General features: G+C 39.8%; 1 protein-coding gene across 1 annotated transcript; it reads right to left on the bottom strand.

Moving 5' to 3' along the window:
- Positions 1–24,017: 24,017 nt before the first annotated feature.
- Positions 24,018–101,728, bottom strand: LOC124776740 (beta-galactoside alpha-2,6-sialyltransferase 2). Its single transcript, XM_047251863.1, has 4 exons — positions 100,665–101,728; positions 49,519–49,718; positions 40,375–40,549; positions 24,018–24,848 (listed from the first exon to the last, which is right to left on the bottom strand). Exons 1-4 carry the CDS (start codon positions 101,476–101,478, stop codon positions 24,607–24,609), a joined length of 1,431 nt encoding a protein of 476 aa, XP_047107819.1. The 5' UTR covers positions 101,479–101,728; the 3' UTR covers positions 24,018–24,606.
- Positions 101,729–144,179: the final 42,451 nt, after the last annotated feature.

The raw sequence follows: 144,179 nt of genomic DNA, 5'->3' as shown, positions 1-144,179 counted from the left end.
GTCCCTCTTTGTCCTTTACCCTAGTGCTTTTAGGGTGGAGGTTTTAATGTGTTGCAGAGTGGCTGGCTTCTCCTTTTTATTCTCATGGTCAGCCAGCCATGTTAATCTGCTCTCTTGCATTGATCTCTTCTACATGTTTATTGCGCCTCTCTGTGGTTTTCTTGTCCGATTTTGTCCATTTTAGTGTTTGTTGCCCTTCTGTCATTCTTGTGGTTTTCTCCTTTCTTCCAGCTGTGTTTTGTATGTCTGGATTATTTCACTGCCGGCCGGAGTGGCCGTGCGGTTCTAGGCGCTACAGTCTGGAGCTGAGCGACCGCTACGGCCGCAGGTTCGAATCCTGCCTCGGGCATGGATGTGTGTGTTGTCCTTAGGTTAGTTAGGTTTAATTAGTTCTAAGTTCTAGGCGACTGATGACCTCAGAAGTTAAGTCGCATAGTGCTCAGAGCCATTTGAACCATTTTGATTATTTCACTCTTCACTCCCACCCTTGTGGGATTATTTCAGTCGGAACGAGGGACCGATGACCTAGCAGTTTGGTCTCCCCCCCCCCCTCTCCCCTCTTTTAAAGCAACCAATCTTCTTTTTAGAACGTAGATTGCAACGATCTCTGTTTCCCCAACATTTTTAGATTTGATTATTAAATGATGGAGGGGCGTTTCCATCCTTAATCCACTTAATTGGCACATACATTTCCTGAGTACGATTTAAGTTCGTTTAAACTTTTCCCATAGTCCCTGTACGTCTATCATATTTCAACTACACGATGTTCATTCATTGTCCAAGTGGGATGCCAACAATTCCTTATCTGATATGTTTTTCTGGAATAAATACTCTCCTAGCCTTCTTCAGGGATTTAAAACTTTAGTAACCACCGTCGCTATAATGACATTATGATCTCTAACCCTTTCTCTATACTGACACTGTTGATAAGGTCAGCCCTGTGTATAGATACAAGGCCTAAAATACATGCGTTGCGTTGGAGTGTCTAACAAATTGCTCAAGGAAGTTTTAGGAAAACGTGTTCAAAAGTACTTCACAAGACTGTCTGTCTGTACCACCTCCATTGAATCCACAGATGTCCTAGTCTATACTCGGTAGGTTAAAGTCAATTCCTATTAATACTGCATGATCTGGATATTTCCATGCTACTAAGCATAGAATTTCCTTGAATGATTCTACACCCAAAACGACGGAATCGGGTGGCTGGTAAAAACATCCAGTGATTAACTGACTTCGCCTATGGCTGCTACTCGTTGTCCAGATAACTTCACGTATATAACTCAGTTTCGACTTTGATGGGCACAACGTTTTTGTCGACAGCAATGAACACTCTTCCTCCTACGGCGTCTAATCTTTGTTTTCGGTGTTTGTTCCATGCCTCTCTCTTTCCACTTCGCGTTTTAGCCATCTCTAAGTTCCGAGAGTAATTTCAGTGTGACAACTTTCCTGGAGGGCAGTAAGCTCAGGAACTTTGTGACGAATACTTGGAAAATTTACTGATGAAATTTTGTGTCTCTATTTTGTATGCAATCTGATTTCGTCTCTGTGAATCGACTGACGAGCGTTGACCAGAGGACCCCAAATTACTACCTAGCTTAAAAAACCCCCATGTGTACACCACAGGTACTTTGCTATCTGAGTAGTTGCTTCCATTGTGTAGTACATCCCTGGCCTATCAAGAGGAGCCTTACAGCTCTCCACCACAGAAGGAAGATACATAAATCTGCAGCCATGACCGCCCCAGAATCGACGGAGCCTCTGGTTGAGACACTCCACTCGGTTCCAATACAAAGGGCATTGATCGAATCTAGATAGGAAACCGAAAATTGTGAGCTCTGCTTGCACGCAATGAGTGAGGCCAGCAGCCTTCATCACCTCTGCAAGCCGCCTATAGGAACTCAGAATGGCCTCCGAACCCAAGCGACAGGCGTCGTTGGTGCCAACATGAGCAACAACTTGCAGGCTACTGCACCCTGCACCCTCAATAGCTGCAGGCATGGCCTCTTCAGCATCTCGTATAAGGCCCCTGGCAGACACACTGAGTGCACACTGGAATTCTTTCAGGCCCTGGGCGTTGTTTCCCCAAGGGACTTCATAATGTGCCTAAAGCTATGTTCAAGTTGGGGCATTTGTAACATAGCCTTGTGCCTGGAACATGTAGCCAGTGAGGTGTGGCACAAGTTTCAAGCTCCTGCGACATGTGCTTGTAACATCGACGCTGGTATTCCAGGAAATACTCTGTGGTGCCACATATTCCTCTAGCCATTCGCTCATCCAAAACACGCCACAAATCTCTGATTTACTGTGCATGCACAATCAGTTCACAGGCAGACTCGTGATGTTGCATCTTACATGCAAGTGATCAGCTTTGTACAATCGGTAGCAGTTTGTGAAGCTGGAGTGGACCAAAGTAATACTATTAGACTAATTGAAGAATATCGCCAAAAGCGTTCGTTATGAGATTCTATGATTCTAAAATCCTCATCACCAAATGCGATGCAGTTCTATATTTGCGTATCAGATAAAAAATTGGGCAGTAAAATTCACAACCTGAGGTCACAATTCCTCCTTGAATTTAACAAATTTTCATCGTCGAAGACATCAGGATTGGGCAAAGAAGAGCTGTACATATCAAAGTGGTCCACCTACAATTAGTCGCTCTTCCTGAAGAATGTAAAAAAAACAAGAATGAGTTTATCCACTTTTGAGATAAGTTAGAGCGTATTTCTTTCACTCAATTTTTATCATAAATATTTATTTACGTGTTAATGAAGAATTTTAATGTCTTGTTCACAGTCGTGCATGAAAAAGAAAGCGTTTTTGGTGAAGTTGATGAGTATCACTGAACAATCTTCGACACTATGCAAACAAATATTGCCACTCTATTTGTCCTTCGTCAGTGACCAAATATACTGCAAACCTGTTTCTCACTTGCGTAGCCTCTTTGGTAATATTTCTACTGATTCTTGATATTGATGTAAGTGATGATGATGATGATGATGATGATGATGAAGATGATGATGATGTCTCGTTTGTGAGCGCTCAAGTACGTGGTCATAAGCTCCCGTACAAAGTCCCTATTTTTACACAGTCCATTCTCTTATAACAATCAAATGTAGTCACTCTCACAAATGATGATGATGATGATGAAATGATGAGGGCAACACAGACACCCAGTCCCCGGACAGAGAAAATCTCCAATGCTGCTGGAAATCAGACCCGGGACCCCATGATCCAGAGGCAGCAATGCTAGCCAATAGACCACGAACTGCAGACATTGATGTAAGTGGTGGGTAATCTCTCAATCTTCTGGGCTCTACAGTCCCCCTTTCTAGGTTTTGAGAATCGAAACCACCTGGTGATAAGCAAATTAGGCAAGCTTCTCCATTTCTTCTTACAAGTTATGAAGATAAATACAGCACAAAATCACAATAGTTGCTTTATGGGGATTGAGATGAATAGGTTTTAGAAGGACATGAAAAACAGAAGATAGTATATCAAAAACATTTTCAACAGTTTGTCGGGCTCTACTGAGCCTGTAATTATTCTAACTTTGCTGCTTTTGTTATGACATGTCCTTGAAGTGGAAAGACATTGTCAGCAATAATTACTTGGGGGAGGGGGTGGACATGGCTCTTCCAGACAGAGGTTCTGATCTGGGTATGTGCAGCTCACCTGTTTGAAGGTCTTTATTAAAGGTTGTATGGTTAAATATGTCCTTGCACTGTCAGACCCCACTGAAGGAGCCGCCACTTGTCCACTCACAGAGTAAATGGATGAGGCCAGACGGCCAGCCTCCACATTGGTCCTCTGCCTTGAGCGATGTGACAGTGTAATGCCCTGCCACTCATTCTGCAGTGAGCATTGATCCCCTGCGTCTGGTACACTGGAAAGTGCCCCAACAACAGAGCCCATGGATGAAGCAAGGACACCTGAGGTGTCCTATTCAATGGCCCGTTTCTCTGCTGCCGCCACACCCTGTGCCAGCAGCCCGTGGACATTTGACCACAGCTATAAGTGCCTTCAGTTGTCCCTCAACTACAAGCAGCTCCTTCTACATCTGCACACAGCATGCACACAACCTGTTAGTCCTACTACTGCTAACTTAAGAATTCAACTATGAAAACAAACAGAAAAGACTAAATGTGTGACTTGCTAGTCTCCTGTTACTTCACCAGCAGAGGCTGGCAGCTGACAGAGCTGTGGCCAGTGATCACTGGCTGTCCAAAACAACATATGGCTACTGTGCTACACACATGTACACATGGTTACAGAATGCAAATGAGTTACACAAAATTGATTTGGTAATAATTAAGTAAGTTGCTGACTGGCTAATTGGTCAGGATTGCATTGTGAAAGTACACCCATCAGCCAGAACATGACAACCACCCACATAATAGACAGTGTGTCCATCTTTGGCATGGATAACAGCAGCACTGCATCATGGAGTGAAAGCAATGAGGCCACGTGGTAGGTTGCTGGAGGGTGTTGGCACCACATCTGCACACACAAGTAAATTCTGGGAAAGGTTGCAATGAACTCTGAAGCCACGTAAATCACATCCCAGATATGTTTGATTGGGTTCATGTCTGGCGAGTTGGGGGCCAGCACATCAATTGGGAATCACCACTGTGGTCCTCAAACATCTCTATCACACTCCTGGCCTTGTGACTTGATGCACTATCTTTCTGAAAAATGCCACTGCCATCAGGAAACATGACCGTCATGAAGGGGTGATGTGACTGCAACCTGTGTACCATACTCCCTGGCCAGTGTGGCGCTTTTCACAAACTCCACTGGACCCATGGATACCAATGTGAGTCTTTCTCAGAGCATAATGAAATCACTGCCATCTCATCTCCTTGTCGCAGTGCAGGTGTCAAGGAAATGTTCCCATGGAAGACGATGGATTCATGCCCTCCCACTGGCATGATGAAGAAGGTATTGGAAATTCATCAGACCAGGTAATGCTCTGCCACTGTGCCAACATCCAGTGCCGATGGTCACGTGCCCATTTCATTCACAGTTGCCAATGTCATGGTGTTAACATTGGAACATGCGTGGGTTGTTGGCTGTGGAGGCCCATCGTTAGGAGTGTTTGATGCACTCTGTGTTCAGACATATTTGTACTCTGCACAGCATTAAAGTCATGATAGTTCCACCACTGCTGGCTAACTAACCTGTTTTAACAGTCTGCACAGCCTATGACTTCCACCATCTGTAATGAAGAGTGGCCACCCAACCGCCGCACACTGTCTGGACATGATTTCAACTTGGTTTTGCCACCTTTTGAAGGCCCTCACCATATCACTCCTTGAATAACTCACAAGTTTTGCAGTTTCCAAAACGCTCATCCTGAGCTTCTGGACCATCATAATCTCCCCTCATTCAAACTCAGATAGGTCACGTGCCTTCACCATACTACACATAGACAGCACACTCACTGATAATACGTACACAATGACTGTGTCTGACTAGCAGTCATTCCTCGCCAGATGACACTGCTCTTTCCTGGATTGGTTGATATCATTAATAGGTCAGTGGTCATAATGTTCTGCCTGATCAGTGTATAGTCTTGCCACTCACTAAGTGCAGTGTTTCAAATTATGTAAATTCAGGTTGGAGTATCAAAATTATTAGAGAGTTGATGGACTGCTACTCACGATGTCATATTTACAGTGAGTAGCACTCTATTCTTTTTGTAACATTGTTAAAGGTGTTTCATCAACTATCTGCTTTCTTGTCTTAATTCCAGACCTTAGTAAAATACGGTAGATATTATTGTGTTAGGGATGTGGAAACTGAGAGACCAGGCTGTTCTGTGACATCCTGATTAAGCTTACACCATATTGGGCTGTATCATTACTATGGCTACATGGATTGCTGATTGGTATCTAATGCAACTGATAACTACAAAAGACACTAGAAGACTGGTAAACATTTAATCACCATTTCTTCCTTGCTGACTTCTCACATCTCATGTGTCAACCTGCCTTGTGCCATCAACTACCCCCATGTCTGCAGTAGTGATGCTCAATTATTGCTGGAATACTGTTTTTTTTTCCTCATTTACTATCCTTCTTAATACATTTTGACAAGTTGAATATTGTACTAGACTAACTTAGGACTGCTCTGTCAACTGGGTACATAAAATTCTGCTTTAAAAATAATTTTGTTTGTGACAGGCAACAAACTGACATTTTCCTTTGACACTTGGCATTGCATGGGAGACATGATGATTAGTATTTCTTTTCAGGACTCCAGCTAAACATGTTGTTGTTGTGGTCTTCAGTCCTGAGACTGGTTTGATGCAGCTCTCCATGCTAATCTATCCTGTGCAAGCTCCTTCATCTCCCAGTACCTACTGCAACCTACATCCTTCTGAATCTGCTTAGTGTATTCATCTCTTGGTCTCCCTCTACGATTTTTACCCTCCACGCTGCCCTCCAATGCTAAATTTGTGATCCCTTGCTGCCTCAGGACATGTCCTACCAACTGATCCCTTCTTCTGGTCAAGTTGTGCCACAAACTTCTCTTCTACCCAATCCTATTCAATACTTCCTTATTAGTTATGTGATCTACCCACCTAATCTTCAACATTCTTCTGTAGCACCACATTTCGAAAGCTTCTGTTATCTTCTTGTCCAAACTATTTATTGTCCATGTTTCACTTCCATACGTGGCTACACTCCATACAAATACTTTCAGAAACGACTTCCTGACACTTAAATCTATACTCGATGTTAACAAATTTCTCTTCTTCAGAAACGATTTCCTTGCCATTCCCATTCTACATTTTATATCATCTCTACTTCGACCATCATCAGTTATTTTGCTCCCCAAATAGCAAAACTCCTTTACTACATTAAGTGTCTCATTTCCTAATCTAATTCCCTCAGCATCACCCGACTTAATTCGACTACATTCCATTATCCTTGTTTTGCTTTTGTTGATGTTCATCTTATATCCTCCTTTCAAGACACTGTCCATTCCATTCAACTGCTCTTCCAAGTCATTTGCTGTCTCTGACAGAATTACAATGTCATCGGCGAACCTCAAAGTTTTTATTTCTTCTCCCTGGATTTTAATACCTACTCCAAATTTTTCTTTTGTTTCCTTTACTGCTTGCTCAATATACAGATTGAATAACGTCGGGGAGAGGCTACAACCCTGTCTCACTCCCTTCCGAACCACTGCTTCCCTTTCATGTCCCTCGACTCTTATAACTGCCATCTGGTTTCTGTACAAATTGTCAATAGCCTTTCGCTCCCTGTATTTTACCCCTGCCACCAACAGAATTTAAAAGAGAGTATTCCAGTCAACATTGTCAAAAGCTTTCTCTAAGTCTACAAATGCTAGAAATGTAGGTTTGCCTTTCCTTAATCTTTCTTCTAAGGTAAGTTGTAAGGTCAGTATTCCCTCACGTGTTCCAACATTTCTACAGAATCCAAACTGATCTTCCCCGAGGTCGGCTTCTACCAGTTTTTCCATTCATCTGTAAATAATTCGTGTCAGTATTTTGCAGCTGTGACTTATTAAACTGATAGTTTGGTAATTTTCACGTCTGTCAACACCTGCTTCCTTTGGGATTGGAATTATTATATTCTTCTTGAAGTCTGAGGGTATTTCGCCTGTCTCGTACATCTTGCTCACCAGATGGTAGAGTTTTGTCAGGACTGGCTCTCCCAAGGCTGTCAGTAGTTCTAATGGAATGTTGTCTACTCCCGGCACCTTGTTTCGACTCAGGTCTTTCAGTGCTCTGTCAAACTCTTCACGCAGTACCATATCTCCCATTTCATCTTCATCTACATCCTCTTCCATTTCCATAATATTGTCCTCAAGTACATTGCCCTTGTATAGACCCTGTATATACTCCTTCCACCTTTCTGCTTTCCCCTCCTTGCTTAGAACTGGGATTCCATCTGAGCTCTTGATATTCACACAAGTGGCTCTCTTTTCTCCAAAGGTCTCTTTAATTTTCCTGTAGGCTGTATCTATCTTACCCCTAGTGAGATAAGCCTCCACGTCCTTACATTTGTCCTCTAGCCATGCCTGCTTAGCCATTTTGCACTTCCTGTCGATATCATTTTTGAGACGTTTGTATTCCTTTTTGCCTGCTTCATTTACTGCATTTTTATATTTTCTCCTTTCATCAATTAAATTCAATATTTCTTCTGTCACCCAAGGATTTCTACTAGCCCTCGTCTTTTTACCTACTTGATCCTCTGCTGCCTTCACTACTTCATCCCTCAGAGCTACCCATTCGTCTTCTACTGTATTTCTTTCCCCCATTCCTGTCAATTGTTCCCTTATGCTCTCCTTGAAACTCTGTACAACCTCTGGTTTAGTCAGTTTACCCAGGTCCCATCTCCTTAAATTTCCACCTTTTTGCAATTTCTTCAGTTTTAATCTACAGTTCATAACCAATAGATTGTGGTCAGAATCCACATCTGCCCCTGGAAATGTCCTATGGTTTAAAACCTGGTTCCCAAATCTCTGTCTTGCCATTATATAATCTATCTGATACCTTTAAGTATTTCCAGGATTCTTCCATGTATACAACCTTCTTTTATGATTCTTGAACCAAGTGTTAGCTATGATTAAGTTATGCTCTGTGCAAAATTCTAACAGACGGCTTCCTCTTTCATTTCTTAGCCCCAATCCATATTCACCTACTATGTTTCCTTCTCTCCCTTTTGCTACTGTCGAATTCCAGTCACCCATGACTATTAAATTTTCGTCTCCCTTCACTACCCGAATAATTTCTTTTATCTCATCATACATTTCTTCAATTTCTTCGTCATCTGCAGAGCTAGTTGGCATATAAACTTGTACTACTGTAGTAGGAATGGGCTTCGTGTCTATCTTGGCCACTGTAATACATTCACTATGCTGTTTGTAGTAGCTTACCTGCACCCCTATTTTTTTTATTCATTATTAAACCTACTCCTGCATTACCCCTATTTAATTTTGTATTTATAACCCTGTATTCACCTGACCAGAAGTCTTGTTCCTCCTGCCACCGAACTTCACTAATTCCCACTATATCTAACTTTAACCTATCAATTTCCCTTTTTAAATTTTCTAACCTACCTGCCCGATTAAGGGATCTGACATTCCACGCTCCGATCCGTAGAATGCTAGTTTTCTTTCTCCTGATAACGACGTCCTCTTGAGTAGTCCCCACCCGGAGATCCGAATGGGGGACTATTTTACCTCCGGAATATTTTACCCAAGAGGACGCCATCATCATTTAACCATACAGTAAAGCTGCATGCCCTCGGGAAAAATTATGGCTGTAGTTTCCCCTTGCTTTCAGCCGTTCGCAGTACCACAACAGCAAGGCCGTTTTGGTTAATGTTACAAGGCCAGATCAGTCAATCATCCAGACTGTTGCCCCTGCAACTACTGAAAAGGCTGCTGCCCCTCTTCAGGAACCATACATTTGTCTGGCCTCTCAACAGATACCCCTCCGTTTGGTTGATACCCCTCCGTTTGGTTGCACCTACGGTACGGCTATCTGTATCGCTGAGGCACGCAAGCCTCCCCACCAACGGCAAGGTCCATGGTTCATGGGGGGGGGGGGGGGGGGGGGGCAGCTAAACATTGCAGAAGCTAAATTGCAAATATCTGCCAAAATACTGGAAAACTGTTGCTGATGACTCTAAACCTATATATACCAGATGCTTAAAAAAAAGTGTACGATTTCCTGTAGGAGTAGTACTGGTAAAAACAAGGAGGAAAGTTTCTATAATTATATGTTCAGAAACGAATACTTGTTGAGATATGGGTGGCTGAGGACCCACAGTTCACAGCTTGTATTTTATTTACAGATGAAGTAGGATTCACAAGAAATGGCATAGTAAAATACAACATGCATGTGTGGGCAGATGCAAGTCCTCGAGCAACCATGGAAATGAGGCATCAGTATCAATGTATCGGCACGAACTATCAGTGACAGCCTCATAGGGACCTAAATTTTAGCAAACAGGTGTGGTGCAATGCATCAGTGGTACTGTTTCCACGTGATGAATTACCAGCACTATTGTACAATTTTAACCTCACAGAAAGACAAATGTTGATGTCTCAACAGTTATTGGTTTCTGTACATATCATTATACGAACTTTTCTTCTATATTTGACCAGTACTTCCTCCTGTATGAATATGTACATTTCCTCAACCTATGTTGAAAATGACTACAGCCCTTTCTAGATTCAATTATTCATTTAAAGCATCAGTTAACCATCCCTGAGAACCAATGTTTCCTGCTATTTGTGTATGAAACAGCGTAAAACTCATATAAAATTTGATTGTCATTGGACATCCTAGTATGAATCTAATATTGTGACATTTCTGACTCCCTTAACAGTGAAATTTTGTTCTTATTATTACTGGTATGATTAGGCAGCATTTAATTTCCTCCAGCCATTTAATCATTACCTATTTTTGGTTGCTGTAGGAAGGGGAGGCAGTAGTCACCTTAACAACATGGAGGCATAAAACTGTCCTTTGGAGATGTCTCAAAGCTATAAAACAAAGGAATCTGGCCAAAAAGTCTCACATTCTGTGAACAACAATCTTAGCTTTTATTAACAGCCCCCCATGAACCATGGACCTTGCCGTTGGTGGGGAGGCTTGCGTGCCTCAGCGATACAGATAGCCGTACCGTAGGTGCAACCACAACGGAGGGGTGTCTGTTGAGAGGCCAGACAAACGTGTGGTTCCTGAAGAGGGGCAGCAGCCTTTTCAGTAGTTGCAAGGGCAACAGTCTGGATGATTGACTGATCTGGCCTTGTAACAATAACCAAAACGGCCTTGCTGTGCTGGTACTGCGAACGGCTGAAAGCAAGGGGAAACTACAGCCGTAATTTTTCCCGAGGGCATGCAGCTTTACTGTATGATTACATGATGATGGCATCCTCTTGGGTAAAATATTCCGGAGGTAAAATAGTCCCCCATTCGGATCTCCGGGCGGGGACTACTCAAGAGGATGTCGTTATCAGGAGAAAGAAAACTGGCGTTCTACGGATCGGAGCGTGGAATGTCAGATCCCTTAATCGGGCAGGTAGGTTAGAAAATTTAAAAAGGGAAATGGATAGGTTGAAGTTAGATATAGTGGGAATTAGTGAAGTTCGGTGGCAGGAGGAACAAGACTTCTGGTCAGGTGAATACAGGGTTATAAACACAAAATCAAATAGGGGTAATGCAGGAGTAGGTTTAATAATGAATAGGAAAATAGGAATGCGGGTAAGCTACTACAAACAGCATAGTGAACGCATTATTGTGGCCACGATGGATACGAAGCCCACACCTACTACAGTAGTACAAGTTTATATGCCAACTAGCTCTGCAGATGACGAAGAAATTGAAGAAATGTATGATGAAATAAAAGAAATTATTCAGATTGTGAAGGGAGACGAAAATTTAATAGTCATGGGTGACTGGAATTCGAGTGTAGGAAAAGGGAGAGAAGGAAACATAGTAGGTGAATATGGATTGGGGGACAGAAATGAAAGAGGAAGCCGCCTGGTAGAATTTTGCACAGAGCACAACATAATCATAACTAACACTTGGTTTAAGAATCATGAAAGAAGGTTGTATACATGGAAGAACCCTGGAGATACTAAAAGGTATCAGATAGATTATATAATGGTAAGACAGAGATTTAGGAACCAGGTTTTAAATTGTAAGACATTTCCAGGGGCAGATGTGGACTCTGACCACAATCTATTGGTTATGACCTGTAGATTAAAACTGAAGAAACTGCAAAAAGGTGGGAATTTAAGGAGATGGGACCTGGACAAACTAAAAGAACCAGAGGTTGTACAGAGATTCAGGGAGAGCATAAGGGAGCAATTGACAGGAATGGGGGAAATAAATACAGTAGAAGCAGAATGGGTAGCTCTGAGGGATGAAGTAGTGAAGGCAGCAGAGGATCAAGTAGGTAAAAAGACGAGGGCTAGTAGAAATCCTTGGGTAACAGAAGAAATATTGAATTTAATTGATGAAAGGAGAAAATATAAAAATGCAGTAAGTGAAACAGGCAAAAAGGAATACAAACGTCTCAAAAATGAGATCGACAGGAAGTGCAAAATGGCTAAGCAGGGATGGCTAGAGGACAAATGTAAGGATGTAGAGGCCTATCTCACTAGAGGTAAGATAGATACCGCCTACAGGAAAATTAAAGAGACCTTTGGAGATAAGAGAACGACTTGTATGAATATCAAGAGCTCAGATGGAAACCCGGTTCTAAGCAAAGAAGGGAAAGCAGAAAGGTGGAAGGAGTATATACAGGGTCTATACAAGGGCAATGTACTTGAGGACAATATTATGGAAATGGAAGAGGATGTAGATGAAGATGAAATGGGAGATATGATACTGCGTGAAGAGTTTGACAGAGCACTGAAAGACCTGAGTCGAAACAAGGCCCCCGGAGTAGACAATATTCCATTGGAACTACTGACGGCCATGGGAGAGCCAGTCCTGACAAAACTCTACCATCTGGTGAGCAAGATGTATGAAACAGGCGAAATACCCTCAGACTTCAAGAAGAATATAATAATTCCAATCCCAAAGAAAGCAGGTGTTGACAGATGTGAAAATTACCGAACTATCAGTTTAATAAGTCACAGCTGCAAAATACTAACACGAATTCTTTACAGACGAATGGAAAAACTAGTAGAAGCCAACCTCGGGGAAGATCAGTTTGGATTCCGTAGAAACACTGGAACACGTGAGGCAATACTGACCTTACGACTTATCTTAGAAGAAAGATTAAGGAAAGGCAAACCTACGTTTCTAGCATTTGTAGACTTAGAGAAAGCTTTTGACAATGTTGACTGGAATACTCTCTTTCAAATTCTAAAGGTGGCAGCGGTAAAATACAGGGAGCGAAAAGCTATTTACAATTTGTACAGAAACCAGATGGCAGTTATAAGAGTCGAGGGACATGAAAGGGAAGCAGTGGTTGGGAAGGGAGTAAGACAGGGTTGTAGCCTCTCCCCGATGTTGTTCAATCTGTATATTGAGCAAGCAGTAAAGGAAACAAAAGAAAAATTCGGAGTAGGTATTAAAATTCATGGAGAAGTAATAAAAACTTTGAGGTTCGCCGATGACATTGTAATTCTGTCAGAGACAGCAAAGGACTTGGAAGAGCAGTTGAATGGAATGGACAGTGTCTTGAAAGGAGGATATAAGATGAACATCAACAAAAGCAAAACAAGGATAATGGAATGTAGTCTAATTAAGTCGGGTGATGCTGAGGGAATTAGATTAGGAAATGAGACACTTAAAGTAGTAAAGGAGTTTTGCTATTTGGGGAGCAAAATAACTGATGATGGTCGAAGTAGAGGGGATATAAAATGTAGACTGGCAATGGCAAGGAAAGCGTTTCTGAAGAAGAGAAATTTGTTAACATCGAGTATAGATTTAAGTGTCAGGAAGTCGTTTCTGAAAGTATTTGTATGGAGTGTAGCCATGTATGGAAGTGAAACATGGACGATAAATAGTTTGGACAAGAAGAGAATAGAGGCTTTCGAAATGTGGTGCTACAGAAGAATGCTGAAGATTAGATGGGTAGATCACATAACTAATAAGGAAGTATTGAATAGGATTGGGGAGAAGAGAAGTTTGTGGCACAATTTGACCAGAAGAAGGGATCGGTTGGTAGGACATGTTCTGAGGCATCAAGGGATCACCAATTTAGTATTGGAGTGCAGCGTGGAGGGTAAAAATCGTAGAGGGAGACCAAGAGATGAATACGCTAAGCAGGTTCAGAAGGATGTAGGTTGCAGTAGGTACTGGGAGATGAAAAAGTTGGCACAGGATAGAGTAGCATGGAGAGCTGCATCAAACCAGTCTCAGGACTGAAGACCACAACAACAACAACATGTTCCCTCTACCCAACCCCAAAAAATCACTGCAGTAAACCAGCAACTGATGTCCTTCCTCCTCAGTTAGTTATTTTCTCAGTACTCTAAAATACACTCTAAGACAAAAAAACGTTGTGCCACAAAGGAATTATCCAAATGGGATGGATATCAGTAGATGTGGTCTGCATGTGCAGACAAGCAAATGATTACAATTTTAGAAAAATTGGAGGATTTATTCAAAAGAAAGAGCTTCATAAACTGAGTAAGTCAATAACATGCTAGACATCTCTGGCCATTATGCAAGCACATATTTGGTTTATTATTGAAAATAGGGTTGTTGGATGTCCTCTTGAGTGATATTGTGCTGAATTCTGTTCAGTTGGCATGTTAGATCATCAAAATCCTGAGTTGTTTGCAGGACCCTGTCCATAATGCTCCAAACATTCTCAATTGGGGAGAGATCCAATGACTTTCCTGACCATGGTAGGGTTTGGTAAATACAAAGGCAAAAGCAGTAGAAACTCTCATTGTGTGGGGGCAAACATTATCTTGCTGAAATGTAAGCTCAGGACGGTTTGCCATGAACAACAGACATGTCTTGGACCTGGAATCTCATTGACTGGAGTATAATTGTCTTCAGTGATGAATTCCACTTTAAACTGAGCCCCAATGACCAGCAATGTGTTTGGAGGTTCCCCAAATAGCAGTGTGATACCAACCTGCCTGTTACCCATCATATGGCCTCACAACCATGACTGATGGACTGGGATGCCATTTCTTTTCATAGTAGAACCCCTTTGCTTGTCTCCCTTACAGCACAACAGTACATCAGCAATTTTCTATGTCCCCTTTTGTTGCTCTTCGTGGCAAGCCACACTGGGCTTATATTTCAGCAAGAGTTTCTACTGCTTGTTTCATCATTGCCAAGCCGTAAGTTGGCAAGTAAGGTTGGCAGATCTCTCTCCAATTGAGAACATTTGGGGCATTATGGACAGGGCCCCTCAAGTGACAGAATTTTGATGCTCTACCATACCTGTTGGACAGAATTTGGCCCAATATCTCTCAGGAGGACATCCAACAACTCTATCAATCAGTTCCTAGCTGAATAACTGTGTGCATAAGGGATAGAGGTGGACTAGCATGTTCTTGACTTGCTCTATTTGTGAAGCACTTTTTCTTAACTAAATCATCCAATTTTTCTGCAACTGTAATCATTTGTTTGTCTGTACATCTACATTGCTCCTAATGATTTCTGTCCCGTTGAGATAATTCTTTCATGGTGTGTCTTTTTTTTTCTTTTTTGTCTTAGACTGTTTGTTAGTTTCATTGGTTGGGTCTAGACTACAGGAAGTCCCTTTCTTCCACCACATTTATCCTTTTTGATAGTAAGCTGTAATTTTGACTTCACAACTTAGGAGGGCTTGTCCCTCTCTGCTGCTGATGCACTTTTGGCACATCAATGGGTCACTTACATGTTATTACTCATGAAGAGACAGATATCATCTTGATATGAATTAGTTCACCTCATTAAATGACTGAAGAACTGTAGATGCCAAAATGACTCAGGGAATTTTACTGCTGACATAATCTTCCATATCCTGCATGCTATTCCTGGGTTTTCAGCATATGTACGTGGTTATAAAGCATACAGTCTGCCTTATGTACCTGGCTATAAAGCATCCAGTCTGCCTTATATAGCTGGCTATAAAGCATCCAGTCTGCTTTACTGGGCATCTGTACAGAGAGCCAATTTCTATGTACTGCTCCGTATGGCAGAAAAATGATCTACTACTTTTAGATAGGTTTTTCAAGTGTTTAGGCCAACGTATTTTACTCAGAATCTCTATATTATTATTTCTTTACTTTCTCAGACGTTAAGTCTGGTTAAAAATGGAAAGTGACGCGGACCTTGATCAAGCGTCATTTTCTTTTAACTGTACGGTATGTGTTATATTGCATTTAGGAACTTTCGGGTAATTGAACATGTATCAATAATTACCGATTTCTGTAGTTGTGTATACAAGTTTGGATGTAGCTGTATTGCGTTGATGTACTGGTGGATATTGTGTGGTATGACTCCTGTAGTTGATAGTATAATTGGTATTATTATTATTATTATTATTATTATTATTATTATTATTATTATTTTATCTTCTATGAGTAGCCTTCATTGTGACACTGTGAAGTTTAGAGATATGTTGCATAAATACTTTGTGAGATGTCGCAGTTTTTTTAGTTGCGCTATAACAACACTTTTCTCTTCATCACAGTTTTTATTGACTTTGTTACACCTTACAAATCATGCATTTGAGCATTATGCCATTTTCAAAGGCTCTGAATAAGAAGGGTATGCATGAGAAACATGTGATGACATCAAATAATTGTAAATACACCATGACAAGTGAATAAAAATAACACTTACCAAACATATTATACGCAATGCATTATAGATCAACAAATAGCAAAAATGTATCTGTTGAACATATACAGGTATGACATAAGACTGAGGAGATACAATGTATTGGACAGATTCATTTTTGCTACTTATTAGCTTACAAAGCAGTGTGTCATATACACACAACAAAAAAAGTTTAGCACCACCTCAGTTCCCAGAACTCCTGAACACAGACGTTGACTGTGGATATTGTAATATAGACACAGTCCCTTTGACTATTCAGAGATGTCCCTAAACCCACCCAAAGATGTAAACAACCATGCCTGAGCAGCACCTGTTAGATGGCGGGGCTTCAACAGCCAATCACTTCGAGTCATTCCACCAGGAAGGAGGTACACGGCTCGTGTTGTCTGTAGTTCAACCACGTCTAGATGGTCAATACCGCGGTTCAATGATGTCCACATTGTTACTTTATGCCAGGAAGGGCTCTCAACAAGGAAAGTGTTCAGGCATCTGAAGTGTCCAGGCGTCTCGGAGTGAACCAAAGCAATGTTGTTTGGACATGTAGGAGATACAGAGAGACAGAAACTGTTGATGACATGCCTTGCTCGGGCCACCCAAGGGTTGCAGTGGATGACCGCTACCTATGGATTATGGAAGGAGGTACCCTGACAGCAACGCTACCATGCTGAATAATGTTTCTCATGCAGCCACAGGACGTCGTGTTACCACTGAAACTGTGCACAATAGGCTGCATGATGCGTAGTTTCACTTCCGACATCCATGGCAAGGTCCATCTTTGAACCACAACACCATGCAGCACGGTACAGATGAGCCCAACAATATGCCGAATGGAGAGCTCAGGATTGACATCACGTTATCTTCACCGATGAGTGTCGCATATGCCTTCAACCAGACAATCATCGGAGACGTGTTTGGAGGCAACCTGGTCAGGCTGAACGCTTTAGACATACTGTCTAGTGAGTGTAGCAGGGGTGGAGGTTCCCTGCTGTTTTGGGACGGCATTATGTGGGGCCATGTACGTCACTGGTGGTCATGGAAGGCACTGTAACAGCTGTACGATATGTGAATGCCATTCTCCAACTGGTAGTGCAACAATATCAGCAGCATATTGGCGAGGCAGTCATCTTCATGGATGACAATTCATGCCCTCATCATGCACGTCTTGTGAATGACTTCCTTTAGGATAACGACATCACTTGATTGGAGTAGCCAGCATGTTCTCCAGACATGAACCCTATTGAACATGCCTGGGAGAGACTGAAAAGGGCTATTTATGGACGATGTGACCCACCAACCTCTCTGAGGGATCTACGCCAAATCGCCATTCAGGAGTGGAACAATCTGGACAAACAGTGCCTTGATGAACTTGTGGAGGGTATGCAACAATGCAAGAGGATGTGCTACTGGGTATTAGAAGTACCAGTGTGTACAGCAATCTGGACGAATCTGGACCAGCACCTCCGAAGGTCTTGCTGTATGGTGGTAAAACATGCAATGTGTGGTTTTCATGAGCAATAAAAAGGGCAGAAATTATGTTTATGTTGATCTCTATTCCAGTTTTCCGTACAGGTTCCAGAACTCTCAGAACCGAGGTGATGCTAAACTTTTTTTGATGTGTGTACTTGGTAAGTGTTAACATCCATTCACTTGACACAATGTATTTACTATTTATTACTTGATGTCATCACTTGTTTCTCACATACACACATTTTATTGCAGATCCTTTGAAGATGGCGTAACACCGAAACACACGAGGTGTAACAAAGCCAATAGAAACAATGGTCAAGAAAAAAGAATCATTATAGTATAGAGTTTCTAGTAATGATAGTGCCTGTCAGCCAACTGATAATGTTGCCACAGATGATAATGATCTCCTTCATGTGTTATAGCTTTTGACAAGTTGCAGAACTTCAACCTTGTTTAACTTTGGTTAATAGAGACAAGTATGAGAATCAATAGAAAATACAATAAATGAAAGCTGTTTTGGTGTATGTTAATAAAATCTTTGTCTCTAGTAATAACACAATCCACTATGGAAAGGTAACTGTTAGGAAAGCTCATGATTCACTCATGGGCACACACTTTCACACTTACAAAAACTTTGACGTTGTGAGGGACATGCGTCATTCTAAATATGAGGAGGAAAAAGCTCTTTTAAGGATAACAGATCATAGTAACAACAGGTGAAATGCAACAATAAAGAATTATAGGCAAAATGTAACAAATGTTAATGTATATTCTCTGAAATGAAATACATTACTTGAGAAAGTTGTAAATAAGAATTAAAAATTATCACTGAATTTATCTTATAAATTTTCTCTCTCATAGTCAAAATTGTTTGAAAACAATGTTTCATAATATCAAAATCATATTTTCAAAACAGCTAGTCATTAATTAATTACACAGTATCAGTCTGTATTTGAAGAGTCCTTTTGTGTATGCCCTGATCTTATAAGTAAGCACATGTGCACAAGACATGTAGTTATCTAGAAAAACATACATATTTATTCAATACATTGTTGGTTAATAAACTTGATCTCAAAAACAAATTTAGTGCTGCAGTTTTGTAGGCATCCATTTCATAATCATTATTAAATAAATATTTATTCCATTGCAGCACATACTTTGTTGTTCAAAAATAAGCCAGATCATTAAGAACACATCCATCATTTCTAAGATTGTAAAAGTGATGATTATTCTAATAAAAAACATGAGTAATGTGAGGAACAATTACTGATATAATGTGTTTATAATGTATGCAGGTCACCAAAAAATAAAAAGAACATGAAAAAATTGTTTACAAAAAGTTCCAACATTCATTTTAGAAGACCTCTGAAGTGTATACCTGAACATGATGTTATACTATTTCAAGTACATCCTGGTAGACCCACAATTTGTAGCTGCATAATCATGTTACTGATCAGTTCACCATCTATCCAACCAAGCACTTACAAAGAATTATCATTGCATATCATCTGCCGTAGTGACAAGGAAAGAATATCATCAAAATAGCCATAGCAATGTGTGATATCACTCCCAATACAAAAACAATGAGTAGGTGCATTATCGTGTTGCGCTTACAAATAACTGTATGTCGGTGAGGTGAATCTTCAAATTACTCAGACGGCTTTTGTTGAAAGTAACATAGATGTCTTTCTTGTATAAAACTTTCATTTCCAACAGCTGGCCAAGTGAACAACTTATTAATCATGCCACAATATTCATTGTGAGGATATTAAAATCAGCCTTTATTTTCAGTGACTTCTACAGCAATTTTTGTAAAGTGGAAATGGTGCAAACATAATACCTTGATAACTGTCAGTGATAAAACTCTTATTATAAACTATTTTTCTTTAAGTGATAACAATAATATTCCTAGCCTATGTCAAAGGCTGTATTCAGTTACAGTACTTCATTTTCAAAAAATAAAATAATACGGATAACTGCCAGTTTTGAAGCATTGAGAAAAGTGTGTGTGTGTGTGTGTGTGTGTGTGTGTGTGTGTGTGTGTTTATGTGTGTGTTTGCCACATTTGAATAGTACAGTTAAAGACTATGAAGACCATGTTAACTAGCCAACTTTAATAACACATTGACAACCATAGAAAATAGTTACTAATCATTCAGAGAAAAACAGAGCACAGAAGTCTTCAGGTATGAAATTATTTGTTTGTGAAGTCATGATAGTTACAGTTATAGCACAGTATATTATAGAATCAGAGTTACAGAGTGTATACCAGTATGCAAATGAGCAAATGTCAATTGCTTATGGACTTCCACTAAACAAAATTAGTATCTAAATTCTTTAATTCCAGGCAGCTGAATATGTTTATTTAAATACAAAGAAAATGACACATCACCAAGAGATAATGCAGGATGCTGTTTCCTCAAATAAAATTAAATGATTTCAGAAGCACTAAAACAATGTGTATACGTAGGTGATCAAGAAATGACAATTAAAATTTTCCAGTTCCTATGTGTATTTATTATGAAGGTGAAAGTTTGTGCTATATGTATTTGGTATCAAACTGTTTCTGTATTGAATATTTTCCAGCCTACAGAGTATAAATTATAACTGTTTACAATATACCATATTGGTGTAAAGAGAGAAGAGTTGAATAATTTTAAAGTAGCAAACTTGTGGTCTATCAAGCCTGGAAACTGCCTCAAATTGGCCTGCAAAAACCACCTAAGCTACAATGCATGCACACCATGAGATTTTCAGTATTCTCTCATTCTCTTCATACAATCTATTACTCCTAGAGAAAAAAAGAATAGAAACTGTTTTGTATGAAATTTAATGTAGTTTAGTTTTGTGTTGGGATTGTTACAGATTGTGATTTTAAAGTTATTCAAGAAAAGCATATGAAAGTGACCTTCAAAAGCGTCTCACCCTGTACCCACCTGACTCCAGTCAGGATTTTTTGTGTGTTGTCCTCCCTCCTGTCACTACAAAAATTTGAAGGTATGCAAATTATTTCCATTTTCAACCTTTTTGGGGTTCCGTTCATAAATTAGTAAAAATGGATCCCTTATGGGGTCACTTTCTTGTCCATCTCCCTGGCTGTCTGTCCAGCTGTTAGAAACCCTTTCCTCAGGATTGGGTAGATGTATTAAATTGAAATTTATGTCAAATATCGAAGTCTATGGTCCCATAGATGTGTAATGAAAGCAAGCTTCAAAATCAATGCAGACAGAAGATACAGTTATTTATGTCATATACTTTGATACTCACAAACTCATTCATCAAAACCTACAGGGTGATCCCCATTGGTCTAGGATTGTGAAATTTGGCAAGAAGCAATATTTCATATACAAGTAATGGAAAAAACAGAAAATTGTTTACTTGTAATTATATCGCATGAAAAACGTATTTCTTTTGTCATTTGTTATCTGACTTCAAATTGAAAATTAAAACATTCTCAAGAGCTTTGGAAATCACAGGACCAACATTTTGCAAGTATCAATTTTGATAAGAGGCAAAAATCATTTCTGCAATAAATGAACAATCTATACAAACAGTTAAGTCTGTGCAGAATCCTTAGAGCATGAGTCCTATTCTAATCTGACCAACTATTCTGGTCTTCACTGACTGGGCTATTATATCATCAGCTTAGTCGTGCACTCACAAATTGTATAATTTATGTTTGTGTACGTTTTACCTCACAATTTTCTGGTTTTAACAGCATGAAATTGGCAGTTAAATTGTGTTGTGTGTATGGTCTTCTTAGTATGAAGCTGCTACAGTTGTTTATATCAAATTTTAAATGTAATTAGTTTTTGCAAAATGTCTAAGTAACACTTTTTTTCTTTCATTGCCCTCAATGGAAAGTTTAAATTAATAATAGTCAACTAAGCCAGTGGTATAAGAGCCCATTTAAACAAGATTGAAAAAAAATATAGTTGAATACGGGAAGTAACTTATGTAGTCACAAATTTTTGTACAATGTTAGGAGGAATGCCATGAACAACATACTAAAAATCCTGATTGGTGTGGGAGGGGGGAAAGGGGTGCACCTGAAAATCACTTTCGTATGTTTTTCTTGAATAACTCCAAAACTGTGTCCTATAGTGAAAACTTATCCCAATACAAAATTGAAGTACTTTCAATTTCCTACAAAAAAGGACCCATTCATTTTTTCTCTAGGGCGAATCGTCTGCTCAAAGAGAGTGAGAGAATATTGAAAACCCCACATGATGCAGATGCACTGTAGCCCAGGAGATTTTTGTAGCCAATTTTGAGGTAGTTTCCCAGCTTGATAGACCACAAATGTTGCAAATGCTATTAGGATTACGTGTGACTGAAGATGGCAGATTTAGTACTATTGATAGGCACATACAAAAATATATGCAACTATTTTAGTTTTGGGAATTATTACTTATTTCCTTAGAGAGGAGAGATGGATCGATTTGGCAATTGGGCAAGGTTAAAGATGAAGGGTAGGTCACTCAGACTTCAGGATGAGACAATCCTATCAACAGCTGTGTTTGAGCAATTGAGCACTGTAACCATGTAGTGAGCCAAGTGAGCAGCAGTTATTCCACGTCACTAACTATCCGTGCAGCTTCTGTCTTGTTTGCTTCCAAGTGGGCAAGCACTTGGCGAGTGTGACCCAATGGACATGTCAAATTTTCCAAATGGCTAAGGAAATGTGATGATTAGCTATGTTAAAATGCAGTACAAGGCCTATGGGAGAGCACTGAGCCTGTACACACTGGAACTTCACAGCCTTTGTGCATCATATGATTTGCGTTTGGCAAGTCATTAGGCAAGTCAGTGAAATATCTTTGGCAACTTCCGCTAAGCTGTGCTAAATTTATTCGTCTTCTCTCACACACAGCTGCCGAGAAAACAGCACACAGGTGGGCATGTGCTTGCAATGCTCTACTGGGTGACCTCTCTTCCTTTTTAACCCTCCCTGGCCTATCCCTCTCTTCTCTCCTCTCTTCTCCTTCAGGAAGGAACTAATTGTTCTGAAAGCTAGGACAGTGTTTACTGTTAAATGTGTTTGTTGGTATTACTAAATATTTTGCTTCCTAAAGCCAGGTCTCATAATTTTATAGTTTTCTTGAGGAAATTTTACTCTTGATGCAATTAACTCAAGCAGTAACAACACCCTTTTTTTTTATAATGTATTCTACAAATGGGAGGAGGGTACTTTATGGCCACCACAAAAAAATGCAAATTTTGTTAATTGTTATTGACTTTTATTAACAACATACTTTTTAAAGAGATTCTGATGTCTAAATATGGTCCAGACCTGAAAATATTGAATATGGCATCCACTGTAAAATGTTGCATCTATTACTACACATCAATTACACTTCAATTTTTGGATTAAGTTAACCTCAAAAAATTAATACAACTAAAGAATTTGGTAGAAGCATTCAGTGAAAATAATAAATATTTCCTCCATAATTTTAAAATATAAAGTACATGCCTAGATTACAATAATTAAAAAAGGTGGGCATAAAGTAACCCCCTTTGGAATTGTTATGAGTTGAACATAACGTAGCATACTCAGTTACGATAATGATGAACAAACAATCATTCCATCGTTAAAATCCTGTACACATCTGTAACAAAATCCATACTCCAAATAAAAAATAAAACTACTCCTATAGATAATGAGACTTGATATTTACATTACATGAAATTGCTAGAAACTATGGTGTCTGTTACTGTAAGTCAGGCTGAAAACTACTTCTGTCGTAAGTTATGAAACATATTTCCCCTTCCTGCTATTGACCACAATTATGTGTTAACAAAGTACTGAACTACACGAATTTTGTTTGGTGCAACACAGAAATGACAGTGACTGTTCATAACCACAATGCTACTTCCTATCAAATTGTTAAGTTACCAACAAGACAATAGCTCATCTTTTGTAATAGCAATTCTGTAAATGTTCAAAAAATTTAAAAGGACACTCATACTCATATACATCATTTGGTAAACCTCACACCAGAGGTTACATGATGACTTTCTTCCTTATATTTAATTTGCAATGTCTGATCACATAACTAATGAGGAAGTATTGAATCGGATTGGGAAGAAGAGAAGTTTGTGGCACAACTTGACCAGAAGAAGGGATCGGTTGGTAGGACATGTTCTGAGGCATCAAGGGATCACCAATTTGGTATTGGAGGGCAGCGTGGAGGGTAAAAATCGTAGAGGGAGACCAAGAGATGAATACACTAAGCAGATTCAGAAGGATGTAGGTTGCAGTAGGTACTGGGAGATGAAAAGGCTTGCACAGGATAGAGTAGCATGGAGAGCTGCATCAAACCAGTCTCAGGACTGAAGACCACAACAACAACAACATGTCTGCCTGATTCAGTTTTTTAGTTTTTATCTAGGTATAATTAGTGATATCACCTGCATTAAAGATTTGTCTCTGATTTCATTTTGCATTTTCCCAAATCATTACTGAGAAATGCTGTGCCACCTTGGAAATAGAGTAAATTCATTGAATAAAGTGACCTGACTGTTAACACTACAGTGGTACTAAATTTGTATTTGTACACTTCACTTTAGTTTAATTTGTCCAAGATCACAAACTAGGTGTTTCTGTTTTGAGGAATTTGCTTTAAAATGAGTGGGGCTGTGTGTTATCAAAGCATGAATTTATTTTGAGGAGTCTGTTAGTGTCAATATAGTACATAAGACAAACTAGATATCATTATAAAACTATTTCATGAAAATAAAATTTGAAAATTATCATTTATTGTAATATATATAAATATTTCTTTCTTGTGAATAACAATAGTTGTTAGAAGAAGAAGAAGTTATTAAGAAAACATAAATAAACAAGATCAACATCCCAATGTTTTGTATCCAGGGACTCTTACATAACCATCATAGAAAACAGCCACATCATTTGCTGTGTTGAGAGCCAATGCTAAAAGCTTCTCTGCTGCCAGAGGATGCCAAACACCAAACGTACATGAAAGGTCTTCAGCTACATCCCAGTAATGACATCGTTTTGTCAGTCGCACAGAGGGCACATATTCAAACAGATCAACATATGCACAATGTGGAAGCAATAGTGCAAGTCCTGCAAAGCAAATATATAAGACAGAAAGCTACTTTCATAAAAGACAAGAAATTCAAGTATTTAAGTGTAACAGACGGACTGGAAATGAATCACAGAGCATTTAACTATGATGTACTACCTTTGGCATGACAAACAAAAAGAATATCATTGCAAAAGTCTTGAATTTTGAGTTTTCTTGAAAACATTTAACATTATGTCCTTATTTTCTTTCCACACATTTAGGGCAAAAAATATATATTGATTGTACTCTGCTTACAGTATAATCATTTCAGCATGACCATTTTCATAGTTAGAAGTTATAGCTCAAGAAGTTTCCTTTGGTGCCAACAAAGGACATAAAGGCTATGAGAACGCAGAAATGGAAGTTTTTATTACATATAATTTTTTTCTTTTGATGCCACTTGATCAAGACCAGATAAAGAGATAGAGTTTTATAAAATGAAAGTGATAACAAGTGAATATGTGTGTAACACTTACGGAACCAGGAAATAAGAAGAACCAGAAACAAATGGAGAAAATGTCCCAGCATGAAATGCACGATGTAAGAATAAATAAACTAATATTGTAATGTAACATACTACGTGGAATGTAAAATATTATGTAAGAAAATCCAGACACTCACAATATAGAGAAAGCACTGAGCACTGAGTAGTGTCAGGAGAATGTAGCTTTGTTAAGTCCATATGACAAAACATTAATCATCCCATTCAAAGGACACAATGGTCAATTTAGAGCACTGTAGATGGTGCAAAACTGCTAGCAGGTTGTGAGATCCTCAATAGCTGACATAGGTCGTGGCAGTGAAGTAATGTGTATGTGGCAGTCAATTGTATGGAGTCAGTGCAGTAAGGTGGGTCAGCATGGCGATGGGACGGAGTCACAGGAAGGAGATATCATGCCCATTACCACATCATGAATGAAGTTGTCTGGTATATTGCTGTATCAACTGCATGACATGTCTACAAGAAGCAGTGTAACATTCACAGACATGTATCACAGCATGAGGAGTGTGGTTGTAAAAAGATACTAACTGTGTTGGTGCCACTTTACATTACCATGAAAGCCAAGTAGTTAGCACAACTTTACTGTCAGCTGCTATGGCACTGTTTCTCACACATGCCCGCTGATGGGACCATGCCAGACTCCAGCATATAAGTCAGTGACAGACTGGCCTGATTCTTACCTATGTGTGTCATGATGCCAGCAATGGAGTGCATGTTGAGTATTATCTTTTTGGCTTGAGCATTATTTTGTGTACTCTATCCGTATTGTGCAGAATTCTAATACAGCTTGGATTGTACTTTGCTTTGAAACAGACTTAACACTGTTTCTGAATAGCATCTTATATATATATATATATATATATATATATATATATATATATATATATAAAAAGAAAGATGATGAAACTTACCAAACAAAAGCGCTGGCAGGTCGATAGACACACAAACAAACACAAACATACACACAAAATTCTAGCTTTCGCAACCAATGGTTGCCTCGTCAGGAAAGAGGGAAGGAGAAGGAAAGACAAAAGGATATGGGTTTTAAGGGAGAGGGTAAGGAGTCATTCCAATCCCGGGAGCGGAAAGACTTACCTTAGGGGGAAAAAAGGACAGGTATACACTCGCACACACACACATATCCATCCACACATACACAGACACAAGCAGACATTTGTAAAGGCAAAGAGTTTGGGCAGAGATGTCAGTCGGGGCGGATGTACAGAGGCAAAGATGAAGTTGAAAGACAGGTGAGGTATGAGCGGCGGCAAATTGAAATTAGAAATTAGCGGAGATTGAGGCCTGGCGGATAGCGAGAAGAAAGGATATGCTGAAGGGCAAGTTCCCATCTCCGGAGTTCTGACAGGTTGGTGTTAGTGGGAAGTATCCAGATAACCCGGACGGTGTAACACTGTGCCAAGATGTGCTGGCCGTGCACCAAGGCATGTTTAGCCACAGGGTGATCCTCATTACCAACAAACACTGTCTGCCTGTGTCCATTCATGCGAATGGACAGTTTGTTGCTGGTCATTCCCACATAGAACGCTTCACAGTGTAGGCAGGTCAGTTGGTAAATCACGTGGGTGCTTTCACACGTGGCTCTGCCTTTGATCGTGTACACCTTCCGGGTTACAGGACTGGAATAGGTGGTGGTGGGAGGGTGCATGGGACAGGTTTTACACCGGGGGCAGTTACAGGGGTAGGAGCCAGAGGGTAGGGAAGGTGGTTTGGGGATTTCATAGGGATGAACTAAGAGGTTGCGAAGAATCTGATCCAGTCCCGGAAAGTATCCTGTCACAAGTGGGGCACTTTTGGGGTTCTTCTGTGGAAGGTTCCGGGTTTGAGGAGATGAGGATGTGGCTCTGGTTATTTGCTTCTGTACCAGGTCGGGAGGGTAGTTACGGGATGCAAAAGCTGTTTTCAGGTTGTTGGTGTAATGGTTCAAGGATTCCGGACTGGAGCAGATTCGTTTGCCACGAAGACCTAGGCTGTAGGGAAGGGACCGTTTGATGTGGAATGGGTGGCAGCTGTCATAATGGAGGTACTGTTGCTTGTTGGTGGGTTTAATGTGGACGGACGTGTGAAGCTGGCCATTGGACAGGTGGAGGTCAACGTCAAGGAAAGTGGCATGGGATATGGAGTAGGACCAGGTGAATCTGATGGAACCCACCCTAGGGGGAAAAAAGGACAGGTATACACTCGCACACACACACATATCCATCCACACATACACAGACACAAGCAGACATTTGTAAAGGTAAAGAGTTTGGGCAGAGATGTCAGTCGGGGCGGATGTACAGAGGCAAAGATGAAGTTGAAAGACAGGTGAGGTATGAGCGGCGGCAAATTGAAATTAGAAATTAGCGGAGATTGAGGCCTGGCGGATAGCGAGAAGAAAGGATATGCTGGGGTCTTTCCGCTCCCGGGATTGGAATGACTCCTTGCCCTCTCCCTTGGAACCCATATCCTTTTGTCTTTCCTTCTCCTTCCCTCTTTCCTGACGAGGCAACCATTGGTTGCGAAAGCTGGAATTTTGTGTGTGTGCTTGTGTTTGTTTGTGTGTCTGTCGACCTGCCAGCGCTTTTGTTTGGTAAGTTTCATCATCTTTCTTTTTATATATATATATATATATATATATATCTAAAAAGAATATATATATATATATATATATATATATATATATATAAGCTCACGATGAATAGCTGCTGCAGAATATCCTTTGGCTGTAAAAAACCTTATGACAGCACGCACTTCACATTTGGCGAGGTTTTCTATTGCAGCACACATTTCAGACTGCCACAAAAACTAAACTAGCGCAGGTACGACGTTCACTCGACCACAGCTTGATGCCGACTGACCTGTTGAGTGCGTGAATGCACAGATGGCGTCGCTACTCCCCCCACAACCCGCACTGTGACCAATCGGAGGTTACTTTCTGAACCACCCTCGTATATAGCTGGTATTGTTGCTCATTAAATGGTGGAAAGGTTGTAAGTGAGAGTGGCGTGGGAGGCATTCCTGTTACAGTCACTAACACATGCATTGACTATTATATAAATGTCACTAAGTCCTGATAAGTCGGCACAGTTTGCATTAGGAGCTTTTGGAATTCTTCCATTGTTGAGTAACTCACACTCTCTCCTAATTACAAAAATTTTCAGAATCCATTTTACAAGCATCACAAATCTCATCCTTGTTGCCACCTTTGTAAACAAAGGTGATCTCCATGTACTACCAACAGAATTTATTCATAACAATATATATATATTAAGTACGTGAACCCTGAGACAAAAGAACAATCAAAGATGTGGGCACATTCAAATTCGCCTACCAAACCAAGAAAAGCCTCGCAAGATTTTTCTGCCAGAAAACTGATGGCAACGGTGTTTTGGGATGCCAAAGGGGTGTTGTTGGTTGAATTCATGGAACGTGGTACGACCATTAATCAAGACGTATACTGTGAAACAATAAAAAAGTTACGACGGGCTATACAGAACAAACGCCGTGGTATGCTGACTTCCGGTATCGTTTTTTTGCACGATAACGCCCTTCCTCACTCTGCTCGCAGAACAACGGCCCTTCTTGAGTCCTTCAAGTGGGACGTTATCAACCATCCACATTACAGCCCAGACCTGGCGCCAAGTGATTATCACCTCTTCATGCATTTGAAGAAATGGCTCGGGTCACAGCGGTTTAATGACGACGAAGAGCTCAAAGATGCGGTCACAGGCTGGCTCCAGGCACAAGCGGGTGATTTTTATGCAGAAGGAATTTCAAAGCTTGTGAAGAGATACGATAAGTGCCTCAATCGCTATGGAGACTATGTAGAAAAATAGTGCAAAGATGTAGTTGTAAGATGTATATATTAAAATATTTTTATTTAACTTGGTGTATTTTTTTAAATCAACCGGAGGTTACTTTCTGAACGGCCCTCGTATTTTGGCTTGACAAGTTTCTGATACAGAAAGACAAAAGTCTATGTTCTTGTCAGGAAATCATGAACTATATCAGCTTATACAAAAGCTACAGCCGTTAATAAATCTGTCAGAACTTGAGTTACCTAGATTGTTTCCTCTATTGCAAGAACATTTTTCAATGAAGAAACATTTTATTGCAACCAGGTTAAAATTTGGCAGTGAAAAAAGTGCCCCTATCACTTTTATGCAGACTGGGCCACTGACCTACAGAGGTAAAGGAGGGATGGCAATTCAAATGTTTGTGCACGTAGAATTATGCAGACACTCTAATTAGGGGCATTATAGTGCATCTTATTTCCAATGCAGAAGTGAAGGATCACATACTGCAGGAATGAGATCCATCTTGTATGGAAGTTATGTGGGTAGCTCAAGCCTATGAAACTGCCCACACAGCCCACAATTTGTTTATGGAGGAAGGAGACAGCACAGCGATATGCTCCATGGCACTGGTTATGTGGGACTACACGCCACCTCAGATGGGGTCCCAACCTGCTCCACAGTCCAGGTAGCATCAGCAGCTGAGCTGTTACCCAGCTGTAAACATTGTTCCTTCACCTTGCACACAAGATGTGCACGTATCGACATGTGACATGCCACATGTGTAAAGGAAAAGGACACTTGCAAGACATATGTCAAAGCAGGTTCTAAGCGTATATGTCCCAATCAACGGAAGTGTACCAAGTGAGTGATGACTCTGCAGAAGTGCAGATGTCTCAGGATGAAAGCTAGCAAGTGTACTTAGATGTGTTCATAGGTAAACACCCTGTGCAGTTACTTCTCAGCACCAGTGCTCTGTGACCTTGCTAGACCAGTCAACTTACTTAAGTTTCAGATTGCTGCCCTTGAAGGCAGCTGAAACAAACCTACGGATGGACCTATGGTTACTATCAGATGCCCTTGCTAGGAAAATTTAGTTACAACAAAGAAAATTTCCTTTTGGCAGATGATCTCATTTATGGGATAGACACTTCCCATATTCTTGGATTTACAGTTCGTGAAGAAGCAAAAGGACTAAAATGCAACCTGCACCTTGCTTCAGGCAACCCCTCCTGGCAGATTTTTGTTTCAACTTCTCGGGCAGGACTCAGACTAAATGAAGATTTTATCACAGTCACCATTCGTGTGGATATGATGCCTCACACTGCATCTGATATGCACTCTGGTATTCTGGTAACTTATAGGGCCAACCTGACTGAAGGTCACAGCCCTGCACTGCCAGTACTTCATGACTGCCCATCACTGCACCCTCTTGGACACTTTGCATCTACTTCTGGAGCATGTCTTTGCCAAGTGACCTCCCCTCCAGGTGGGCTCTTTGGTACAGGCTCCTCAGCTAGGACTCAACCCAATGTGGATTAGTGGCACAAACTCTGCCCACAGTGGGCCTGTGTTGTATGCCATGGGATCCATCCATGCACTTCTATAGCAATCATTAATACAAAGGCAGTTTTTGTTACAATAAGATTCTTTCAAAACATGTTGGAGTGAGCAACCAGTCACATTATTTCTATGAATCATTAAGTCATGACAGGAAGTATACCAGATGTGAGCTTTGTTCCATGGCTGGCTCAACACCCTCAGACTTGATATGACTGTGAAGGTCAATAGATATCCTCAATGGTCAAAACTGGGTATGTATATGTCAAAGTGATGTAATGAAGAGGTTTCACCATAGTGAACCTAACATCATCTTTTCTGTGACAGTCATGCAGTAGAAAGAGTTATGGATCTTGCTTAGTGTAACTGATGTAAGATTGTGCCTATATTGAAGTCTTATACATCTAAACTAATGTTTCTGGTTGCAGCAAATGACATGTCAATTTGGTTATTCAAGAAAACATAGTAATAACTCAACATGAGTAAATAATTAGTTCTCAGTCTTCTCAAGAAACCAACTTGGACCTATAAAATGAAAAGTTTGGATAAATTATTACAGCCCCTAGATGACAACTAAAGGGTAGATGAGTATTTATCGACTCTTTCCAGTAACATTCTCTTAATGGAACCCATTTATCCTTTAAGGTTGGTGATGATTCACTATGATTGTATGCTAGAATTCTTGTCAATTATTGTTAGTCTTACCATTGTATGAGGGTGTTATGCTAATATTTGGGTTCATCAGCTGGTACCTGATAATCACATTCTGAAGTACTAATTATTATTGCATTTTTCAGCAGAAAATGTCATTTCCAAGATGCATAGGTGGCAAATGCAGAAGAAAGAGGAGGCACTTGAAACCTGAAAATTTCTGAAAAAACTGAGAACAGGTCCCACTGTCAGAAACAGCTGCTGAACTGGACTGCATCACATGGAGATAAGTATAGTATCACGTTTATAGAACAGTGTGGTGTCTTTCAAGCACTTTATTTTTCATTATTTTGTGTGTGTAAAACAAAAGGGAGCACAAACATGGCAAAAACAGAAGATGAAATAAAATCAGGATGTAGATGTTGTGTTAAATCTGTTAAATCAGTCCATGGCAAGTTAGAAGTGGTAAAGGATCTTAACTTTGCAGAACTGATTGAAATACTTTCCACACATATGAAAGAAAATAATGAGAGTTGGAATCAGAAATGAAACTTAACAATGATGAAACTAGTAAAAAATTACAAAACAATAAGAAACAGCTTGAGGCTTTCAAACTAGAAAACAACAAAAAGTTTCAATTTATAAGATGGAAATAAGTGATCAATTACAGGTGAAGCCAATGGACAGTTTATGGTGTTCAGGGAGGAAAGTAGAGAAATCCTTGGTGAAACTGAAGGTAAAATTGAAGTAAATACTACTCAAATGGAACAGCTAAAAGTCTTTGTTGAGACTGATCTATAGGGAATGGATAACATTGAAAACAGGATTCTTAACTTAGAAATTGAGTTTATGCAAGAAAGTAGTAAATGTGAACAGAAGTTCAAGGAGACTGGATCTGTTATTAAAAACGAAGATAATAAAATAAAAACAGCCTTGCACAAAATATATTAGCAAATGAAATGAACCGTGGTGGTATCTTAGATCATGCAGACTTTCTCCACTCTAAAGGCAACTTTAACTTTATGAGTGGTACGACAGACAGTTTAAAAATTAAATTCATTAAAATATTTCTTGATGGAGAAGTTTTATATTGGGCAATCCAAACCTTTAATCAGTGGGTAACACTTGCTGAGTTTGAAAATGTCATTTTAAATAAGTTTTGATCATATTCTGAACAAGGCAGAATTAAAAGCAAGTTTTTAAATGGAACAAACTACAGGGTAGGAAATGGGGATATGAAAAACTTTTTCAAAATCTAATTGAAGAGATTAGTACATTTAGACAGCCTTTTAATGAAATGACACTAATTGAGCCACTGAAAAGGAGATTGCTTGAGAACTTACAATGGAATTTAATTGATGAAATGGATGATTCAATGCATCAATTTTTAAAAATGTGTTGACAAGTTAGGTAGGATTTTGGAGAGTGTTAATAGACAAAACTTCAGTCAGAGAAATCATCAATATGCGGGATGAAATCAAAACTCAATATGGAAATTTTAGAAATGAACATCACAACAGTAGAATGAGAAGTGATTGTACTGGAAATGGTAGAGACAGAAATTGGAGAGGCAATTCTGACAATAGGAACAATGGATGGAAAAGGACAACTAAAGTGCAAACACAAAAAATACCTGTTAACAGGGGAAAACAAGCAATAAACTGAGGATTGTTCCAATGAGGCCCATAAGTTTTGGGTAAGGGGATCAAATATTAATCAGACCAATGAATTTTGTTGGGATGTTAAAAGTAATTACAGTCAGATGACACAAAAACATATCGACAATACTTTACACCAAGTGAATAGATTCGAGTTTAACAGTGAATTTTGCTATACCATGAGAAAGAATGATCTGTTACAGAATGACAATAGGCAAAAGGATGTTAGAAACTTGGGTCTGGATACAGAAGTAGTTGCAGACAGTTACAGTTTGGTTGAAAGTGACTTCAAAGTAATGAAGTGGGAAGAAGTGGAAATAAGAATAATGTTGATCCTGAATTTGGGGGGAGGGGGGCAAGGTTGTTTAATGAAGAAGGATGTGATGTAGTGATTACTAATGCTGTTATGCATAATACTGATGATTAGACACTGGGAGCTGAGCAGGCTGAAAACAACATTACTGATTATAATACAAATAAGGAAACTAATATAAATAGTGGTGATAAAGGTTCTGAAGCTGCTACTGACGTTTATATTGAAATAAATTAGGAATAAGCAGTCACCAACAATCAGTCTATCCCTCTCATCCCGTTTGGTAAGTCTCCCTCAACCAGGATTCCAGATGGCTTTCCCAAACTTTACCCCTTTTCTTAAACATCACCAGTCCTTTCCCTTCATCCCTCTTCTTTCCCCTTCAACCCTTCTGCCAGAAGAAGGAGCCACTAGCTCTGAAAGCTAGCAGACTGTCATATCTTTTTATATGTGTGCTCTCCTGCTGCCACTTGGTGAGTAGATTTGTTATCTATCCAATTACTTACATGAAGAAATAGTAAAGTTAGATGGTGAAGATGAAGTTTCAAATGAGGATAGGGTTAGTGATCCATTTGTATCTCATAGACCATTGTTGCCCATTGGAGTAAGCAAATCACCGAACATTACAAATGGTCATGATGCTTTGGGCAATTAAGTTTTTTATGTGTGTGGAGGGGAAGGGAGAGACATTTTTAACATTATTCTGAAATTACTGTGGGAAAACAAATTTGAAAGATTTTGGGACAAACTTGGGGAAATTTGTGAATCTTTTAAAGGAAAGGGGTGTAACAACAGATTTATTGTTTTGTAACCAACTTATTTCAGAGGAAAACACATGCATCAGAGACCCTGGTGTATCCATCAATCTGTTAAAAACTGAAATGGAAACCTTAAGGGAAAAAGAGATAATAAAAGAAACAAGTTTTAAAGGAACTGAAAATGATTTGTTGTATGAAGATTCTGAAAGAAGAATCGCTTCCCAGATAGAAGTTACTCCAAAAGTTGTATATGGATTAATTATCATATTTTTTGTCTCTTCCACATTCCCAGCAGAGTGATATGTCTCTGCTAATTTCAACATGTCATTAACAGCCTAAAATGATCCAGAGTGGTAAAATTTGAATGATTGCTTTATTGTTTATAAGTGTTTGTAGATGTTCACCTTTATATATTTTATTGAACTGCTCAAGTGTAACATAATTTTGTCAATACTTACACTATGAATTCAGATCAAAATTTTTGTGTAATGATTATTTAGATTACTTGTAATGATGTATGTTGAAATCGTTTATTAGAAAGTAGGAAGGAAGAAGGCTGTTGAAAAGTCAAGAGCAATGGAAAAAGGTTTTGCTGATTTTCAATATGGGTTTACCTTTTCAATTTACTAAGCAGTACCCTATGATAGGAGGAAATCCTTATGTAAAAATTTTATTACTTTTTCTGAAATGATGTAAAAGTCCATAGAATTGTCAGACCTGACTGTTACCTAGCCCTCTCTTTAAATGAGACAAAGGCTAATTTTGTGATAGCAGAACACCGCTGTTGGGTTGGAATAGCTGGGTAAAAATTGATTGTAGCTAGTTGTATAAGCTATCGTTTTATCCTTCAATGTGAAACACTATTGAAGATTGTATAGAGTATATATCTTGGGCAAATTCTCTTTTCTTCCCAGAATGAAACTTCTGTGGTAGCTGCACATAGTAATTTTTTTAAAACTTAGTCTTACTTACATAGTATGACACTGTATGTAGTGGAGAGAAGGTGTTGTAATTACAACAATAACTAATCACTCGCACTCCTGTTGCTTACTATGAATACTTTCATTCTCGCACGTACACACAATGTGTGTAGCATAGACTGCGTACTACAGAGAACTGATCTGGCAAGGATACAGTTGTTCTTGCTGCAATAGGGCAGTGTAGAAGTGTGTAACTCTAATACGAGAAAAAGTTACAGTTATGTGCTAAAAAAAGGAGTTTGCGAGAATTGTAACGTTGAAATAACAAATTTAAGAGAACGAGTTTCAGGTCTACAATTCTTAGTCAACACTTTAAGAAGCAAAATCACCACACTCAAGAATGAGAATCGGGAACTACGGTCGAAGAACAAATCAAGCGAGTCGCACCTGATGAAAGGCACAAATCGTCCAAGTGGACAGAAGTGAGACTCAAAAGTAGGACTTTAGCTGGAAAAATAAAAACGAAATTTGCAACAGCAGTTACATTTATGTATAAAAACAAATACAATGTTCTACAGTCCAATGACAGTGTTAAAGACAGTGTAAATGATCCAGACCATTCAAAAGACAATGCGCTGAAAATGAATAATCACTCTGGGAAAAAGGTTGATAAACGGGGAACAACGGGCAAAAATAACTGTGTGCTTTTTCTAACAGACAGCCATGGCAGGAATTTATCAAGTATGTTTCGAGAAATAAATTGAGACTTAGTAGTGACCAGTGTTGTTAAATCTGGAGCAGGAACTAAACACTTTTTAGACCCTTGCATTCAAACAAAATCCACGCAAGAAAATGACTTTGCATATGCGTAATGGGATCAAATGATGTTGTGAAAAATGAAGCAGATGTCTCCGTAAAAGTGCTTCAGAACTTTCTCAAAAAAAATAAATCAAGGAATACAGTTGCTGCTACAGTGACTCATAGGCACGATCTAATCTATAGTTCATGCGTTAATAAAGAAATTCGAAGAACGAATATTAAAATAATGAAACTGTGCTCTGAATACGCAAATTGTGCTGTGGTCGATATAAGTAAACTGCAGCGTAACCTTCACACCAGACATGGGCACCACCTAAACTATGAAGGGTTAAAGTTTGTGTGCAAACGTGTCAATGAAATAATTACAGAAAGACTCACACAGAATAAAACAATCTACGAAAGTAGCGGTTTGAGTAATACCTGGAATGTACATCATTTTTAGTATAAAAGTCTGTGAATTGGTGGGTAATAAACCTCCTGTACTTGAACTAGGTGTTAGAAGTGACATTCGAATGAGAGAGTGTTCACAGACAATAAACAATAAAGATAAATCTGTTACTGTGATGCAAACAAACATTTGCTGCATTAGGAACAAAGTATTACAATTAGAACATTTTTGCAGTATTGAAAACGTTGATGTTGTTTGTATCTCAGAACATTAGTTGACAGAAGATCAAGTACAATATTTTGTTCCTCAAGGGTATGCTGTTGGAGACATTATCTGTAGAAGTGAAAGAAGAATGGAGGTGTCCTAATATTTGTTAAAGATAGTACAATGTTTACTAAAATAGATGTTAGCTCTTACTGTGCAGAACTAGATGGAGAATTTAGCTGTGTAAGACTAAACATAGAGAATACTATAATTGTTAACTTATATAGATCACCAGGAGGAGATGTAAATACATTTTTCGAAAGATTTGAGCTGCTTATGAGGAAAATACTAAAATCTAATATAAAACTAATTATCTGTGGCGATTTCAACATTGAAATGGCCAACAATGATGAACATGTTACTAGAACGTTTTTTAATATCTTAAGATCACTAAATTTACAATGTACAAATTACACACCAACACAGGATAAGGTGTGCTTAGATAATATTATAGTAAATTTTTCTAGAGATATGTATGGCATCAGACTTGCCAGTGGAGCCCTAGCTGATCATGAACCAGTGATTTTAACATTCTCCTGTGATCAGTTGCCCAAATCAGTCAGAATCAAGTCTAATGCCACATGGGTAAGAGGGCAGAAAGATGAATATATTAATTTATTTATTGACAGAATATCTGATGTTAACTGGGACTTTGTATACAACACACAACCTGAGAAGGGTGCTGGTGAAATGGTGTTTAACAACTTCCTGGAAATACTCGTAGAGTTATGGTACTCCTGCTCACCATTAATCAAAAGTAGCCCTAAGCATAAACAGAAAAACAAACAGCTAAAATGGTATACAGATGAGCTAGCTCTCACTAGGGAGGAGCTGCTCAGACTGTACAGAATATATAAAAATTCTTGTCAACAAGGACCTGAGCTAGATAATACTTCTTATAGAGCTTATCTAAAATGTAAAAAAATCTACAAAGACAAACTGTCCTTGGCCAAAAATCAAGCATGTGAAGATTACATTGAAAGTGCTCCCAACAAATGTAAAGCAGCATGGGATATCATCAACCAATATAATTCACCAACCCATACACAAGATGCAATGCTTGGTCCCAGAAGAAGTAAATAATTACTTCCTAACCTCAGTGAACGAGCTGAAAAACAAAATCAAGCAAAATGGCACTTGTGCACTAGATCATCTTAGTGCTGTGCCCCATAGGATGTATACTTTCCACTGGAATGTTGTCACCCCAGAGGATATTGTAAAAGCTGTGGCAAGATTCACCAACTCCAAAAGTATGGACTGTTATTGGTTTTCTTACTATGTAATGAAAAAAAAAAAATACGCCTTATCTGTCAACCTCTTTCTTTCATTTTTAATGTGTGTTTAGAATCTGGAGATTTCCCAGATGCACTCAAAACTGCTAAAGTGATACCAGTCTCTAAAAAGGTAGATAAACATCTGCCCCAAAACTATCGACCAGTTTCTATTGTCCCAATTTTCTCTAAAGTTTTTGAATATGTAATGTACAGTCAACTAAATAACTATTTTGATAAGCATGGTCTCCTCTCCAACAGACAGTTTGCATATCAACATGGTAAAAATACCACTACTGCTGTCACTGAAGTTGTTAACCAGGTGTTAACTGCATTCGAAAATAAGGATCTAGTATCAGTCATACTTTGTGATTTTAGCAAAGCCTCCGACTGCATACCATCTAACACCCTACTTGCAAAACTGGAATTTTATGGCATACACAAACCATCTTTGGATGTAATTGAATCATACTTAAGTAACGGGAGACAGTTTGTTTCAATTAAAAATAGATGCTGTTCACTGAAGGAAGTTCGGACTGGAGTGCCTCAGGGCTCGGTCCTAGGTCCTTTTCTGTTCATCATTGCAATTAATGACTTACCTTACCATGTAGGAGAAAATTCAATAGTGTGTTATGCAGATGATACAACATTGCTCAATACACACCATGACACAATAGAACTGCATCAGGCAACACAGGAAAAACTAGAACTAGTAATGGATTGGTTTTCTTCTAATGAACTCCTGTGTAATCCTGATAAAACACAAGAACTAATTCTGGGTTTAACTACAGCTGTTAAAGGCAAATCAATAAAATTGTTAGGATTCCACATTCATTCAAAATTAAACTGGGAGGAACACATTAGCCATATCTGCAAGAGAATAGCAAGAGTGCGTTATCTCATCTGGAGACTGACAGATGCAGTCACTGATGAGTATCTAAAGGTGGTATATTTTGGCCTCTTTCAGTCACACATTTCCTATGGCATATTGTTATGGGGACATTCTTGCTTTGTCAGTGAAATTCTGAAAATTCAAAAAAAAAGTAATCAGAATAATGAGCAAAGTTAAGCCCAAGGAACACTGCCACCCCCTCTTTATCAATCACATGATATTAACTGTTGTGAAACTATACATCTACACAGCACTGCTTTATGTCAAAAGCAACTTAAATGAGTTCGAGATCAGAGAGAACATACATCTCCACAGCACCAGAGGCAAACTGGACTTCGACATACCAAGACACAGACTCACAAAGACTGCAAACTCACAGAAAATAATGAGTTTAAAACTCTTCAATAAACTTCCAGCATCTGCCCGGTCACTGACCAGTAATATTTTCAAACATAAGGTTTATGATTGGTTACTCAAACACCCATTTTATAAGATAACAGAATATCTTGAAATAATCATTGACATTAGTATATAAGAATATTCCTAAAAGAAAAGGAATTAAATTGTAAAAACTTTACTGTAAAGTTATTGTTAATTATATATTTAATGTTCAGACCTATTCCACTGTAAGTGGTCAATGGTGAATAAACTGAATACTGAATACTGAATACTGATGTTATTGGGTGGCGGGTAGAGCCACAATATTTCTGCCCTAGAAGAGTGCATTTTAGTGGAACTCCTTTGAGGATTGTACGTAAAAAGTAAACTCTATAATCTTTTGCATATTTCTGAGTTTAGGAGATCTTCTGGAAGAAAGAGCATCAATTTCATGTTTTATTTTGAGAGTGAAGTTCCTTTGCTTCCATAATCAAAATAAATCTGTATACAAAGTATATTATCTTGGGTTTTATAAAATGTCAATTTAAAAAACAGTGCTCAACTTTTGTCACACAAAATAATAATGTCTAAGATTATTGCGAACACAAATTTAAGAAAATTGCAAACTGAACTGTGGCACAAAAGAAACAAGGGCTGCATTGCACCAGAAGTATGACTAAAGAAAAGGACTAATATGTCAATGAGGGGAACACATGAAGTGAAATGTAAGAAGTAAATTATTGAAAACAACTTATGCAAAAATAACATGTAGAACAGTGATAATTTACTTTTGACAATATTATGAAAAGTATAGTTGCTACTGACCATATAGCAGAGATGCCAAGTCACAGACAGACACAACAAAAAAGCTGTGAAACAAAGCTTTCAGCCACACAGGCTTTCATCAGAATTAGAAAATGTACACACACACATTCACTGGCCACAGTCTGGGGCCACCAAGGCCAGCTTTGTTTGACAGTCTTTTTGTTATTGCTATCTGCAACTCAGCAACTCCGCTATACGGTAGGAGCAACTGCCCTTTCTATAATATTGTCATTATTCCATCCTGGATTTTCCATTATTTGACAATATGCTTATATTACTTCATTATGAAATTAATTAATAGACATTATGTCATTTTCCTTAACATTTTCTTAAAGTCACTAGGCAAGTCACTTAATGTACAAAAAGATGTTTCTGACAACAACAAAAATAAAATAAAATGTAATATATGACATAACTAAGAACTAATTAATGCTTTACTAAACACTATGACATATGAAAAGATAGGAGTAATTTAATTTTGCAAAATATTATATCCTTGTTACTTTAAATTTGTGAAGAAGGGAGACATTACCTAAGAATCCTGAAGATGGTGGATTTTTTCTTATACGTACAGGAATGTGGCTCTGTATGTATTCCCATAGAAGCCACTGTGAGCGTGGATCCAGCAAGTGAAACACTGCATCTGGAAACTTTTCTCGATGTTTGAAGTATGGGGTGAAAACATCAAAATCAGGATTTTCATACCACTGTAATTTAGAAATAATCAACTATGAACAACTTCCTAGAAGCTGAAATGATTAATGAATAAATTTGCAGCTTGCACGACATAAAATTTCGTGACATAAGGGAGAAAATAAAAAAAAGGTAAATGTCCAAAATTGAAAATGTTAAAAGAAGAACACCATAAAGCAGGGCAACTTTGTTACTTAAGTATTTCATTTTGACAATAGCTTTTTGTTCTTAAATACTGTAAGTTGGATCAATGTTCAACCCTTAGCTATGCTGCAGTGTGTTCTTGCATAGTGCTGCAATTAGCGATGGAAGCAACAGGTATGTGCACTACACTTGAGATTGTCACAAAGCCATTTTGTCTGCAAGTGGAAAAAGTCTCTGAAAATTTCTTTGGATCTCTTTTCCACTGTCAATAACTTTGAAGAGCTCACTAACTGAAGGTAAGTTGTTACAAATAAGTTTCATCCACAGACCATTCTGTATAAAAGTTAAATTTCCTTCAGGCATTGGAGAGTGAAATAAGTTATTTCCATAGATTATAAGGGTAAGTTTGTGACTACACACATACCTGCAGAAACAAGTGTGACAATTCAAAATATAGATAACAAGTCTCATTAATGAAATTAGTGATATCTGTGAATGGTTTAGTAAAAAAAGAAAAAAATATTTTCCACATTTTAACTTCATTTCTAAAAATAATACACAGTTGCTCATAATATAGTATTAAATACATCACAACATTTTTTTGTTTCTCATACCACTGGAACATGTCTAATAGTTTGCACTACTTACCTTGCTTAAAATATATAGTGTTAAATGCAAGTGTTGTGACCTGCCCCTTTTTTCCCTCCCTCTCACAGTTCCACTGAACAGATGGGTAAATAGGTGTGTAGAAGTTTCATTTAATTACTTTTCTTAATGTAGTTTACCATTTTTCTTCATTTTTATTTTGTTTCAATCACAATAGGTGTACAATCATTTGTATTTTAAGAAAGTTAGAGAAATAAGTCTCACCAATTTGCCAGACTTTGTGACTAATGTTTTTCTGTGTATTGATGAAACAAAAATCATAAAACTGAGCAAATCTGTAACAAAGTTATAACTGTGTGCCATAACGAAACACTAAGTCAGCCCATCTTATGTTATGGATAAATTTAACCCTATTCTCCATGTCTTAGACTTCATGTCACAATTTTGTCCTGAGTTAGGTGGTTACTTTGTGACAATTAATATTCTATATTCTGAATACCCCATCATCATAGTCATTTGTTGCACATAAACAGGCCATTTAGGGCAGAAGACAAAAATATACAAATACTTAAACACAAAATATAACAAAATAATCATCCAGTCCATCAATCATAATGAAACAGAATTGTAACGTCATAAAAATTGATTACATATGTTTGCCCATTTACTTCTGTCACAGGCATCTTCAATCCTGGCTGTTGGATCTGTTTCTTTCAGGGTCACTAGAGTTCTGTCTTTCCACCTTGCCCACAGATGATCCGTTGGACATCTACCAGTTGGCTGATGTACTACTTCTTTGTTAGGGAGAGTATCAACTTCTGCTCAGAGAACATGTCTTCTCAAATGTGCTCTCAAAAGCATGGATCCACTCTTCTGTTGCCTGTGTACTTGCACATCTCACAACCATACATTATAACCAGTTGCACTAATTACATGTAGCTTGCTTTCCTGGGATACAATGCATGACATATGTAAGTGGTTTAAACTGTAGTACACTCAGGTCACATTTACTGTCCTTTTGTTGAATTTCTTTCTCTGTTCCATTTACAGGGTGTTTCAAAAATGACCGGTATATTTGAAACGGCAATAAAAACTAAACGAGCAGCGTTAGAAATACACCATTTGTTGCAATATGCTTGGGACAACAGTACATTTTCAGGCGGACAAACTTTCGAAATTACAGTAGTTACAATTTTCAACAACAGATGGCGCTGCAAGTGATGTGAAAGATATAGAAGACAATGCAGTCTGTGGGTGCGCCATTCTGTACGTCGTCTTTTTGCTGTAAGCGTGTGCTGTTCACAACGTGCAAGTGTGCTGTAGACAACATGGTTTATTCCTTAGAACAGAGGATTTTTCTGGTGTTGGAATTCCACCGCCTAGAACACAGTGTTGTTGCAACAAGACGAAGTTTTCAACAGAGGTTTAATGTAACCAAAGGACCGAAAAGCGATACAATAAAGGATCTGTTTGAAAAATTTCAACGGACTGGGAACGTGACGGATGAACGTGCTGGAAAGGTAGGGCGACCGCATATGGCAACCACAACGCGCAGCTAGTGCAGCAGGTGATCCAACAGCGGCCTCAGGTTTCCGTTCGCCGTGTTGCAGCTGCGGTCCAAATGACGCCAACGTCCACGTATCATCTCATGCGCCAGAGTTTACACCTCTATCCATACAAAATTCAAACGCGGCAACCCCTCAGTGCCGCTACCATTGCTGCACGAGAGACATTCACTAACGATATAGTGCACAGGATTGATGACGGCGATATGCATGTGGGCAGCATTTGGTTTACTGACGAAGCTTATTTTTACCTGGACGGCTTCGTCAATAAACAGAACTGGTGCACATGGGGAACCGAAAAGCCCCATGTTGCAGTCCCATCGTCCCTGCATCCTCAAAAAGTACTGGTCTGGGCCGCCATTTCTTCCAAAGGAATCATTGGCCCATTTTTCAGATCCGAAACGATTACTGCATCACCCTATATGGACATTCTTCATTTGTTGCGGTACAAACTGCCTTAGACAACACTGCGAACACCTCGTGGTTTATGCAAGATGGTGCCCGGCCACATCGCACGGCCGACATCTTTAATTTACTGAATGAATATTTCGATGATCGTGTGATTGCTTTGGGCTATCCGAAACATACAGGAGGCGGCGTGGATTGGCCTCCCTATTCGCCAGACATGAACCCCTGTGACTTCTTTCTGTGGGGACACTTGAAAGACCAGGTGTACCACCAGAATCCAGAAACAATTGAACAGCTGAAGCAGTACATCTCATCTGCATGTGAAGCCATTCCGCCAGACACGTTGTCAAAGGTTTCGGGTAATTTCATTCAGAGACTACGCCATATTATTGCTACACATGGTGGATATGTGGAAAATATCGTACTATAGAGTTTCCCAGACCGCAGCGCCATCTGTTGTTGAAAATTGTAACTACTGTAATTTCGAAAGTTTGTCCACCTGAAAATGTACTGTTGTCCCAAGCATATTGCAACAAACGGTGTATTTCTATCGCTGCTCGTTTAGTTTTTATTGCCGTTTCAAATATACCGGTCATTTTTGAAACACCCTGTATATTTGACAATATTGACACTGGTACTTGAATGTTTTGACTCTCAAAATTGTGACTGTCTATACTGCTGGTGTCCTTATCATTTTGTCAACTAGAAACTACCATATATTTTCCTTTCTCACCATTGACCAGTATCCCTAGTTTGCTTGCTTCTAGCATAAATCAAGATGTATCTGCTGCCATCTTATTCAGAGTTTCACCTACCTTCACTACATCATCTGCAACTGCAAGGATAATCTCTCTTCCAATCATTTCCATAATCCTGTTACAGCCAACTGCACACCACCATTTCCAGTGCAAAGTTGAACAGGACTGATGACAGAGTGTCACCCTGCCTCAGCCCATTCTTAACTGTGAACGGTGCTGACAACTGATTTGTGAAGTGTACTAGTCAACTTGATCAGTTGTAACAAGCTGCAATCACCCTAAAATACTTCATTGGTATACTGAACTCCCATGTTATCTTTTGGAGGGGTGGCCTATTAATGCTTTCATATGCGTGCTGGTAGTCAATGAACATAAGGTGTAAGTCTTTATTGAATTCATAAAACTTCTCCATCATTTGTCTCAGTGTGAATACCTCATTTACATAAAAACTTATTGTCACCAAAATTAAAGGATGCAGGTTATAAAATTATATATATATAGAGTACACATTTGTATAAGATTATGTTATAAAAAGTGCTCGTTTAAGGCATCACAAAGTTGCCAGTTTATGGTATATTTCTACCTTCATAAGATATAACTCATTATGTAGTGCATTATATAATTCACAGATCCTCCAAAATAAACATTAAACCATTAAGATAAGGTGGAGTTTACAACTAAATTAAAGAACTTTCTGTTGCATGGCTCCATCTTCTTCAATAAAGAGTAACTTCACAGAAACTGTTTAAATCATTGGTTTAGTTTATTTCATGATTAATGTCAGCACTAAAATACAGCAATATGTCATACTATAAAAATAAAGGGTTTTAGAGCAGGAGGAAGTGTCTTCCAAAACACTCTGACACACTATGAACTGATAGGCTAAAAAAACTGAAGAAACTTACACTGCGAGTGTCGGTAACACTAAGTCATTTTATTGTATTGCTCTTAAATAAAATTTACATCTTACACTTCTTTCCACATCCCAGAGATTGCTTGGCATTGTGTCCATATAACACAATTATTTTAATATAATGTAAACTAATACTTTCATCTGGAAAGAGCTGAAGAAGAAAAGGAGTTGGGAAGTAATTATTCAGTGTTAAGCTTGAGGACCATTCTACAATACCTTCTCTTCCCTTTATCTCTGAAAGTATGTACTACTGTTTCACAAACCTGGGGTTTATATTTACAAATATTTTCTTTTGGCCAAGATAAAGTTTCCTTCTAACAGGAAGATGTCAGTCCTACTTCTGAAGCATGTCATTACCAACACTTAGTACACAAATATACAATTATATACCATTTTAAATTACACCACTCATGACTATGATCATGAAAGACTTAAAGTCTTAATGAAGAAATGGTGCATTTATGCAATGAAAGAACTGTTTGGGTTACACTTCATTTCTCTACATCAATTGTTATAACGTGTTTCATCAGACTGTCATCACTATCTCCTGCTGCAAAATTTTTCTTAACAATTTCAAGATTTCCTATTTTGCTTATTTTTATGATAGAACCTAATGATGATAGTCTTCTCAATAGATTATGCAATCCAGACAGTTCTTTCAGTGTATTCTTGGTAGTATGACAGAACATCATTATGGCAACAATCTATCCCTTCACCCTCATTTTGAAAATAAAAATAATACCATTCTTTTGAAAATACTGTGAGCAAATGCACAACAATGCATACAACATCATCATTATGCTATTGATCCACACCTCAGATTATTTTGGTGTCACATATATTTCTGGAAGAGAGATATGTATCCCTACTTCTACTTTACCAACAAATGATACTCACAAAGTATAAAACAATGTAATAATTAATATTTAAAAGAGTACTACTGTTGTGAATGTTTTTGGTATACATTTACATGTGGTGAGTAATCTGGAGTAACGACTTGTGTCTTTGAAGTGGGATGATGATCACATAAACTACATAAGTGGCTGTATCCGTAGGGCCATTTGTATATCCTCCAAGAATCGAGACACATTAGCCCTGATGCAACAGCAATAGATGACAATATGGAAAGCAAATAAACTGAGCCAAAGAATTTGAAATGTGTATACATTCTATTGTTTATTTCAATCTGTCATCTTGGCACTTACACTGCAATAGAGAGTTAAGGAACTACTGTATTATTCCATGTAAAGAAATGTTTAATATGAAGAGTTGCTGTATTTGAGAGAAAGAAAATATGGCTCACAGATCTGGGAAGTGTCATATTTATGTGCACTGTTGGATATTGTGCTAAATCCATAGCTTCCAACATTTACTGCCAAATCTGAAGACAAAGTCTGAGCCTTATCCCTGGTCATGATTAAAAGTGAGCTTACATCATAATCAGGAGTCAACACTCATGAGAAATGTCAAGTTCTATAACACTAATCATGAATATAAGGAATATTACACTATGACTTTGATTGTCAGCCTGTGTGCGCAGTGTTGTAGTGTTCAGTGTAGAAGCTTGCTTTCTTGACTTCGTAAAATATTTTAATTAGTGTTGATCACAGTCTAAAAGATGCAAGGACTTGTTTTTATATTTTGTTTCATTTCTTTGTCATTTATATGTTCTAATAGTGTAGCATTATGCTGACAACAGCATCACAGTGTAGTTTGACCTCTTGCTGCTGGAAGGAGATGAGTATATACTCGTTAACATGTCATGTTATCTCAGCACTGCCACTTTAGCAGAGATCCCAGAGATTTGCATCACTTGCATTAACATATTTTACAGGAAATAAATTCCTTAACATGAACCTCAAATTTACAGTGTGTTTGCATAGTTCCTCTTCCAAGATACTCTAGGACCAGTAAAAATATCAATTAAGGAAAACAGACAAAATAAGTTAACTTTCTGGCATATTCAACTTTAAACTCAATGTAATGGACACATTGTTCATCTTAGATATTTGAGAATCTGTCTAATTATGACTAAACAATGTCCAGTGCTTTTCATCATTTTTCTGTGCATAATGTCTCATAAGTATCTACAATAGTCTAAACAGAGGTGTACACATTTACAAAGTAGGAGAGACTATGGTTATCATCTGGAAAGGCACAACACAAAAAGTGTAGACCACAGCTCCTCTTATGTGGGGATCAAATTTTATAACAAACTTCTAAAAAATTTAAAACTCAAGTGGAAACGGCTTTGAAATAGCCTTGAAGGAGTTTCTTACCAATAATTTTTTTCAAAGTATTAATGAATTCCTTTTAGAGAATGAGAATACTTCCATTTATACAAATAGTATTTATATGTAGCATTAATCAGGTTATGTAATTATTTCTTTTATTTTTATTGTTCGTAATAGTTGCCACAATGTTATGACAGGAAGTGTAAAATATGCCCACAATCTAAAACAAACCCTTATATTTTTCTATGGAGAACAAATAAAAATATTTAGTACCTCTAATTAATTGATAAAGAATTAAAGAGATTAAAACAATATATTAAACAAGTGATCAGTTCACAAAATAAACAATTCATTCGTGCAGTCACAAGTCGTGTTCTGTAAACCCCAGAGTTGATGTTTTAAATATTACTTGTGTGGATAATAAATATATATTTATCAGTGAGATACGGAAGCAACTAAGTGGCCTTAATTGAAAAAATAATCTTTTTTTTAACCTTTTTTTAACTCATATTCTGTAAATACCATCATGTAGCAGAACCATGTGGAATATTGGATTATTTGAAGTATATGGTAACAAAAAAAAGGTGCTTAGCTAAAATGCATGCATCAAAAGAAGCAGTAAAGCCTCTTATGTGAAAAATGCTGCTTCTCCCCCATTACAAAAAGTATCTGCTATTGCTTGCTAAATAAATCTGAGAGTTATTGGACAGAGATGTGCAATCATACATCATTTGCTGATGCTTGCAGTGGAATGGTTTTCTGAAATAAACTGACTCATACTAAAATTAGGTGCCAATACTGTGGGCACTGCATTTCTTTACCATTATCTGGTATTTACATAGCAATTGAAGTCAATCTATACTCTACCAATAGCTTCGTCATTCAACTTTTTATGCGTTATTTTGATATTCTTATGAAAATGTCAGTGCAAACACCAATGAGCATAGTATTATTGTACCCTTCTTTGCAAGAGCTAATGAAGTAAAACTAAGAAACTACTTTTATCCTTTGAGATGACTGTATACTTTTTAATAACTTGGCAACAAAAAGAGTTACAAATATCAATCACACCACAAAACTTTTCTTGTTCCAAGCATTAGTCAAAAACTTTGATTTAATATTTTTAACAGTCTATGATATATTAAGTCTGTTTATGAAACATGAAATACACTGTGGAAGCCTACGACAGCTGTTTAAGAGGGTACTGCTGGGCTATATTTGTGTTATTGTCATTTTGTTCTAAACAGTTGTTAATTCATAATACCTTCCCCTGAATGTCATGCAACTCCCTTATATTTTACATGCTTCATACACTGTATTAAATTCTCCACAAATTGCAGTATATTATTACATAGTGACACTTGTACTTATCATTCAACATTGGCATTGAAATATTTTCACTATATTATTTATCATGATGGAAAAGTTCCATTAATAACATAATTTTATATGTCAACAAGCATAAAAACAATAGCATGATGCACACAACTAGCTCTAGAACATTATGCATAATTTCAGTAAATTATCATTGATCAATAGTCTTCCTTTATTTTCCCTAGCATTTATCCTGTCAAGTATGGTGTACACTTTTATACGGCAAATTTTATTTTATTATTTAACTGTGTAGCTGGATGCTCCTACTGATGCCAATAGTTGTCAAGGAACCTAAGGGAAAGAAGTTGTGTGGAGCACCTGCCTGTGAATCATGTACCTTTGTTAAGTGCATTGTCATATTTAAACTGCTTGCATATAATATTCTCTGATGCGGAAGTTAGGGTCCAGCCCAACAATTGCCTAAATGAGCATGGGAGACAGCCTATAACACAATCATGCTGTCACTAAACCAGCCGACAGTTGTTAATCCGCCATGTGGATTCAGTGTGGGTCTGGCACATCTCCCTATCTCACAAGCCAGGGCACTGCATGTTGTGCCATATGAGCAGATACTAATCAACAGTACATTAAGAATAGCTAACAGTTCAGCATCATCAGGTATCCATAGTAGACCACATGATTTCAAATCCTTTCATCTAAGGTATCAGAGATGTCAGCAATCACTGATTGAGTAGCATATGAGAACATGTTCATCCAATGAACAATAAGTAGCAGGATTTACTATGAGTATCATATACTGCTATACAAACAAGAAGGAGACAATGCAAGAAAGTTGATTTTCGTCTTAAACCACTGAGCAAAATTTATCTGATAAATTAAGACTGTGGGTATGTTCAATGTTTCTCCAAGTGTAAATATTACTTTCATTATTATTATTATTATTATTATTATTATTATTATTATTATTATTATTATTATTATATTAGAAGTGACACCAGTAAAATTAAGGAACAAGCTTACCTCTTCAAGAGATGACGAGTAATTACTTGGATCCCAAGCAAGGAGAGAGATACCTTGATAAAGTGCTGATGTAAGGAAATTGAATTCAGGTTTTGATACAACCTGTGAATTAAGAATGCGCAGAGTTGTCTTTGATCCAACATCAGATTCATAACCTTCTGTTGGTGCATGGTTGAACCTCAGAACAACATCATGTGTATCTAAATCATATAAAGTCAAATGTTAGTATGGTATTCATGTAACAATTTAAGTCTGCACAGAAAAAAAAAACAAATGAAGCAAAATAATAATGCATGCCAGAACTAACGTTATTCATTATTACAAAGCACAATGCAATTTGTGTTCAGAACTGCAAATACATGTCTTTGGATCATTGCTTTTCTGATTTGCAGAACTGCATTTGCTGACTGTAAGCCTCTGAAAATAAAACTATCTGGATATATTACTCAGTGAGCAGAGAACCATAGTGTAGGCATACAAAATTTATTTCAGACAAAGACATGATTACACTAAGTGTGCTCCCTTGAGTAAAATCAGCTTGTTCAGAGAATTAGACTGGGAGCATGTTGTCAACTCAATACACAAATATTTACTCTGCAAGGAAGAATTTCAGCACAATTGTAAGATGACCACAAGTATCTTAGTTACGAAGCTGTAATTTGATGCTGTAAGCTTTAACATTATCATAAAACAAGGAGGGTCATGTTATCAAGAAAAACTGATACTTCTTAAACCTACATACAAATCATCTGGAGATGGCTGACAACCTTTTTGAAAGTCTCATCTATCCAACTCCTGAAGGAAAAAAACATGCTATCTACATGTTAATGGGATTTCTCCATGAATTTATAAAAAGGGGATTATTATTATCTTTCTCCATATTCATGGATACTTTCCTTCAACCCAAATATGGAAAAGATGAAAGAGGAAAAGTTTTGATTTGTTGCGTAAGTGGCACAAGCACAAAAAGTCATAATGCACTGGCAGAAAAATGCTCCTATCAGAGCACAGAAAAGGCAGATATGCTCATATTAACAAAAATATTCTGACTGAAAAGTGGGGTACCAGCTACATCATTCTACCTTCCTCAGCACCTTTAAACATGTTCACAAACATATTCATGCTCTTTCTAACATGTAACTCACCTCTCACTCCCACAATCTGCCATAAATCTACACAGATACTCCACGAGCCAATGCACGGTGAGTAGCAGAAGGTACCCAGTCATTTCCTCCCCTGTTCCACTTGCAAATAGAGCAAGGGAATTTCTTGTATGTTAACGTCATCATCGTTATGCAAATGTGCATTGATGGTAGTAGAATCGTTTGGCCATCAGCTTCAAGTGTTGGTTCTATAAATTTTCTCAATAGTGTTTCTCAAAAAGAATGTTGCCTTCCCTCCAGGGATTCCCATTTGAGTTCCCAAAGCATTTCCATAACACATATGTGTTGTTTGAACCTACCATTATCAAATCTAACTTGCTGCCTCTGAATTGCTTAAACGTCTTCCTTGAATCCAGCCTGGTACAGATCTCAAACATTCACACAGTACTCAAGAACAGATCGCATCAGTGTCCTATATGCAGTCTCCTTTATAGGTGAACCACTCTTTCCTAAAATTCTCTCAATAAACCAAAGCTGACCATTTGCCTTCCCTGCCATAGTTCTCACTTGCTTGTTCCTTGCAATGTTACCCCCAGATATTTAAATGACTGACTGTGTCAAGCAGGACACTAGTAATACTGTATCCAAACATTACAGGTTGATCTTCCTACTCATCCGCATTAACTCACATTTTTCCTTCCCATTGCTGGTGTCTCACCTCACTGTCTCTGTCTCTCTCTTCCTTGTAGCCATTGTCACTGACTCTGTCTCTCATTATCACTGGCTCACACCAAGTTCCACTTTCTCTTTCTCTTTATTCTTCTCCCACTGGCACTCTCTCTGTCACTCTTCTCTCAATGTCTACTATGTTCCATTGCAACTGTATGCCTCTCTTTCTCTACACTGCCATTGTCTCCTTCGCTCTTTTTATGCCACAACCACTGTCTACCATCTTCCAGTATTTGTTAGTTTTCTGCCTCTTTCTTACTGCCACTTTTTCCTTCTTTCTCTGCAAAAAAAAAAAAAAAAAAAAAATAAAAAAATAAAAAATGTGAATATGTTTACATGCCAATATTTTTGTGAAAATTTGACAGGTGTTGAGGAAGGTAGAATGTGGCAGCTGGTACTTCACTTTTCAGTTCGAGCTTTTTAATAAAGAGGAGCATGTTCACCTGTTTAATGCTCCTCTTCTTTCTGCTGGTTCCCTTATTTTCCCTGCCACAGCAAGGCATGTCACTCATATGAAAAGAAGTTTATAGGCTAGCAAAATTTTGGTAGTTTACTTATGTGGAACAGAAATAACACAAAACTAATTTTACACCTCAGATTGGAGTTCGTGAGCACAAAAACGTTTCTTGTGCTTTAGTTTCCAGAACCCTTCTGATGATAATGGAGACACTTTACAACATGTTTCTCCATTGTATGTCACGACATTTTCACTTCACACTGCAGCTTAAGTGCATATTTTATGTGCACAAGTAGGGTAACTTCAAACCTCTGTATCTCGGTAATGGATAAAGATATCTAGAAAATAATCAGAGCTGTTTGAGACTGGAATCTTAGGAATATATCGTAAAAATTACAGCAATTTGCTGCACACAGTGATCTCAGAATCCACAGTTGGGTTTTGGTCTACTGCTGATGGCATAAAAAAGGTGAAAAATGCATTTTTTTGTGGTTTTCTCAGGAACTGCCCATAAGTTTATGCAAATGTATCATTCATTCATTCATTCATTTGGGTATAACCATCAGTTTAATTAAATCACACGTTTATCAAGGGTACACTAGTCATCAGTCAACCTATTTAATGTACACCTATTACAGAGCCTGAGACATTAAGAACCTCATCTCTAACTGAGGGGACATATCATTTAAATGAGTAACAAGAAACACACTTTTGCACAGCCATTGTGTCATCATTCTTATCTGATAACCAGGCTGTTAGTGCCTCCTCTGAAGATCATACACTGCAAACAGATCATCTGCTGCACAACACACTGAAAATAAATGACAATGGAACCTCTAAAACCAAAAACAAAGTTGAGGCCTTTAAGGGAAAGGTAATTATAAGATAAAAATATGTTCAGTTGCCACCTGTATCAAAAATATCAAACTTTAACATATGAATGCAACTAAGACATCCTGAGAAAGTTATCCATTCTCAGCGATGTGCAGCACAATATATAGATCATTGGCAAAAACCTATGGTACAGAGACCCAGACAAAATTCTGCAAGTCAGTGAAAGTCCCAACCCTTTTGTACAACAGTGAAATATGGAGCCTGAAGGCTAATGGCAAGAGTCAAATTCAAGCCACAGAAATAAAGTTATCGAGAAGAATCAAAGGTTGTAGCGAATGGATCACATCCACACAGAAGACGCCAGATGAGAACTGGTAATCCTTCCAACATCAGGATACAGGTTGGCTGGCAGCTTTTCTAGGAGCTCTTTGCGGTGTGGGGGAGTTGCCACGTATGTGAAAAACGGCATGCCAGTTGAGTCAACTGATGTTTCCAAGTACTGCAGTGAAAAGGTGTTTGAATGTTGTGCAGGTGTGGTTAAATTTAATGGAGCTAAACTTCTAACCGTTGTTATTTATAGATCCCCAGATGCCGATTTCACAACATTTTTGCTAAAGCTAGAGGAGGTTCTTGGTTCACTTTATAGGAAATACAAAAAGTTAGTTATATGTGGTGACTCAGTGATTGTGCAAGGAAAAGGATGCTGGTAGACCTCCTTAATTCATATAATCTTATGCAAACCGTATTCTTTCCAGCGAGAGTGCAAGGGAACAGTAGAACAACCATAGACAACATTTTTGTTCATTCCTCATTACTAGAAGGGCATTCTGTTAGCAAAAAGGTGAATGGCCTTTCAGATCATGATGCACAAATTTTAACTCTAAAAGATTTTTGTGCTGCAACACATGTTAAATATAGTTATCAACTGTGTAGGAAAGCTGATCCAGTTGCTGTAGAGACCTTTGTAAACCTTATCAAGGAACAAGAGTGGCAAGATGTTTATAGCGCTGATACAGTAGACGATAAATATAATACTTTTCTCAAGACTTTTCTCATGCTCTTTGAAAGTTGCTTTCTGTTAGAACATTCAAAACAGGGTACTAGCACAAATAGGCAGCCTGGGTGGCTGACTAGAGGGATAAGAATATCCTGTAGAACAAAGTGGCAGTTATATCAAAATCTAAATGCAGCAGCCCATTACAAACAGTATTGTAAGGTGCTTAAAAAAGTTATTAGGAAGGCAGAAAGTATGTGGTATGCAGATAGAATAGCTAAGTCTCAGGATAAAATTAAAACCATATGGTCAGTCGTAAAGGAAGTGGCTGGTCTGCAGAGACAGGTCAAGGATATAGAATCAGTGTGTAGTGGGAATGTCCGTGTTCCTGATAAGTCGCATATATGTACAGTATTTAATAATCACATTCCGAATATAGCAGGTGAACTAAATAGAAACCTAGTCCCAACAGGGAATCATGTAGCGCTCGTAGAAAAAAGTGTTCCGAGACTGTTACATGAAATGCTCCTCCATGACACTGACAAGAAGGAGATTGAGTTAATAATTAAATCACTAAAGACCAAGAACTCTCATGGATATGATGGGGTATCTAGCAGAATACTGAAGTATTGTTCTGTGTATGTTAGCCCAGTACTTAGCCATATCTGTAACTTTTCCTTTAGGAGTGGTCGGTTTCCTGACCGATTAAAGTACTCTGTAGTCAAGCCACTTTATAAAAAGGGAGACAGGGATAATGTTGACAACTTTAGACCTATTTCCATGCCATCGGTGTTTGCTAAAGTTATCGAGAAGATTGTATATACAAGGTTACTGGAGCGTTTAAATTCACATAATTTGCTGTCAAATGAACAGTTTGGTTTTAGAAATGGTTTAACAACTGAAAATGCTATATTCTCTTTTCTCTGTGAGGTTTTGGATGGATTAAATAAAAGGTTGCGAACGCTAGGTGTTTTCTTTGATTTAACGAAGGCTTTTGACTGTGTTGATCACAAAATATTACTGCAGAAGTTGGACCATTACGAAGTAAGGGGAGTAGCTTACAATTGGTTCGCCTCTTACTCTAAGAACAGAAAGCAGAAGGTAATTCTCCGCAATATCGAGAGTGGTAGTGATGTTCAGTCGCAATGGGGCACTGTTAAGTGGGGCGTTCCCCAAGGGTCGGTGCTGGGGCCACTGCTGTTTCTTATTTATATAGATGATATGCCTTCTAGTATTACAGGTGATTCAAAAATATTTCTGTTTGCTGATGACACCAGCTTGGTAGTGAAGGATCTTGTGTGTAATAATGAAACAGTACCAAATAATGTAGTTCATGAAATAAGTTCGTGGCTAGTGGAAAACAATTTGATGCTGAATCACAGTAAGACTCAGTCTTTACAGTTTCTAACTCACAATTCAACAAGAACCGATATTTTGATCAGACAGAATGGGCACATTATAAGCAAGACGGAACAGTTCAAGTTCCTAGGCGTTCGGATAGCCCATGTCCAGGATCTTGTTCAGAAACTAAATGCTGCTTTATTTACCATTAGAACAGTATCTGAAATAAGTGACAGTTCAACACGAAAAGTAGTCTACTTCGCGTATTTTCATACGCTTATGTCATATGGTATTATTTTTTGGGGTAATTCTTCTGATTCAAAAAGGGTATTTTTGGCTCAGAAACGGGCTGTTCGAGCTATATGTGGTGTAAGTTCGAAAACCTCTTGTCGACCCCTATTCAATAGTCTGGGAATTCTGACATTGCCCTCACAATATATATTTTCTTTAATGTTGTTTGTTGTTAGCAATATTAGCCCATTCCCAAGAGTTAGCAGCTTTCACTCAGTTAATACTAGGCAGAAATCAAATCTGTATGTGGAATGCAGTTCCTTGACTCTTGTGCAGAAAGGAGTGCAGTATTCTGCCGCATCCATTTTCAATAAGCTACCACAGGAACTCAGAAATCTGAGCAGTAGCCCAAAGGCTTTTAAGTCTAAACTGAAGAGTTTCCTCATGGCTCACTCCTTCTATTCTGTCGAGGAGCTCCTGGAAGAGCTAAAAAATTAAGCAAATTCCAGTGTAACATTGTTGATTTTCTTTATTTAAACTTACGACTTGTCGCCCGATATGTTTTTTATATTTCATTTTATCTGTTTCTACTATCATTTTATAATTTCATGTATTGACTTGTTCCATGACCATTGAGACTTCTCCTTAATGTGATCCCATGGAACAATAAATAAATAAATAAAATCAGAAAATCGAAGGATATAGCCAAAAATGGCTCAGCCATATGCTTTGAATGGACAATGAGCAGCTAGCAAAAACAGTGTGTTGGATACTGACTGACAGGCCAAATATGCTAAGGAATACCAAAAAAGAGGTGGACTGATAGACTGGAACAGTCCAATAGGTCGAATCATGATGTAGAGGATGATGTAAAACTTGTATGGGCTTCCATTCTAGTGAGTACCTTCCCATATGGTTACCACAAACAACGGTGCCTGAAACTTATGCATAAGCAGGACAGAAAATATGGTAGTTTTCCCGAATGCTCTGTATCTGGTGATATGCCTCAATCACCCAGAAGAGAAAAAATATGTTTCCTGACAGAACTGACAGACAGAATGATACTTATGACAGAGGACCTGCCAAATTTATTTAAACCCTAAAGGGACAACACCTTCAATAGAGCCCCCCCCCCCCCCCCCCCCAAATGTGAAGAGCTTACAATTAAACTGCAATAGCAGCACTTTGGTTGGAGTAGAACTATGTAGACTTCTGAATGAAGTACAGGCACATATAATCTATCTCCAAGAGCCATAAATGCATGGTGAAAAACTTCTATGCTTTCCGTAAATCTCACAACAATTACTGTGACCTAAATACCAAGCCTGCGCTTGTAATAGTGAAAAAAATTACACAGTCACAAAAATAATACAACCATATTCTGAACATGTATCCAACCTGAAATTATGCATGGATGAGAATCTTGAATCATCACATCCATGTAGGCAAAGTACTATTATGACATACGGCCTTTTTCTGACCAAATAAGAGATATAGCACAGTTTTACAGTTTTCTAGGGACAAAAGACAGTGACATCAGTGCATGGTCAAAGCTCTAACATGTAGACAGAACAGACAATAGCAGACAAATCGTAGTTTATACAATAAATGAATGCCAGCTCTTTGATCTAAACAAAGCAGGACAAACACCTACATTCTGCAGCAATGTAGGAGGAACGAGCAGTAGTGACATCTCACTAGCAAATGTAAAGTCCACACTATATCCCAACAAATGATAAGTACTAGAAAATAGAAACAGTGTCTTCTTTCAAATGAAGCTGGCTGGAAAAAATTTGCACTGAAACAGAAACTCCATTGGTTCACTGAGGCAACAAACTAAGGAAAGATACTAGTGAAAAAATGAAACATTACCAAAAAGTGAAAACAGCACAAGAGAGGGAAATAACACTAGAACTACACAGTGAAGCAACACAAACAATTGAAAACAAACTACACAAACTAGACAGGATCACTGGAACAAGTTTGTCAAAACTCAGCTACAAAACAATATATGGGGGAATCATTCAAACTTCAAACAGCTAAGGTAAAGATCCAGACACTACTGCCAACTCTTAGCCACAAAGAGGTCACTATTACAGGGGGCTGGAAATGTTCAGCAGTGCACCTGCTGAACAAGTTTCTCCCTGATGATGAAAAAATGAATAGCTAGTAACATCACACAAACTTACAAAGACAAATCGATGACACCTACACAAATAGCCCTATTGCTGTCCCATTTGCCCAAGGAGAGCTAGTGTTAGCAGTTAAAAAATTAAAGAATAAGAAGACTCCCAGTCCAAATGGCATACACTCAGAAATACTCAAAAATACAATTGCACATATCATTTCTACAGCTACCGAATGACGCGTTGCTGCAAGGTAGGGTCCCTGCCATATGGAAAGAAAACTGTGAAGATAGTAATCAGCAAAAATCAGGGGATTGGCATCCAACAGACCCAAAAACTTATAGGCTCATCTGCCTCTTGAACACTTCAGCTAAAGTACAGGAGAGATTCCTGTGTAAATGACTACAGTCACACAGAAGAATCTTCAGTCTTAGTCCACATCAGTATAGTTTTAAACCCAAACACTCAGTAGACAATGCAGTTAACCACACACTGGAAATAATACAGGACATACCAGAAAAATACGCAGCAACAAAAGCAATATACATAGCCAGCACCTTCAACAATCTCTGGTGATCTGCCTTGTTCGCAAGGCTACAAGAGATGCAGACACCAACAGTCGTATACAATAGCTTACTTGACTACTGCAAAGGTAGGGTGACTCAATGGTAAGCAGGAATGCAAAGGGTTATCAATAAAATAACTGAAAAATGTCCACAAGTCTCAACCTGTAGGCCAGTTTTCTAGGCTATTGTCATGAAGTCACTCCTAAATAATCTGGATGAAGATGCTTGGGTCAAGGGCAAAGGTATGGCAAAGGTATAACAGCCGACACTGACAAATTCCTAGCAGTAATAACTGTGAACTCCAGAGCACAGCTTGAAAGCATGCTTACACAGCTCCTTGTAAAAATAACTGATGAATGCAGCCATAATAATCTCACAAGTGTGGCAAACAAACAGTATATTTACTAGTCAAAGGGGAACTGCAGAGAAAACCCACCATTAGACTAAACAACACTATAACGAAAAATAACAAGATACCTAGGTACAAACCATGATGAATGACTGATGTTCAATGAGCACATAAGACTTACCATTCAAAAAGGTGGCAAGACTAATGCACAAACTTGCCACACTAAACTCAACTCACCACAGACTACCATTGTAGACAATATGAATCTATCATACAGCCCTCTTTGAGGCTATTTATGTGCTTCACAGCAAGTGTCTGGTCACATCAATTGACACAACCAACAAAACTATTGTGAGGTGTGGACAAAGAAGTGCATTTCTTAGAATGTCAGGGGCATTTGGCACCATGCCTTTGGAAGCCCTATGCATTTTTCTTGCAACATGCCCCATTTACATAACCATTAGACAGAAAGTAGCAGCATACTGGCTCAAAAGGGGAAGACTGGACATGGTACATGAGATAACATGAAAGCATGTTACAGAAAAATGCCAATTAAATCTTTGGAAGATTGAGACATGGCAAAAAGAATGGGGAAAATCTATGGCTGTCAGGTTTTCTCAATCTTCCTGAACATCCAGGAACAGTTGAGGCTCAGACATGTTGACCCAAGTTGTGGTATAGTACAAAAATAACACTACAATGCAACACACACACACAGAAGACAGAGGACAGAGGACAGAAATTGAGGACATAGGGAAAGCTTCAACAGACACAGAAAATTGGAGCATATTTAACCACATCACTGATGGAATATCAATAGGGCTACTTATAAGCAACAGTGTCCATATATGAAATCACAACCAGATGTACACTGTATGCCACAGTATGATACATGGGACGACAGAAATTCAAATACTGGTATGGAAATAGATAAACATACAGATACAGATGATGACGTGAACATGCCAGTATCAGAAAATTCGGATACATATATGGCATAGTAAAAGATCACATGACTGCAACAATGATGCACATAATATACACATGGGGCTTAGAAATAAGTTAATAATAAGGAATAAAACAATGAATCTTCTTGTTTGAACAAAGTAAAACAAGGAATTCTTTAGTTTTGTGTATCATTATTTTCAAACAGGTGCTTGTTTAATGTAAATTGTATAAGCTACAGACTGTGAGGAATGTGAACTTTATAATATTGTACATAAGAATACATATGCAGTATAATAAGACGTAACTACACACACGCAAACACAGAACATAGATAAGAAGTGCCCTGCAGGTAGATGATGCTCGAGGGCACCCTTCTGGGGCTCCTCTCCAGCTTATGGTGGGGGCAGATGGAGGAAGTAATTGTAATAACAAATAGTATTGTCATATCTCATACACAAACAACATAGAGTTAATCTCATGACACACATACATACAGTAGTAACCATAGTAGAATATATAATGTTAATTCAAGTGAGACAGGCTCAAGAGTGAGGTATGTTTGAAGTGTTCACCAAATCTCTCATACTTGAAATAGACAAGTAGAGGAATCTCTTTTACTATCTAAATCTTTCCTTTTGTCTATTTTTTTCTTCTTAAGTACATAGTATTTTTTTTCTTTTTCAAAATGTACTTTACGAATCAGACGTTTTTTTAACAATGTTAATTATGTAAAAGGCAAGAAAAATAACAGTACGGAGAGAAGCTGTAGAAATAGACAAAGATTCCACCTCTGCAACTCCTTACTAATTTTTAGTAGCAAATGACTTACCATAGTTACCAGGGTGGTGGGTTATTCTGTAATGTTAATAAATAAATAAATAACAAATAGTGCCTGAAAGAAGATTGTTTTGAGCAACTTTGACAGCAAATAGAATATGTGAGAGTTAACTAGCTCTATTTGAACAACAATGTACTATCCAGAAATTGGTGGCTCACGTGACTTACATTATTAATGAAATTTCTATTAATCTAATTTGTCATCAGTCTTCTGACTGGTGACTCATCCCAACTTCCAGTCCTGCACCAACATCTTCATCAGAGTAACATTTACATCCTATGTGCTGGATTATTTCTTCGATATATTCCAATTTTTGCCATTTGCACATTCTCTAGTACCAAGCAAGTTATTCTCTGATGACTTATCACACTCCACTATACTGTCCCTTCTGGTCACTGTTTCCCATATTTTCCTTTCCATCTCAGTTTTGCAGAAGACATGATTTCTTTTGTTATGAGTCCACTTAAATTTCAGCATTCTTCTGTAACATCACATCTCAAATTCTTGACTTTCCTTCTTTTCCAGTTTTCCCACAGTCCGTGAGTCAATTCCATTTAATGCTGTGCTCCAGACATAATTTTCAGAAATTTACTCCTCAAATTAAGGTCTATGTTTGATACTAGTAGACTTCTTTAAGTAAGGTATGTCCCCTTTGCCTTTGCCAGTCTGTGTCTTATATCCTCCTTGCTCCAACCATCAGGCATTATTTTGTTTTTGCGAGGTAGCAGAATCCCTTCATCTACTACATGGTCCCCAATTACTTTTATATTAAGTTCATTGCTAATCTCAGTCCTGCAACTCCTCATTACTTTCTTCTTCTCAGTTTGTCCATTGCATTGTTCACTCCATTCAACAGATCCTGCGTTTCTTCCTCACTTTAAATGAGGACATAATTCATAAGCAAATCTTATCATTGTTACCATTTCACACTATATTTGATGCCACTCCTGAAACTTACATTTAGTTCCACCTTTGCTTCTTTGACATACAGCTTGAACACTAGGGGAGAAGGACAGCGTCCTTGCCTTACACCCTTTTCAATCTGAGCACTTCTCTCTTGGTATTCTCATTGTTCCTTCACATTTCTTGTACATGTTATGCATTACCTACCTTTTGGCATAGTTCATACAAATTTTTCTGAGAATTTCAAACATCTTGCATCATTTTAAATTCTTGTATGCTTTTTATGGATTGACAAATCCTACAAAGGTCTCTTGCTTTTTAAAAAAATTTCACCTCCATTATCAAACATAACATTATAAATATCTCTCTGGCTCATTTATATGCGTTCTAAAGCCAGATTAATCAGCATCAAACAAATCCTCAATTTTTTTCCATTTTTCTGAACATTGTTCTTGTCAGTGACTTCAATACATAAGCTGTTCAGCTGGTTGTGCAATGGCTTCCACATTTGTCTGTCTTTGATACCTATGGGATTGTGTGGATGATGTTTTTTTAAAAAATGTCTAGTAGTGTGTCCGCAGTCCCATCGATTCTATGAAGTAACTTCAATCATCAGTTGTTCATCACTACTGCCAATGACACTAGAAATTACAGAGAGAAGTTCCTTCTGCCTTTTTTGATTGTAAGTCTTCCAAAGGTCTTTCAAACTCTGACCATAATACTGCATCCTCTATGCATTACAAATTGACACCCAATTAATCTTCTATAACATCAGGATAAAGTTCCTCCCACTCGTAGATACCTATCATGTACTCTGTTGATCCATCCCCTGCCTCTTTTGGGTTTAACGGTGGAATTCCTTTTGTGATGTTATTATTGAAAATCTTGCTTTTAATTTCACCAAAAGTTATTTTGACTTTTCTATATTCTGAATCTACTTTAACAATGACCATTTCCTTGTGAATTTCTTCACATTTTTTCAGTTATTTCTTATTACTACTTTGCCAATCACCAAATCGTCCCATCATTTACCTAGTATGGTTCCATGGGGATAATATTGCCTTTCTTCCAGAGATCGTCTCTGTTACACTTTTATGGTGGCTGTACTGACCTCTTATTATCCCAGCAGCGTGTCTCAATTTGTCTGATGTCCTTTGTCATTACTACTTGATAAGTAGCAATACTCTAAAACAGTTTGCACATATGTCTCAATATGCAACTTCCTCTACAGATGCACTGCCTTTCCTCACAACCTTCCCAACCTGCATAAGTCATCTGTCCACTTTCCCTATTACTGATTTTACAAACTAGTATGCCTAATAATGTAAATGATGTAAAGGCTCCATAAGTTTACCACTAATCTTGAAAGATGTTACTGGGTTCTTTCTTTTTTTTTCTTTTTTTTTTCTTTTTTATTTATTTATTTATTTATTTTTTTTTACAGTATTACATTGCATTAAAATTAAAATTTAAACTGAAATCATTTCTCATTTTTTCTGACTTCACTAAAAGAAGGTATCCACTGATAGAACAAATTCTGGGGCATCGAAATAGTCAGTTTGCTAATGGATGGAAGTGTAGGGGTACAATAAGTTCAAATGGGTGTAGGTCACAGCAGTTATTCAAAGATGAAAAGGGTTTGTACAGCATGGACTAGAATTGAGAGCTGCACCAAATCAGTCTTAGGATTGAAGATTGATGATAATGATGATGATGGTTGATATTTTAGGGCACAAAATGGTGAGGTCATCAGTGCCTTGGACTGAAGGCCACAACAACAACAACAACAGCAGCAGCAGCATTTACTTGGTTACAGTGGTACTTATCAATGAAAATAGTTACCTACAACTCCAAATTTTAATTCCAATTTACTACCTGCCATGCAGGATTACAGCAAACACTGCTACTAGACACTTTGCTAACAGAACAAAATTATTGAATATAGGTATTCAAATCATTTGTAGAAGGGGTGACTAATGAGATATGTTTTAGTTTTCTTTCAAATTGGTGGGCATTCCTGATTCCTTTTAGATGGAAGCTTGTTGAATATCTTCACACCAGAGCTCATAATGACACCATGACTTCCAGACAAGGAGGCAAAGACAATGAAAATTATTTTTCTGTTCTGTATTGTGATTCTATACACCACAGTTCAGCTGAAACTGATTATTATTGCCAGCAACAAAAGCTGTTAAGGAGCAAACATATTTGGAAGTGATCGTAAGAATTCCAAGACGTTTAAAAAGGCTTCTACAAGATTTACGATCATCTAGTTTATACAATATTCATATTGCTCACTTCTGCTGAACAAACATTTATTTACTTTATGTTGACTAGCCCACAAGATAATTCCATAAAACAGGGGTGTGAAAAAATTTGCAAGATAAGGCAATGCTTGTCTTTATGTGAACGCAGTGAGAGATATTTCTAGAACAAAACACATCAAACTGTGTTTCTTAATTAGTGTATTGATGCCTTGATCCATTTTAGTGCATCATCCAACTGAACACCAATAAAATTTATACAGTGTATTTCATTTCATGTATGAATGTTAATGTCTATTTCTAATGCTAACACATCATTACTGCTTGTTTGAACTCACATAATACAAATCTTTATAATATTAAAATTTAAACTGCTAGTGGGAATCATTTTTTAGCCTGTTCAGCTATCACCTGAGCTGTGTCTGGTTGTACAAAAACTGCGACACCAGGAACAAAAACAAATCACAAGGTTTTACTTTATTGTGTGCACACAGGATGGAAGAATACAAGATTTTAGAATAATACAAGAGTAAATTCATAGATGGTTTGAGGGTGTACAAGAAATGAAATTTAGTGCAAAGGGCTCTATCTCTGGCAGAAAAAACTGCTCTAACCAAGCTGGGAATCAAGTCAAATTGAGCTTGGATGATGGATATATGTTGCTTCATTTCTACACCAGATCTTAAGTAGTCAAATAATTTAGGGAATGAAAATGTCCTTAATTTTTATTTAAATTTTTAATCATTCCCAGATTCTCACTTACATCTGCTAGTAGTGTTGTTCCGAGACCTGAATATAGACTCCTGAACAAAGACGTATATTCTGTATGGAAATTATTTCTGTGTCAGTCATCATAGTTAAGTATTAAATGAGGTCTCTTTCGTATCTGGAGGAGAATGGTGACTTATAAACTGATGAATTCACAGCTTTAGTCATATTTCATTTTATTTGACTAGTAACCAGTTTCAGCTTAACAATTACTCTCAGATCTATAACAGGAAATTTAAAATTAACGTTGTTTCGGAATGTGTTAAAGATGAACCATGAACCTATGCTATACACGCGGAAAATGGTTCAGCTAATACCTTATTATGAAACAGTGGGAAGATATTTAGTCACTAAATGAAATGATTAACAATATGCATGATACTTAAATTAAGGCACTTTACTTGAATTAAAGATTTTACATCACAAACAAGAAGACATGTTACTTGATGTACAGTACTGGATGAAACTGAAATCTATGCTAATCTGAAAAGTGATTGTAAAAACTCCCTTAATTTACACTGCCTACTTCAAAACTCTTAGACAATTGTTATAACAGAGTACATTGTCATAGTATTTAGTCGCAGTTTGGTTCCTGTCATAAGTGTCCATCATTATTCTATGGGCTACTTGCTGGCAATGATCAGACCCTCACAGCGGACTGATACAAACACAAGATGATGGACTGCCTGCTCCCCTACCCATTCCATGACTACCACATGCTGATGGGCTCCCCATGCAGAGACAACTGCTGACATTACTTTGAACAACTATGCCCTCATCATGCTTATGTTTCTTTGGCATATACTTTATTTCTTATCCTTTGTAATTTCAGGCATATTTTACATTACTTCTATTACTTTTAACATATCACTTTGTTTTTACATGTAGTGAATTCACACTCCTCTACGCTCTGAAGTATACTGTTGCACTACATTTTCTTGTAGCCTTTTTCTAAAATTATTTTTACCATATATGTACTTGACAAATGTATGAACATCACTTTTGACTGAACTTAACTACTCTCAGTAAATGTTAGCTTATTAAAGAGCTGTCACTGCCCCAACCATCAGCACCTGTAGTGCTAATATTTGTAACTACTACCCATTATCTAAGTCTCAACATTTATATTGTTTATCACTCTAGTTAACGACTATACTTTCTTTGTGTGGATGGCTTCTACAGTAATTAGCTTACTTGTTTTCCATGTGCGTGTAATATGTTCACCTCCATGTTTCACAAATTCTAAAATTCTTCTATTTTTCTTAATGACAACATTTTCACCATTTGACAGTATTTATGTTTATTATGTCCACTGTCAAAATTTAGACTTTTTGGTAGTTTCAAGAGCAATATAACAACCCTCAGCATATGTGAAACATGTTATGCAGAAATCTGCAAACCCAAAATTGTAAATGTATACTAACAGTCATAATTGCAATCAAATGGCAAAAATGTTGTCATTTTAAAAATTTTGGATGACTGTGGTCCCCAATAAAGAAAAGCTCCTATTTTTATTTTCCTTTTATAGATGATTCCTGTACAGCTGAAACCCTTTAACTGCTCAAATAAAATAAAATTTGTCAAATAATGTGAATCATCTGGTTTATTGAAGTAATGTATATTACAATTCAGCAGAAATTACCTTGTTACCAGCAATAACTACCATCAACAAGTGAAACGCCTACAAACCAATTGCACAAATCTCAAGATCTTCCAATAATCCCCTGCAAGACTGTAGCATATGAAATATACAGTATGTGTTTAGTCTGCAGGTGAACACAGTGAGTGATATTTCTAAGTGGAAAATATCCCAAACTGTGCTTCCTTATCATTCTGTAACTGTTATCACTCCATTTTAGCTCAATATCTATTTAAGGAACTATAACATTCATGTAATGTATTTATAAATTTTGACATATTGTTAGTGAAACATGACACTATGGTTTAAAATTAAAAGTCTAGAGTCACAAATTTCTATTTTATTTACTCAGTTATTTAAATATCAGACCTAAAAGAAAAAAAATGTTTTAATTGTTCTAAAAATATAATACTGTGGCTCTAAGACTACTACGTCCATATGGTTAAGTCTTACCACCAGCGCACTGCCAACATGGATTGCAACTAAATTACCACCTAGGCAGGTACACATCACTTGCCAGAGATACCTCATAACTGAGTTCTTACAGTGGACAGTTGGGCATTATATGACAAATGGCTCTGCCCACTATGCATCAGTCACCCAATGACAAGGTTGTACCATACATTACATAATTTGATTAGCAACTTCACAATACAAGGATTTCTCTAAAATAATCCTTTCAACATGAACTTGCTCACCAAATTATGCATCGTAAATGATGCACATGTAGTAGGTGGAGTATGTTGGTTTATAACGCCAAAGAGCTCAGTTGTGAAATACCTCCTAGCAAGTGACATGTGCCTATCTAGGCACTACTTTATGATCAATCTATGCTGGCAGCAAGCTGACAGAAAGAACGGACCATACAAATATAGTGATCTTGCAATTGTAGTATTGTGTCACATTTTAAGAGTATTTATAACATTTCCGTATCTTTTAGATCTGATGATGGTTAAATAACTGAAACCTAATACCAGATATAAATGTTAAAACTGCAACCCTTACACTTTCTTTCAGTTACATTGTATTCATATACTGTATGACCATAATGTCTATACCTGACTGCTATTTTTGTCATTTGTTTGAAGATTCATCAGTTAGCACAATTCTTTAATAAATAGTGGATCATTTATAAAGGTTCACAACAGAAGAGCACTGACTACTGAAATTTGTGATGTAGTAAATTTTATGTGCCTGTGTTTCCAGTTTTGCTTTGCTTCTACAGTGGATCCCTTTTATTTTCCACACAGTAAAAACTTGTGGTGGGATCAAATGGCAGGTACTTTTCTTGTTTATTTTAACCACAATGTTACTGTATACTGATTTTTTTAAATTTTAAGACATTAAAGAAATATGCCCTGATTTACTGACTAATTACAATCCCAAGTTATGGGATTTTATAAAGTCATTTTAAGTTTTCAACATTCTACAATAAATATAATGACAGAAGAACAACAGAGTTTCACCTACATAATGACTTTCGTAATCTTGGTTGTTGTATGATAGCTGCTGTTGTTGATTGGGCATCATTCAAAGGCATGTCAAATGTTTTTATGATATATTTTATTTCTTACTTTGGACAAATTTGAATGACGACATTTTAAAAATCAAATATCACACCAGCGCAACTTCTTATGTGCAAAATAACTAGGCCTCAAAGAGATGAACTTTACGACACTTCATTTACACAGGTAGTAGCAACTGTTCGTGAAATATTTCAATTTTCCCTCAAACCACTAACTAATTTTTTCTTAATTACCCTGATTTATTTCAAGTAATTAAATTTTTTTTTTTTTTTTTTTTTTTTTTTTTTTTTTTGCAAAAGTAGACATCACACTGCTCAATTTGATATCCCATTTCTCCATTTCCAAATCTTTGTTTGGCTATGAAAATTTGAACAAAAGCCCATTGTGTTATCTGCAGGGAGTCATGTTTTGTTACACTCAAACATTTCACCAATTTGTGTTCAATGATTTCAGTGCATTGTCATTTTTTCCACCATAACTTCCTGAGACAGAACCTTACATATGTGCTTCTGTTTGTTTCTATTTAAGCCTGATACATACTATTCTTATTGTTTTATTGTCAGGGGTGTTTTCAGTGAGTAGTGCATTCTTTTTATATTTGAAATACTAAATCAAGAGTCTTAGGTACTGTTGCTTTCAGTTTTTGATTACAGCCTGTCATCTGAATTAGAATGAACTCTATCTCCCTGACATAAGATGCTTTAATCCTAGGTGTTATTTAAACTACCTGACTCCATGTATCTTTACCTTCATTTCTCTTTATGGAAAACAATGTTTGAACTGTTACAGGAATTGATTTGCAAATGATTTTTAGTTCACATTTAGCAAATCTGCTTTAGTAAATACCATCACATAACTTGATGAAATCATCTTGTGTTATCAGTGAAATAAAGGACTTGAACTTAGACAGTGTTTAAGCAGGTTTCCTTCATCTTCAGCTAAGGTGTCAAGATTCATGGGGGAAATAATTTTTATGGATTCCATACTATACTCCTTATCTCTCAAAGTGTGTATATAAAAGTGTGTCCCAGCCACTGGTGTGTGATAAGGTACTGTCAGTCCAAGAGTTGAGTATCTGTCCAATCTGTCAGTTGTTCATGCTACGATAATCTCAGCAGGGCGTATTCATACTGAATGTGCATTAATGCAGCATCCCTTGAAGAAACTAAATGTAAACTTCTGTCTCAGTTAACAAGATCACTGCTCACTTCTCCAACATCTTGATCACACAGTTCCAGAATCCACTGGCATGACACGTGCCTGTTTCACATGATATGGTCACAGGGTCACCCATGGACACAGAAGAGCCTTATGCCCAACACCATGTGTCCACTGGCAGCCACAAGCTCCACTACGTTTAGTACAGTATATGTATGGATGGCACATTAGTAACAATCACAGTCACATACAGTCTGTTGATGGAACACTACTGTTTACAAACACGGTCTGTGAATGTGCTCTTGGTTTGTGAAGTATTGCCAATTTAAGCTTGGTCATAATTGAAGTTTCTTACAGTTTTAGTTGCTGTGCATTTATTGTAGTCTATTGCCATCACAATTACCAACACAAATGTGTGTGTGTGTGTGTGTGTGTGTGTGTGTGTGTGTGTGTGTGTGTCATAATTATCGTCAAGACAAGGTTCGTATGAAAAAAAAATTTTTCGAAAATCCACTGGAAAAGTCAGAACTTTGGATACATTTTTGTCTGAAAATCTCAATGCCAAAAATGTGATGGTCAGTTTTATAGTTCTGCTGTCATGTTTTCATAAAAATAAATAAAAAAATTGCGATATTTAGTTTTTATTGTTCTGATGTCACCTGTTTTCATAACAGCAACAAATTCCGCACTGCATATTGATATTTTGCAGAAATGAATACAATTTAAAGTGGTATTTCAGTGTGCTATCAATGGTGACCATATATTTGGTGTGTTGCAGAAATTAAATTGATGTCAGTTGATGGTAATTTTGTATGTTGAAAACATTCAGCTAATTTCAGTTTGTGGTTTATTTCTTTAGCAAAAAAGCCACTCTTGAGACTTCAAAATATTGGTTGGTGTACATGCAACACAAGCCAAATACATGATCATCGAGTCAAAAAGACAGATGAAGAGCATAGACAGCATTTGGAGACAAATTGAACAAGCACTTCTCAAGCATGATCCATTATGATAGCAGAACAATGGATATAGACATGTTTCAATCACTCAGTTAGAGCTTACACACAAAACAGACAGTGAAACATGACAATTCATACTGAAGATAAGGTGTTCAGATATGATCTAACAGTTGGTTAGGCAGTGCATGTATTGGTCGACTTTGGAACAATGGGCAATGTTGCAATGCTGCCAGGATTATGTTGTGTGAGTGAGATTGTCAAATTACCATAATCGACACCGCCATTAGAGCCACTGACATCATTGCTTCCTGGCCAAAAACTGTTTGAAGCATTCCTTGCAGAATATAAAAAAGTACAACACTTACTTCCAAATGACTTCATTTGAGGCAAATATTATCAAAGAATGAGGGTTTAACCCAACTTTTAAGGTAAATTCTTTCTTGTCTGCATCACACATCAAGATTCCATTTACAATAACAATAAATAAGTTCAGAGAGAAGGGTGAGGAGGAGATGGACAGACAAAGGAGGAGGAAATGTACACAAAGAAAGGGAAGAATGATATGGACAAAGAGATGAGGAAGGAGGAAATGAATAGAATGAGAGTGGGGTAATGGATGTACTGGGAGTGGGGGAAAGGTGATGGACAGATATAAGGGGGGGGGGGGGGGGGGAAGCAAGAGATGAATAAAGGGAGGGGGAGGAGGAGAGGGATAGAGAGGGGGGGGGGGGGTCAGAAGGAGATTAGAATGTATATCCAATGTCCCTACATACACTCCTGGAAATTGAAATAAGAACACCGTGAATTCATTGTCCCAGGAAGGGGAAACTTTATTGACACATTCCTGGGGTCAGATACATCACATGATCACACTGACAGAACCACAGGCACATAGACACAGGCAGCAGAGCATGCACAATGTCGGCACTAGTACAGTGTATATCCACCTTCCGCACCAATGCAGGCTGCTATTCTCCCATGGAGACGATCGTAGAGATGCTGGATGTAGTCCTGTGGAACGGCTTGCCATGCCATTTCCACCTGGCGCCTCAGTTGGACCAGCGTTCGTGCTGGACGTGCAGACCGCGTGAGACGACGCTTCATCCAGTCCCAAACATGCTCAATGGGGGACAGATCCGGAGATCTTGCTGGCCAGGGTAGTTGACTTACACCTTCTAGAGCACGTTGGGTGGCACGGGATACATGCGGACGTGCATTGTCCTGTTGGAACAGCAAGTTCCCTTGCCGGTCTAGGAATGGTAGAACGATGGGTTCGATGACGGTTTGGATGTACCGTGCACTATTCAGTGTCCCCTCGACGATCACCAGTGGTGTACGGCCAGTGTAGGAGATCGCTCCCCACACCATGATGCCGGGTGTTGGCCCTGTGTGCCTCGGTCGTATGCAGTCCTGATTGTTGCGCTCACCTGCACGGCGCCAAACACGCATACGACCATCATTGGCACCAAGGCAGAAGCGACTCTCATCGCTGAAGACGACACGTCTCCATTCGTCCCTCCATTCACGCCTGTCGCGACACCACTGGAGGCGGGCTGCACGATGTTGGGGTGTGAGCGGAAGACGGCCTAACGGTGTGCGGGACCGTAGCCCAGCTTCATGGAGACGGTTGCGAATGGTCCTCGCCGATACCCCAGGAGCAACAGTGTCCCTAATTTGCTGGGAAGTGGCGGTGCGGTCCCCTACGGCACTGCGTAGGATCCTACGGTCTTGGCGTGCATCCGTGCGTCGCTGCGATCCGGTCCCAGGTCGACGGGCACGTGCACCTTCCGCCGACCACTGGCGACAACATCGATGTACTGTGGAGACCTCACGCCCCACGTGTTGAGCAATTCGGCGGTACGTCCACCCGGCCTCCCGCATGCCCACTATACGCCCTCGCTCAAAGTCCGTCAACTGCACATACGGTTCACGTCCACGCTGTCGCGGCATGCTACCAGTGTTAAAGACTGCGATGGAGCTCCGTATGCCACGGCAAACTGGCTGACACTGACGGCGGCGGTGCACAAATGCTGCGCAGCTAGCGCCATTCGACGGCCAACACCGCGGTTCCTGGTGTGTCCGCTGTGCCGTGTGTGTGATCATTGCTTGTACAGCCCTCTCGCAGTGTCCGGAGCAAGTATGGTGGGTCTGACACACCGGTGTCAATGTGTTCTTTTTTCCATTTCCAGGAGTGTATTTAGCAATAGCAAAGCATTGCCAGGTTTGCTAGTTAGTAATAAAAACTTTCTGCTCATATTGAGAGGACTTAAAACTTTTCTCTCTGACCAGTTTTTCTTTGGTTTTTTTAAGCTGCTGTAGCACTTTAGGTCAAGTTCATGTACATGATTTTTGGTAACATATTTGGAATACAGAAAACTAAATTTAGTTATAATGGAAAAATTTGTCTTGATGGCAAAACAGAAGATAGTTTATTAGTTGGAACTGGTTTCAGTCTGCACATACCATCTACTTTGGCGATCTGTGAAGGCGCTGAGTGAAACTGAACTGTATGCCAGAAGGTACATTCATCAAATGGTGTAACACATGTGCCTGCTGGAATACAGCTCAGCTTCGATCAGTGAGTTTGTGGATCACTTGAGAAGATGCCATTTGGTCTGAAGACAATTTATATAGATTGAAACGAGTCACCACTAATAAATTAACTTCTATTTTGTGATCAAGACTGATTTTTTTCATTATAACAAGTGGTTCTTGTTGGGATGGTTTGAGCTCTCTATACAAAGTTAGTGAGAATAGTATTCCATCACACTAGGTACAGACATGTGTGTTTCTTAGTGTAGACTGAATGCCCCTGCATACCATCCACATTATTCTTTATCAGAATAACCAGGAGTGGAAGGCATCAGTTTTCCTATACCACCATAGTGAATTTGATAGTGCTGTATATTGCAGAAAATCTGTCAGATTTTCTCCACCACACATACAAATCATGAAAGTATTATCCATCTGAAGAACAATTTTGTTTTCAGGTGTCCAATTTCCAGTCTTTTTCCTTAATGTGCTCTATATACATCATGTATTGGAAATTCTTTTATAAATTTTGAGGAGAAATTCCTCCCACCAAAACAGGAAAATGGTCACATAAACAAATAGTTAGAGAGTTTTTAATGAAGGAACGCTTTGCCAAACATCTCAAATCAGTAACCCATAAAAAGTGTTTGAAATGCCTTCATCTTGCTTCTACACATCCATGTACATAGCAGGTAGTGGACTGTTGCATCAGTTTGTATACTCTTTTTCAATTTAGGGAGAAGCCAGAAGTCACAAGATGCTAGGTCAGGGAATAGGGAAGCTGACAAACCGCAGCCTTGATGTTTGGTAAAAAATCGCAAATTAACTGAGAATGATGATGGGTGTGTTATCATGGTGCAGGTGCCAACTGCCTGCTGCCAACAAGTCAGGCCATCTGCATCTCACTTCTTCACAAAGGCAATGCCCAACCCCTCGGTTGTATTCCTTATTGACATTCATACCTTCTGGGGCATATTCATGGTAGGCTATGCCACTGGACAAAAAAGATGGTCAGCATGATTTTCACATTGCTAAGGAACGCCTTTACTTTTTTTGGGTCTCAGGGATGATGGATGTTTCCATTGGGATGCTCTGTTTCTGGGTCATACCCATAATACAAGTACTCATCACCAGTGATAACTGTGTTAAGAAAGTTGGGATTACTGTTCAAAGTATCCAGCATGTCCTGTGCAATCTCTTAACACGTTGCTTCTGCTCGATTGTTAGCAACTTTGGCATAAATTTTTCAGAGATCCTCCTGGGGTCCAAATATTCCATTAAAATGGAATGAATGAAGCTAATACTAATTTTCACTTCATCTGCAAGTTCTCTGATCCTGATTCATCTACACTGCATCACTAGAGTCCTTAAGTGATCAATAACAACCTCATTTGCAGTTAATGAGTGCCTACCTGAATGTGCTTGACTCTTCACTGACGGGCAGCTATCTCTGAAGTGATTGTACCAATCCTTTATCTGTGTGGTACCCATCACTTCATCTCCAAAAACCTGTCAAATCTTGTGCTTTGTTTCAACCCTAAAATCAACAAGATTGAAATAAAATTTGATGCAATAATATTGTTCCACTGTTTCTGTCTTTTTGATCACAACACGAAATCTAACAACTACCACTTACACGTGTTCAGCTGTCAGTGGCTAGCCGCCAACTGGCTGACTGCACAGTCACAAAAAAAAAATCAGAAATGTGCACTGCATATGCCAACAAACATACAGAGCATGCATGCCCCAATATCATTGTTGGTTTCAACGGCAAAAAATAATGTCAGATACTTTCTGAACAGCCCTCGTACAACCAATGAAATTTGTACCCAATAATTAAAACTCATTTTGCTAGAAAATGAAGCTGCCTCAACACGAGACAATGTGTCAATAACTCACAGTATCCTCCGTGGTGATTTGTTGTAATAGGGATAAACTTTGCTGATATTAACTGGCACTCTGCTGAGATACGCTTTGTAGCACCAGCAATGGTTGACTGAAATTTAGCACGACTCATTCACATGCCTGACCAAGAAGAATGCACTCCGCAGGCTGTCAAACAAAGTAGTTATAAGCACAGGGCATGTCAAAACAGGATGTGATATAAGTACCACACAGACAGATCATGTATTCATATTGCCGTCAATGTGCGCTGGGTCTTTTGACATTTGTCAACTATGGGAAAAGTCTTGTCATTGCTATATTGCACAAATACTAATCGATTTCTTATTTCTAATGTATTATTTACAGATGATGCAACATTTGGAAGAGATCCATTTTTGTCATTGGACATAAATCCTCACATTACTGTTCACTCTAGGCAATAATACCAGTTTAATGTGAGAGCTGAAATTGCATACGACTGTCAGATAGGCCAAAGACATCTGTATTGTCTACATGGATTTTATTCAAAGCAGTCTCTCAGACTTACTAAAGAGAGAGTCCCTGAGACAAAACAGATGCCTTATTGCACAACGGGACTCCACCAAAGTTCAGCCACATGGGTAAAGATGCACTGGAAGATATTAGGCTGGCACATGAGTTCATAGTGGTTTTCTTTCCATAAGTTTAATAAACACAACAACACAAATAACAGAGACTTTAGTCATCAATAATACATTCTACTTCACTATTTACTACAGTCTCCCAATGCTGGCATAGAAATAATGTGGTTTTGGGGCAAAAAAAAAAAAAAATCACTGAGCCATGTTTAGAATGCATTTGCATTCAGAAAGGAAGTTCCTTGAAGGCTGTTCAGTAGAGAGCAGAAAAGATGAAAATCTAAGACCCAAGAGAAAGTGAATAAGGTGAGTGTAGAATGACCTTCCAACTTAACTCCAGTATAGTGGTTTTTGTAAGTCTAGCAGAACACAGATGGGCATTACCGTGCTGTAGCATCACTTCGCACAATCTTCCTAGGAAGCAATCCGTAGCACACAACACCACTGTTGTTCCATCAGACGTATAACATTACCTTTTACAGATGCACATAGGGCTTTGAATGGGGAGCCGCTGTGATGTTTAGGCTCAATCATTCCTTTCTTTTCCTTATGTTAGCATAAAAACACCATTTCTCATCACTAATAATGATACACGATAGGAATGGTAAGTGATCTTCACAAGCCAATTAATGACAAGCAAGCAGAGATGCACATATGGCAGCCAACTGATTTTTGTGATTTTGGCTTAGAGCTTGTGGTACCCATACACTCAATATTTGAACCTCTCCCATTGCATGAAAATGTCACATGATGATGGAATGATAACTGTTCATCACATTTACCAGTTCTACAGTACACTAATGTGGGTCATTGTGGATTAATGCATTTAAATGATCTTCATCAAACCCCAGAGGTCTTCCTGAATGTCACTAATGTCAAAATGATCCTCCTTAAAATGAGAAAACCATTTTCTTGACTTGATCTGTCCACTACCATTATCCCTATATACAGTGCAAATATTTCTGGCTGCCTCCACTGCTGTCACCCCTCTACTGAAACCAAACAGAAGAATATGTTGGAAATGTTCTGCTTTCTTCACTTGGCACTCCATTTTCCAGCTTCCACAGCTCCACTAACTATCTCCAAATGACAATATGTACATTCTTCCAACCTCAGTTATTTGGGGTATTGCCTGTGGGGCCACCTCAAACTATTGGCTTATGAAGCAAACATTCCTAACGCAATGACCCTTCATTAATAGGTCAGCCACAGTTTTTTACCATATCCAGTAGTATTTTAATACAAAATTTATGGTACAAATGAATGCATGTTTAGAAGCAAGTAGATATTGACATTTGCTATAAATTTGACTGTCATTAATAACTCAAAAATGAAGGATTTTCAGGTCTGTGTTTATATGGAAATTATAATACGTTTTGGTGTGAAGCATCTGCTACCCCCCCCCCCCCCTTCCTCCCCCCAACAATTAAAAAAACTATAAAACATTTGTTTAGTTACAGAAATGCACTTCATGTTAGATATATGTACTGGATTTGTAATCAGGGTCAGTAAATGAGGCCTGATAATAAGTCTGTTTGTACAGAGTTTATTTGAATATACAATAGGATTAACAGTATACAACTCAATGGCAGATGGCAATAATTCACACAGAGACTAAAGGGGGGATGGGGCAAGCATCCAAAAACAGAAATTAACAAAAACCCAGAAAAGCAGAATTGACACCTTAAAACAGCATTAACATCATTCCACTAACACCTTCCCTCAGTGTTAATTATTGGTGTTACAAAAACTAAATTACAAGACTTAAATAATTTTATTTTACCTAGTGGCTTTGTCAGAACATCAGCTAGTTGCTCATTTGTGTTAATGTGCTTTAACACAACTTTCTTAGCACAAACTTTCTCCATAATGAATAAAATTTTGACATCTATATGCTTAAGTTTATGTGGCAACTGTGAGTTTTTGCAAAGACTTATTATTGGTGTATCATGTTCATAAAATACAATAGCTCACTGAATGCCAGAAAGACTATAATACAATTACTGAACCAACATGTTGCACTAGTTGCCATACTTAAGGTTACAAATACTGATTCTGTTGATGACAGATACACTGTGGGCTGATTCTTAGAACTCAAAAAAACACTGCAACCAAAATCTTTAAAAATATAACAAACTGTGGACTTTCTACCTACTCTGTCACTGACTCCGTCAGAGTCAACGTAACCAATTATACTATAAGTACCGTACAAGTTTTATCCCTAACATATAACAGACTCAGTTTTAGGGTTCCCTTAATATAATGCAATACATGTTTTAAGGCATTCCTTAAATCCAGACTTGTGTGTGATTGGTACCTGCTTAGAATACTTGTTGCTACAGAAATATCTGGTCTGGATCCTAACATGGCATACATCAATGACCCTACTAATTTTCTACATCATTTCTTAATGTCATCATTTTCAAATTTTTCTCTTTTTAACACACTGTGATAAAATTTTGCTCAATAGGAACAGAATTACATTTGAACATATCAAAAACTTTTAACACTTTTTCAAGATAGGTACTTTGTCAAATAGTGGTAGTTCCCTCCCCTGAATTTTGAACAATATTTATTCCCAAATAGTTCATAATCAGACCTAAATCTTAAAGTTATCACTAAATAACAGCTTTACATTGTCAATTTCACTCTGAGAATTTGAAGCTGTCAGCAGATCATCAATGTAAACAAGTATGTCTTAGTTTTATTTCTGTCTTTCTATACAAGCAACACTCAAAATCAATTCCTAAGAAATCCTAAGCCAGTTATTACTGTGCAGGATTTAACATTCTAATTTTTGGGTTAATCCTTTAAACTACAGGGGCCCCTCTACAAACTTTACCACTCATTTTATTGAAACATCCAATATGTAATTTAACATAAAGTCTCCAACTATTTCTCTATACAGAAAAACACTACAAACATCCAGTTGATAGATGAGAAAGTTATTCTCATGATGATAGAACAATACTGATATCAGCCACATAAAGGCATTGAAATAATTCAATTGCAAAAAGTAAAACTTTGTGTCGGACCTTGACTCGAACCCCTATTTTCCTCTTCATGAGTGGTCATTTTAACTGCTTCAACTATCTGAGCACACTTCCTGTCCAACCCAAATTCCCAAGTTGTCATACACTTCTTTAGTAACACCCTCATGTACAATAGTAAAGTTATTCTCATTACAAAAAAATGTCACTGATATTTATTACATTTCAGAATAAATCAATTTTTAATGATATTTTCTTTGTGGGGGACCACAGTCATACAGAATTTTCTGAAAGAAATTTCTGTCATCTGACTGTTAATTGTTCATTTATTGTACACAATCGTGATTTCAGCTTTGTAGCTGTACCCAAGTGCATACCGAAATATTAAAATATGTCTGACATGTCTATGACATGTGACAAAGCAAGCTGGGATCTTTTTACTTCCTCTCTTGTTTTGCCGTCTGCCTCCTTAAAATCATTTTATTTTCATTTTTCCTTAATTATCATTAACATGCCTAAGTGTAATCTGCATTTTTATAAAAGAGGAAGGTTGGTCCTCAATATTAAGGAATATAGCACCAGACCTAATTTTGTGCTTATTTTTGTATATACAATTAATTTACTAATTTATTTTGACCATTCCTGGTTAGTATCTTTTGTTATGGGGTGAAATTAGTAGTTGTTCTGTGACTTATATTCTACTGTTGACTTACAAATAAATATAAATTGTGTGCTCATTATAAACATTTGGAAGAAGAACCACTAGATTCTTAAAGTATTTATTTGGCTCTATTCTAAAACATGTTAGCAAAGCCAGCCATTAATTAATTCCAAAGCAATTACCAGTTTTGTCAAAGTATTGTTTGTATAACTATATCTGTTAATTTCATTATTTAAACAAATAATTTGGCCTAACCCTTGTAGTAGAAGAATCTGTTAAAAAGAAGGAATTTTTCTATATATTCAGTTAATTTAATGAGTTCCGTTTTAATTTTAATTTCTGTAACTTAAACGTTGAACAATGTATAGTTTCAGTTCCTATTATTTTGAGGATGTATAAAGGCCAGATTTTTGGTCCCCAGTCAGTAAGTCCACAGCCGATTTTCAGACGTCAACCTGTATTGGTTAGCTCAACAACAATGCACCAACTTAACCAGGAAATAAGTTTAACACAAATAGCCCGTGTGTTAAAATAATGACGGTGTCTGTTCAATAGTGCCACACGTACTGCATTATTCTGCAAGAACTGTGTGGTTAGGTTCTTACTGCTTATAGATATTTGACAGTAGCAGTATGCTGACATTTGCCTGCAAACTATTAATGAGGCTTATCAAAATTAACCTATAGTGAACTGGTCATATTAACTGGAGGGGGAGGGGGGGGGGGGGGGGCGTGCGTTGTGAACGGTGGAAGTAAAGAACTGTGAAACGACGGCAACTGTGCTACTGTCAGCTACATTATTTACAGTGGTCAATGTTGAAGTGAGTGTTGCTACCTTAAAACAACATTAACATTATACCACTAACATGTGGAGTTCCATATTTTCTATTTTTAACTATGACTGCCAGTTAAATATATGTGTGTCGAAACCTACATGTTTGGGTTGTACGTATACAGTGGAACCCCTGCTTAGCATTTGTCTTGATGAATGTGGTTAATTAATTTATAGCTGTGAGGTGGTAGCCCCATCACTAAGCTTAACCTCCGCAGCGCTCGTAATGCGGCCAAGGGATTCTATACCTACTGGCTCACATCAATGATTTGCCTCGGATAAAGGATTCAAAGGAAACAGACATAGGCTATGGAACAGGAATTTGCGAGATAGAAACAAGAAACACTGCTTCACATTTGGGACATGGAACGTTCATAGTCTTAATTTATAGAACCACACTAAAATTGTCTTGTAAAGCAGCCTAGAACTGACTCAAAACAGTCCTTGTATTCCCAATTTAACACATTGTTGTGCAGCATTTTCAGAATTTCTAATCTGTTTTCATGTGATGAGTCAATGAGTCACTTAGCCATGAGCACTTTTTTTTCTTGTCCACAGATGTGAACAGATAGGATGAACACACCAACAGCACAACATGCTCTGTCATGTAAAACTCAATGTAGTTTGGCTTGAGAGAGAGAGAGAGAGAGAGAGAGAGAGAGAGAGAGAGAGAGAGAGAGAGAGATGTGTTCGATGAATCTGTCTTGACAGAGTTCTGGAAAGGTTCATATATGTCTTCATTGTAAGATGGCATGAAAACTGCTAGTGAGCATGACAAGAGAGTAATTAAGACCACAGGACTTCCATTCATGCTTGGCAACATAATACCAGAAAAGTGTGACCCTGCAGTGTAACAGAATAACATGCAATTATCTACCAACGTGCACTGTAATTCTGCAACTAAAATTCAAGTCTGTACTTCAGAATCCAGATGGACAGGCATGTGGGGGTGCAGCACGGGTACTCAACAGTTATTTAGTCTATAGGTTACATTAAACACTTAAAAAAAAAAAGTATTACAGATATGCAATGTTCATTTTATATTCAGTTTTGATCTATTAGCAGCTATTTGTACTTTTTTGCTGTTTCTTAAATCAGAAAGTATGGCTACGTGTTTCAGTTTGCAAGTGCCAGGCTACAAATCCAAAAGTCTGTATTCTGGTCCACAGTCAGACTAGGACCTTTTCTGTCAATTGCCTCTTTTTCTCAAATATGGCTGCAGATTTCTAGACTTGCGCTATTGGGTGGGGAATTGTAGGACGCCCCTAGATAGATCAGGGGTGCACTACACAAAGGAAGCAGCTACTCGGGTAGCAGAGTACTTGTGGCATGCACATGGGGGTTTTTTAGGCTAGGCAGTAGTGCAAGGTGTCCTGATGAACACTCACCAGTCGACGTGCAGGCAGGGAAATCAGGACGCGCTCAGTGTAAAGACACTTCAGCTATCAAGATATTAGCAGTAAATTTTCAGAGTGTTCGGAATAAAGTTCATGAATCAACTGCCCTCCAGGAAGTGTGTGGCGCGCAAATTATTCTCGGGACTGAGACCTGGCTGAACCCTGAGATAGGAAGTTCTGAAATATTTAGTGAGGGCTGGAACGAGTATCAGAAAGACAGAATAGACACCGTAGGAGGTGGTGTCTTCATTGCAGGTGACAAAAATATTGTGTCTACTGAGGTCAAAGTAGAGTGTGATTGTGAAGTTATCTGGACACGTTTAACAGGGCTAGGAGGAATAAAGTTAATTGTTGGGTGTTATTACCGGCCACCAGGTTCCGCCGTGACACTTCTAGAATCATTCAAAGGGACTCTACACTCTGTATCGCAGAAGTACCCTGATCATGCTATATTAGTCGGAGGCGACTTCAACCTACCTAGTATAGACTGGGATGTCTATGGATTCATTACAAGTGGTACAGACAAGCCATCATGTGAATTACTTTTGAACACATTATCCGAAAACTGTCTTGAGCAGCTAAATCGACAGCCAACGCGTAATGGAAATATTTTAGATCTGGCAGCCACAAACAGACCAGACCTCACCAACGGTGTCAGTGTTGAGACAGGGATTAGTGATCATGATGTTGTCATTACAACTATGGTTACGAAAGTTAAAAAGTTGGTCAAGAAGGCTAGGAGAGTATTCTTACTAGAAAGAGCAAATAACCAGTTGTTAGCATCCCACTTAGTAAATGAATCGACTTCATTTACTTCCGGTACGATGGACATGGAAGAATTACGGGCAAATTTTAAACACATTGTAAATCACGCACTGGAAAAGTATGTGCCAAAAAAGTGGGTTATGGCGGAAAAGACCCACTGTGGTTTAACGGCGCAATTCAGAGAATGCTCAGGAAGCAAAGACAGTTGCACTTGCGGTACAAGAAAGATCGGGAGAATGAGGACAGGCAAAATTTAGTAGAGATTCGTGCTGCTGTAAAAAGAGTGATGTGCAAAGCATACAACCACTACTACCACCATACCTTCGCAAAAGATCTTGCTGAAAACCCAAGGAAATTCTGGTCTTACGTAAAATCGGTAGGTGAGTCAAAGGTTTCCATCCAGTCACTCACTGATCAGTCTGGCCTGGCAATGGAAGACAGCAAAATGAAAGTTGAAATTTTAAATTTAGCATTTGATAAATCTTTCACACAGGAGGACTGTACAAACATACCGTCATTTGAGTTTCGTACAGATTCCCGTATGGAGGACATAGTGATAGACATCCCTGGGGTTGTGAAGCAGCTGAATGGGTTGAAAATAAATAAATCACCAGGTCCTGATTGGATTCCAATTCGGTTTTACAGAGAGTACTCTACTGCATTGGCTCCTTACTTAGCCTGCATTTATCGCAGATCTCTTGCCCAACGTAAAGTCCCAAGCGACTGGAAAAAAAGAGCAGGTGACACCTGTATATAAGAAGGATAGAAGGACGGATCCTCAAAATTACAGACCAATATCCTTAACATCGGTTTACTGCAGGATTCTTGAACATATTCTCAGTTCGAATATAATGAATTTCCTTGAGACAGAGAAGTTGCTGTCAATGCATCAGCATGACTTTAGAAAGCATCGCTCCTGCGAAACGCAACTTGCCCTGTTTTCACATGATATCTTGTAAACCATGGATGAAGGGTATCAGAACGGATGCCATATTCCTTGACTTCCAGACAGCGTTTGACTCGGTGCCCCACTGCAGACTTCTAACTACCTGCAAACTTCTAACTAAGGTACGAGCATATGCGATTGGTTCCCAAATATGTGAGTGGCTCAAAGACTTCTTAAGTAATAGACCCAGTACGTTGTCCTCGATGGTGAGTGTTCATTGGAGGTGAGGGTATCATCTGGAGTGCCCCAGGAAAGTGTGGTAGGTCCACTGTTGTTTTCTATCTACATAAATGAACTTTTGGATAGGGTGGATAGGAATGTGCGGCTGTTTGCTGATGTTGCTGTGGTGTACGGGAAGGTGTCATTGTTGAGTGACTGTAGGAGGATACAATATGACTTGGACAGCATTTGTGATTGATGTAAAGAATGGCAGCTAACTCTAAATATAGATAAATGTAAATTAATGCAGATGAATAGGAAAAAGAATCCCGTAATGTTTGAATACTCCATTAGTAGTGTAGCGTTTGACACAGTCACGTCGATTAAATATTTGGGCATAACATTGCAGAGCGATACGAAGTGGGACAAGCATGTAATGGCAATTGTGGGGAAGGCAGATATTTGTCTTCGGTTCATTGGTAGAATTTTGGGAAGATGTGGTTCATCTGTAAAGGAGATCGCTTATAAAACACTGATACGACCTATTCTTGAGTACTGCTTGAGCGTTTGGGATCCCTATCAGGTCGGATTGAAGGAGGACATTGAGCAATTCAGAGGCGGGCTGCTAGATTTGTTACAGGTACGTTTGATCATCATGCGAGTGTTACGGAAATGCTTCAGGAACTCGGGTGGAGTCTCTGGAGGAAAGGAGGCATTCTTTTCGTGAATCGCTACTGAAGAAATTTAGAGAACCAGTATTTGAGGCTGACTGCAGAACAATTTTACTGCCCCCAACTCATATTTTGCGGAAAGACCACAAAGGTAAGATAAGTGAGATTAGGGCTCGTACAGAGGCATATAGGCAGTCATTTTTCCCTCGTTCTGTTTGGGAGTGGAACAGGGAGAGAAGATGCTAGTTGTGGTACGAGGTGCCCTCCGCCACGCACCGTATGGTGGATTGCAGAGTATGTATGTAGATGTAGATGATTTGTTAATGTTAGAAATGCTAAGCTGACGATACTTCGGAGGTACATTAAACTGTAGTTCCCCTACAATTGACTTGGTAATTCAGTTTGAAGGTTGGTAGAAAGAAAGTGCCCAGTAATGCACTGTGGTGTTCACACCAATTTCCACTTTGAGGACAGCTTCACTTAATTACCAGAAAAAATATCCATTATCAACAGTGAACGGAGAAAAAATAATTAATATCACTAACATCAATAATTGTAAGAAGTACAAATTCACAGCAGTGTGTTCAGTTTCCAGTATTATCTCTGTTCAACTGCCGTTATTGTGATTTTCAGCCCAAAAAAAGATTTGATACAGCTCTCCATGCTAGTCCATCCAGTGCAACCCTCTTCTTCTCTATATAGCTACCACTACATCCATCTGAATCTGTTTACTGTATTCATTCCTTGGTCTCCCTGTACAATTTTTACCCCCCCCCCCCCTAAACAATTCCTTTTGGTATCAAATTAACAATTCCTTGATGTCTCAGCACGTGTCCTATCAATCAATCCCTTCAAGTACTGCCATAAACTTCTTTTTTCCTAATTTGATGCCATAATTCCGCATTTACTATCGATCTACACATCTAGTCTTCAGCATTTGTCACCAGCACCAGGTTTCAAAAGCTTCTATTTTTTTCTTGTCTGAACTACCTATTATCCAATGCGGGCACATTAAACTCACATTTTTACACATATATCTCACAAATTTCTATTCCACAGAAGAATTTCTGTTACTTTAATGAGTAAAAGGTACTGAGTAGGAATTAATAACTCATATTTTTATATTTAAAAAACTTCCAAATATTCATCGAGTAGCCATATTTACAAATTAGTATGGGATGTAAATGTAAAATGACTCATTCCACATCATTACAATTTTTTGTGCAAAATGATCCCTGGAACATAAAACTAACTAAATAAATAAATAACTAATTGAGAAAAAGAAGCAGCATATCTGACAGAATATATACATGAACTGAAGATATTGTCTCCATGTTTCCAAGTGCCCACTAACCCTCCACACCTTTAATCTACCTGCCTCATAAGTCTCCCCCTCCTATCCCCACTCTGTCCATTTCTGCTGCCCCTTGTGGTCTGTGAACAATAATTTCAGTTCATGTTTGTATTTTGTCAGATATAGTGATTCTTTTTCTCAGTATGTTTATAGGTACGACTAGGTGTTCAAATCTGAAAGATGTGTGTTTAACCACAAGTTTGATATGACCACACTGGATGATACATGCACTAATGATTGCTCCTCTACAGCCAAAATCGATCTTCAATAAATCCAAGTATTCACCAGTGATTGCTGCATTCTTCCATTTTAATTGCGCTTATGTACCTAAAGTCCAGAGTTAATGTTTATTTTTGTAGTTCCTATGTACACTTGACCACATGTGCCAAGAAACTTATATATTCCTGTTGTGGCAAGTGGTGGGTATCAGTCTTTTGCAGTATTTAAATATTCATGCACTTTTCCTTGTTTAAACACTCTGTCTTCTTAGTGCTCTGCTGGTGTGTTCTGTTACTTTTTTAATGATTGGGAGAGAAACTTTCCCTTTACTTGGTTGTTTTTCAGTTCTTTTGGGGTATGGTGCCCTACTTCCCTCTTTGTCAGGGTAGCCATTTCTTCTGAAAGCAGTTCTTAAATATTTAAGCTTGTCCTCTGAGTACTGTTTTCCTCCACCCCTCTCTCTGAGCATACCTTCCTCCCCTCCTTCCCCTCCGTCTATTCACATCCTCTCCACCCCCCCCCCCCCCACCCCCCTCTTTTTCCACCTCCACAACCCCGTTACTTTCCCACCTGCCCACTACTCCTCTACATCTATCACCTGTCTCATCTATCTTCCCCTCCTCCTCCCTCTCTGTCTATACCCTCCTCTAACTCTCTCTAGCAATGCTCATTGGTATGTGTAGCCCCTGGAATACAATTCAATAAAGCATGCTGATACCACCTCCACAACATGCTAGGCATGCAGGGCGGGCTACACATCAGGGGCTTGAAAATCATTTATTTGCCCCTGATGTACAGCCCACAATGCAAAGAAGGCCAATAAAGTAGGACGGTACTACTAAAACACAATACCCTTGTCATGCCAGGCAGACTACATGTCAGGGTCCGGAAAACCGTTTCTTGCCCCTGACATGTAGGCTGCCTTGCCAATCATGTTTATTTGGCCAGCTCACACTGTTCCCACACAAAATGTCTGTTGTATAGGGTAGCCATGCCAGGGGTTGGGAAAAACTTGCTTTTCCCCATATCTGCATTCCTATTGGAGTTAGGAGTTAATAAACCCCACAGTGCTGAGACTCGCGAGGCCTGCTGTTTCTGTGCTGAATTTAACTGAAACTGATTGTGGGGTTTGGAAAGAGATATCTCTCTCTCTCTCTCTCTCTCTCTCTCTCTCTCTCTCTCTCTCTGTGTGTGTGTGTGTGTGTGTGTGTGTGTGTGTGTGTGTGTGTGTGTGTGTGAGAGAGAGAGAGAGAGAGAGAGAGAGAGAGAGTGATATTGTCTTCAAGTTTTTTTCCCTTACCTAGACACTCTATTTTACATTCCTTCCCCCTTTGCCTTCTTTGCTTAGTACTCGTTTGGCATTTGAGCTCTTAATATTCATACAGTTGCTTCTTTTTGTCTAAAGGTCTGTTTAATTTTCCTGTAAGTGGCATCTATCTTTTCACTAGTTAATCATATTTTTACATCTTCCTTCTAAGCCACTCCCGCTTAGACATTTTACAATTTCTGTCAGTCTCATTTTTTAGAAGTGTGTATTTACTTTCTCCTGCTTCATGTGCTGTATTTTTATATTTTCTCCCTTTTTCAGTTAAATTCAATATCTCTTGTGCTACTTGGGGACTTCTACTAGGCTCTCATTCACCTATTTTACCGTCTGCAGCCTTCACTGCATCATCTCCCAAAGCTAAGGTATAAATTTGTCTTCCATTCCATTTCTTGCCAATTTCAATCAATCATTACCTGAAGCTGCCTCTGAAACTCTGAACAATGTAATTATTTCAATTTCTCTCCGGATTCCACGTCCCATCTGCTACCATTTTGCCATTTTCTCGAGTTTGAACCTGCATTTCAAAGCAATAAATTATCGACATAGCCCACATCTGCCCCTGGAAATGTCTTAAAATCTAGATTCAATATCTGTCATAGCTTCAATCAGAAACTTTTCCATACACCCAGAAATCTTTCACTTACACAGCCTTCTTCAGTGAGTGTTAAATCAAGTTTCTGTGATGATTAAATTCTGCTGTGTGCAGGATTCTACCTGGTAGCTTTCTCTCTAATTCTTTTTCACCAATCCATGTTCTCCTAATACTTTTTCTTCTTTTCCTTTTCCTTTCCTTTGCCACATTATACATTCTTTAAATCTTTTCTTCATCTGAAAAGCTAACTGGCACATAAACTTGTGCTACTGTGGTGGCGGCTGAATTTTTGTCTATCTTACTATGACAATGTTTTCACTATGCTGCTAATATTAGCTTACCTGCATTCCAATTTCCTTATTTATCATGCGTTACCCCAATTTTATTTTGTGTTGATAACCCTGTACTGAAAAGTCTACAAGTCGTGGTCATACTGCCACTGAACTTCACTAATTCTCATAATAATTTCAACCTATCCATTTCCTTTTTTAAATTCACTAATGTCACAAACCAGTTAAGAGATCTAACATTCCACAGTCCAATCCTTACAACATCAGTTTTGTTCTTCCTGATAATGACAACCCCCTGAGTAGTCCATGGGCAGGGATCCAAAATGGGGGCTATTTTACTTCCGGAATATTTTACCCAAGAGGATGGCATCATCATTTAAACACACAGTAGAGCGGATTGCCATTGGAAAAAATTACAGTTGTAGTTTCCCTTGCTTTCAGCCATTCGCTGTACTGACACAGCAAGGTCATGTTGGCTAATGTTATAGTGCCAGATCAGTCAGTCAACCAGACTGTTGCCCCTGCAAATAATTTAAAGGCTGCTGCCTCTCTTCAGGAACTACAAGTTAGTCTGGCCCCTCCACAGACATTCCTCCATTTAACTTGCACCTACAGTACAGCTATCTGTATCACTGAGACATGCAAGCTACCACACCTTGACAAGGTCCATGGTTCAGGGGATCAGCCTCTCTAGTGATGTAATGAAAAACAAATGAATGGAATATATGATTCACAATCTGGCTAAATTCCTTGGTATTCTTTAACATGATTATGTTTGACATTCTCTAATCAGAATACATTCTGGAGAAACCTATGGGAAAAGGGATAAAACAATGTAATATGAGGGTTGGGACTTTAATAGTGGCAACTATTTATTTAGAGCTCGTACAAAATAGGTAAGTGCTTCAAAGTTTTACTGACCTTCGAAGTAGTCACCATTGTGTATAACCTGTTGCCAGCAATGTGGAAGTCATAGGTTACTCTTAGCAGTAAAAGTTGTGTTGACAGTTCGAGCGCCGTGGCATACTGCCCGATGAATTTGTAACAGTTCTGAAGCGAATTCTGTCAACTATTTCCTTCAGTTTAGAAATTGAGTTGAACTTATGAGGGCTTGAGTCACGGGAGTGCAGTAGATGGTGTAGCACTTAGAAGCCCCATCACTCAAGCAAATCAGTAACAGCTTGCACTGTTTGTACGTGCTTGAGCATTGTCCTGCAAAATGATGGTCAGGTCCTGCAGAAAGTGTCATCACTTCTGTCTCTATGCTGTTCATTTTTGGAACACAACCTACAACCAGCTTAGAGACAAAAGTGATGACACTTTCTGCAGGACCTGACCATCATTTTGCAGGACAATGCTCAAGCACGTACAGTGGAAATTGTTACTGATTTGCTTGACTGATGTGGCTGCTAAGTGCTACACCACCTACTGCACTCCCCTGACTTAAGCCCCCGTGTGTTCAACTCGATTTCTAAACTGAAGGAATCACTTCACAGCATTCACTTCAGAACTGCTACAAATTCGTCGGGCAATAGACATGCCGCTCGAACTGTCAGCACAACTGGCACTGCTTAGAGTATCCTATGACTTCCACATCGCTGGCAACAGGCTATACACAATGCTGGTGACTACTTTGAAGGTCAGTAAAACTTTGAAACATATGTCTATTTTGTACGAGCTGTAAATAAATAGTTGCCACTAATAAATTTCCAACCCTCATATATAAGGAAAAAGGAATAGAACAATGTAATATGTATGTGCATGGTTCCCAATGATATGAACTACTAAAACATCATATTGTATATGAACTTGGTAAAGAGAGATAAGATTCAGTGCTGTGGTGCACAAACACTATTCTGTAATTGATGGAGCTCCTAAATTTCTAAACATATAGTTTTAGCCAATAGGCATCTTCTGTGAACTGGCAAAAACCTTTATCTTGATCAGAAATTATTTTAAAAAGAGAAAGAGAGAAGGAGAGGCAGGGGTGGGAGAAGGCAAGGCATGGGGGGAGAGGGGGGTTGCCACATAGGCACCAGACAGTTATAATTAAAGTGCAGCTATCCACAAAGGTCCAATGTGGGCTGTAATTATTAATGCATTGAAGCAGAACTAATTTATACCACAAAAAAATTAGTTCAAATTTTTGCCACCAGGTGCAAATCTGGCTCTGCGAATGTAACAAGATGTATAGAATGTTTCTGTTTGTGATGGATTAGGAATGGGACGTTGGCAGAAAAGGTAAAACTAGTGAAAAGGCATTATGTTAGTTTTATTAGCAACCGCTGATTACACAATTTGTTCAGCATGAGCACCAGAGATGCTGGCAACATGCTGCGGCCATAAAATGACGTAATCAACAGTTGCTTGCAGCAGTTATGGTGGAATCTGAGCAATGTATTCCAGTATACTGGGTTCAGATCAGGTACTGGTTGAATGCGTCCCTGGAAAATGCGTTCTTTTAGATATCCCCAGATCCAAAAGCCTTATGGATTCAGATCAGGTGATCTTGCACACCATGCATCTGGAAAACCTCTGAAGTCAACACTTTTTGTGAAAGGCTGCATTAAGCAGATCTTTCATGGGCAAGTGACATTAGGTGTTGCCACATCTTGAATGGAAACAGTAATTTGCACACAGTTGCACTCTTTCAAAGCACGAATCACAAGTTGTAGAAGAGATCTTGCCAATGTGGAGATGTCATGGTACACCTGACAGGTCCTCTGGGTGTATCCTCTTCAAAGTACAGATCAAGAATAAGGGTGCTTGTGAATCCACACCACACAGTCACATATGGCAAGTAGAATGGCTCTTTGTGCACAACATCTGGTTTAACAATAGCCCAGATTTGAAAGTTCTGTGTATTCACTTTGGTCTGTAATGTAAAATGTGCCTCATCACTCCATAGAATACAGCTCAGTCAGATGTCAACAACTTTGATCTTTGCCAGAAACTGAAGACCAAATTTAGAAAGTTGCTGCACATCATGATGTTTCAGTTGCTGCATCATCTGGATCTTGTAAGGGTACCAGTGTAATATAGACTGCAAAACTTTCCAGACTGTTGACCGAGGATGGACAATTCTTGTGATACTGAATGAGCACTAGCACTATTCGGGGCATGTGCTGCATGGGCAGTAAGAGTAACAGCAACCTTGTCAATAACTTCCACTGGAATATGATGCTTTCCTCTTCCAGGTGCCACACCAAGCTCAGCATTGTTTTCAAATTTCATTATAATCTTCTTTAAAGCATTTAATGACACTGGGCTTCTTCTCAGACCTTTTAGTTGGCAATACTCAGTTGATACAGTACTGTAATTGCTGCGGTTTCATATAAAACAGGTTCAATAACAGTGCACGGTCTCTCTTCCAAATAACCATACTGTCCATTGTGTTATGGCTTGTCAAATGCCATTGTAGATGTCATACAGTCATACTATGTGCAGTGCCAGATTTGCACCTCATGGCTAAAATTTGAACTAATTTTTTTCCAGTGTAAATTGGTTCTGCATTAGCATATCTACCAAGTTTTAGTGCAAGACAATAATTATTTTCATTATAACCACTCAGTATAATCAGCCCATCAAGTAATTCCCCAAGTTCCTTTCTCACCAACAGCAAGCTGAGTGAAAATTCAAAGTAACGACTGTCTCAGACTAGGGTCTCTCATAGTCCGATACAACATAGTCCCTAATGATCCTGTTCTGGGTCTCTTGCTCCTTTATTTTCCTAGCTACATACAACCACCATAACTTTCAACTTTTTGCATATGATATCAGTATTATGACAATATATTTCAGCTATAGACAGCATTAATATACTGTCCTATGTTTTTATTGTGTTTATTCTCTGTTACGATTCACCTTATCACAGCCTGACATATTTCATTCATTTTTATATCACTCACAAAGTCTCAGCAGATCTTACAGTGTAACACAGTAACTATCAGGCACAATCGAACAATGGAAACTTCAGGTTGGAATACCAACAATATTAGGAAAAGGATCGATTGCTAGTCACTTTAAAGAGGACTCGCTGACTTGCAGACAGGCACAATGGAAAGATTGTTACACATTATAGCTTTCATCCAAAGCCCTCTTCAGCAAAGAAAACACGTGCACATTCACACAACATACCTGACAAACACATGACCACTACCTCCGGAGCTGCAATCGCAGTTAAGTACAAACAGTCAATATTTCCAAGTTACTGAGTTGTCACTTAAATAGAAAAGACAAATTGCACCTCCTAAGTGCACACCACTAGCTCTTTTGGAATTTTTTCCTGAATAAACTTCTCTCTTCATTACTAGCAACAGGGAGATTAAATTTATGTTCACAGTGCAACCATTAGCCAGTTGACAGTACTTACCTATGTTAACAAAATAACATCCCTATTTATTAAGATTAGCTCCATACTTAACTACTCAACGTATTTAAGGTGTGTTCCTTGCATTTTTTTTTATTTTTTATATTTTTGGCTTGGTGTATTGTAGGTAGAGTAGTAAAGTATGTGAATCTACGCATATCATGTAAAATTCAGTCCATTAGCTTTAATACTAAGACCACTTACACATTATGTTTCTAACAATTATGTTGGTGGAACAAAACCACCAACAGGAAATGCCAAATTCAACATGTAATTACCTGAAAGTTTCACAAATTGCTCCAGTGTCAAATAAATGCAATGTATGTAAGATTGTCATCACTTAATAATATTGCAGATTGTGTATGTCATAACTGTATTTATACATACAATCTGAGCTCCATGATGAGAAATGGGCCTTTCAATCTGTTTGTAACATCTCACCTTCGAAGTATCCAAATTCCGTTTACTTGTGGTCATACTGCTAGATTCTTCACGAACTTATTTGTTGTCTAGCCTGTAGGTGCGTGTAATGACCAAGTATTGAATATGCGAACTGCCTCTTTGTGCATTCGCCTATGGAGTTGAATTCTCGGCAAAGAAATAGCAAGCTTGTGGCTTGACAATACACAGTATTCATACAGACAAAATGTATCTGAACTACGTACTATTTTTTGTCTCTAAGGTAAGAACAACATAAGAACATACATAAAAATCATAAAACGCTCTGACAGCTCGAAATAATGCACCACCAATTTTAGCAACCCTCATGACTGACACTCAAAGGTAACTGACAACTCTGCCCTAACGATACTTATTTGCACGCGCATGGCACATCTCGACACTGCATTGCACTACACTGTGTAGTGGCCCCAGAATTTTACGGAAGTCTGGAGACACTTGTGTTCCAGCCTTTTCGAACACGCGTTATTTTAAAGCAGGGCGTAAGGATGAGTATGGGATACTGCACCCATTTATTGTTTGTGCAGGTGAAACTGGAAGGGAGATAATTTGTCGGTGCTGGCAAGTGTTCAGCGCGACCTGCCAAGAATGAGCAAATACGGCCCGGAAGCTCCGTGACCGACTGCAAAGAGTAATGTAGCATTGTATTGTTAAAAAACATATGGAGACACCCGAAAAAGTGACTGTTTATTAGACATTGAACTGCTGTTGAGAGTACATGGACTGGACGTGGATAGTCAACCTCGATAAAAGCTTATGTATTAATTGTGTTCAAAAATGTGTAATTAACTGATTTTGGGTGCCCGGTAATGTGTGGGATTACGTCATAAAGTTTAGTTGGCTTTTTTTATTATTATTATTAATTTTTTTTTTCCTTTTTTGTACAAAGTGGAAATAAATATGTTCTGGTGCATTGAATGATATTTCAAGAGTAGCGTATTTTTTAAATAAGAAGAGAGAGAGCACGACAGTGAAATTTCCCCTTCCTAGCAGTGAAACCTTCGGAGAAGCGTCCAGTGCTAGCAGAAGACATCGGCGCTGCAAGAAAGCAGAACCAGCATTCTTCAACAAGTAAGTCCACGAAAACGCTTAAGCTGTATAGAGAGAGCTTAACATTATATCGGGCCACCACAACTGCAAGACAATCTACACCTTGGCTACTAATCAGTAGAGAACCATCTAGGTAGCATGCCAGAAAGTGCACTTGTTGTCCAGATCCCATTGTACTTGTCAACGGCAGTTCTGAAATAGTTGGTGATGGTGTTGATGTTAGTGCTGGTGATGGTGCTGGCGGGTGTGGTGGTGGGCTATTGGGTAGTCAGTCATCACGTGGAACATATGCTGATTTTACTCTTTCTATGGAGACTGTAATAGGCTTGCCGTTCACCAATACCTTGAAGGTGCATTCCCCTATTGCAACACACTGTGTGCAGGCAGTGTACGGTGGTTGGTTGCAGCAAAGGTCTGACACCATCTGTGCACAGCACAGGTCCTGATGAACTTATGTAACAGGCATGCCATGCCTTGAAGCTAGGTGTGGGTGAAGTCAGGTGACACATTCCCCCAGTCGAAGTTGCTATGATTGATATCAGGTAACTGCAATGGTTGTGCTTCTACAAACTCTCCAGGTAGGCACAGGGATTTGCTGTAAACAAGTTCTACTGTTGAGATGTCTAAATTGGGTTTATTTGCCATCTGGAGGTCCAGTAATATCATTGGTAGGAGTGAGTGGTGCCAGCACAGTTACTGCCCAGTTGGTAACTGGTGGTCCTATGGTGCACTGTGCCACAGAACTCTGTTAGTTAGGACAACAGGTCCAACTGAAATTGGTGGACATAATCTGTCATTACGTACAGCAGCAACCAAACTGAAAAATCCAACTTGATGTGAAAGCAGATGCCAACATTTCTGCAGACGTGTTACACAATTCGGTTGCTTACAGCTAGGTGTAAAACAATCAGTCATAGTAAGGGTATATCATTATCCACTGGAAGAAGGTAGTGGACCCATGATGTTGACATGGACATGTGAAAATCGCGTTTTAGTTATCGGAAAATTCCCCAACTGGTGCATGTGCGTGACGGTCGATCTTGTTCCACTCATGGCAGTCTTTTTGTATTCTTGGTTGCACAAAATGGTAGGAGACTGCGCAAACTGTTGGCCTAACACCAGGATGACTTAAGTTGTGCAACTTGTTGTTGATGGGCTTGTGAAACACTACCAGCAATAAAGACCTTGGCTTTCCACTCAAGAGGTCACAGTATATTTTGGCTTTTGTATCAGACACATTGATTAACCTCAAATCTATGGCTGTCAACAGGTTGTTGAGATAGTTTTGAAGCTCTTCGTCAGATTTCTGTGCCTCGGAAAATCATATGAAATCTATAGTGCTTGAGCTGTTCAAAACACAAGAAGTGAGCAATTGTTGATCTGCTGAAATGAATATATAAATGGCTTATGCTCTGTAAAAATCATGAAATTCCCTGCTTCCAGATGTAAGTGAAAGTATTTGTTGCCTTATACATTGCGAGGAATTTCCGATCATAAGTGCTCCACTTCTGCCATGATGATGACAGCTTATGGGAGTAGAAGGCCAAAGGTTGGCATGTGCCCTGATGGAACTCTTGTAGAGTAGCCCCAATTGCTACTTGACTGAAGTCGACTGCCCGTGCAAGGGGTGCTTTCGCCGCTTCAAAGGCCACACTCATGGCATCAGTCCACTGAATTAGGGAATTGGTCTGACAAGTTCTGTGGTAAAAGGTTCTCGTAATGCTGCTGCTTGTGGCCAGTGTCGTAACTCGCAAACATTATATGAGCTTGTGATCTACAAAATGGCTTACAGCTTTCCAAGCTAAGGAAGTGAGCCCTTGGATGAAATTTGGTGCTCTAAACAATCAATCTGTGGTTATCCAAAAAAACACTTGGATGTGTTCAGTATCATGCCATATTTATTTAGCCATTCCAAGACCTCTTTCAGGTGTTGCTCATGTTGTTCTGACGAGAAGATGAGAATGTCATCTAAGTACATGAAATAGAAGGATAGTCCTTGTGGTACTGCATCCATAAACTGCTGCCATGTTTGTGCGGCATTTTGCGAGCCGAATGTTGTATACAGAATCTCAAAAAACCAAATGGGGTGATGATTGCAGTTTCTCGAATGTCTTCTTCCACTATGGATATCTGTGTATACACCTTAACACAATCTTATACAATAAAAATTGTCATGCCACATAATGTATAATAGTAATCATGCAGCAGAGGAACAGAATATCATTCTAGCACCAACTGGCCATTGAGGGCCAAGTAATCCCGGCATGGATTCCATGCACCATCTTTCTTTGGCACCAGGGAGAGGACCGTGGACTACTGAATGGGACTATAATCCCCTCTCTCTACATGGCATTAAATTCTACCTTTGCGATCACTAACCAATCTGTAGACAGACTTTGTGGCCAACGGGAAACTACAAGGCTGTCTGTGATCTTACTATGATTTACAGTATCATGACATCCCTCTTCCAGTGCTCCTGGGGGGTCATGTCAAGGCCAGGAACCACTGTAGAAGGCACATGTATTCCCCAACATCTGCCTGCACAACTTCGGCTGAGTGCACCACAGTGCAGTGACAGAAGCCAGAAGTCACCAGGCCAGTTACACTGACCACCAATTGCACATTTTCCATGTCCAGTAGCACATGGTATTACGCCAACAAATCAGCACCGAAGATGGGCTCAGAGACATCCATGATCATAAAATCCCTCATGAACAGACAGAGCAGCCCCACGTCTAATTCCATACACTGATTAGTACTGAAGAGTTGTTCATGGCGGACAGACGGAATAAGGTTGCTGGTCTATGATAACATATCAGTCTCTGGGTCAAGATACAAAAGTCTGATGTAGTATCCATTCAACATTTGTAGCCCAATTTCCAGTCACTAATGCTGGAAAGACATGTGGCAATCAGAGGTAGTGCTTATGTCCGATCATCACAGGCACTTTGGTACGTGCATGGCAATTTGCACTTGTGTGCCTGGTCCCAAAATCTTCAGTGATACCAGTGAACAGAGTGTAGTTCTTGTCTTATTATTCAACGAGGTAGTGGAGGAATGACTTCTAGACCTCCTGCAGTACTGGTTTCTGCTGTCGCTTCTGTCACATCAGGACAGCAATTCATTGATTCACTTGGTGAGGGCCTCGACCATAGCTGTTAGATTGTCCATTATCTGCTCATGTGAGCATGGTTTATGTTAGGCCATGAAACATCACAGCTGGAGCACCAGTCAGGGAAGAGAACATAGTCAATGGTACTGGATTATTTGACAGTCAACACACTGTAACATATAGTGACTGATGTACCAAAGGAATCTCCAACTGCTATGCTATTATGGCAAGCAGCTGCTCCACAACGTGCGCAGCACGTTATCAGGCTCAGTCTAAGTGTCCAACTTGCTGCACAAATGCTGTAACTATTGTGGAGACTTTTGGCCACCAATACCCTCTTGTTTTGACACTTGCTGGAGGCATTCCTCTTGTGAGGTGGAAACCAATCATATCAATTCTGAGTTAAGCTTTTCGTACTCGTCACCTCCAAGGGGTGTGGTGATCACATCTTCCATTCCAGCAGCGTAACTGTTCTCCCGCTGACTAACAACCAATGCAAATTAAGTGGAGCCTGGCATAATACCCACACAGAGGAATCTGGATTCCATTTGTGTGAACCATAGTGCCAGGTTGTTTTGCCAGAATGGGGGCAAATACATTGAAAGTCTTTAAACTGACCAAATTATCACCCCCAAGAAATCCATCATACCAGATCCAGCATAGTTGCACCTCTTGCATGCTAGATCATGTTGGAGTCACTACTGTGATCATACTGCTGGATTCGTCCTATAGGCCTAGCCTCTAGGTGCATGAAACGACTTACGCCATATGTGAACTGTCTCTTTATTGAGTTTGCCAAAGGAGTTGAATTCTCTGCATAGAAATAGAAAGTTCATGCCTAGACGATACACAGACTTCATATAGATAAAATGTATCTGAACTAAAAGCTATTTCTTGTTGGTAAGGTAAGAACACACATAAAAACCGTAAAAGTCTCTGAAGGAATAATTTACTATTGACATCAGTGCATCTGGTAACTCACAAAGATAGCCAATTGACATCTACGTCGAACGATATTTATATATTTGTGTGCACATGATATTACTTGACACAGTACTACACTACAAGAGAAACTGAAGCTAGGCTGCTCAACACAATTAGATTTGATACCACAGTAATATCTTGAAAATTTGTCTAGTATGTAATTAAAATTCAATCTAAAACTGAAGAGTTAGACCCATAATCTTAACATGTTGCACATCCAGTGAGAGTTCACAGATCTACAGAATACATTTACAATTGTCCCACGATAATTACAGAGTGACAATGTTCCATATATTTCTTGGACATCACACAGAAAAAGAAAACGGAGAATGGAGAAGGTAAAAAGGAGAATGTAGTTCGTGTGCTTCTGCAAAACACTATGTAGCATATGCCAAAAAGTACATAATCTCTCAGTCACTGAAGTTATCAAGTGTGGTGAATTTTCCAATGCAAAATTGCTTTTTATTTTATCTGCCATTGCAACCTTCTGAAAAGGTCTCTGATTCACTAATTTACCCATGATGAAAATTTTGTAGGGTCACACACTGAAGGACACTAATCAAGGACAATTCGAATGGGAATTTTCTAAGTCGTCTCTTGTGTAGGTAAGAATTCATGTGATGAAACATACTCCAACATTTGCCTTTTCTTTGAACAGATCAGATTTCCATGATTGTCCACAATTTAAAAAATAAAATAAAAAACAACTTAAACACACTATACTACACCATTTGTAATGATATACTCTTGACTAGTTAACAAAGCATTGAGTTACAATAGGTACTGCAACATGTGTAGGGCTAAAGCTCTTGGGTTTCCAGTCAGACTTCTTATCACCACCGCCACTACCTGGTGAAGTGTTCCCGATGTCCCTATATTTATACTAGTGAGGCAGCTGCATCTCCTGCCTGGGGGGGGGGGGTATTCTGTGGCTGGCATGTGAGAAGGGGACTGGGGACAAGGGGGAGGGGGAGAGATGGGGGAGGGGGGGGAGGGGGTCAGGACAGAGTGTGCACTCAAATCTTGAATCTTTGCAAGGGCATTCTTCACCCATCTCATGATGCAGACTCTGCTTGTCTCACTCTCTGTTATAGCTACTAACATGGGCTTTCATGCCTATTGGAAAGATTATTTTGGACTCTTTATTTCTATAGACTTCTTTACAATGAATGTTGATGCCAACATCAGCTAAACACAGCTCTGTGTCTCAAAATGCTGCAAGGCACACATCAGGTCTATATATCTGGGATAGAGCACAGCCCAAATTAAGAACACTCATTTGACTTTGGAAACACAAAGTTACTGTGACCAACAAATGGTTACTGGAGAAGTATTAAAAATGATACAAACAATGACACAAGAGAATCTTTTAAACAGGGACAAGAATTATCACCTGAATTCAGTGTAGAATACTTTGTCAGCAATTACACGCCCAGAGCACATCTGATAGTGGCCAGTATGCAAGATGACTCAAGACTGTCCAGACAGAGATTCAAGTGCAATTTCTGATCACCACTACTATGCTCCCCACTCACAAAAGAAGCAGACAGCTGGAAGGTGCGACCACCCCCTGGTACAAATATAGGGACATCTCAATAGTTCGGCAGCAGATGAGTATAGGTAAGTTACGTGTACGAAGAAATTATATACACCATAAGGATTTACTTTGCTCACAAAACAACATTAGAATCTGTAATTAGGGTTTAACCAGTTGCATTTATAGACTCATAAGTTTGTTCTTCTCATTGTGATTGTTATGAGAAATAATTTGTATTAAAATAATTATGTAGTAACTACTGCCACTCCCCAGACAATAGCAACAAACAAAAAGAAAAACTATTACTGACCATCAAAACTGAAAGTAAACAAAAGAAAAGGGGTTGCAGAATTAATTTCTCTATGTCTACAATAAAATCACCCAGAAGCAGCTTTAGAAAATATGACCCTTAATCACTATTGCGTTTGTAGATGAAAATGAAGAAAGATGTCAATAGTAATATGTATGTGGTTATTTTGCACACCATTCTACAAATTTACAACTAAAAATTAATCCAAACAAAATTAAAAGACCATCTAAAGAAATGCTTTCAGTTTGAATGATAAATGAAAAGCACTATATTGCTTATGTTCTACAGGACTAATTAACTGCATTAACTAGTTTTTTGGCTTAAAAGTCTTTAAAGTCTGATGAAGGCCTTGTACACTGAAAAACCAATTAATGCAATAAATTCAACCCACAGAACACAAGCAATATAGTGCTTTTCATTTATTATAATGTTGTTCTACTAAGAACCAACGGAAGAATCAGCTAACATGCTATCAGTTTTACAGGTAACTTTGCAATTAATCATCATGTTACAGAACAGTGTACGAGATTGGACAGTTTGGTTATAACTTCATACACATTTTGAGCCAAAGCCAAATGCCATATCCCTTTTCCGTTCAAGTTGTTGCTGTGGACAATTTTACTCCTTTTAAGATTCAATTATTTGTAAGAAATATTTATTGTGAAACTTTAATCACACTGTCTCTTCAATAAGGCTTCAGTCAGTACATTTACATTTTGTACACTCATACACAATGAAAATGTTTATTTCCAAAATTTGGATTACCCCATAAGGTATTTGCGAATGAAAGTAACCGAAGTATATGCCAACACACTATTTTCTCAATTTCGATATTACTAATGACATGAAGAGCAAACCCTGCATTACTTTTTTTATGGAGTGCCAGACAGACTGATACAGAAACAGAGAGAGATAATGTAACTGAATAGATAAAAAATCTACTCACCAAGCAGCAATAGAACATGCACATAAAAAAAGGTTATCATTATGCAATGTTTCAGAGCCTGTGGTTTCTTCTTCTGGCAGGTTTATTGGGGAAGGAAGAAGGGTGAAGGGTGAAGGAAAAGAACTTGAGAGGTCTAGAAAACAGGGTAGATTTTGGAAAAGTCATTCAGAACCACGTGTCGGAGGTGTTGACAGGTTGAGAAGGAAAGACCTTTCTTATGTACGTGTTCTGCTGTCACTTGGTGAGTAGATTTTTTATCTATTCAGTTACATTACATTGTCAAAAATTGATCGTTTTCATTGGGGGGGGGGGGGAGGGAGGGAGGGAGGGAGGGAGAGAGAGAGAGAGAGAGAGAGAGAGAGAGAGATACGGAAAAGTGAAATTGTAGTAATATTGTAATACATTCTCCTGCATTCCATGTTGTCCCTGACGACATAAAATGGTTTGCCCTTCAACACAATTAATTACTACACATTACCATGATCACATTTTATACAAGAATGATTCAGAAAACCAATAACCAAATAACTAATAGCTCTCAGTTCCTGAAGAAGAATAAACTGATCCAGGATTGAGTTATTTCCATTGTAATGACTCCTTTACAGACAGCAATGGACCTGATTTTAAATGAAAGAAAATATTCATGGATAAGATACAACAAATGTAAACAATGAAACATAAATCCATCATTTGTAGTATCCCACAGGGAACCAGGAAGTGAAGCAGTTGTCAATATGGAAGTTTCTTTGAAACCACAATGATTTACAGGGCATTATCCTGTTAGACCTAATGTCTCACTTTTTACTAGGACAGATAGAGGCTCATTCAGATATATATTGGGATAACTACACAAAAACTATACACTAATAATAGTGTACAAACTCACATTAATATCTGGAATTTTCACCACACAACTAAATTGTTAGTCCCAAAATATGGAGGATCTAGCACTCCTACTAATATGAGTACCATACTGCCATAGAATACACACATTTCCAGCAACACAATGACAGAAGTCAATATGATTTCTAACAATGCTAAAACACTGCCTTGACTGTCAAGTTTCATATTGGACAGGAAAAGGGCTATACACATTAACCATGTCACATTATAAATTCAATCTACAATGTAATCAAATCACGTGGTATTTCAAGAGTACACTCTTCTACATCATATCCTACAGAACTAGGCACTTCATTCACATTGTGCTTACGCTGTTCCTTGACACAAAAAAAAAACATATATGATACAAAGCATATTTAATGTGCCAAATCTACAAAGCACTAGTCGAACTTTAATGAAGTACTGTCTGCCAGGGGAATTGATTGAAGATGCATGAAACTAAATCTACAATCTAATACAACATTTACCAGATCCATGCAGAGGAATATAATTTGCCTGATAGTCTCACCTATAAAGTTACCAAGTCCTGATCCATCTAAAGAGCCAGCATTAGTAACAATTGCACATGTGTTGAAATGCTTGCCTGGTTTTCCTAAAAGAGGTTCATCTGGAAACTGCTTACTAAGACCAAGTGTTGAAAAGGGTTCATCATTCTCTGAAAGAGTTCGGATTTTTACTTTGTTCTGCAGCTCACAAACTAATTCGTGAACACTTTTGCCTTGGTATGACCCTCTTGGGCCAGCATATTGAACATTGTAAGGGTTATTACCATCTCCACGAGCTTTAAAAACGCTACTCTCTTCCAACAAAACTCGACGCAGTTGAACTACGAGTTGACTTTTATATGTGGCAACCCTTGCTGAGAGTTTGTCATTTACCAACGGTAAGTCTGACGAAGCAAGGCATTCTGAAGAGTCACCGCTGCACCTCGGTCCTTGGCTCTCTACGTCTGTGTCCATACCTCGGAGTTTAGGAAACCGTGGTTGACTGTATTTTTTAATGACTGTAGTCGACGTTTTATTTGATCTGCTTCTTAAGTGATGTCTTGGAGAACTCTTATTTGTTACATAATTTTTGACAGTTTGATTCTCTCTGTTAGAGCTGACTCCCATTGAAATAGTTTCTGACGAACCGTGATAATAAAAATAGATCTGACCATTACTGCTATAAATGTTGTGATTATTGTTAATAATACCAGCTAACTGATTATGCTGTCTTTCCACATATTGCCAGTATTGTGACCACAATAAATAAATATAGCCACACATTCCTATAAAAACCAAATTTATAAATATCCACACAGATACAGCAATCGCTCTCATACTGCGAATTTGACGAGTACTAGTCTTTCTTAAAATTATATACACATTTTATATTCAACAGCAGTGCGGTACTGTGGCGTAAACTTGCCGCACAGCTTTAATTAAAAAGAACCTAAAGCAAATAAATTTGTTATAAAAATGACACAGCCTAAATACTGAGGAAGACAAAACAACAATGCCTATTACATGTGATTCTAATGCCAACAACGATATTAACAAAACACTACATCCCATTAGCAGACAAATTCAATTTTTGACAGCACATGAATGTTACGATCTTTGGCCTCAAAGACATTCCACTAACATAACAAAAAACCATCAAACTCGGAAGTCTTGTATACGAGGAGCTTGTAAGATCGTGGCTTGTATATCATAACGCATTCCAGTAAAATCCGGCAAACAAGACTATAAAAATGAATTTCTTAGAATTATAAATCTTGATTCACGTATCTTTCCAAACTTTGTTAATTTTGTTGTCGATTTATGGCGAGAAACTTCTATTTTGTTCATGTATAGGCAGGCAGTTTTCGGATATAATAGTTGTGCATAGATTGCAACTACAATATGAATATATAAATTCAACAAGTATCCCGAAGTGAACCTTGTCGCTTTTCTTAAACGTAGCAACCCTGATGCAGACTTTGAATGAATACGAACAGACGCATAAAGAAAAGCGCTGCGCGACGCGCTTTCGTGACAAGTTTGTTTAAAGTTCGCTGCACTGATTCAAATTACAGATTGGTAATTTTTTATGTTTGCCATAATATTTTAGCAGTACAAATTATGAAAAATGCGACATGAAGAAATTTTTTAAGCAGCATTCGATCGCATTTGTTACCGATCTATACAATACTGTCTGAATAAGAAAATTATCGGCAGTTCACTGTTGATATCATTAAAGATGCATCTGTGACTAATGTAATAAAAGTTCCACTAATAGCCTATAGCCAATGTATTTAAGACAAGTAGCAGATCCGTATACAAACCGAACACAACCACGAGCACAGTGTTTCATTACGTATCTACTTTCGATAGGCTTCTAGAATAGCACGATATTGTACATTCCCGATTTTGTGGTATGCAAAGTTTTGTGTTTTCTCGTCTTAGTGATACTACTTTGTACGACAGTTAAGGTCTGTCCACAAGGAACTATTTGCCTGATTATGACACAAATCGCCGCAAATCTGCTGCTTCGTCATGTGTCGGTGTAGTAAAGAATTTCAGCAGTCAGTGTCCTGCGTAGCTGGGTCACTTGCCTTACCAGCGACTCAACTGGCGACGGCAAAGACGATTTATAGGGTCCTGCAACGTGGACGACTCGATAACGTCGTGGAGAGGAAGCACCCGAACGTCAACTGGCGAGTAGTGTGGAGGACAATTCACCATGTAACACTGGACACTGAAGTCACGGCGATGTGGTATATCACTGTCAACGGTAAGCCGGTGACCAGATCAAGGCTACATGCGATCCACATGGTAGACTCACCCACGTGCACGAGCTGTGGAGTTCAAGACAACGATGAACACCGTCTTAGCTGTGGCGAGTCCACGGCAGTGTGGCACTTAGTGAGGCGAATGTCAGCATACTTCCTTCGGGTAACGCCGAATCATATCGACCCCAAGACTATCTTATTTGCACGCACTAAAAATAATGCCATGACATGGCTTCGTGGACATGCAGTGCATTATTTGTTTCAAGACGGCACTAAGGACACTTTAGACTTTTGGAACTATTTGCAGGAACGACATTGCAAGGTCCTCCGTAACCCAAAGAATCGACAAAATTTTTCCAATTTTTTGTGGAGTGCGTTCCACGACCCTCCACGTAGCTGGAACATCACGGGTAAGAGAAGCTAAAATTACAATACGATGATAGAACACTACACGGTACAACGTGGGATCTACTTTCATCGTTACGAGAAATCCTACCTGGATGATACAGCAGATGGAGAGTTTCGTTGTGAACCCTCACACTCTGTAGCAGTATTTGCCCCATTTCCTCTTTTTGTCTTCGGTGCGAAAAGGTCTTCGCAGTTTTTTGTTTTCCCATCCGGTGCAAGATGTAGCACTGGTTAATGGTGGTATGGATGCCACCCTTCAGTTTTGTTTCATGGTTTCCTTCGCCCCGCACTTTGCTCTCTTTCTTTATGCCTTTTTCTACAACTATTAGCATGGTTTTAGTTATGTGCGTCCCCAACTCGACGCAACGAGTGCACTTACTACTTTTCAGTTCCTTACTGTAAAAAAATTAAAAAAATGAAAAAAGAAAAAATTTAAACAATTAAAAATAAATAAAATAAAAAACACAAAAAAATAAAAATTATAAAAAGTAAAAAAAGAAAAAAGGTGGTAACGCGCTCGCCTCCGATGCAAACTGGACCGGGTTCGATTCCCGGGCCGGGCTGGAGATTTTCTCCGCTCGGGTACTGAGTGTTCAGTTGTTGTCCTCATCAGATCATCATGATCACCGGCGCGCAAGTCGTCTAATGTGGCGTCGAATGAAATAAGACCTGCTCTTGGCGGCCGAACTTCCCCGAATAGAGGCCTCCCGGCTAACGATGCCATACGCTCATTTCCTTTTCATTAGGAAATGGTAAACAGCTCACTACATCTGTAGATTTTAATTTACGTTTTCCTGTTTGCTGTTGGGTCAACTGCTCTTCTCTATCAAAGAATTTTAAGTAGCTGTGAAAAGCCGATAGCTGCAATGCTTGCTCTTATTTTTCCACAAACGTGATTGGCTCACATGTTTTTCAATAAATTCAGAATGAAGTCTTTACAGCAAAGATGCATATCAGTCATTTTAGAATTTCATGTGCTCGCAGAGCCGAGAAAACAGATTGAACACACAACTGACTCAAACACGTTTCGCGCCACATTTGCATGGATTTCCAGTCCATATGTAACAATTTGTCTGCGCAGATGTTACTGGTGTCCTTACATTTGAGCTGTTGTGCTCTACTTCGACTCCAATTTCCACATTTGTACACTTCTTACATCTGCGCAATTTCTACTCCACGTGATTTGAGTTGTCTGGGCAGATGTGCGTACGCAGATGGTAGCAAGTTGGCCGTGTTAACTTGTATTTGAAATTACGTGATAATAGGCCCTGACTGGCCGATGGACGCTTCTTATTTAAGTCAACTTTGCTAGGCAGTGCACTCTTCCGTGTCACATCAGCAGTCGGCGTTAACGCTATGAAAGAGCGTGCTGCCTAGCATAGTTGATAATGGAATTTATATTACGAAATGACAACCTAACAAACTCGTGGTTTTATTTGACGTTAATGATTTTATATTCGCCTAGTACAAAGCTGTAGTTGCTTTTGAGAACCTGATGATGGTCTGTCGACCGAAACTGGCTGTTAAATAAAGAATTTTATCAGCAGCTCGAAACGGTAATCGTGACGTTTTTCCAATATCTATGAGCTGTGGAGTATCACCTCCTGAAAAGACACAAAAGTACTTCACGGCCTTCCAGGGAAATGTGATAGCACCTCAGTTGTTACAGTTATATTGTTTGTTTGGCGTGTAAAATTTACTGATTTTGCCCTAATATGTGTCTTTGTCTGTCAGGAGTATAATCGAACAAGAGGGCACCAATATCTATCAAATTTTCACAAAAAGTTGCGCACTTCAGTAAACATAGAAAGATTAGTGGGTCACACCCGGAGTCAAATTGTATAAAAATCTTGGAGAAACAGTGAGTGAGGATATGAAATTTAACGATCAAATAGGTTCAATTTTGAATTTAAAAAAAGTAGTAACCTTCCGTTCCTTGGTCGGATAAGGTGAAATTTCAGCTTATCTACGAAGGGGTTGTTTGTAAAACGTTTCTAGGACCTACATTGCAAAACTTCCGGGGTGTATGAGATCCTTATCAGGTTAGGCAAACAGGGAATTAGAGAGCTACCGAAGAAGGGCAGGACGACAGGTCAAAGGTTTGTGTGACTCACGGCAGGGTGTTGCGGAAATGCTGAAAGGCCGAACGAGGCCATACAGGAAAATAGACGCCTAATGTCCAGTAAGAAACTGCATAGCAAATTCCATGAATCAGTTTTAAGACAGAAATCAAAGAATCTCCGTCAACTATCTACATTCGATTGCACTACTGTTAAGATAAGGCTTAGACAACAGAAAATAATGTTGTGAGTAACATCACAATACGACTTATAGGAAACAAATTATTGCTCAAATGCAAAAAATCACATCCTTCTCTGATGCGTAAATCTCGTAAATGTGAGAGTTTGTTATCAGGATCTTATCAAATTATCTCTATAATAAAACACTATGAATTGTTAAGAGTGAAGACACGAGTAGGTGGAAGATTTCCTCGGCAGGGAATGAACTGAACATTTCTGTCCTTGGCCTGTGAATATTCTTTATTTTCACTAACAGTGAAGCACAAAAATCTTGGTTTCTTGCCTTATTTTCATTCTTCTGTTCCCTGTACGTTCATATTTTGAGGTAAATCTGGGCAGTTGCAAGGAATATTCGTTGCACGGAAACAGAATATCAGCGCTATATGCAGTGTCAATTTGCCAGTTTCGTGTAGGTCGCTTTTTAAATAACTCGGAACTTGATTATTGGTATCCCAGAACCTATCCTCCCGTATGGAACATATTCCAAATTAACTGCGAAATTCACACAGGAAGGTGCATTTTCAATAGGCTTTCAACATAAATGTAAAATTTCAGGTATAAACTTGAAAGTTTCAATTCTAAGTGGACGGGCGACTTTTAGCCAAATTCCCTTTATAATACAGGCGGCCAGAAACAGTCCGAACAGCTTGTAAGGATGTTGCAGGGTAGGCTGTGCTGAGAAACAATTTTTAAGCAAAAAATTCGTTATGTTGCCCCGTTTGCCGATTAGGTCGTCGCGTTCATTCAAGTCGGCCGCCAGATACAATTAGTGTAAGTTGTTCTCATAGTGTAGATGATAGCGAACGAGACTGCTCAGCCTTTGACCAGGGTTCGAACCTTATTACCATCCCACGTCCAATCTTCGTATCGATCTCTTGTTCGATTTTATGTAACCGAACTAAGAACACATTTGGCGAAACCGTCTGGGGCGGGGCGCTAGAATTTGCAACGGCCAGAGCGTTAATGCAGTTTTTACACAACATGAGAAGTATCTTCTCTCTCGTGTAGTTTCCACTCCACTTTAGTTTCCATTTCGTCAACATCTGCTAGTTTTTATTTTTTATTTTTTATTTTTTTATACTTAACGGGTTTCAGGATGAAACAGATAGCGGAAGGTGGGGCAAAGCGCCCAGAGAGGGAAATGTGGTCATTGCATATTGTTTGCCCCGAGCAGCGCTGTTGCCAACTGAAAAGTGGTCAGTCCTAATACGAACCACCACTTTTCTCAGCGAGTTTGACAGAGAAAGTAAAAATTTCAATGATTTTCAAACGTCTGGTTTTGGGTGAGTCATTTGTACTGTTCTTGTTACCTCACTTAAACGTAGAACAGAACTTTTTTACAATAGCCATGTTTAGACAACGACATTTTTCGGTTTGATAGTTTCATCTGTGAACCTCTAAAGCCGACATGGCGTCCGATACAGAAAAGTGGCCACACTATTCCTCGGAAAAGTGGCCAAGGAATTAGTTACAACCGTGTATTGCACATAACTCCACAGATGAGATTGACGTTTAAACTATTTTACACACAAAGCTTTGATCCGTCATTCTACCCCTTTATGACGATTTTGAATTAGCTAATTATATTACATGAAAACCGTCTCTCTTCTTCTATATATGTACTTTAATACAAAAAAACCAATTGAAAACGTTCTGCTGTCGCAGCTTGATATCGTTGCAGATACTAAGGCATTAACGTATCTAAAAAAAAAATAATTCCGGAAATCAGAAAAACAAGCAAGGGATCTCTCGTTGCGATGGGACCGGCTAGCACCTTTTGTAGGGTATAGCGATCAGTAAGTAAGCCTTCAGAAAATATTTATAGTTTGTAATAAGCCAACATTATTTTCTTTTTCGCTTAAAAATATGTTAAAAATATTTGGTGTGATACCTTATAATACGTAGACTCAAAATGTGTGAATGAAAAGCTTCTATCAATAAGCACGGTTTGGTAAAAATTCAGTTTCCCTTAGAGTGGTGACTTGACCCACCTTCCCCTACTCCCACTGAAAAGGACAAGAAATGTACTTGATCTTATCCTTGGTTGGAAACGAAAAGTTTTAATATGTAATGGGGTACACTTTATTATATGCAACTTACATTCCTCCGAGTTCCAGAATACAGCTGCAGATGTCAATTTTAGGAAAGTATGTCATATATTCGCACGCCACGCCAGACGAATCCATTACCCTAGAGTCTTTCTGGTCGTGATCATGCAGTTAGTTGTATGGTATGAACACCCACAAACAAGGACATTTACTTTCGTCCAGTGAGGTCAAAGTACAGGGTGTTTCAAAAATAATATACATATTTCGAATGCATATATTTATTAAACTTTAAGACATACGAATATGAAACTTTACACACATATTTATGAACCTCTCAAGTTCAGATTACAGATGTTCAATATGTCCTCCATCAGCGACACGAACAATATCACATCAATACTCAAATTCCTCCCATACTCAGACAACCATGTCCTTCGTCACTGATGTCATGGCAGTACGGATCTGATTCTTCAACTCTTCCAGCTTCTGTGGGAATGGTGGTACATAAACGTTGTCTATTACGAAACCCCACAGGAAGAAGTTAGAGGGTATCAAATACAGTGACTGTGGAGCCCAGCTGAGGCATGCTAAGTCACCAGCGCCTTGACGACCAATCCAACGGTTCGGTAGAGTTTCATTCAGGTATTCACACACTTGGCGACTCTAGTGAAGTGGTACCCCATCTTGTTGAAAAATTAATAAATGGGAGGAACTGATACTCAAATTCCTCCCATACTCAGACAACCATGTCCTTCGTCACTGATGTCATGGCAGTACGGAGCTGATTCTTCAACTCTTCCAGCTTCTGTGGGAATGGTGGTACATAAACGTTGTCTATTACGAAACCCCACAGGAAGAAGTTAGAGGGTATCAAATACAGTGACTGTGGAGCCCAGCTGAGGCATGCTAAGTCACCAGCTCCTTGACGACCAATCCAACGGTTCGGTAGAGTTTCATTCAGATATTCACACACTTGGCGACTCTAGTGAAGTGGTACCCCATCTTGTTGAAAAATTAAGTTGTCTTCGGGCAGTCTCGGAAACAACCAGTTTTGTAACATAGCGAGATACTGCTGACCATTAACCTTGCTTCCATCAAAGAAGAATGGGTCGTAAACAGATGATCGGGCTATCGCACAAAACACATTGACTTTGGGCGAATCTCGTACATGTTCAATGGCTGCATGTAGGTTCTGTAGGCCCCAAATTCGAATATTGTGTTTGTTAACCTGACCACTAACATGGAAAGCCGCTTCATCACGATGCATTGTGCGAAGGTGTTATCATTGTCAATAGCATCAAGAATCTCGTTACAAAATGCCACACGTTTGCGTTTGTCATCAGGGTGCGGAGCTTGTAACAGCTGTAACTTGTACGGCTTCGTAACCAACCAACATATCAAAACACGCCAAATTGTTGTTGTAGGCAGTTGTAACTCCCGACTTGCACGAGTTGATTTTGAAGGACTACGCTGGAAAGCAGTTTGAATTCGTGCAACATTTTCTTCAGGAATACGAGGGCGGCCAGGACTCTTTCCTTTACATACACATCCTTTATCTAGAAACTGTCGCTACCATCTGTGAATGTTCCATCCATTCAGAGGATCAATTTGGTACCTCAACCTGAAACATCTTTGCACTGTAATCACGGAATTGCACTTCGCAAACTCGAGAACACAAAGCGATTTCTGCTGCGGAGTAGCCATTTTAAACATATGACGGTTAGCAAGCAAAACGGAAGACAACTGACATCTAGCGGCTATTAACATAAACTAGACTATGTATTCGTTTTTCCAATAGCCGAGCCGAGGCGCAGCGATCGATGGTTTGGACAAAATGATACTTTGAAATACGTATATTCTTTCTGAAACACCCTGTAGACTGGAACATTACGAGGGCAAGAAGGAAGAAATAGTTAAGATTAATGAACTAATTCTAAAAGCTGTAGTTCAGGAAATTCCGTCCCACTGATACGATCCTCGAAAGGAAACAGCTTGGCCAGGCGTCAGTATCCATCAACAAGGAGAGACCGGAACCACTAGAAGCGGTATCTGATGTTCTGCAAACTGTTAGCGTGATAACAGTGGCGCTGGGTGTACAGTATTACACAGTTATCCGTTACTTGCAGGAACTCGCGTAAACCGAGCAAACCCAAAACCACTCCATCCGATAGCGATAACTTTATAACCGATGCTGCATTGAAAGCTGGAGTGTACAGCGTCCTTTCCCAAGAAAAAAAAGTGTGAAGCTACGTCTCTTACACTGTGACACTGAGCTGTTTCCATCATTTTTATAGTCCCGTAGCTCAGTCGGTAAAAACGGAACCATTATAGGATCACTTTGTTTCCCATCTGTCTGTTTACCTGTCCTGACTGTTAAGACTCTTTTTCCTCAGGAAAGGGTACAGGAATCAAGTTGAAATTTGCGTCACATGCTAACGTGTACGATCCCTTGACGGCGAAAAAGGTTTAAGCCATTAAGCCAATACAATCAAAGGGTAGGCCCTTTATGTCGCACAGTTTGACACTCGCAAGCTCACTCATCAAAACATATAGGGTACTTTCCATTGACCTAAGATCACGAAATTTGACACGGAGCAAGGTTTCACAGTACAAGCAAAGGAAAAAATTCGAAAATTGTTAATCTGTACTTATTCCACAAAATAATTGTTTTTTTGTTGCCATTTGTTGTCTGTCTTTCTGTCTGTCTGTCTGTCTGTTAACACCCCTTTTCTCAATAAGATATCGAGGTTTTGTGAAGTGAATCTGAGCTGTTTAGTATACCCGCAAGGTGCCGCAAATCCGATGCTCGGTGAACTTCCAGCAAGGCACACTAAAACAGACATTTTAATGAAGGGAGTCATTAAAATACGAAAGGAAGCTCACGGTGACTATTACAATATGGTTTATTGTCACATTGTAAAAAGCCAAATAAAGTGATTTCTCCGCTGAATCAAGTAATAAACACTTAATAAGTGGACAAGGGACTGTAAATATGAAGTACAGCCATGGCACAGCTGTGTGGGTCCATAGCAGACTGGAATTAAACAATGTCGCGAATAAGGCCAGTGATCGCAAAAAAAAAGGTTAGTGATCTGATGAAAAGGTCCCAGAAAAGCATGAACAAACACCAATATTTTTACCAAAGCGCATGAAGGGTGCAACCAGATGGCTGTGAAAATTAGATCTGTGAAGAGAAGCCTGACGCAAGTCAGAAACTTAGCGTTTCCCTTGTTTCGGTGGCTGTAGCAATGGTGCATGTTTACCACTCTTAGGCCGTGCGAGTGACGAAGACAGCTACTGTGGTGGCTAGAAATTCTGTCAGCTTGGCCTCTGTAACTTGCTCGAAGTCAGATACATTTCTCTCCGCAGCATCCTGCAACGATCTGGAACACGTTTGTCCTCAACGGTGTCCCTAAGCAAAGTCTGTTCTGACTTTAATTTCTGGAACTTAGCTGGTTCTGCTAGTGCAAGTATCTCGCCAGTCAACTGCATCAGTCCTTGCAGATTCCGATCGCTGATAATTTTATAAACAAATTTAAAAATTTTCTTCTCTTCTTTAACCAATAAAGTATGGTACATTATCATTACATGATAGATTCCCATTCAATACCAACCAAAAGTTCTGCACATCTGCGCGTGGGAGAACTAGCCTCTTCTACTGAAATAATTACTGTGAGCCGATCAGAAAATTGCCTACTAGAATTTGAACAACCATTCCAGCAACACCAGGCCTCAATGGCTGTTCCCATGCTATAACGGCTTTTGAGTCCTCGGTCTTCTGACTGGTTTGACCCGCCAGGGTAGCCGAGAGCGCTAACGCGCTGTTTGGGTAGACGCTCCGGCTCCGGATCGAATCCACCCGGCGGATTAACGACGAGGGCCAGAGTGCCAGCCAGCCTGGATGTGGTTTTTACGCGGTTTTCCACATCCCACTAGATGAATACCGGGCTGGTCCCGACGTTTCGCCTCAGTTACACGTGTCACAGACATTTGAAACACGTCCGCACTATTTCACGATTTACACTCGACGCAGACAGTTGGGGTACACTGATTCCGTCCTGGGGGGGTACGGGATGGCCTAAAACTAACATTGCCAAATCCGTTGTAACCACGCCGACCCTGCGATCGCTGTGGGACTATGGTCATCTGACTGGTTTGGTGTGGCTCACCAAGAATTCCTCTTCTGTGCCAAACCCTTCAGCTCAAACTAGCACTAGCAATCTAAGTCCTCAATTATTTTCTGGATGTATCACAATCTCTGTCTTCCTCTACAGTTTTTGCCCTCTATAGCTCCCACTAGCACCCTAGAGGTTATTCCATGATGTCTTAATACATGTCCTATCATCCTGCCCCTTCTTCTTGTCAGTGTTTTCCATATATTCCTTTTCCCTCTGATTCTGTGGAGATCCTCCTCATTGCTTACCTTATCAGTCCACCTAATTCTGAACATTCTTCTGTAGCACCACATCTCAAATGCTTCGATTCTGTTCTGTTCCGGTTTTCTCACAGTCCATGTCCCACTGCCATTCGATACTTTTCTACAATCGTACAATCTCAGAAATTTCTTCCTCAAATAAAAATCTATGTTTGATATTAGTAGTCTTCTCTTGCTCAGAAATGCCATTTTCTCCAGCTCTAGTCTGCTTTTTATATCCGCCTTGCTCCATCCGTCATGGGTTATTTTGCTGCGTAGTTAGCAGAAGTCCTCAACTTCGCCTGAATTGTGATCACCAATCCTGATGTTAAGTTTCTCACTGTTCTCATTTCTGCTAGTCCTCATTACTTTCTTCGATTTACTGTCAGTCCATATTCTGTACTCATTAGACTGTTCATTCCATTCAACAGATCCTGTAATTATTCAATTTTACGCAGGGAAGCAATGTCATCAACGAATCTTATCACTGATATCCTTTCACCTTGAATTTTAATCACATTTTTGAAGCTTTATTTTATTTCCGTTACAGCTTCTTCAACGTACAGATTAAACAGCTGGGGCAAAGGATTACACCCCTGTCGCACACTCTTTTTGGCTCTGAGCACTATGCGACTTAACTTCTGAGGTTATCAGTCGCCTAGAACTTAGAACTAATTAAACCTAACTAACCTTAGGACATCACACACATCCATGCCCGAGGCAGGATTCGAACCTGCGACCGTAGCGGTCGCTCGGTTCCGGACTGTAACGCCTAGAACCGCACGACCACTTCGGCCGACACACACTCTTTTTAATCCGTGCACTTCGTTCTTGGTATTCCATTCTCACTGTTCCTTCTTGCTTCTTCTGTATATTGTATATTACTCGTCTTTCCCTATAGCTTACCCCTATTTTTTCTTGCAATTTCGAACATCTTGCACCATTTTACACTGTCGAATGCTTTTTACAGATCGACAAGTCCTATGGACGTGTCTTGACTTATCTTTAGTCTTGCTCCATTATCAACAGCAACATCAGAACGGATCTCTGGTGTCTTTACCTTTCCTAAAACCAAACTGATCGTCATATAAGAGATCCTCAATTTTCTTTTCAATTCATCTGTACATTATTTTTGTCAACAACTTGGATGAATGAGGTGTTAAGCTGATTGTGTGATAGTGGCTCTTTCAGTCTTCGAAATTTTGTGGATGATGTTTTTCCGAAAGTTTGATGGCATAGCGCCAGTCTCATACATTCCACACACCAATGTGACTAATCGTTTTGTTACCCCTTCCCCAAATGATTTTAGAAATGTTATCTGCCCCTTCTGCCTTATTTCTTTCTTTCAAAGCTCTTCTAAACTCTGATCGTAATACTGGATCTCCTATCACTTTCCCGTCGACCCCTGTTTCTTCTTCTACCACGTCTTCAGGTAAGTCCTTCCCTTCATACTGGTCCTCAATGTACTCTTTCCACCTACCCGTTCCTTGTTCTGCATTCAACAGTGGAATTCCCATTGCACTCTTAATGTTATCGATCTTGCTTGTAATTTCACCGAAGGTTGTTTTGTCTTTTCTACATGCTGAATCTGTCCCTCCGACAATTATTTCTTTTTCGATTTATTCACATTTTTCATGTAACCACTTCGCCTTAACTTCCCCTCACTTCCTATTCATTTCGTTCCTAAGTGACTTGTATTTCTATATTCCTGAATTTCTCCCAACATTTTTTGTGTTTCCTTCTTTCGCCAATCTTGTTACTCATGGTTTCTTTGCAGTTATCTCACTGGTACCTATCTTTTCTCTCCAACATGTCCATTCCTCTTCAATTGAACTGCGAACTGAGCTGTTCATTATCGCAGTCAGCTCACAGAACTTCAAGCGTTATCTCTTCATTTCTTAGTACTTCCGTATCCCACTTCTTGGTGCCCTGATTCTTCCTGACTAGTCTATTGAACTTCATCATTACGAAATCGTGATCTGAGTCTATATCTACTCCGGGGTACGCCTTACAATCCATTATCTGATTTCGGAATCTCTGTCTGAGCATGATGTAATCTAACTGAAATCTCCCCGTATCTCCCGGCCTTTTTCAAGTATACCTCCTCCTCTTGTGATTCTTGAACAGAGTATCATCTGAAATTTATTGCAGAACTCGATTAATCTTTCTCCACTCTCATTCCTACTGCAAAGTCCATATTCTCCCGTAACCCCTCCTTCTACTCCTACCCCTACAACTGCATTCCAGTCACCCATGACTATTAGAGTTTTATCCCTTATTTCACACTGAATTACCTTTTCAATATCCTCACAAACTTGACAATTTTTTCAAGGTTTCTCCTGGTATTCACGGACCAGTCCCCTTATATAGATGAATTACCCACATACATATCAATCCCGCTTTTCTAGCGGTAAAGGGCGTGTGTGCAAATTGAGAGGCCGCAATATCGAATCTCGGTTGGAACACGGATTTTTTAGTCTTCGTTTTAACATTGCTTGCAGGTGTCAATCAGAAGAGGAGTCGCCTGAAACAACACGTGGTTCGGATTTCACGTTAAACTGTAGGTCCTGTTTCCCTGGTTAGATAACTGGTGTCGGTTAGGGAAAAACAGGTCGCTCAAGTGTCGTCCAATAGAAAGACCTGCACCAGGCCACTGAACCATATGAAATTACTGTTATTATCATCTGTATGTGTCATCAAGTTTGTACAGAACCCTCATAGTGCAAGTCCAACTCGCGCTTGTCAGGTTTTAGGAGACACCTTGCTGATCCAGTGAAGAACCACAACCTATTTCTCTCATGGGAAAGATCACCTGGACAAGAGTTCTGGCTCAGATGTTTCTTCAGCACAGGAAGTGGAATACGACATTAACGTAACAGACTCTTGCCGGGAAACGTGGATGCCACTGAATATTAGTATTCTCTCGCAAGTAAAGTATCGATGTTCAGAGCTTCAATAAAAGATTAGCACTTCAAGTCGAAAAACGCAATAGAGAAAGTGAATGATTTCACTTGAGGACGAGGCAGGCGGGCTATGAGAGCTTCACTCGCAAAATCGTAGGGGCTTGTGACGTCGCGCAGCGTAAATAACAGCTTCGTGTCGATCGAAAGAAAAAGTCTCTTGGAGCAAAGTACCCTAGAGTTTTTAGTCGCTGTGCGATGTGTGGAGCGTAGTCACTGAAGTCTAGCCGACTTAATTACCGTTTCATATCGCTGGCACAGTTCTAACCTTGTGACGTTCATCGGAAAAAACGTCGTTTCCGATGGAATGGTGTGGATTACGAAACAGTATCACGGGAAGCTCAGCTCGGGCTGGTCTTCAGGTCGTACGGTGAATAATAATGATCAAGCTAATCAGCTACTGTGGATTCTGGCTTTACAAAAGCGGTTGATTCAACACTACAGTGCGGTTATATGCAGTAGTTCAATGGCTACGGGACTGAACTTAACAACGTCAGTAGTGAAAAGTGGCATGTTTATTCGAGAAGGAGTACCACTAACAAACAACAGTGTGACTCCGAATGTAACCGATATGGAAGGCTTTGACCACTGTTGTTAATTCGTGACATTCATGTATACCATACAAGACAGGTCGTTAACAACGATTTATCATGCATTGCGCGGATATCCCAAAGACCTTCACAAATATTCAGTCACGTGTCTTCGATTCAGCGACTAGGAAAAGATTATCAGATGGAATATAAAAATTGCCCTCGAGATAATAAAAAATGATTTACTATGCACTCGCCACAGTGAGTTATGTACTTAAAAATAATTGCTAGACCCCGTAGAAGAAAGACAAAATTATCTACGATAGTCCATATTCCGCATAGATGATTACTGCATTGAAACGTAATGGCTTGAAAGATTTCGTAAATGCCGAACATAACACAACTAGAGGAAAAATGCTCCTATCGCAGCACAAAACAGGCGAATATGCTCCTCTTTATTAAAAGTCTCTGACAAAAGTGGGGTACCAGCTGCATCATTCTACCTTTCTCAGAAACCTTAAAAATTTTCGTAAACATATTATAGTAGTCACGTGACTGAATATTTGTGAAGGTCTTTGGGATAACCGCGCAATGCATGATAAATCGTTGTTAACGACCTGTCTTGTATGGTATATATGAAAGTCACGAATTAACAACAGTTGTCACACCCTTCCATGTCGGTTACATTCGGAGTCACATCTGTTGTTTGCTGGTGGTACTCATTCAGAATAAACATGCCACTTTTCACTACTGACGTTAAGTTCAGTCCCGCAGCCATTGAACTACTCCATACAAACGCACTGTAGTGCTGAATCAACTGCTTTTGTAAAGCCAGAACCCACAGTACTCAGCAGATTAGCCTGATCAAAAATGGCTCTGAGCACTATGGGACTAGCCTGATCATTATTTTTCACTGTATGACCTGAAGATCAGCACAAGCTGAGATTCTGGTGGTACTGTTTCGTAGTCCACACCATTCCATGAGGAACGATGTTTCTTTCGATAAACGTCGCAAGGTTAGAACTGTGCCAGCGATATGAAACGGTAATTATCTCGGGCAGACTTCAGTGACCACGCTCCAGACATCGAACAGGAACTAAAAACTCTGGGTAGTTTGCTCCAAGAGACTTTTTCTTTCGATCGATACGAAGCTGTTATCTACACTGCGCGACTATGGAAGCCACCTACGATTTATTCAGTGAAGCTTTCAGAGCCTGCCTGCCTCACCCTCAGGTGAAATCATGGACTTTCTCTATTACATTTTCCGACTTGAACTGCTAATTTTTTTATTGAAGCTCTAAACGTCGATACTTTACTTGTAAGAGTGTATTCAGTGGCATTCATGTTTCCCAGCTAGATTCTGTTACGTGAATGTGGCGTATTTTTAATATTTTGGAAGGCGAATGGCTACTTGTAAGTAGCAATAAAAAGGTTCCAGTTCCGGGCCTGTTAAAAACCTGCATACTACAGACTTTTCTTTCACTTTATTGAAAGAAAAACACCTGCATACACTATATCCCCCCCCCCCCCCTCCCCATCCCTTGCCACCAGGTATTTCTTTCATCTTTGGTATTATCGATTGTTGAGCAACTTCCTCAGCCGACAGATGAGCGGTTTCTTTAGTATCATTATTTACCTTTGATCTTCGCCTCTTCACTTTGCAAACATGTATGTGACACAATACATAGGAATTTTGCTTTACTGCTTCTTTTAGCGAGGAGAAAACTTAAGTTTCTGGTCATACGAAGACTGTCTGCATTTAAATTGGTATTTACAGAAGACCTGGAAGAGGAAGTCTAAGATCGAAAAATACAACGCACCACGTAGGAATTATCCGGATGGGACGGAAATCGGTACATTTGATATACATGTACAGACAAACAAATGATTACAGTTTCAGAAGCATTCGATGATTTGTTCAAGAGAAAGAGCTTGATTTCTTCAAGAGAAGGAGCTTCACATTGGGCAAGTCAACATTGCGTTGATTTATCTCTGGCCCTCATGCAGGCAGTTATTCGGCTTGGTATTGATTGGCAGAGTTGTTTGATGTCCTCCCCAGGCATATCGTGCCACATTCCGTACAAATGGCGAGATACATCGTCAAAACCCCGAGATCGTTGGGGGACCCTGCCCCTATAGCTCCGGACATCCGGCGACTTTGCTGGCCAAGGTTTTGGCAAGCACATACACTATGTATGCGGGCGGGCTTATCTTGTTGTAATGTCAGCCCAGGATGGCTTACCATGAAGGGCAACAAAACGGGATGGAAAATATAGTAGCGGATGGCAAGCATGGGGTTCTGCTACGAAAAGAAAGAACTGTCGTCCCAGACCAATACTCCTGTTTGTCGGGCCGAACGGCGGGCGACAGTCAAGTTGGTACAGTATGTTTGTAAACTCAAGAGCGAGCAACGCATTTGGTGGGGGAAGTGGCCTTTCCCGGAAGAACGCTGCCCCCACAGGGGCACCCAAAATCAGTTGCCCATTACCTGTTTAGCGGTGTAGATCGAAGTGCAGTGATGTCGTTCCTGTTTGTGGTATCTTAGTTGCCAGTGTCGGTCAGTTAACTTTGTATACTCACTGATGTACTTCGTTGTCCGGAAGTGATGGATAATCGCCCTGCTTTGCAGGAAAATGTGCAGAATACGAAGAAGAGGAGGTATTTGCGGAGTAACGAGTCTTCGATCCCGTCTAATGTTATTGCAGCATGTGTTAAGGAGGCGACGCAAAAAGAACTGTTGGCTAATATTATCAGTCCCAGTCAATGGGCTGCAATTTATGCAAAAGTCAGCCTCGCCACAATAGGACGCAAAAGGAAGGAACGCGAAAATAAGCCACATGGTTTACTGGAATCGCCACGAAGGAAAACTAATAATTTTGGGAGAAAACCCATTGTCACAGATATTTTTACAAAATCGGTCATTCGACAAACGATGGAGGACTTTTACGTAAACCAAAAAGTAGTGCCGACATTACGAAAATTACTTACTGCCGTGCAACAAAATATACATTTTCCTTGGTAAAAAGATGTTTTACGCAAGACACTGCGTGAAATGGGTTTTACCTGGAAAAGATCTATAAGTAAACGAAAGATTCTGGTAGAGAGAACGGATATAATTGACTGGCGACGTAATGAACTACGAAATTTTTTAAAATTGGATACCGACTGAAGTACTTCCGAATCTGCCACCAAACTGTGTTATTGTTATGGACAACGCTTCATATCACAACAAGGAGCATGACAAAGCTCAAACTACGTCCTCGAATAAAAGGGAAATGATTGAATGATTATTAAAAAATAAGGTGGACGGTGATTTGACAATGAGAAAAACAAAATTAATTGATTTAATTAAACAGCATAAACCAGAAGACAATGTATTTGAAATTAATAAAATACTTGAAGCTCATGGACACACTGTGCTGCGACTTCCACCATACAACTGTAACTTAAATCTAACTGAAATGGCGTAGGCAAAACTCAAAAATTTCGTCAGAGGAAGAGATATTCTTGGAGATATTTGCATGACTAAGTTGCTGCAGTTGCTGAAAGAAGGTAAGTAGCCATTTTCTGAGTTTCTATTTTCTATTCCAAACTAAATTTTGCAGTAACCGAAAAAAGCATATACAAGCACTTCTCCCAATTGTTACAGGTTTTGAAACGATGACTCAAGATGACTTGAGTGCGTACTGCCTCCACGTGGAGAAACTTGAAAGACAGCGCTGACTTAAGGATGGGATTATTGAAGACATACTAGACGCCATAGCTATTAATTTAGAAAGTGACGACGTCGATAATGACAGTGACACTGTTGATGATGACGTCTAAAATACGATGTATGCAAACAGGCAATGAATAATTTCTTAAAAAATTCGTTGTGTGTCCTTTCAAGCCTGATTCTGCTCATACACTATAAAGTTTCTTTTGGTAGAAATGTACTACATGGTAGTAAAAATGTTAAACAGTTTTCCAAAATAAATACAGTCGAATGTGGTCCAAAGCAATATATACCTTTATCACTAGTTGTACAAAATCAGTATTAATTTAAGAACTTCATGATAAGATTAATTAACTTTTCGGTAGTAGAATGTGATTCAATCACGTAAAACCTTTGATGCTCATGGAACAGCAGCATTTGAATGTATTCTGTCACTAAATCTCTATCTCGGTTACTACTCACCTGACTCTAAGGTATATTGCATAAAACATGTGCGCTAAAGCTATTCTGAACAAGGCTGAAATTTCCTCCGAAAAATGTACACCGATCTGGAGTTCTATGTAAAAAGCTTGACATACGAGATGCGTTCATATATTAATTTTTATTTTTTGGTAAGTACTTTATTTGTTAATCTACAGAAATATTATCCTCTTCAAAATATTACCCATTACAAACCATACACTTACGCCAGTGCTTTTCCCAATTCCCGAAACACTTCAGGAACTGTTTCCTCGGGATAGTTTATAGGTCTCTTATCTGTGGATTTTTAATCTCCTCCATGCTTGAAAAACCGCTGTCCTTTAAGGCCTGCTTTGAAATGTTTATACCTCTTGCATGCTCTTGGTTTACTCATAAAAGACTCATCAAAAGCAATACTCAAAATTTCTAAAAAATTGATACACTTTATTCCATTCTTATCACAAAATTTAATACAGTTTCTCTAATCTATTTTTATACAAAACAAATAATAGTTGATGCTACCAAAATACATGTAACCTTTTTGACAGCTGACAACAGTGTAAATACCCAATATGCATGACACTGTACAGATACTTTTCAGACAAGTTTACGATCACAGTGACAAAAAAGGAGTGCAAATCGGCTCGTAAATTTATGGTTACTTTTTAAACACTCCTCGTGTTGCAAGAATTGTTACGTTTCAATGCAGCCCTTCAAAGAAAACTTCTACCTTTTAGTATAAACACTAAGTAAGAACAAGCCTTAAATTCTACGGATTGATTGCACTATATGGGGTTCGTTTTACAAATAGCAATAGAGCAATACACATTCACATGAACAGGCATTCGGTTCTATGTTTGTAGTAGAATCCTAACTTCCGGTCTTATGTTAATATCATATATTCTACAATGTTGTGTTTCGGAAGAAGCTATCGTGTTTTGTATGCCCTATCTTCTTAACGCATTTGTTTAAAAATAAACGCAGCCGGGACGTATCTGTATACGGCGTCGCCACAGATTTAAAGCGCGCGCCGCGGCAGGACCGGTACTACATTATTAAACAGCCTAGTGACATAGCTGGGTAGGCATGGTGGGGACTCGCTCGCTCTTCAGTTTACCCATAGGCTTACACAATGTGATCAAAAGTATCAGGTCACCCCCAGAAACATGCGTTTTTCATACTAGGTGCATTGTGCTGCCACCTACTGCCAGGTACTCCATATCAGCGACCTCAGTAGTCATTAGACATCGTGAGAGAGCAGAATGGGGCGCTCCGCGGAACTCACGGATTCTGAACGTGGTGAAGTAATTGGTGTCATTTGTGCCATACGTCTGTACGCGAGATTTCCACACTGCTAAATATCCCTAAGTCCATTGTTTCCGATGTGCTAGTGAAGTGGAAACGTGAAGAGACACGTACAGCACAAAAAGATACAGGGCGAACTCGTCTGTTGACTGACCGCCGACAGTTGAAGAGGGTCGTAATGTGTAATAGGCAGACATCTATCCAGACCATCACATAGGAATTCCAAACTGCGTTAGGATCCACTGCAAGTACTATGACAGTTAGGTGGGAGGTGAGGAAACTTGGATTTAATGGTCGAGCGGCTGTTCATAAGGCACACATCACGCGGGTAAATGCCAAACGACGCCTTGCTATGAGTTTCCTGTGCTACAAATACTGAGAGTAAAGAAATTTAGCCCCAAACGAAAGTTATCGGGGCAACCATTTCCAAGCAAAACCGAATACTACTCATCAGTTGCTTCAAAAGTCGCCTGCAGAAACTGTGTCTACAGGCAGTGCTTCTAGACGTAAACTTTCGCTTTCTAAATGTAATAAGAACAAGCCTAGTAGTATCGTGAGCAGCAATAACAACGGAAATGTTATTGTGAACCTAAATATGCTGTCAAGACTTTTGAAGAATGCTGTGAAATGTAAATACTGCAATTGTGAAGATAATATTGACGTTTCTGAGGACATTTCAGGAAGGTCTTTCAAGTCGTTCAGTGATTGCCTGTAACTCGTGTAAGATGCACTGTGATACTATGACACCGCCAATAACTGATAGTCGACATTTCAGTGTAAATATTCAGCTTGCTTATGCAGTGCGGTGTATTGGAAGGGTAGGACAGCTGTCCAGACTTTTTGTGCAGTAATGGATTTGCCTACACCTCCACTGAAGTTTGACAGATAAAATAAATTACTACACAATGCTTTATGTGTGTAAGTGAACATTCAATGAAAAGAGCAGCAGAAGAAGCAGTAGCCTTGTCTGAGAATACAGACACTGTAGCAGCATTTGATGGATTTTGGCAGAAGAGAGGTCATAGTTCTGTGAATGGCGTTGTAACTGCCACATTTATTGAAACTGGCAAGATACTAGATTATGAATGTCTAAGAAAATTGTTGTTCAAGTATATTGATTGGCACCCATGTTTGTGTAAAGAACTTTGATGGTCCATGTGGAAACATGGAAACGAAAGGAGTTCTAAACATTTTTAGAAGATCAGAAGTCAGTCGTGGTGTGAGGATGGAGACTGTACAGGACACACTAATGTTGTTAATGATAGACCATATGGGGACACACTGGTAGAAAAGCTTGAATGTGTTGGGCATGTACAAAAAAAAAAAAAAAAAAAAAAGGAATGGGAGCTCAGCTGAGAAAATTATGTAAAGACTTCTGTGGAAAAAACTGTCAGACGGAAAACACATTTGTGGTCCAGGTCATTCGACAAAAAGTAAAATTGATTCTTTGACTCAATATTATGGGCTATCAATAAGGAGAAATGTACGAGATTTGGAGAAAATGAGACGAGCTGTTTGGGCAACATGATTTCACAGTGTCAGCAGATGAAACCCCACAGCATGGTTTGCGTCCAAAAAGGGAAGATTCGTGGTGCAAGTACTGGTTAAGCAATGCTACGGACATGCAATATACCCACAAGCATTCCTTACAACTTGCTGTAATGGAGGCAATTAGGCCTATATACACTCCTGGAAATGGAAAAAAGAACACATTGACACCAGTGTGTCAGACCCACCATACTTGCTCCGGACACTGCGAGAGGGCTGTACAAGCAATGATCACACGCACGGCACAGCAGACACACCAGGAACCGCTGTGTTGGCCGTCGAATGGCGCTAGCTGCGCAGCATTTGTGCACCGCCGCCGTCAGTGTCAGCCAGTTTGCCGTGGCATATGGAGCTCCATCGCAGTCTTTAACACTGGTAGCATGCCGCGACAGCGTGGACGTGAACCGTATGTGCAGTTGACGGACTTTGAGCGAGGGCGTATAGTGGGCATGCGGGAGGCCGGGTGGACGTACCGCCGAATTGCTCAACACGTGGGGCGTGAGGTCTCCACAGCACATCGATGTTGTCGCCAGTGGTCGGCGGAAGGTGCACGTGCCCGTCGACTTGGGACCGGACCGCAGCGACGCACGGATGCACGCCAAGACCGTAGGATCCTACGCAGTGCCGTAGGGGACCGCACCGCCACTTCCCAGCAAATTAGGGACACTGTTGCTCCTGGGGTATCGGCGAGGACTATTCGCAACCGTCTCCATGAAGCTGGGCTACGGTCCCGCAAACCGTTAGGCCGTCTTCCGCTCACGCCCCAACATCGTGCAGCCCGCCTCCAGTGGTGTCGCGACAGGCGTGAATGGAGGGACGAATGGAGACGTGTCGTCTTCAGCGATGAGAGTCGCTTCTGCCTTGGTGCCAATGATGGTCGTATGCGTGTTTGGAGCCGTGCAGGTGAGCGCCACAATCAGGACTGCTTACGACCGAGGCACACAGGGCCAACACCCGGCATCATGGTGTGGGGAGCGATCTCCTACACTGGCCGTACACCACTGGTGATCGTCGAGGGGACACTGAATAGTGCACGGTACATCCAAACCGTCATCGAACCCTAGACCGGCAAGGGAACTTGCTGTTCCAACAGGACAATGCACGTCCGCATGTATCCCGTGCCACCCAACGTGCTCTAGAAGGTGTAAGTCAACTACCCTGGCCAGCAAGATCTCCGGATCTGTCCCCCATTGAGCATGTTTGGGACTGGATGAAGCGTCGTCTCACGCGGTCTGCACGTCCAGCACGAACGCTGGTCCAACTGAGGCGCCAGGTGGAAATGGCATGGCAAGCCGTTCCACAGGACTACATCCAGCATCTCTACGATCGTCTCCATGGGAGAATAGCAGCCTGCATTGCTGCGAAAGGTGGATATACACTGTACTAGTACCGACATTGTGCATGCTCTGTTGCCTGTGTCTATGTGCCTGTGGTTTTGTCAGTGTGATCATGTGATGTATCTGACCCCAGGAATGTGTCAATAAAGTTTCCCCTTCCTGGGACAATGATTCACGGTGTTCTTATTTCAATTTCCAGGAGTGTATATATATGGATCTGGCAAATAAAAATCTACTTAGGAAATGTTTGCATAGTCTCTCTCAGAATTCAAATGAAAGCTTCAACAGCTGTGTATGGGAGAGAATACCCAAAACTATATTTGTAGGGCTGACGCTGCTGAAGATTGGTGTATTGGATATAATAGTAACATTCAGTGATGGTGCAAGTTCAAGGATCAATGTTATGAGGAAATTGAACATCCAGACGGGAAGGAATATGGCTTCTGCTCCAACTGCTATTGATAAGCGGCGGGTAACCGAAGCAGAGACAGCTGCAGAAGCTGCTACCGGTGAGTCAAGGATGAAGAAAAGAATGAAAAGAAGTAATATGGAGGATAAGGAAACAGGAGGACAACTGGAGTATGCAGCTACAATGTTCCAAACGAGCATAGTGGTAAGTTAATAAATGTGTAAATCTTCTTTTGCGATTTACCGAAAACTTCAATTTTCATCATTCAGGTGCACTTTTCCTCTAAATGACTGAAGTGAGACTCATAAAAATTAATACAGATATTTAGAATGACCTCCTCTACCTTTCTTATCTGCTATTTCCTGAAAAATTTATAACATCATGATGATGTTGGTAATATTTGAGCTACATTTTTAAATATTTTTGTTGTAGTAAAATAAATTACTTGTCTTTTTCACAGATCAGCATCATGGAAGGAAACTGGAGGCATAAAACACTTATGTGAATGTTGTCTGTAACCTAACTCTTTTTCCAAGCTGTGCAGTCTGTGGTTCCAAAGAAAATGGTACCACAGTGAAATAGTGTTCCGTTTTTTATAATATGATAAGTATTGTTGTCAGTACCAAAATATAATAAATATCTCAATGATTTTTTGAGAAATGCTTTGACTAATGACCCTAATTGTGTGTAAGAATTCTGAGCTATCTCTCATTTATAGATCAGTTGCACTATGAGGGTGAAGATAATGCTAAAAATGCAGCCCGCTCAGGGGTGTGTCCCCTTGCACCTTCTTGCTTTCCACTGCTGAAGAGCAATTCGAGGATGGCGAGTGCATCTTTCAACACGAACGAGCACCTGTTCATAATACGCGGCCTTTGGCAGAGTGGTTACACGACAAAAACATCCCTGTAATGGACTGGCCTACACAGAATCCTGACCTGAATCCTATAGAACACTTTTGGGATGTTTTGGAACGCTAACTTCGTGCCACGCCTCACCGACCGACGTCGATACCTCTCCTCAATGAAGAATGGGCTGCCATTCCCCAAGAAACCTTCCAGCAGGTGATTGAACGTATGCCTGCGAGAGTGGAAGCTGTCATCAAGGCTAATGGTGGGTCAACACCATACTGAATTCCAGAATTACCGATGGAGGGCCCCACGAACTTGTAAGTCATTTTCAGCCAGGTGTCCGGATACTTTTGATTACTTAGTGCAGGGGCGGGCAAACGTTGCACGGCGCTCGTGAGCGCACAGCGCTGCACGTGTGCTGCTCGCCTGCAATCCCCGAATGGGGCAGTGGCGGCGACAGCCGGCAGGTTGCGGCAGTGTAGTACAAGGCTAAGCGGCGGACGTTGATGCGAAGCGACCACTACGTAGTGAACGTAGTATTTCAAGAACCGAAAAATGCAGAGTGAATCAAGGAAACGGAGACGTGGAGATTTGCTACCTTTTAAAAAGTAATGGGAGAATCATTTTTTCTTTGTGCAAAGACGTGAAAATTCGAAATGTTTAATATGTGGCAGTATTCTCGCTGGTCAGCGGAAGTTTAGAATTGAAGGCCATTATAATAAATTTCACAAGGACGAGTACAATTTATTGTCGGATTCTGAGCGGCTGGGGAAATTGACTGAGCTTAAGAAGAGCGACCTGGCGATATTAGATGCATCTGTGCTAGTTGCCGTTTTCACGAGAGATCTGCGACTTTCTCTCGTCATGTCTCTCATCTAACTGATTTAACATTTTATGGAGCACTGTTTTCAATTTTTAAGGACGACAACAATAATCTCCCAGCGGTACGTGCAAGCTATAAAATCGCGCTTAATATAGTGAGAGCTGGAAAACCATTTGCTGAATTAATAAGCCTCGGTTAAGAGCAAACATAAGTGATGAAAATTTACGTAACTGTCTGCGTTTGTCTGTATGCAGAAATTTTGTTCCAGATATTAAACGTATTGTAAACTCCACCTGTGATAATTAAATAAAACGTATCGTAGTTAATAGGTACTCTTTCAAACCATGATTTATTTCAAGCACTCCTGCTAACCTTATTCCATCATTCAATAAAGCAAGCTAGAAAAACAAAACGCATTACAGAGGAAGGAGTGGACAGAAGGTATGGTGGGGAGGAGAGGTAAGCGGGTGACCAGCTTGCCCCTGTGTGCACGCAGAACACCTGTTAACTGCACACGTGCAAGTGCACCGCACACGTGCAGGATTCCTGCCCGCCCCTGACTTACAAGGGGAGGCCGCCAATTGTGAAATTCAGATTCGATTCATACTGCGCATAATAAAAGCTCATGGCCAATGGTGTAATGTGGCAAAGCACCAAGATGCACTTCTCAGCCGTTGTCGAGAAAAATCGACAGTTAAAAGAAACCGTTGCCGTGAAATACTCTCTACGATTAATAGTTTCCTACAGCGTCGTGGCGCAGCGGTGAGCGCTCGGGTTCGTAATCCGAAGGTCGCCGCATCGAATCTCGCGCCATGCACCTTTTTTTGTATTATTAGTTTTTTGTAAATCATATATATATATATATGTATACATATATATACACTCCTGGAAATGGAAAAAAGAACACATTGACACCGGTGTGTCAGACCCACCATACTTGCTCCGGACACTGCGAGAGGGCTGTACAAGCAATGATCACACGCACGGCACAGCGGACACACCAGGAACCGTGGTGTTGGCCGTCGAATGGCGCTAGCTGCGCGGCATTTGTGCACCGCCGCCGTCAGTGTCAGCCAGTTTGCCGTGGCATACGGAGCTCCATTGCAGTCTTTAACACTGGTAGCATGCCGCGACAGCATGGACGTGAACCGTATGTGCAGTTGACGGACTTTGAGCGAGGGCGTATAGTGGGCATGCGGGAGGCCGGGTGGACGTACCGCCGAATTGCTCAACACGTGGGGCGTGAGGTCTCCACAGTACATCGATGTTGTCGCCAGTGGTCGGCGGAAGGTGCACGTGCCCGTCGACCTGGGACCGGACCGCAGCGACGCACGGATGCACGCCAAGACCGTAGGATCTTACGCAGTGCCGTAGGGGACCGCACCGCCACTTCCTAGCAAATTAGGGACACTGTTGCTCCTGGGGTATCGGCGAGGACCATTCGCAACCGTCTCCATGAAACTGGGCTACGGTCCCGCACACCGTTAGGCCGTCTTCCGCTCACGCCCCAACATCGTGCAGCCCGCATCCAGTGGTGTCGCGACAGGCGTGAATGGAGGGACGAATGGAGACGTGTCGTCTTCAGCGATGAGAGTCGCTTCTGCCTTGGTGCCAGTGATGGTCGTATGCGTGTTTGGCGCCGTGCGGGTGAGCGCCACAATCAGGACTGCATACGACCGAGGCACACAGGGCCAACACCCGGCATCATGGTGTGGGGAGCGATCTCCTACACTGGCCGTACACCACTGGTGATCGTCGAGGGGACACTGAATAGCGCACGGTACATCCAAACCGTCATCGAACCCATCGTTCTACCATTCCTAGACCGGCAAGGGAACTTGCTGTTCCAACAGGACAATGCACGTCCGCATGTATCCCGTGCCACCCAACGTGCTCTAGAAGGTGTAAGTCAACTACCCTGGCCAGCAAGATCTCCGGATGTGTCCCCCATTGAGCATGTTTGGGACTGGATGAAGCGTCGTCTCACGCGGTCTGCACGTCCAGCACGAACGCTGGTCCAACTGAGGCGCCAGGTGGAAATGGCATGGCAAGCCGTTCCACAGGACTACATCCAGCATCTCTACGATCGTCTCCATGGGAGAATAGCAGCCTGCATTGCTGCGAAAGATGGATATACACTGTACTAGTGCCGACATTGTGCATGTTCTGTTGCCTGTGTCTGTGTGCCTGTGGTTCTGTCAGTGTGATCATGTGATGTATCTGACCCCAGGAATGTGTCAATAAAGTTTCCCCTTCCTGGGACAATGAATTCACGGTGTTCTTATTTCAATTTCCAGGAGTGTATATATATATATATATATATATATATATATATATATATATATATATATATATATATATATATATATACTATTAATGAATTGCTTATGCATGTTGGTTGGTGAAGGCGGATCGCTCTCCTAATTGTACCGCCTCCATTTTTCCCTTTTTTTTTAACAGGGTGTACCAAAGCTCTCCCGTCCGCACTGATTTTCGACGATGTTATAAGTTGCGCTAGGGACCGCATCTACCTTCTTTCGAAGTTAGCACGCAACTACGCTGTTACGCGGCGGCTCGTTTCGGCCCATTCAACATCTGTCCTTCAAGTGTAACGAGCGAGTAACGGAGTTTATATTTCATACCTGCCACAGCAAATTTGTGTTCGTGGTGTGTCTATTCTAATTCGAACGTTTGACTTACGCTATACGTATTCCTTTCGGAATATCGTTTCTACGTCTTCCGTTAACTATACGTGGATAACATTATGAAGATAATTAATAACATTTGTGAAATACAACTTTGTTTGCGGAAAACATAATGATGTTCGAAGTCGCCAGTTTTTCCACGACAAACGACTTTCAACAACTTATTATATGCATAATTGTTGCAACTGATTGCCGGGAATTATATATATATATATAAAATCAGTGTGGACGGGAGAGCTTTGGTACACCCTGTTAAAAAAAAAGGGAAAAATGGAGGCGGTACAATTGGAGAGCGATCCGCCTTCACCAACATGCATAAGCAATTCATAAATAGTATATATATATATATATATATATATATATATATATATATATATATATATATATGAATTACAAAAAACTAATAATAAAAAAAGGTTGCATGGCGCGAGATTCTATCTGGCGACCTTGGGATTACGAACCCGAGCGCGTACCGCTGAGTATCGTAGAGAGTATTTCACCGCAACGGTTTCTTTTAACTGTCGATTTTCTCGACAACGGCTGAGAAGTGCATCTTGGTGCTTTGCCACATTGCACCTCTGGCCATGAGCTTTTATTATGCGCAGTATGAATCGAATCTGAATTTCACAATTGGCGGCCTCCCCTTGTTAGTGTATATCCAACTGCTGTGCAGGGGCGTCTCCAGACACGTCTTCACTGGTCATCGGGGCTCAGTTCGCAGCGAGACTCATCACTGAAGACAGTTCTACTCCAATCAGTGAGATTCCAAAACGCTAGTTGGATAGAATTTGGCACGCTATCGCTCAGGAGGACATCCAACAACTCTATTAATGCCAAACCGAATAATTGCTTCCGTGAGTGCCAGAGATGGAGCAACACTTACTGACTTACTCAATTTGTGAGGCTCCTTGTCTTGTATAAGTCATCGAATTTTTCTGAAATTGTAAGCATTTGTTTGTCTGTACATGTACATCACATTTACCGATTCTCATCACATTCGGGTAATTCTTTATTTTTGTCTTATAGTGTATACATAATAATACACTGATCAAAAGAATTTGGGGTACGTGACTTTCGGCGCCTGCCATACTCCATTGAACAATAATTTAGGACTGGGTGTGTTACCAAATTATACCATTATCTTTCTCAAATTCAGTTCAGAACAAAACGTCATTACGCCCTCGATTGTTTACATAAAAAGAACTGAAATGTCCGACAGGTGCAGAAAACAAAGTGGAAAGAATCATTCATCCCGTTAACCTAAGTGTGCCCTCCGTTAGCCTTATCACTGTCTGACAACTACGTGACCCACTCCTTATAAATGTGCTGAGGTCACCATATGATATCCGTTCCCTTTATTCAATGGGTGCCCATCAGAGATCTTGGAGAATCTTTCGTGGGATAGGACGACCACGAACACGTCTGTCGAGCATGTCCCACATCTGCACGATGGGGTTTAGGTTGGGACTCACCGTCTTCCATTAAATTACTTCAATGTCTATGCTTCGCAAGACGTCCCTGCTGACGCCTGCAACATGGGTCCTGACATCAGAAGGGATTCGGGGCCGCAACCGTATGCAGCAACCACAACATGGTCCAACAGGGACTGTTCGATGTACTGCCCGGCGGTAAGGCGACCATGGATAACGACAAGTTCCGTGTGGCAGCTAACTTTGAAGCCTCCCCGAACCACAGAACCTTCCAAATTTGTCGATTTCCTTGACAACAATTCTCAGCTACTGCTCACCGCGGGTCCTCGCACACGAACAGAGCCACCACCTTCGTCTCCTCTGTGAATAATTTCGCCAGTGACGAAGTTGCCACCTGACATAGGAACGGTAGAACTGAAGGCGAGCTGCAAGATGTTTTCGTGTCAAGCGGTCTACTCGAACAGGATGTCTGGGTCGTGCGGCACTTTCTTATAACCTGTTCAATACAGTTTGATGGGACACATCGGTTCCAGTGGCCCTCCTGAGAGGTGGTCTAATAGATGACTGGAATAAATGCATACCAGGCGACGCCAGGTATTCAGCTAGTAAGATAGATAAATAGCTGAAAAAGTTTAATATGTAGTTGTTTTGGTTTTGTTCGCCAATTTTCGCGAAATATTCCGGCTTTTTTCGAGGTTCTTGCCAACTAATATTTCTCAGTGTTTCTGTTATACTGTGTGGTCACTGTGAGCATTCTCTCCGTCCTCCCTTTGTGTACGCTCGAGATCGGCTGTTAGTCCCAGCTGAAATGGGCTCCATTCAGCGGACTGTTGCCTACGTGAGTTTTGTAACACAGATGTCATAAATCACTGATTGCAGAACTTCTTGTTATATTTGCTGAATTACAGCGAAAAGTTATTTCCAATTTTTTGGGAGAATTTTTTTTGAGTGTCACCAAGGCTCTGTTTCATTCCAAAGACGTCTGATGGGGTTGAGGTCGAGGCTTGAGCAGCCCAGTCGTGCAAACCTACCGATTCTTTCAGAACCATGTTGCTGTAGTCCTCGTTTGTAGAGAGGACATTCATCATGCTGACACATAAAAAGTCCGATGCCAAATTTTTGCCACAGTAGAAATAATTCTACTCTGTTCAAAAGTTCCTCATGAAAATGTGAACTCACTTGTGAAGTTTACCAAAAGTAATCTTCCAAGCCACATTCAAACTTTCTCAATCACTTGTGTTCCAATGATTTTACCGTACCTTCTTCCACAGTTCTAATGATCAATAACTGTGTTATCTGAGCCATTGTGAGGAACGTCAAGCTTTTGTGCTTGTGATCACTGGCCTTTTGGCAGCAGAACGACCACGAAATCTGAGTCCTTATGCTATCTGACCGATAGCTACATCAGCGACTCCTTGTACCTGTGTTGCACCGGAGATCCTTTGCAATAACTGTCAAGGATGTATAATGTGTTGTTTGAACAGTACTCTGGAGATACCTGTCAGGTAACGTTTTAAGCGTACAAGAGCAATTATAAGAGTTTTTCAACAAACGTGAAGTTTCCACTTAACAGTAGATTCGCTAATGCAGACTCGTCTCATAACTCTTACAAAATTCTTTTGCAGGAATGCCCCAATTTCGGGGCATTCACAATTGTGCGTCTCAACTTTGTCAGTACTTACTGTTGAGTTTTTCCCACAGAAAGCAGATATAGGAACTGGACGTGCTTCTGCTTAGCACGTGTGATAGAAAATGGAGTGCAGATTATCTAAAGAGTCAATATCAAACATTCGTCTGTGAAGGCGGTCATATGGAAAATCTTCAGATAAAATTTAAAAGTACTGTAGAATACGATGTAGACATCTACGAGTCTCCTTCAATAAATGTCCCACAATTTTTTCTCAGAATTTATTTAGTCTTAAAAGTTAAAATTTAGTGATATAATCAGTCATCATTTCTTTCAAATTTTTGCTATAAGGGTGATTCAGCTGTCCTTAATGATGTCGTTTCATGCAACCGCCTTCAAAAACCATGCGCAAGATGTTCATCTTCTCTCGCTCGCTACGTGCAAACTATTTGTCCTGCAGAAAAAATAAATGGGAGCTTTATGTAGGAAATTTAACATACCTAAATTCTGTATTGGGATACGTTTTTGTTGGAGGCCGTAGTTTTCAAGTTATTCAAGAAAAACGTACATTTGTGACCTTCAAACGCAGCTCCACATTCACACTCATCTTTTTTTGGTCTTCGCTGACTGCCCTTATTACGCCACCTGCAGAATCGAGCACTTGCAAATTGTAAAACTGACGTCTATGTACATTTTACCTAACAGTTTTGAGAATTTTGCCGGCGGAGTGGCCGAGCGGTTCTAGGCGCCGCAGTCTGGAATCGTGCGACCGCTACGGTCGCAGGTTCGAATTCTGCCTCGGACATGGATGTGTATCATATCCTTAGGTTAGTTAGGTTTAATTCGTTCTAAGTTCTAGGGGACAGATGGCCTCAGAAGTTAAGTCCCATAGTGCTCAGAGCCATTTTTTTTGTGAATTTTAACAGTATAATATAAACAATTACGTCGTTGTATCCGCCAGGCCTTCTTACTACGAAACTATTTTACTTATAGGGTTAAGTCTGCATTGAATTGTCAACTTAATTAGCTTGAGCGTTTAAATTAATGATGTAACAAAATAGCCGACTATGTTGGTGGTGTACACCCCAATGAATAGAAACCAAAGACGGTCGAATATCAGGAATAGTTCGTACAGTCGGAAATTTTTGACAGAGGTATCAGGGAGTGCCACGAACAACATACTAGAAATACTGACGGGTACGGGTTGAGTGTGAGGGTGGAGGTGCGTTTGGTCACTTTTGTACGTTTTTCTTGAATAACTCGAAAACCGTTGCCTCCAGCGATAACATATCCCAGTACAAAATTAGTACATTACATCTCCTACAAAAAGACCCTGTTTAGGTCGTGCGGTAGCGTTCTCGCTTCCCACGCCCGGGTTCCCGGGTTCGATTCCCGGCGGGGTCAGGGATTTTCTCTGCCTCGTGATGGCTGGGTGTTGTGTGATGTCCTTAAGTTAGTTAGGTTTAAGTAGTTCTAAGTTCTAGGGGACTGATGACCTAAGATGTTAAGTCCCATAGTGCTCAGAGTCATTTGAACCATTTTTAGACCCTGTTTATTTTTTCTGTAAGACTAAGAGTTAGCGCGTAGCGAGCTAGAGAATACGAAAATCTCGCGCCTCATTGCTGAAGGCCAGATACAACATTGCGGCTTGCATAAAACGACATTGGTTGGGTGCAGCTGAATCAGCCTGTGTAGTCCTTACCATGCTCTAGGGCTTTACGCCAGCGTTGTCGGTGAGGATGACCGTAGACCCTGTTGGTGAAAACTATAGTCCTGTGCTCGTAGCCATGTTTCTACTGCACGAATTCCGACCTCATCGTCATTAAAGCGAGTCTCAGGTGGAGAATCCTTACGTAACCCACTCTGACGGCAGTCCAAGGACGGCAGGTCTGGGCATCAGGGTGGATCAGGCAATGATGTCCAATCCGATATGGCGATGTATTGTCGAGTTCTGAGAGCTGCGTAATTTGTCGCGTTGAAGCAAGATTTCTCGCCAGACCGAACTTGCCAGAAATGGTTCTTGAGTTTGTTCAGAGTTTCACATACGTCTCTGAATTAAAGGTTTACCCTTTTTGGCAGCACATACACGAGAACGACACCATCATTGTACCATAACAGTAGCATCAAAACTTTGCCAGAAGGTGGAGCTGCCTCGAATTTATTCTTTTTTGGTGATTGCCGTTGGTGCCACTCCGGTACTGCCTTTTGTTTCCAGCTCAATGTGGTCCGTCCTGATTTCGTCATCTGTGACGATCTGTGACAGAAGGGCTTCTCCATTGGTCTCAAACTGCTCTAATAGTTCCAATGAAATGACTTTTCTTTGAATCTCCTAGCTGTTCTGAACATTGGTGGAGCCTGTTTTGAGCACACTTTGGAATAGTTAAGTCAGTCATTGGACACGCACTTCCAGTGTTGCTATGACAGACTGTACTAAACACGGCCGATCATGAATCTCTGTCAGTTTCTGCACTTCTTGAAGCCTTAACTCCGTTTACCCATCGCCTAACAGTACTCATATCAACTGCAGCATGACCATAAACTTCACACCAACGTTTACGGAATTTCGCTACAGTTTCTGATTCCGCAAACCATGACTTCAAAATAGGAGTTGCTTATAAAGCGTGCCTAATGTAGACGTAATTTTCACGGTTCATTACGGCTCTGCTGGAATTGTTCGAAACTTGATACACGTGCAGAAGAAACATCAAGTTGGAACCAGGGCTTTTGCCTATATACGAGGGTTGGAACTTTAACAGTGGCAACTATTTATCTAGAGCTCGTACAAAATAGATACTTGTTTTAAAGTTTTACTGACCTTCAAAGTAGACACCAGCATTGTGTATAACCCGCTGCCAGCGATGTGGAAGTCGTAGGACACTCTTAGCACTGCCAGTTGTGTTGGCAATTCGAGCGGCGCGGTCTATTGCCCGACGAATTTGTAGCAGTTCTGAAGCGTTTCCTTCAGTTTTGAAATCGAATTGAACTCACGAGGGCTTAAGTCAGGGGAGTGCAGTAGGTGGTATAGCACTTAGCAGCCCATCAGTCAAACAAATCAGTAACAGCTTGCACTGTACGTGCTTCAGCATTGCCCAGCAAAATGATGGTCAGGCCCTGCAGAAAGTGTCGTCACTTCTCTCTATGCTGTTCATTTTTGGAACACAACCTACGACCAGCTTAGAGACAGAAGCGATGACACTTTCTGCAGGACCTGACCGCCATTTTGCAGGACAATGTTCAAAGACGTACAGTGCAAGCTGTTACTGATTTGCTTGAGTAATGGGGCTGCTATGTGCTATACCACCTACTGCACTCCCATGACTTAGCCCTCGACAGTCCAACTCGATTTCTAAACTGAAGGAAACACTTCACGGCATTCGTTTCAGAACTGCTACAAATTCGTCGGGTGTCCGCAGCTCGTGGTCGTGCGGTAGCGTTCTCGCTTCCCACGCCCGGGTTCCCGGGTTCGATTCCCGGCGGGGTCAGGGATTTTCTCTGCCTCGTGATGACTGGGTGTTGTTTGATGTCCTTAGGTTAGTTAGGTTTAAGTAGTTCTAAGTTCTAGGGGACTGATGACCATAGATGTTAAATCCCATAGTGCTCAGAGCCATTTGAACCAAGCCAATTCGTCGGGCAATAGACCGCGCCACTCCATCTGTCAACACAACTGGCACTGCTAAGAGTATGCTGCGACTTCCACGTCGCTGGCAACACAATGCTGGTGACTATGAAGGTCAGTAAAACTTTGAAAAATGTATCTATTTTGTACGAGCTGTAAATAAATAGTTGCCAGTATTAAAGTTCCAACCGTCACATGTTATCGGCCGTAAGGAAAATGGAGTTTTATTTATTCAACGATCAACGTATACACCGAACAAAAGTCTGAGGAATGGGATAGACCCTTCCTGGTTCAACCAGTAAACCTCCGATTCTTTAAAGAATCGCATTCGCTTGTATAAAATAGCTTCAGGCGTCTGATCACTCTACAAATCCAATGTTACATCCGTTGCGCAACAGAACATTACATTATCGGAAGAGAGCACATGTTCTGGTATTCCTGCTGATAACAAGTGCATCACAGTGTGAGAGTGAAATGACGCAGCTACTGGAAACGCACTCCAAAGTTGAGACTTACGCAGGGCAGTCCAATACTTAACGGGCAAAAAGTCTAAATTGCACAGTTTCACCGTGAAATTCTGGCGGTAAGTGAACCAATTGCAATATCGCAGCCGTAGTGAATGTGGCCAACAATTTGACCAAGTTTACGGAGACGTGGGTGATGTTGATCCACTATACATATCTTGTACCATGCTATTTCCATCTGTTCGGCAAGCTGCAAGAACATCTACGGGGAAAGACGTTTACCAACGACGAAGACGTTCACACAACAGCTCTCTAATGGATTTCTATTGTCAAGGAACTGAACGATTAATAGAATGTTCCGACCGTTGTTTACACAGACTTGGCGACTATTATCTGCTGCAATTTGAAATATAGAGCAGCATCCAATGAAAGTTGCTTGACCTGCTGCAATAACGTGTAACTTACTTTTTGAAGTTCTCTTGTAAGAGACCACGAAGCAGAAAGCTGTATTGAAAGGTAAGTTAAATATCTATAACCATCCATCCAGATTGATCTAAAGTGGAACTACTTCATAACAATAGTTGTAGGAAAAGAAGATGCCAGACAGATTCGTTGGAAGTACGCTAAGCAACTGGAAGTTAATTCTCTCTCACAATAGAGGCAGCTTATAGAACACGCTCTGGAGCGATTGTTGAGTACTGTTTGTTCATCAGCCTGCTGTCTTTACCGGGTTGGACGGGCAGAGGACATTCAAGCAAGAGAGACGCGTTTCGTCACATGTAGCAAACGCGAGAGCATCACGCAAATGCGCATCAGACTGCAGTGCCAGACGATTCAAGAGACACGTTGTGCGTCACGGAGACGTTTACTGCTTAAATTCCTAGTTGATGTTTGCTGAAAAGTCGCAGCCAGAGAAATTCGGGCTTGTACTGTCCTTTTTCCCAAGTACAGGGCTATTACAAATGATTGAAGCGATTTCATAAATTCACTGTAGCTCCATTCGTTGACATATGGTCACGACACATTACAGATACGTAGAAAAACTCATAAAGTTTTGTTCGGCTGAAGCCGCACTTCAGGTTTCTGCCGCCAGAGCGCTCGAGAGCGCAGTGAGACAAAATGGCGACAGGAGCCGAGAAAGCGTATGTCGTGCTTGAAATGCACTCACATCAGTCAGTCATAACAGTGCAACGACACTTCAGGACGACGTTCAACAAAGATTTACCAACTGCTAACTCCATTCGGCGATGGTATGCGCAGTTTAAAGCTTCTGGATGCCTAACTGCTAACTCCATTCGGCGATGGTATGCGCAGTTTAAAGATTCTGGATGCCTCTGTAAGGGGAAATCAACGGGTCGGCCTGCAGTGAGCGAAGAAACGGTTGAACGCGTAGCCCGCGGAAGTCGACGAATAAAGCAAGCAGGGAGCTAAACGTACCACAGCCGACGGTTTGGAAAATCTTATGGAAAAGGCTAAAGCAGAAGCCTTACCGTTTACAATTGCTACAAGCCCTGACACCCGATGACAAAGTCAAACGCTTTGAATTTTCGGCGCGGTTGCAACAGCTCATGGAAGAGGATGCGTTCAGTGCGAAACTTGTTTTCAGTGATGAAGCAACATTTTTTCTTAATGGTGAGGTGAACAGACACAATGTGCGAATCTGGGCGGTAGAGAATCCTCACGCATTCGTGCAGCAAATTCGCAATTCTCCAAAAGTTAACGTGTTTTGTGCAATCTCACGGTTTAAAGTTTACGGCCCCTTTTTCTTCCGCGAAAAAAACGTTACAGGACACGTGTATCTGGACATGCTGGAAAACTGGCTCATGCCACAAATAGAGACCGACAGCGCCGACTTCAACTTTCAACAGCATGGCGCTCCACCACACTTCCGTCATGATGTTCGGCATTTCTTAAGCAGGAGATTGGAAAACCGATGGATCGGTCGTGGTGGAGATCATGATCAGCAATTCATGTCATGGCCTCCACGCTCTACCGACTTAACCCCATGCAATTTCTTTCTGTAAGGTTATACCAAGAAACGTGCCAGAACTGCGAGCTCGCATCAACGATGCTTTCGAACTCATTGATGGGGACATGCTGCGCCGAGTGTGGGAGGAACTTGATTATCGGCTTGATGTCTGCCGAATCACTAAAGGGGCACATATCGAACATTTGTGAATGCCTAAAAAAACTTTTTAAGTTTTTGTATGTGTGTGCAAAGCATTGTGAAAATATCTCGAATAATAAAGTTATTGTAGAGCTGTGAAATCGCTTCAATCATTTGTAATAACCCTGTACTATTCACAAACGGAACGAGAAGGATGGGGTCGAGGTGTGGGGGGCAAATGATGGTGGTATTAACCGAAAGAATCTCATGCATCAAAAGATTGTCTGAGGAGTATGGATGTAAGGGCAAGCATGTGATACGCATTCTTTCCTGTGGAATTAACTATGGTTTTCACATATGCTTCTGTTATTGCCCCTATTAATTCTCATCTTCTAAGGTCACATTTAAAATGTCTTTTTGTACATGCCTTTGTTCTTCTAAGCGTTTGCTTTTCAATTCTTTGTGTATCTCTTGACACTACTTCGAAAATTTGTCACGTATTATTATTCACCATTGTATAAAATCACTAAGTGTGTAACAGAATCATTCTGCATAACTATTTCTTCTGATGGTGGAACATTCAGTCACTTACAATTATTGGCAGAATTCCGCTGCATATCGTCTTATTTTAGTCAATTAATTTCATGTCAGCTGTGTAGAACACTCTGTTACTTGTCTTTCATTGTCCTGAAACAAAGTTTCTTTTACAATGGGAATACAAAAATTATGTCACACCATATAACGGCAGGTGTAATGTAATATGGCGTTCTTAGGAATACCCTATTCCACTATTAGCCTTCAAGACAGCTAAAAATGTTTGTCTCATGTAACAACTCATTACGGAGTATGTAAGTGGGGAGCATCCACTGTGGGTGCTCCAATCTTGGTTTGTGCTGATGGCACGCGAGCGATAACAGGAAAGCGCAGCGGCAAACCGTAAGACGAGATGGAAGGATTGACTTGCAGTAAGGGCCCTTTTGTGTTTTGGCGCCACGAGTTGGTGGTGTCATGAACTCCTGGGAGTAACAGGACAACTGACAATGTCAACAGGAGCTCCGAACAAATGAATTACTATATCACTTTCTTCTAACTCTGATGTACGACTTGAGAGTCGGACATTTGTTTGTTATGAAATGATAATTAAATCAAGACCCTAAGCTGTCGACAGGCGTTGATATACATCAACGGAGACAGTTGAAAATGTGCGCTCCGACCGGGACTCGAACCCGGGATCTCCTGCAGACGCTCTATCCACCTGAGCCAATGAGTGCACAGAGTATAGTGCGACTACAGGGATTTATCCCTTGCACGCTCCCCGTGAGACCCACATTCCCAACTTAATGTCCACACACTACATTCGTAGTGCCCTTGCCCATTATACTCATTACTCGCGGAAGACAATCTTACCGAGTCCCGTAAGAGTTCGGGCAATGCGTGTGCATCCAGCACAGAAGAAGGTCAATGGCCGATTAGCTTTAACTATTTATGAAGATGGTATCTGTTCTTTCGGGCATGTATATTTGCAAAATTTATTAAAGGTAACATTCATTGAGGGAGTGACAGATCGAACGCGACCGTGTCGTACGACTGATACCTATATAAGTTGCGTTTCATCTTACAGGCTTAGTAACTTTTATTGGATGCTGCACTAAATGTCAAAGATACTATAGTCACCAAGCATTTGTATAACTGTCGTACCGATCTCAACTCCTCTGCAAAGCGTGTGGCTGTGGAAGGGATTAGGTAGACCACAAGAACACTCAGGAATAAATCCGCTCCTTTGTCACGAAGACGTTCGAGAACGGCTGTATGAACGACCACGTTGTTCGGCAATCTCTTTTCCCCGCAGATGTTCTTTTAGCTATCCGGGAAGATGGAAACGTATAGTGCAAGATCTGGATTTTGTGACGGACGCTCCCAAACGTCCTTTCCAAACCTCTGAGGCAAATATTGCGTTGTGCGCGCTGTGTGGAATGTTGCATTATCGTGCAGGAGAACAATGCCTTTGCTTAATTTTTCACGCCTCTTGTTCTCTACAACATTGCGCAGCGATGTTAGTGTTGCACAGTGCGAATTGGCATTAATAGTTATGCCATCTGGCCCTATGCTCTGTGTACGCAACTCTTTCACAGCCGAAGTAAACGGTGACCATGTCGTTCCCTGCTGACAGCGAAACTTTGCATTTCTCCCCGGAGCCGAGAACATATTTCTCCATTCCATAGACGCTCTCTATGTTGCAGGTGTGAAATGGTGGTCCCGAGTCTCATCAGCCGTAACGATGCGGCCGAGGAAATTATTGCCTTACGAGGAGTTACGCTCAAGGAACTCCAGAGTAGCAGCAAAACTTGCGCCTTTGTTTGCAAGTGGCAGTGATCGTGGAACCCAGCACGAGCGCAACTTCAGGTACTACAGACAATCTCGGACAATGGAATTAGCACTGCCTAATGAGGTGCGCATCTGCTGAGCGGTGTCAGTGATTGTCACTCTGCGATTGCTGCGAATCTGCTCTCTATTGCCTGGACATTGGCATTTGCGGTCTACGTCGATGGCCTTACTTCCTGGTCAGTATAACCCACGTCTGCACGGCCTCGGCTACATTGTTGGCAACACTTCACTAGGGCAGGAAATCACATTGCATCTGGTCCATGCAATGCCGCAATTTCACGGTGAATCTGTGTGGGTTTTAGTCGTTTTGCCCGCAGGAATCGTTCTGTTCAACGTACTGCAACTTTGAAATATGTGCCCAGTTCCCGCGCCTTTTCATTTGCACACTGTGGCGCAACTGTCGTACGCACCATGGCATTTCTGTCTGCAGGAAATATTCCGGAATTCGAAATCAGAACAGTTGTTAGCATGAGTGACATAAAAGTAGATATCTTAGGTGTTGCGAAACAACTCAAATACTTAAGAAAGGCAAGTATTCCGGTCCAGATAATATACAAATCAGGTTCCTTTCAGAGTATGCAGACACAATAGCGCCTTTCTTAGCAATCATATACAACCGCTGACTTGACGAAAGGTCTGTTCCTAAGGACTGGAAAGTAGCACAGGTCACCCCAATATTCAAGAAAGGAAATATGAGTAACCCATTGAATTACAGACCCATATCACTGAACTCAACTTGTGGTAGGATTTTGGAGCATATACTGAATTCCAACATTATGCATCACCTTGAAGAAATTGGCTTATTGATACATAACCAACACGTATTCAGAAAATATCGTTTTTGTGCTACACAACTAGCTCTTTATTCCCATGAAGTAATGAGTGCTGTCGACAAGGGATCTCAGATCGATTCCATATTTCTAGATTTACAGAAGGCTTTTGATACCGTTCCTCACAAGCGACTATCAATCAAATTGCATGCATATGGAGTATCGTCTCAGTTGTGAGACTGTATTCGTGATTTCCTCTCAGAAAGGTAACAGTTCGTAGTGATAGACGGCAAATCATCGAATAGAACAAAAGTGATATATGGCGATCCGCAAGGTAGTGTCATAGGCCCTCTGCTGTTCCTGATTAACATAAATGATCTAGGCGATAACCTGAGCAGCTCCCTTATATTGTTTGTAGATAAAGCTGTAATTTACCGTCTAGTAACATCATCAGATGATCAATTCCAATTACAAAATGATCTAGAGATAATTTCTGTATGATGCGAAAAGTGGCAATTGGCATTAAACAAAGAAAAGTAAGAGGTCATCCACATGGGTACTAAAAAAAATCCGATAAAATTTTGGTATACGATAAACTGCACCAATCTAAGGGCTGTCAATTCGACTAAATACCTAGGATTTACAATTACTAGCAACTTAAATTGGCAAGAATACATAGATAATATTGTGGGGAAGGCGAAACAAAGACTGCGCTTTGTTGGCAGAAGACTTAGAAGATGCGACAAACCCACTACAGAGACAGCCTACATTACACTTGTCCGTCCTCTGCTGGAATATTGCTGCGCGGTGTGGGATCCTTACCAGGTAGGATTGATGGAGGACATCGAAAAAGTGCAAAGAAGGGCAGCTCGTTTCGTGTTATCGCGCAATAGGGGTGAGAGTGTCACTGATATGATACGCGAGTTGGGGTGGCAGTCACTGAAACAAATGTGGTTTTCTCTGCGGCGGGATCTATTTACGAAATTTCAATCACCAACTTTCTCTTCCGAATGCGAAACTATTTTGTTGACTCCCACCTACGTAGGGAGAAATGATCATCATAATAAAATAAGAGAAATCAGATCTCGAACGGAAAAGATTTATGTTCAAATGGCTCTGAGCACTATGGGACTCAACTGCTGAGGTTATTAGTCCCCTAGAACTTAGAACTAGTTAAACCTAACTAACCTAAGGACATCACAAACATCCATGCCCGAGGCAGGATTCGAACCTGCGACCGTAGCGGTCTTGCGGTTCCAGACTGCAGCGCCTTTAACCGCACGACCACTTCGGCCGGCAAAAGATTTAAGTGTTCCTTTTTCCCACGCACCATTCGAGAGTGGAATGGTAGAGAGGTAGTATGAAAATGGTTCGATGAACCCTCTGCCAGGCACTTAAGTGTGAATTGCACAGTAACCATGTAGATGCAGATGCAGATGTAGGAAACCTGGAAAGTGTACTCTTCCCGACAACGGGCCACTGTTGTTCTGCTATGGTCTTAGCGTGGGACGACATGTGTAACACATTCTCTGAAGCCCCCGTGTATTTATAGTTTTCAACATATGCCTTTCCTCGACTAATCTGCAAATAACCTCCGCATTCCTTATCAGCCCATGTAATTTTCAGCTTCTTTCCTAATATGCGTCTAAAATACGGCTAGTTATCTTTGAATCATTTGCCTTTTTTTCGGAGTAAGAAATAATTCCAACACCGATAGCACAATTCGATTTAATGGAGAAATCCTGATACTGAATTACATTCGTTTCTCATCCTTTTTGATATTCGTCTTTCCCCAACTGCGTTCGACTGTTGGATAGTAAGTGTTTCATTCGTCAGAGGGCAGAACTGAAGCTTTAACGAAACACGAAACTTACTTACAGAATTATGGTAATGAGCGAGAACGACAAAGAAATCATTTACCAATAGACAGAAAGGAGCAATCAGTTATAAACAGGGGACTCGTGCCAAACTTCCACACTTTTATGGTTTTAGATATTGACAGTATTTGGGATAAGAGTAGTTGCGCAAATGAAGAGAAAACGTCTTTAAAAATGAAACGAACTATGTGAAATAATAATCATGAATTTGTGATACATCCTTTTATATACATTTCTATGTACATAATTTTGAACAAAATTCTTTACAGAGTATTGTAATACCTAGGTATAAACTATGTTTGAAGTAGGAATGTAATCTTCGTGTACTTCTTTTTCATTTCTTTACGGGGTATAAAAATGTTAATTGACTTAGTTATCCTTGAAAAAACTACATACGCGAGTGAAGACGGGATTTGGTAAATACAGTCTTGCTCTTTGAAGGCTTTGTCTCTGCGAAATGTGTTGTGTTCGCTTCTTACCTGGTATATTATTAAGATCCAGAATAACCTCTAACTGTATTCTGTGATTTTAATTTCACTTCCTTCTTAAACCTGTAGTAGCAGTAGAACTACATAAGTGCACTATAGAAACAGCAATTACAAATATATATTTGTGTCAAAAAGTATCCAAATATGTGTTTTGCATTCGGAATGTCTGTCTGGGCTTCTACGATGGGCAGATATCATCAGGGACTGACAGTAGGGCCTCACTTACAGTATGCACGTTACGTCGTCGTAGTAATGGGTAAATCACAATTTAAGGCGACGATGACTAATACATTTGTCGTTTCGGTAAGTATATTCTTTTAGAAAAGCCAAGTTGTACGAAGGGCAGAGATAAGAGACTGCCCAGTGGTCACGGCAACTATCTACGACAATGTTGTACACAAGTTAATAAGCACTCTAAATTAATAAAATTTTATTTGCAATAAGATGATGTGAAAAGAGTCTCTTTTTCGAGATTGATAAGTTAGCTTCGTAAAATATACGTCTGAAGACGGGCCTCCATTATGCCCTTTTGCTTATGATAGCTAAAAGTGTTATAATTTTCCAGGCGCTACAGTCTGGAACCGCGCGACCGCTACGGCGCAGGTTCGAATCCTGCCTCGGGCATGGATGTGTGTGACGTCCTTAGGTTAGTTAGACTGCAGTAGTTCTCAGTTCTAGTGCTTAGAGCCATT

The sequence above is a fragment of the Schistocerca piceifrons genome, chromosome 2 (genome assembly GCF_021461385.2).
Source record: "Schistocerca piceifrons isolate TAMUIC-IGC-003096 chromosome 2, iqSchPice1.1, whole genome shotgun sequence".
Lineage (NCBI taxonomy): Eukaryota > Metazoa > Arthropoda > Insecta > Orthoptera > Acrididae > Schistocerca > Schistocerca piceifrons.
Note: the sequence above shows the minus strand (reverse complement) of the source record. Positions and strands in the feature narration are given on the sequence as shown.

Bases quoted from the DNA above. Each gene is read 5' to 3' on its own strand.
- LOC124776740 (XM_047251863.1), bottom strand. From the start codon at position 101,478: ATGAGAGCGATTGCTGTATCTGTGTGGATATTTATAAATTTGGTTTTT. The intron at 49,719-100,664 runs GTGAGACTATCA...TATATGATTTAG, and splicing joins AGGACTTGGTAACTTTATAG to ATACACATGATGTTGTTCTG. The intron at 40,550-49,518 runs GTAAGCTTGTTC...TCTAAATTACAG, and splicing joins ACTCGTCATCTCTTGAAGAG to TGGTATGAAAATCCTGATTT.